This window comes from Triturus cristatus, chromosome 7, assembly GCF_964204655.1.
Source record: "Triturus cristatus chromosome 7, aTriCri1.1, whole genome shotgun sequence".
Taxonomy (NCBI): Eukaryota; Metazoa; Chordata; class Amphibia; order Caudata; family Salamandridae; genus Triturus; species Triturus cristatus.
The window spans coordinates 1,143,958,258-1,144,102,436 of record NC_140590.1 but is presented as its reverse complement, the minus strand read 5'-3'; positions in this window follow the sequence as shown (position 1 = coordinate 1,144,102,436).

Below are 144,179 nucleotides of genomic sequence, written 5' to 3'. Positions count from 1 at the left end.
GAGAGGAATGAATGTAGCCCAGATTAGAGGATTGACCCTCTTACTCGCCAAGTATCACCACACTGATACGATGTATCTTGTGATAGGGCTAACGCCGCGGCCACCGCTCGGGCTCCAAATGTGGGACATGATTCACCATTGGTTGAGATTGACAATGATGATCCTTTTAAGTTCTCTTTGTTTCAAGATCTGGTTTGCTAAACCTTATCAATACGCCCTTTTATCAGCAATGTACATTATCTCGAATTTGGATGGAGATATATTGATCGGGATACTCTGTTATGACGTATTAACTGTCCTGATTTTCATGATTCTACCCGCTTTAGCATAAAACTGCACTTGTGAAAAGGAAACTGTTGCGTAAGTTAAAGCAGCAGAACTCTTTACGAGGCCAGTTTGAATAAGGTGCTGTCTGATTTGTGTCTGGTCAATGGACACACGTGGCACGGTAGTTTGCACGTGATGAGAGGCATTGCCATGATTGTACTTCTGAATATTGTCTACAAGAATGGAGTGGCACACTAATATCGTGAACAACATATCGAGGGACCAAATATTGAAAGGTAAGTGCAAAGAGGGAAGTACAGATTTACTATTCCTAACTCCACATCTGCGTACCTTGAAGGCATATGTATCTTCCAGGTACATAGATGTTGACAGGCAGAAACAAGGCCCTCAGTAGAGAGGAGATCAGAGGCCTCTGTAAACATCCCACAGCCAGAGACTGGGACAGATACTGGAGAGACACCCGGCGGCAATACCTTACGAGTGACGTTCATCGGCACTTCAACAGATACTCATATGGCCCGCTGCCCAACTTTCCCCAATCCTTTAATCGAAGCAGGATCTCACCCCTGATACACAACTCACTATTACCGCGACCCACAGTAGGCTACAACTCCTGTGTTTTGACCCCTTCTGCTTGGTCTTAGACAGGGTGCTGTAATGCCATCAACCATTCAGGTGGGCCACCATATTTTGCTCTCCATATTGGAGTAGCATGCTATCCTGGACTCCATGTTCAAGAGTGAGTCCTATAGCCAGGAGAAGTGCGGCAGGTGCACCGGCACCAGGTTCAAGGGGCTTGAGGGGCCCACTGCAAGATATTTTTAGAGTTAAACCAGGAAACGGGGCCCATTTTCCTTGTCTGCATTTGGGCCCAGCAAACGATTGCTATGCCACTACACGCGAAGTTCCCTCTGGATTTACGTTTCAGGTGGTAAAAGTTAAGTACAATGTACAGTTACGTTCTTATTGCTTGATTAGCCACATTTCATCAGCATCCTTATCCCTAACATTCTTCGGGCTATAATTGCAGCTTTATTTGCATGTTTGATATGGTTTTACTATGTTATTGCTCTGTAAGACCACATAAGCCATAGCAAAATATCCGTAGTCAAAATAGCTGCTAATGTGAAAATTGAGTGACATACAGTTTACCGCACATTTTTGCTGTTAAATGTGGGTTCACTGTAACCTAAATTAACCTATCAAACTTGATCACTGTGAAGCAGTGGTGGAGGTAACCTTCTGTGGCAGCTTCTGGCAGAACTAAGTGTATCTGAGGGATCTATAAGATTGTTTTTCCATACCGTCCTCATGAAGACTTTTTTTTCCGCAAAATGTTATTGAACTTAGTACATGTTACAATGAATACAGAATTTGGCATGCTTCAGCACACAGAGTTAAAAGTATACATTGCGGCAACATCACAGTTATGCAACCAGACAGGCTGTCCATGAAGTGGTAAAGTTGGTACAAACGAGACCTGCAGGCAGATATACGTCCAGAAACACCGGGTGTGGGCCTATATATAGAGTGGCATAACTGCTACATGCGCCCACTCAGGGTAATGTATGCTGGGAGGTCACGCTAGAGGAGCTCATATGTTCGTCAGGGTCATCCAGTCGGTGAAGATACTCCACCAGGGTGGCCCAAATATTGTTTGGGCGACTTGCAAGGGACATGAGATTCCAGTACTCAGTCAGGTGTGTTGGGCAGTGTGCTGCATCAGCAAGCCATGGCTTAGTTGATGGTGCTGGTTTACGACCCCGATGAATCCCCACCCGTCTCCTTGCCAATATCAGTTGCATCGCCAATAGACAGTGACTGGCATCGGGAATTGCTTTTACACGCCCAAGTAAACATGGGAGCGGTTCGGGTGTGATGCAGTCTAGGGTACTGGCAGTAGTAACCTCACACACCGCTCTCCAGAAGTGAGCCACTTTAGGGCATGTCCAGGCCAGGTGCATAAACGGGTATCTGGCGCAGAGCATCTCACACAGTTTGCATCAGCAGCTAAGCCCATTTTGTGGCCTCATGAAGACTTGAATGGTAGCTTAAAATAATTTATGCCTGTAACAACAATAATCTCTGTTTTGGCTGCTGCCCCTTAGAGAAAAGTGGGCCGCTGACGGGCTTGAAATAGATGATGAGGAATGGCTCTATGCGTTAGCCTCCCCTAGGGAGGTCGCGATATCTGCCCGGCTGCGCCTGATCCAACTCAAGCTGCTACACAGAATCTATTTCTCCTGTACTAGGTTGCACGCCATGGGCAGGGTTGACACAGTTCTTTGTAGGAGGGGATGTGGAGGGACGGGCACCTTCTTCCACGTGTTGTGGGAATGCCCCCAGATTCAACGCTATTGGAGGAGGGTGGTGAAGTGTATGGAGGAGGTATGGGAGGTGGAAATTCGCCCGGAGGCCAAGAGGTGTCTCCTGAACATCTGGGAGCCAACGGACCTGCCACCGAAGGGTAGGCTCTGGGTGACGCTTGGTCAAATGGTGGCTAAACGGAACATTGCCAGACTTTGGGGAAGCCCTACTTCACCAAAACTCTCGGACTGGCACGGCGACATGGACTGGTGCATGCTGCGAGAAAAGACTGTATACATTGCGAGAGGGTGCCCCAGGAAATGGGGGGAAGTATGGTCCAAATGGAATGACTTTAGGGGTGGCATTTGTGAGCCGCCTGCAGTCGAACAGGATGATGCAGGGGCTATATAGGACTCCCACGTTTCAGTGGCTCCCGGGGCTGAGGTGGGGTGCCGCAGCCGCCCATGGGTACAGAGTATATCTACGGTACGAGTGGTGACTGGTTCTAGGGAAGTTTGGGGGGGAGGGGGGGGGGGGGGGGAGTAGTTGCTCGTCCGGCGCCGGCGCCGTTGGGAGCTCTCCGTTTGTTTATGGTTTACATAGGAAAAATGAGGCCTGCATTATCCTTCTTTCATTGTGATACGATTGCACTTTCTAGCGCCGCCGTACCCCCGGGTTGACGGCACTGGGCTGTGTTTAAGACAAAGTGCATGAATGCAATATGCGGCCGGCCCGAAGGGTTGTAGGCCAAAGCTGTGTATCGTAAACATACCAAATAAAGGTCTTCCAAAAAAAAAAAATAAATAAAATAATCTCTGTTTTGATTTAACAGTATAACTAGATGTGCATGAAATAAGACCAGTGCACTGCAGACAAGAAGCACACACATGCTTCCGAGAGGGACCTTCAAGCGTGTGCGATTCCTTCATCTGACTCTGCACAAGCAGCAAATGTATGTGGACCTCACCTCTCAGACGAAATAACTCCCAAATGAGAGGTTAGCCTCCATTAATGTTTTTGCAGCAAGTTAATATGTTAATTTGACAAAGAAGAGAATTGAGAATGGTCAGTCGTGACTTGATACCTTCCAACTGCAGTCAGATAGCAAATCAGTCCCTCTGAAGACTCCTTGTGCCACAGGTCATGTTTTATCTCCCAACGGGTCTATTAGGAGCACAGACCCATTGAGTTACATTTGCCATCATTGGCTTTGGAGCCTCAGGAAATTTTCTAGGCATACAATTTGCCAATACTCATGTTCTTTCAATGATTTTGAACGCCAAGGATGAAATTCACGTTCAGTTGATGGATCTCTGCATTTGTCAAATGCCTTTCCTCCTCAAGCCATTCCCTTATTTTCTGCAAGACTGCAGAACACGCATCAACAAAAGAGAGGTTGAAGCTTAATGCAATAAATACCCTACAATTCCAAATAGTATTTAGATTATTCATACTGATTTTTTGTTGCCCAACTATTGATTGGTAACAGTTGTTAGTAATATGCAATTACACAATACAACAGAAACAATGTCACCAATTTGTGCCTCACTTACATTTCCGAGGCATGTATGATCTTTACATTTGTTCAACGCTTCAAGAAGAGTATCAGTCTTCTATTTGTAGACATCTTTAATTCAAGAGAGGCAGAATCCTTGCATCTCACATTAGAAAAAGACTGCACTGTTGCATGATTTGATTTTTAGGGCTTCTATCACACCTGGTAAAATATATTTGATATCCTCAGATAAAAACCTGTTGTTGAAATAAAATCTTATAGGCAACCTCTGTAAGGATTACATTTTGTATTCACCTTTCTAGGGAGATGCTCTGTTGTTTGTTCATAAGAAGCCCAAGAACCATAGACTGTGGGTTAGTTATTGGGAATTAAATTCCACTACAATAAAGAATGCTTAAGTAGTGAACTGTTATTTTCAAGTCAAAGAGGTCAGAGTGGAGCTTATATTCACACCACATGAAAAAACAATCAATACAATTCACACTAAAGAGGCTAGTACCCAATCACCAAGAAACAGTTTTAAAGATTGCCTGGATTTTTGAATTACTTTTGATTTTATACCTTCGATGAAACATACAAAAATACAATCATGTACAGTTTCAAATTATGCATTCCATGTTACACCAATGTTACATCAATATATATGCAGCTGCAACAAATGATGTACGGAATGCTGAATGAATGAAACATTCACCCCCATCAAGAGATCAGGGTGAAATTCATCATTCGTTTGCTCACTATGCCACCCCAGTTTGGACCCAGCCGTAGGCAAATTAGTCTTGACCCTGCTTAGCATGAGAACAGTCCAGCCTGAACTGCCAAGCCTAGCCCTCCCTGGACCGGAAACAAGCCTGGAAGTTCCGACATTTGTCCCCACGATCTTCCTGCTTGCCTGACGTCTGCACAGCGCGTAGGAAGCCGCCAAGCATTGTGGGAACGTCGTGACATCATGCATGCGGCGGCCATCTTGGGTGAGTCGTTTAGATGATTTCCTTCCGACTCCAACGTCCGACGTCTACTCATTTGGTGCGACACTTCAGTCAGTGATTCGCACACTATTAGAGAATTTTGGCAGTTTTAAGGATATCGAGGTTTCTCTACATTATTGTGTGCGACACCATCATCGGTGATTCACACACCTGTTTGCTTACTCTCTCATACTGATAACTCATTGTGTAGTGTGTGTGACACCTATTCTACGGTGATTCACACACCAACTTACTTTAGTTTACTTAATTTAACACCTATACTACGGTGATTCACACACCAGTTTACTTTTGTGTACTGTCTGCAATACCTACTCTACGGTGATCCACACACCTATTCCATATTTTTGTGGCTCATACATATATTTTTTGAGTTCCCTTTTGTTGTTTCGTTTGCTTTGCTCACTATGGCAACCAGTCAAGGAGTGATTCAACCTGCACCTTTCCTGCAAAAACCAGGTACACCTGATTTAAAGTGGGCGGAAAGGCTAAGGGACTTTGAGAACTACCTTACTGCCATAGACGCTGATGCTTATTCTCCCTCAAGGAAATTAGCTTTATTGGTTAATCATCTTGGAGTGTCAGGTCGCAGAGTTTTTGACAATCTTCCATGTGTTCCTGCCCCTAATTCAGAAGATACTGTTTGGAATGTCTTTATTGAAGCCAAGTTGCGCATGGGGAAACAGTATTCTGATTCCTCAAGTGTCCTCTTAGAGAGGTTCGATTTTGCTATGTGTAAGCAATCTTCTGAAGAATCTGTGGAAGATTATGTGGCAATCTTGAGAGTTTTAGCCAAAAAATGTGAGTTTGGTCCTAATGTTGATACATATATTAGAGATCAATTTGTTTTCTATTGCTACTCCAAAAAGATCCAAGAGCATCTTCTCACTTCTCGCAATCTCACTTTAGCTGAAACGATTGACATCGCCAAAAGTATTGAGAGGTCAATTGTCACATCTAAAGTTTTGTCCACTCATTCTAACCAACCCTCTGTTCTTCCTACGCAATCCACCATTCAGCCTGCTACTGTAAACTTGGTCTCTGATGAGAATGCCATTTGTGCCATTAATTCTAAACAATATCCTGGAAAAAGATTTTCAAAAAGTCAACCTTTTAGGGGTCAGTTGGTTTGTATTCGATGTGGCTCCAAGAACCACATAGGAAATAACCCCAACTGTCCAGCTATAGGTAAAAAATGTGTTAAATGCTGCAAATCTGGTCACTTTCAAGTGGTGTGCAGTGGAGGCACACATGCAGCATCAAACAGTAACTCTAGCAGGGTTAAAGTCTCAAATATTTCCTTAGACTGTTCTGATGTTCAAGATTGTGTTTCTCAGTTTCAAAATATTATAGTTACATTGATGTTCCTGAACCCGTACTACATTCTGTTAAACCTATTAAAGGACAAAGGACCTTTAGTTGACATTTCTATTAATGGTAAAAACCATTTTGGCTATGGCTGACTCAGGAGCTCCAGTCACTATTCTTGTGGATCACACATTTTTTAAGTACTTAACATTCTACAAAATAAAGGTATGTCTGTGAAAGCTACAAAATGCAAACTACTTGGTAGTCAAGTTGAGTATCTTGGACATATGATATCTAGTGAAGGTATTAAACCAAAATTTGGAAATGTTGATGCAATATGTAACGCTCCTCCTCCTCTTGAAGAAGATGCTTTACGTTCCTTCCTTGGACTCTGCGAATACTATTCCCGGTTTGTTCCTGGCTATGCACAACTAGTCCAACCTCTAAGGTGCCTTTTTAAAAAGGGCACAAAATGTGTATGGACTGACACTCTCCAAGATATCTTTGAGAAAGTCGAACTGCTAGTCATAAACGCACCCGCTCTACATCCATTTGTTTCTTTTTTTTTTTTTTTTTTTTTAAATCTTTTTATTGAGATCAGGATAAGAGGTCAAATCAACAGTACATTTAAAAGTACAAAAATAATTTTATACATATTCATATCAGTATAACTTGCAGGACATGAATATAAATGTCAAAGTAACTTTCATAAATGAAAAGGTCATTTTTATTCAAACAGCAGGTATAGCAAACAGCAAGAAAGAGTAAAGCCAAAAAAAAAAAAGAAAAAAAAAATATATATATATATATATATATATATATATATATATATATATATATATATATATATATATATATATATATATATATATATATATATATATATATATATATATATATATGTATATATACTGGAGAGGTACTTTTGGTGAATATATATATGTATATATATATTTTCAGAGGAGTTCAAATAAGTGAGGACCCCCAGATACTATCTAGCTTCTGTAAGGATTTTGCTCCTCTGATTTTAGCTAGAGAGGATTCCATAATATATATTTCTTTAACCAGAATCCACCAATCCATCACTTGTGGTGAGTTACTTGCGATCCAAGTTCGAGCTAGAGTCAGTCTAGCACAACCAATTAAGATATTGAAGAGATCTGAATGTGAATCTACTGGTGAGTTATTGTAAATCTGAATACCAAGCAATACGTTAGTTATGTTAAGTATTACTGGTCTAGACAAAATCAAAACCATTCCTTGTTTTACCTTAGTCCAGACTTCCGCAAGTCTAGGGCAAGTAAACAGCATATGTTCTAAACTTGCAGCAGGAAGGTCACACTTAGGGCAACTAGTCCGTTGGTTATCAGTACTATTACTATACCACTTAAAAAGTCTTTCGGGAGTATAATATAACTGACAGATAGTTTTATAATACTGTAACCTCAAGCTGGAAGAGTGAATTATACGATTTGTATTACAGATAGATGTAGAGATTTGATTAGCAGTAATATTTAGGCCTAGTCGAGAGCTCCATTTCGCTGCTATTTTCCCACAATCATCAGGTTTATATAGAGTTAAGACACCGTATCCAACACTAATAAATGACCTATCCTTGCTGGAGTATAGACATTCCCAAATATCAGAGTCAAGAATATTCAAAAGCTTCATTTTATGAATAAGAAAGTCATGAATCTGTATATATTTAAAGCGTGATGTTTCAGGTAGTTTTGTAAAGTCTACTAAGAGTCTCAAAGGTCAGAAGACCATCATTGCCATATAAGTCACCAAGTGTTTTTATTCCAGCATTTTCCCAGATTTTAAATGACCCGTCGTGAAATATTCCTGGGAGACCAGGGTTTACCCATAAAGATAGTTGAGGATGATAGAGCGTCGTATTGCATTTAGTCAAAATCAATTGCCAGATTTTAAAACTGTCTTTGGAAGTCTTAAATTTAACTCGTTTAAAGTAGTTGGATCGTTCATTTTGGCTAAGAACATATTAGAATTCTCACCCAACGAAAGTTGATAACAAAAATATGTGTTCTTATTGCGAATAAACAGGCTACACAGACGACTAAGAAAAGCTGAAAAAAAGTATAATCTAAAATCAGGGCAATTAAGACCGACTTTGTGATAGGGCAGTTTAAGTAGGTTAATTGACCTGCGAGCCCTTTTATATCCCCAAATATATCTACTAAAAATTCCATCCAATCGCTCAAAGTAGGAGTTACTTACATAAAGAGGTATGGACCTAAATAAATATAGAAATGTGGGTAGTATGTTCATTTTGATTAGGTTAATTCGACCTATGATATTAAGGGGTACCTTATGCCATCTTTTTAATGTTATAGCCGTTTCTTTAACAAGATCATCATAATTCAAAGTAACTATATCATTGATATTAGAAGAAATTTTAATGCCAAGATAAGTAGCTATTTGGAAAGTACCTAAAATCGGAGTAGGCGGTTTATAGTTCAAGATAACCTGTGTCTTATGCGTGTTAAGTTTATAGGACTCTGCGAATACTATTCCCGGTTTGTTCCTGGCTATGCACAACTAGTCCAACCTCTAAGGTGCCTTTTTAAAAAGGGCACAAAATGTGTATGGACTGACACTCTCCAAGATATCTTTGAGAAAGTCGAACTGCTAGTCATAAACGCACCCGCTCTACATCCATTTGTTTCCAATGGTAATTCTTTTATAACTGGATGCAAGCCAGAAAGGTCTAGGTGCAGTTTTTGGACAGTGGGTGGATGGTAAGGAAAACACCATTGCCTTTGCATCTCGTGCCTTGACACCTACTGAATGTAACTACAGTATGATTGAACGTGAAGCCCTTGCCATTACTTGGGCAGTTCAAAAATTTAAAACATACATTTGGGGTACCAGCTCTGAAGTTTTCACTGACCACAAGCCTTTGGTTTTCTTATTTTCTGGTAATGGTTTGGGTAAATCTTCTGCTAGACTAGTAAGATTACTTTCCAAACTACAAGAATACAATCTTACTATTAAATACATTCAAGGAGGTAAGAATGTACGAGCAGATTACCTCTCTCACATTCCCCTTCCTGATTGCAGCGAAGGTGAAGATGATTTTCATAAGGATTGCGTTGTTGGTCTTGTAGATGCTATCTCCATGTGCAGTGGCAGCATCTCTCAATATGAATGGTCATCTGACAAGGCAATGGATTAAACTCTCAAAAAAGTGGAGTTGTTTATTAAGGGCAACTAGCCTGCTAGCAAAAACCTGACTAGTGATTTGAGATGTTTTCTACAAATTAAAATGGAGTTGTCTTTTGAAAATGGGGTTTGTGTCAGGACTGGCCTTGTTGTACCTCCTGTTTCCCTGAGAGAAAAAATCATAAACATTGCTCACGAAGGCCACCTAGGGATTTCTACCACTTGCAGAAAATTAAAAGACATTTACTGGGGGCCAGGTCTAGATAAACAAGTATCTCTTTTTGTGGATAATTGTTCAAGTTGTATTGCCTCTGACAAACACTGGAAAACTAATAAAAAATCTTTATTCCCTGTTCCATTTCCTGATTTTCCCTGGGATAAGATTGCATTGGATTTTTCAGGGCCTTTCATTTTGTTACCGTCTGACAAGAAATATTGCATAGTTGCCATTGATTATCATTTTAAATGGATCTATTATTCATTTGTTCAAACGGCTAACTCCTCCACTGTGGTTTCCTTCCTTTAGAGTGTCTTTAGTATTGAAGGCACTCCTAGTTGTGTTGTCACTGACAATGGTCAACCATTTCTTTCCCATCAAGTTACTAACTTTCTGGAGAGTTCTGAGGTCAAACATTGTCAAGTAGCTTTGTACAGTCCTTCCTCCATTGGCCTTGTGGAGAGGGCCAATCGTTTCCTCAAAGAAGGTGTTCAAACTGCTATTGCAGCTAATGTTGATGTAAGTTATTTTCTGTTGAAGAAAGTTTGGGATTATCTAACTACATTGCATTCTACCACTGGGGTTACACCTTTCAAAGCCCTCAGGGGTAGAGAAGCCAGGTCCAAGCTCATGCCTAAATGGTTCACTGATTTAGCAGTAGGTTCTGCTTTGTCTCAAAGAAGAAACACCTTAGTAGACCCCGAGTTAGTCAAGGATTGTGTTTCTGCCAAGCAGTTACTTCAGAAGAAGGCTTATGGTGGTCCGTTTAAGACCCAAGCTCCTGCACTCAAAGTCAACGATTGGGTTCTCATCAAGAAGCCTTATAAGGTTTGCAAGGGTCAGTCTAAATTTTCTCTACCTGTTTGTGTTGTTAAAGTCACCAGGCCCTCTGTTCAATTAGAAAATATGGGGTGGTGGAATAAAAAGAATATTGTTAAACTCAATGACACTCAAGTTGAGATTTTCAACAAGGTTTACGCGAACAGGTTGGATGAAGATGATTCCAATTTCACTTTTGGTCCTGGTTTTGACATTGTAAATTTCAAAAATGTACCTGACAATTCTGAGGTAGGCACATGTGCTTCATCTTCAAACCTTTCTCAAGCTATTTCACCTCATTCTTCATTTGATGATGGAGGCACACGCAATCAGTGGGTTTGTAGGTTACCTGTCAAACTATATGATTATGTTTTGTATTAATTTTTGTGTTTGATGGGAGGGGTGTGTGGTAAGTTACATACTGCTCCTTTAATATTTAGAATGTTATTCATGGAATTCTCACTGTGCAAATGTAATTTTCTACTCTGCCCTGGAAGTTGCTGTTTGTTTCCTCACGGTGCGGCTGCTCCTGCCGTGGGCTCCTTATTGCCTATATACTTATATTGGTTTATAATTAATAAAACTTCCTGGATTAAGACGGATGTCTCCGTGAGTTTCCTGTACCCACTCTATACACTTCCAGGTTCTGACATTGGTCTCTGATTGGCTGCGGGATGTGGCTCAGTGGGCTGGTGCGGAAAAGAGTCAAATGCGCAGGACACGCAGAGATGATAAAGTAGCAGAAGATATGAGGGCATGAGTGGCGATGCTCAATGAACTATTGGAGCTCCGAGATGCACGGCCCCCATGAAGTTGGTGAGTGTGGAAGGGAGAGGGGTGGTTGAGCATGAGGATGGACTAGAATGAGAGGGAGAATAGTATTGCAGCTGATTTGGTGGGAGCAGCAACATCACTGACATGTTATACGTATGCGTTCTGGTAAAGTGGAAAGGAATATTGGAAGACTGACATCACTTTGTTAATATTTCTGCAGTAGAGTATGGGAGATTTTTTATGGATGACATTCTATACCGTTATGTGAGAGGATGATGACTAAAATGTTGTATTGTGTATGTTACGAAAACTAATACATAATATATAAATTAATGCATAGTACTGCAAATATTGTGATAATATGGAGAGAATGTAAATCCACATATATACTTTACACTGCTAAGTAATCATGTGAAATCTTGTTTGTACATGTGCTTTAAAGTTTACTGAAGCATTAGCATTATTGCACACTTACACATATTTTAAATGCACTGCCCTTTTGCTATCCTGTGTTGTACATTGCACATTTAACTCATCTATTATTACTAAGCATGGCCTCATTCCGAAGTGTTGCCAACCTTATACTCAAGAAAACTGTATCACATTCCCAAGGTCTTCTCATATTCTTCCCCTGAAAAGAGCCTGGCACTAGCTCATTAGTGCTTATATGTAGGTGTTTGTCCTTCACAATACCCTGCTTCCATTCATGTGTGCATTTTAGCATTATATGCTCCAACTGCCAAAGGGGCAAAGTTCTGGTCTGTTGATTTTGTGATTTGTCTTTGCTTATTTGATGCTTGCTGGCTCTTTGTGCATTAAACATGTGTTAGCCCTTTATGTGATACCCAGAGTGTCTGTTTTCTGTTACATATGTGTTTAATAGTACAGGCATATTATACAGTAGTGGTGCTCAACGTGGGCTCAGGAGGGCGAGATCTATGGCGGATTTTCAAGATGTCCACTTATGAGATATTAATATACAATGAATCTAAATAGCACTCATTTAAATAGTCTGTAGGGATGTATGACGAAATCACGCATTCAGTTGCAACGCATGCCACTACAACGTGGCCATTGCAACACGAATGGCATTACCATGCACAACCTTTACCACTCTTTTTTTTTTTACAATTCATATGCCTTTAACACGCATGCCTTTACAACGAATTTCATTGTAAAAGCATGAATGGTAAAAGCATATGCGTGGTAAAGGTTTCACTAGTAAATATAAGTACTTTACAGATAAGTATAAACCATTCATATATATACTGTGTGTGTGTGTATATATATATATATATATATATATATATATATATATATATATATATATTACCTACTGGCGGTCGCCAGTAGGTAGTTATAGTTAGGACCACGTTTCCATAGGAAAACCTCAACATTCTATTTTGAATAACTTTGGCGCCGGTCGACGAATCCTCGTGAATTTCTCAAAATAGGTGGGGCGCTACGCTCCGCTCCTACCCTGAAAGTCTCGGGGGGATCCGTCAAGCGGGGGCTGAGATAAAAGGGGGGTCCCAAAACGCGTTTTTCCCATGCATTTTTCCATAGGACCTTTAGAACGAGCTACAGCCCGAACGGCTGAACAGAATTACTCAAAATTTGGCAGAGAGGTAGTCCCTAGGTCAAGGAAGTGCCTTTTGTAGGTTTGGTGTAAATCTGTTCAGTAGATTCTGAGAAAATAGCCTTTAAATCAATATATATATCTGAGCCCGCTTACGGTACGCTTACCGTACGCTTACAGTAAGCGTACGGCGGCGTGCGCGAGCGCGATTCTGATTGGCTGTTAGATCTTAGTAAACATTCGAATCGGCCGAAACCAGGAAGCGGCGGCCGCCATTTTGTGTATTTCACTCTGAAAAAAAAGAGTGAAAACAAGGAAAGGGGGCAATGAGGAGAGTTACAGACCCCCTAACATTTGTAAGGGGGTCAAAGAAGGACAGAAAAGTACAAAAAAATTTTTTATTGATTTTAAAAAAAATCACGGGGTACGCGTACGGTAAGCTTACGGTAAGCGTACGGTAAAAAAATAAAAATAGATAAATGAAAAGCAGATTTAAGAGTTTAGAAATTAGGGAGCTCTAAAAAGAGCTGTTGTGTTTATGAAGTCATTTTTTTAGTGGTACCTACAAGTAAGTACCGATGCAGAGTCTAAGGTTCAAGAGGAAGACTCTGTTCCCTTCATCATTGAAGTGCACACCATCTCCTCTATAAATGTCTTGCATGTCATAACGCAAGTTGTTGTGGTAAATGGCACCCATACCATAGTCACGGAGGAAAGCAGAAACAGATTTGTTGACGTGCTTTCTTGCTTTGTCAATCTGTGGACAGAAATGATTGGACCAGTTCCATTTTTGCCTTTGGCATATGTTGGAAAACACAAAGGCAGTTTTAGGGAAAAGTGTAAACAGTTGTGCAAAGGTGTCCTTCATAAGCATTTCCAGACCTACCCCAGTCAAAGTGCCTAGGTCATTGCCACCACAGTGCACTATTATGAGGTCAGGGTGTTGGATTTGAATGAAGGATTTCACCAATGGCATCAATTGGTGCCACTTTAACCCTCTCTGACCAATCCATTTAATGTCTACATTTGGCAAAGCAAGGTCTCTCACCATATCTGTTTTCTCTGCAAACTTTTCACTCCAGAAGACATAGCTGTGCCCTACAATCCACACTGTGAACATCTTCAAAGGAGAACTGGATGCACTCAGGAGGTGTCTTTCAGTAGAATGGCAATATGAAAAGAAAGACAGTTTGGAAATGGAGGCATACATATTTTTTTAAAACAAAAAGAACTGATTGGCTGTTTCATACCATTCTAGAATAAAAACTAGGCTGTATGTGAAAATTAATAGAAGCATGTTTTGTATTGGTACAAAAAAATGTGTAACCAAAGAACAGTACTATGGATTTGCTGTAAGGTTTGAAAACTCAAGCACTCTTGCTCTGTGGAATTGAAACATTGTGTGTCGAACTTCTGACCTAACTGCACACAGCAGTGTTCCATGAGCTGTTGCTATGGTAGCAGGCAGAAGTCAAGTTGGGGGAAGGGTACTAGGCAGAAGTCAAGTTGGGGGCAGGGTACTTTTGGAAAAGGGTTGGTTTTCAACCAATAGAAATGTGTGATTACATTTGAAAAAAAGGGGGAAGCACTGAGATTTGAAACTTACATGTATATGTGTGGAAAAATAGAGGGAAAGTTTGCCATTATCTGGTTCTGCTGAGAGGAGAGAGGTGAACACAACAGAGATCCTGGCTCTGATAATCTGCTGTTTGAGTGTCACATTTCTTTCACAACTAACTAATTTTAAAGGTGAGTTTAGAGTTTGAGAGGGGATGTATGTGGTAACTTAAGAAATGAATAATAGAAATGGGAATTGTTTTTGTTGTAGTTACACATGGTGGTTTCATAATGTGACAGTGTGTAAAAGTGATTTACACTTGCCCCGAAAAAAAAAAGAGCAGTAAGTGTGCTTTCAAATTGGCAAAGAAATTTCGTTTTGGGACTAATGTGAAAACATGACTCTGTGTGCATAGAAGAATTATAGGCAGAGATTTATTGCGTCTTGCTCTGGTGATTTCACAGTTGCATTAGATGGAAAGGGGGAGCGAATTTTTTGGGGAAGAAGCAGAGGCTTAGCACACACCCATGTGCTTGCCATGTATAGTCATGCACAGTATTTAGAAGCCAGTGGGGTTTTCAGGTTTAAGTCTGTAATGCAAATACATTCAGCATCACTAAGGCTGGTTGCCCTTGGTGGAGTGTAGGCAGTCACAGAGAATGCACATGGTGGTGGTCTGAAAAAAAAACAGCTTGGACACGTGCAATTAAATAAATCAAAAATAGTGGTTTCATAATGTGTCAGTCTGTAAAAGTGATTTCAAATTGTAAAAAGAGATTTTCACTTGGCCCGAAAAAAAAAGAGCAGTAAGTGTGCTTTCAAATTGGCAAAGAAATTTCGTTTTGGGACTAATGTGAAAACATGACTCTGTGTGCATAGAAGAATTATAGGCAGAGATTTATTGCGTCTTGCTCTGGTGATTTCACAGTTGCATTAGATGGAAAGGGGGAGCGAATTTTTTGGGGAAGAAGCAGAGGCTTAGCACACACCCATGTGCTTGCCGTGTATAGTCATGCACAGTATTTAGAAGCCAGTGGGGTTTTCAGGTTTAAGTCTGTAATGCAAATACATTCAGCATCACTAAGGCTGGTTGCCCTTGGTGGAGTGTAGGCAGTCACAGAGAATGCACATGGTGGTGGTCTGAAAAAAAAACAGCTTGGACACGTGCAATTAAATAAATCAAAAATAGTGGTTTCATAATGTGTCAGTCTGTAAAAGTGATTTCAAATTGTAAAAAGAGATTTTCACTTGGCCCGAAAAAAAAAGAGCAGTAAGTGTGCTTTCAAATTGGCAAAGAAATTTCGTTTTGGGACTAATGTGAAAACATGACTCTGTGTGCATAGAAGAATTATAGGCAGAGATTTATTGCGTCTTGCTCTGGTGATTTCACAGTTGCATTAGATGGAAAGGGGGAGCGAATTTTTTGGGGAAGAAGCAGAGGCTTAGCACACACCCATGTGCTTGCCGTGTATAGTCATGCACAGTATTTAGAAGCCAGTGGGGTTTTCAGGTTTAAGTCTGTAATGCAAATACATTCAGCATCACTAAGGCTGGTTGCCCTTGGTGGAGTGTAGGCAGTCACAGAGAATGCACATGGTGGTGGTCTGAAAAAAAAACAGCTTGGACACGTGCAATTAAATAAATCAAAAATAGTGGTTTCATAATGTGTCAGTCTGTAAAAGTGATTTCAAATTGTAAAAAGAGATTTTCACTTGGCCCGAAAAAAAAAGAGCAGTAAGTGTGCTTTCAAATTGGCAAAGAAATTTCGTTTTGGGTCTAATGTGAAAACATGACTCTGTGTGCATAGAGGAATTATAGGCAGAGATTTATTGCGTCTTGCTCTGGTGATTTCACAGTTGCATTAGAAGTAACTAAGGGTGCATTCACCTTTTGCTGGCCTTCTGGAAAAGTAAAATAATCCCAAACATAAGAAGGCTTTTGTTTCCTCGATCTCTGCCTCAAGACAGTGCTGCTGGTGCTAGGCTCACTCTCAGAAGAGCTCTGCTGTTCTGCCATCGTATCCCAAAGACAAACCAGCTCCTTCTCCCAAGGGATCACAAGCAGAAATGAGGGGAATGGGTGTGGTGTAGGAGAGTTCTAGAACTGAAAGTAGTTTCAACCAATCAAAAGTTGTGTTTCATGATCACATGACCTACCGTACGCTTACGGTACGCTTACGGTACGCTTACGGCAAAAAGTACGCGTGCGCGTAAAAAAGACACGCGCTTCCGCGCATGCGCATAACAGTCACTCCCCGGCACTTCCGCGTAACGTGCGCGTGTGGCGTAAGCGCGCACGCGTCCCACGCGCAGTACGCGCGGCTACGCAAATTGCGTAACTATACGCAAGCAGCGTAGATAGATTACGGACGTTGCGTAAACCGTACGCTTACCGTGAGCTTACGGTACGCGTACTAAAAAAAAAAAAAAAAAAAAAAAAAAAATCTGGTAATAAATTTTACATGTTTATTTTAAAAAATATATTAAAAAAAAATATTTAAGGATTTTAAAAATTTAAGCATAGTCTTTATAAAATGAAAGAAAATTAAATTAAAAATATGTTTGAAAAAAATGAAGAATAAAAAAAAAAATTAGCATTTAAAAAACCTTGCAAATTCACTGAAAAAACCATGGGTTACACACACGTTATAGTTAGGAATTAGCATTTAAAAAACCTTGCAAATTCACTGAAAAAACCATGGGTTTCACACACGTTATAGTTAGGAATTAGCATTTAAAAAACCTTAGAAATTCACTGAAAAAACCATAGGTTTCACACACGTTATAGTTAGGAATTAGCATTTAAAAAACCTTAGAAATTCAGTGAAAAAACCATAGGTTTCACACATGTTATAGTTAGCTGGACATTTTACTCGTAAAAAACCAATGAAATTGCCCCGTTATAGTTAGTTCAGCTAACTATAACTCACGCGCCCGCAATGCACTGCTGATGACGTCACATATTACATCACTCATGACATGGTCAGTGACATCACTCATGACATCACTGATGACATCTCAAATGACATCACTGATGACCTCACTGATGACATCATCCTTGTGATAGAGTGGCAGACCTCCTCTCACCTTAATATAAGCTTTGATACACACATTCAAAAATAGAGACTAAAATTTTCAAAACAATGGACATACCAATACCAGTTACAACAACCTCTTCAGTAATTCTAAGATCCACATACACATCCACTCATTCACCAACAGTCCTATACAGTCACTCATACATGTACTCACTCATCATATGTACTCATACACCTATACATCCTGTTACATAATGCCACTCATCCATAGAGTTACTCACACACATAGTCACTCATGCTAATAAAGAATCAAACATACATTCACCTGCATATACAGTTATACACACACCACCACACTTACTTCTACGGAAACTTACACATACTTAGTCTTTTAAACAATCACTTATAGAAACACATACTTATTCATACAGGAACTCTTTCAATCTGTCCCTCTCACATATACTCACATATATACACCAATAGTCACATATACTAGTTTAAAACATATGTAGTTACTCCTGAAGACACTATTGGGACAGTCATTCACTCACTAACACACCCATACACACACTCATCCACCCATACAGTCCTGCACACATGCTGTCTTCAACACATACAAACAGTGAGTCACTCATTCATGCACCTATGCACTACGTAATACCCCCCACCGAACCATACAGACACTCAGACTGATACTCAAAAAAACAACTACTAACCTATATAGACACCCATGTAGCTACTCACCAACCCATGCAGCCACTTATACACAAAGTGAGAGATACACTTAATCAGTCAGTTACACAATCAATTTTTTAAAAACAAATCATCCATTTAGACACTTATATACCCATTTATTCTTCCATCGACCTTGAGATATACATATATAAAACATATTTAATTTTCAGAAAAACACACATTCACTGGATGATGTCATCAGTGAGGTCATCAGTGATGTCATTTGAGATGTCATCAGTGATGTCATGAGTGATGTCACTGACCATGTCATGAGTGATGTAATATGTGACGTCATCAGCAGTGCATTGCGGGCGCGTGAGTTATAGTTAGCTGAACTAACTATAACGGGGCAATTTCATTGGTTTTTTACGAGTAAAATGTCCAGCTAACTATAACATGTGTGAAACCTATGGTTTTTTCACTGAATTTCTAAGGTTTTTTAAATGCTAATTCCTAACTATAACGTGTGTGAAACCTATGGTTTTTTCAGTGAATTTCTAAGGTTTTTTAAATGCTAATTCCTAACTATAACGTGTGTGAAACCCATGGTTTTTTCAGTGAATTTGCAAGGTTTTTTAAATGCTAATTCCTAACTATAACGTGTGTGTAACCCATGGTTTTATCAGTGAATATATATATACATATATATATTTATATTATATATATATATTTTCACATACCAAAGTTGCCTTTGTGAAGACGCCACACACTTGGGAGTTCAAACCTTCTTTAATGCAGACTGCAATACAATGATGCTCGCACCATCAGCAAGGCGCCATACGCGTTTCGGGCGTGCTGCCCTTGATCACTGGCTCTGCAAAATAAAGTCCCAGCAGCCTTTTCAGAACATATAAGTATCCTGTGGGCCCGCCCAGATGGGCTGTGTGCCCCAATGCCTTGTGGTCTTGGAAGTTCTGGTAATGTTTCCACAGTGGGTGCTGTCAGGATTCATTTGCATATTGTAACATCCATGGTGGGTTTGCCTCCGGTGAAGCAGTTAGTTGCACTGCCAATATTTTTCCACAAAATTCGGTCTCCCAAGTCCTTCAAAAGCCCAACAATGTAGGCGCTACGGAGCCGCATTTGCAGCGGGGCATCTTCGCGACGAGGCACGCCGCATTCAAATTTTCACATACCAAAGTTGCCTTTGTGAAGACGCCACACACTTGGGAGTTCAAACCTTCTTTAATGCAGACTGCAATACAATGATGCTCGCACCATCAGCAAGGCGCCATACGCGTTTCGGGCGTGCTGCCCTTGATCACTGGCTCTGCAAAATAAAGTCCCAGCAGCCTTTTCAGAACATATAAGTATCCTGTGGGCCCGCCCAGATGGGCTGTGTGCCCCAATGCCTTGTGGTCTTGGAAGTTCTGGTAATGTTTCCACAGTGGGTGCTGTCAGGATTCATTTGCATATTGTAACATCCATGGTGGGTTTGCCTCCGGTGAAGCAGTTAGTTGCACTGCCCATATTTTTCCACAAAATTCGGTCTCCCAAGTCCTTCAAAAGCCCAACAATGTAGGCGCTACGGAGCCGCATTTGCAGCGGGGCATCTTCGCGACGAGGCACGCCGCATTCAAATTTTCACATACCAAAGTTGCCTTTGTGAAGACGCCACACACTTGGGAGTTCAAACCTTCTTTAATGCAGACTGCAATACAATGATGCTCGCACCATCAGCAAGGCGCCATACGCGTTTCGGGCGTGCTGCCCTTGATCACTGGCTCTGCAAAATAAAGTCCCAGCAGCCTTTTCAGAACATATAAGTATCCTGTGGGCCCGCCCAGATGGGCTGTGTGCCCTAATGCCTTGTGGTCGGGCGGGCCCACAGGATACTTATATGTTCTGAAAAGGCTGCTGGGACTTTATTTTGCAGAGCCAGTGATCAAGGGCAGCACGCCCGAAACGCGTATGGCGCCTTGCTGATGGTGCGAGCATCATTGTATTGCAGTCTGCATTAAAGAAGGTTTGAACTCCCAAGTGTGTGGCGTCTTCACAAAGGCAACTTTGGTATGTGAAAATTTGAATGCGGCGTGCCTCGTCGCGAAGATGCCCCGCTGCAAATGCGGCTCCGTAGCGCCTACATTGTTGGGCTTTTGAAGGACTTGGGAGACCGAATTTTGTGGAAAAATATTGGCAGTGCAACTAACTGCTTCACCGGAGGCAAACCCACCATGGATGTTACAATATGCAAATGAATCCTGACAGCACCCACTGTGGAAACATTACCAGAACTTCCAAGACCACAAGGCATTGGGGCACACAGCCCATCTGGGCGGGCCCACAGGATACTTATATGTTCTGAAAAGGCTGCTGGGACTTTATTTTGCAGAGCCAGTGATCAAGGGCAGCACGCCCGAAACGCGTATGGCGCCTTGCTGATGGTGCGAGCATCATTGTATTGCAGTCTGCATTAAAGAAGGTTTGAACTCCCAAGTGTGTGGCGTCTTCACAAAGGCAACTTTGGTATGTGAAAATATATATATATATATATATATATATATATATATATATATATATAGGGTTTATATTTTCCTGGAAAATTCTTACATTTATGTGATAAAAGCATGCATGGTAAAGACATATGTTTCCTAAAAAAATGTACAGTTAGGTACAACCTCTAGTGTTATATATATATATATATATATATATATATATATATATATATATATATATATATATATATATATATATATATATATATATATATTATTATCTACTGGCGGTCGCCAGTAGATAGTTATAGTTACAACCTAGTTTCCATAGGAAATCTCAAAATTCTATTTTGAATAACTTTGGCGCCGGTTGACGAATCCTCGCAAACTTTTCAAAACAAATTGGGCGCTCCGTTCAGCTCCTACCCTGAAAGTCTCGGGGTGATTCGTCAAGCGGGGGCCGAGAAAAAGGGGGGGTCCCAAAACGCGTTTTCCCCATGCATTTTTCCGTAGGACCTTTAGTCGAAGGTACAGCCCGAACGGCTGAACAGAATTATGTTAAATTTGGCAAAGAGGTAGCCATAAGGTCAAGGAAGTGCCTTTTGAAGGTCTCGTGTAAATCTGTTCAGTATTTCCTGAGAAAATAGCATTTAAAACCATATCCATATCTATACGCGCGCACCGTGCGCGCACTGTGCGCGCACCCTGCCGTGCGCGAGCGCAATTCTGATTGGTTGTTAGATGTCGGTAAACATTCGAATCGTTCGAAACCAGGAAGTGTCGGCCGGCATTTTGTCTCTCGCAGTCGGAGGGGGTGAAAAACAAAGGTGGAGAACGTGAAAAGGGGGCAGGGTGGACAGTTCCTGACCCCCTAGCCTTGGTCAGGGGGTCACAGAACGAACCCCAAGGGAGAAAAAAACCAATTTTTTTTTTTTTTAAATCGCGGGGTGCGCGCACCTTGCGCGCACGGCACGCACTGTGCACCGTGGGTGCTCGGTGCGCGAAGTGCACCGAGTGCCCACAGGGCGCGCACGGTGCACGCACGGTGAAAAACCTGAAAAAAAATTATTTAATAAATACATAACTTAGCATTTAAAAAACCGTACAAATTCACTGAAAAAACCATAGGTTTCACACACGTTATAGTTATGAATTAGCATTTAAAAAACCTTGCAAATTCACTTAAAATACCATAGGTTTCACACATGTTGTAGTTAGCTGGACATTTCACTCGTAAAAAACCAATGAAATACCCCCGTTATAGTTAGTGCAGGCAACTGTAACTCACGCGACCGCAATCTTCTGCTGATGACGTCAGATATTACATCACTGATGACATATGTGTCTTTCTGAAAAATAAATATTTGTAATATATGTATAGCTAAAGATTAATGGAAGAAGACATGGGTAAATAAGTGTCTAAATACAGTGATGTAATATCTGACGTCATCAGCAGAGGATTGCGGTCGCGTGAGTTATAGTTGCCTGCACTAACTATAACGGTGGAATTTCATTGGTTTTTTACGAGTGAAATGTCCAGCTAACTATAACATGTGTGAAACCTATGGTTTTTTAAGTGAATATATATATATATGAGCACCGAACTTTCTGATGGAAGTAAAAGGTCGCACTCCAACAGCTTGCTTCCGAATTTAATTTATTTATAATTCATCCATTTAGACAGCAGAACCAGGATTAACCAACGCGTTTCGGTATCAGCATAAACCTTGTTCACGGTCGTCATATATATATGAGCTCACAATCCTGACTTCAAGACGTACGTCTCCAGCAAAAAGCGCAGGAACGGACTACCACTCAGTAGAATGTTTATAAAGTGCTTCTTTTATTCCACAAACAGCAACATGACGCGTTTCAACCGGAGGAATTGAAATGTGTATATATATATATATATATATATATATATATATTCCACATGAAGCTGCCCTGAAATTGAGGCGCCACACATCAGCGTTGAAACGACCTTTTTATTCAACAAGGTGGCAAGAACAACGGCATCTCCGAACAGTAAGTTCTTTGAGTCCAGACGCGTTTCAGGCTATCTCAGCCCTTGGTCACTGGTGTTCAGGAGGCGAAGCTGTGCAAATCTCGCGCCATGTTGATAGCGCTTATCTAGTTGATTGCCGTAGTGGACGTGGCTGTTGAGCACTTTGGTTCTTGTAGTTTTGAGTCTCTAGTAGTTTGCCACTGTGTCTCCTTTGAAATAATACTTCCGTTAGTAGGTTTACTGGAAGGAAAATCGCCGTGTTTCTGCCTGTATTTCCTTCTGAAAATGGTCTCGCTGTTCCTTTGAACGCCGCTTTTCTCTTCATTGGCGTAAGGAGCCGCACTTCAGCGGCGGGGTGCCTCGCGACCCGAGCCGGGCCGCAACATAATCCACATGAAGCTGCCCTGAAATTGAGGCGCCACACATCAGCGTTGAAACGACCTTTTTATTCAACAAGGTGGCAAGAACAACGGCATCTCCGAACAGTAAGTTCTTTGAGTCCAGACGCGTTTCAGGCTATCTCAGCCCTTGGTCACTGGTGTTCAGGAGGCGAAGCTGTGCAAATCTCGCGCCATGTTGATAGCGCTTATCTAGTTGATTGCCGTAGTGGGCGTGGCTGTTGAGCACTTTGGTTCTTGTAGTTTTGAGTCTCTAGTAGTTTGCCACTGTGTCTCCTTTGAAATAATACTTCCGTTAGTAGGTTTACTGGAAGGAAAATCGCCGTGTTTCTGCCTGTATTTCCTTCTGAAAATGGTCTCGCTGTTCCTTTGAACGCCGCTTTTCTCTTCATTGGCGTAAGGAGCCGCACTTCAGCGGCGGGGTGCCTCGCGACCCGAGCCGGGCCGCAACATAATCCACATGAAGCTGCCCTGAAATTGAGGCGCCACACATCAGCGTTGAAACGACCTTTTTATTCAACAAGGTGGCAAGAACAACGGCATCTCCGAACAGTAAGTTCTTTGAGTCCAGACGCGTTTCAGGCTATCTCAGCCCTTGGTCACTGGTGTTCAGGAGGCGAAGCTGTGCAAATCTCGCGCCATGTTGATAGCGCTTATCTAGTTGATTGCCGTAGTGGGCGTGGCTGTTGAGCACTTTGGTTCTTGTAGTTTTGAGTCTCTAGTAGTTTGCCACTGTGTCTCCTTTGAAATAATACTTCCGTTAGTAGGTTTACTGGAAGGAAAATCGCCGTGTTTCTGCCTGTATTTCCTTCTGAAAATGGTCTCGCTGTTCCTTTGAACGCCGCTTTTCTCTTCATTGGCGTAAGGAGCCGCACTTCAGCGGCGGGGTGCCTCGCGACCCGAGCCGGGCCGCAACATAATCCACATGAAGCTGCCCTGAAATTGAGGCGCCACACATCAGCGTTGAAACGACCTTTTTATTCAACAAGGTGGCAAGAACAACGGCATCTCCGAACAGTAAGTTCTTTGAGTCCAGACGCGTTTCAGGCTATCTCAGCCCTTGGTCACTGGTGTTCAGGAGGCGAAGCTGTGCAAATCTCGCGCCATGTTGATAGCGCTTATCTAGTTGATTGCCGTAGTGGGCGTGGCTGTTGAGCACTTTGGTTCTTGTAGTTTTGAGTCTCTAGTAGTTTGCCACTGTGTCTCCTTTGAAATAATACTTCCGTTAGTAGGTTTACTGGAAGGAAAATCGCCGTGTTTCTGCCTGTATTTCCTTCTGAAAATGGTCTCGCTGTTCCTTTGAACGCCGCTTTTCTCTTCATTGGCGTAAGGAGCCGCACTTCAGCGGCGGGGTGCCTCGCGACCCGAGCCGGGCCGCAACATAATAGATAGCCTGAAACGCGTCTGGACTCAAAGAACTTACTGTTCGGAGATGCCGTTGTTCTTGCCACCTTGTTGAAGTGCGGCTCCTTACGCCAATGAAGAGAAAAGCGGCGTTCAAAGGAACAGCGAGACCATTTTCAGAAGGAAATACAGGCAGAAACACGGCGATTTTCCTTCCAGTAAACCTACTAACGGAAGTATTATTTTAAAGGAGACACAGTGGCAAACTACTAGAGACTCAAAACTACAAGAACCAAAGTGCTCAACAGCCACGCCCACTACGGCAATCAACTAGATAAGCGCTATCAACATGGCGCGAGATTTGCACAGCTTCGCCTCCTGAACACCAGTGACCAAGGGCTGAGATAGCCTGAAACGCGTCTGGACTCAAAGAACTTACTGTTCGGAGATGCCGTTGTTCTTGCCACCTTGTCGAATAAAAAGGTCGTTTCAACGCTGATGTGTGGCGCCTCAATTTCAGGGCAGCTTCATGTGAATATATATATATATATATATATATATATATATATATATATATATATATATATATATACATTTCAATCCCTCCAGGTCGCTTTCCAAATGGTGGACGTCAGGACACAGACACCATACCTGCGTTCAAAGAGTTTCTTTATTGATCACAATCCGCCACAAGGTGTTATGGCCAATCCTGCCTGCCTTGATCACATGACTATATATATATATATCTCAAATCAACACCCTTTCAGGTATAGCATGCCACATAAAATATGCAAAAAAGAAGCAGAGAACTTTGGGAAGTTCTCAAGTTTAAGTGGAGAGCAGCTCCTGTATAGAGCACCGTACAACACCAGCAACACTGAATTTGCTCACCTCAAATGTCTGATGTTCAATCAAGTCTTTAAGCATAGGATTAGCACAGTGCCATCCACACAGAAAAAAAGCGACAAAGTATTTTGCCATTTTCACAGCAAAGTCTTAAAGCATAGCATTAGCACTGTGCAATCCACGTAAGGCTGTAAAATGACAAAAGCATTTCACCACTCCAGCCACAGTATTACCGATCTGGATTGGTAAAATACCATCTATCCCAACCTGGAATGAATAAAAACAACCCCTGACTCGTGTTTAGCTATCATTATAGCTCTTCAGAGAGGTTTAGCTTTTATCCAGACACCAGGGAGCCACCAGTAAGTCAAAGCAAAACCCGTTCAGGCATAGAGTGCTGTATAAAATATGCACACAAAAACGCTTTCTCTGGATAGTTCCCGAGTTTAGGTGAAGAGCAGCAACTGTATAGCAACTGTATAGAGTAACCTAAAACACCCAGGGCACCCAGTGACTTTCGTTGGAGACCTCAGGAGAGACTAAATGCCCCCGCAGTCCCTGCCAGCTCCCCGCCTCCTGCGGAAGCGGGCCCTCCTTTCAAACACAGGGAGCTGCTGGAAAGGCTGTTCCCTATGTGTGAAAGCAATTCTGCTCTGCTTCCAGCAAGTGAGAGAATTTTTAATGCTCTTGTGTGCTGGAAGCAGAGCGTTTACTGTGGCCTGGCAGGAGCGGTAAAGCTCCCGCTGAGCCACAGCAAACAGCTATGTCCCAGGGGTGGGCACCCTGGGACATCGCAGGAGCCAGCCATTGGGGTGGCGGTCCCCAGGGGCATGTAAGCCTCTAGGAGGGGAGCTTTGAGGCCCCTCCTTTTTTGGATTTTGCCCTAGGGAGGTGGCAGTACCTGGTGCACGGGTATATATATAATAGCACGGGCTAAATGTTCCATTAAACAGGCTGTGCTCAAGGCAGTAGTGCTGAAACGTGTCAGGTTTGAATTTCTTGCGTGCAGCCTTCATTATTTCCTCAATAAATGAGCTGGACTTTGCGTCTCTGTTTTCATTTGGAGGTGTAGGGTGTGTGTCTCAGTAATGACCCAGTCAAGTGATGCTTAGTATGTTTATTCATGCATAAATGTGGGAGATTGTATGTATCTTTAGTTTTTAATTGGTCTTTGTAGGAAGCTGGGTTTCTGTTGCAGTAACCCCCACACTTTTTACCAGATTTCTGAAACACTTTTACTTCATGTGCTCTGGGTCCCTGCCAATCAGGTTCCCAGGGCCTGTGTTCTTTCCCAAAACTGTACCTTTGTACCCCCAATTGGCACCTCTCTGGCCACATGTGAGTCCCTTGTAAAAGGTACCAGGGGTACCGAGGGCACTGTGACCAGGGAAGACCTCTAAGGGTTGCAGCACATATTGTGCCACCCTCAAAGGCCCTGTACCTTTACACACACACACTGCCATTGTAGGCTGCGTGTTTTGGTGCAGAGAAAAGTGAAGAGTCGACATGGCACACATTCCTGTGTGCCATGCCTACAACCCACTGCCTGTGGTATATTTAAGCCACCCCTCTAGCTGGGTCCGTTCTTAAACATTGTAAGTGAGGTAAAGCCATAAAGATTATATGGTCTGGGAGTTTGTCATTGCCAACTCCACACCACCATAATGGTTTACCTGAATTCTGGGAAGTTTAGTAGCAAACTTCTCAGCATAATAAACCCACACTGATGCCAGAGTGGGGTTTATTATACCATGCGCTCAGAGGGCATCTTAGGGATGCCCCTTGAAAATCAACCAGCCTCTGGTGGGTTCCATAACTGGTAAACACCAGCCTGGCACCACAAGACATGTTTCTGGACCCCTGGGGTGTAAGCCTTCACTCCCTGAGCCCAGAAACGAAGCCTTTCCTGGATAGAGGTGGTCACACCTCCACCAGGTCAGAAAGAGCCATCTGTGGCAGGGGAGCTTCAAAGGCATTGCCGCCTTTGTAATGCAACCCCCAGCCTCTCCTGCTATCACGGGCAGGCCCCTTTCCTGTCTCCCCTCCTTTTCCTTTTCTGCACAAGACAGGCGGGTAAAATTAGAACAGCCCAGTAGGTGTGCCCACCTCTGCCAACCCCACCCCTCAGGTGGGGGAGGCGAGGTGGAGCCCACTCTTCAGTGCCTGCCATCTTGAAGATGGCAGGCACTCTCCAATCAGTGTTAGGGGTTGTGCCCACTACCCACGTGGTGTGAGCACACCAAGGTTGTAGTCACCCTAAGGTCAGTTGCCCATTGGCTACTGATCTCGAGACCCCTAAAACACCCCCTAAATACAGTATTTAGGAGGCAGCCCTGAACCAAAAAGGCAGATTTTCACACCCTACGAAGAAGAAGGACGAAAGAAGACACCCAGCAGAGGAGACTGCAGAGAACAACTGACTTGGCCCCAGCCCTACAAGCCCGTCTGCAGTTTCCAGAGATCATGCGTCAAAAATTGCCGTGTCCTGCAGCCAGCAACCTCCAGAACCCCTGGAAGGACTGACTGCCTTCAACAAAGACTGGATCTCCTGTGAACAGCAGCTATGTTCAAAAGAATCCGCAAAGAAAGACTTCAAGCCTGTGTAGGGCAAAGACACCTGACACCTGGAACCACCACTGCACCCAACGCCTATGGCCCGAGTCCGAGTGGCCCACTGGTCCCAAGGGAGGTCTCCAGTGCTCCAGAGTGTGAGTCCACCGTGGGTTGACCCCTCCAGGACTTCCCGACATCACCTGCAGCCTCTACATGGAGACTCCCCCAACCGCGATTGACCCAGTAAAGTGAAATTCAACCTCAAAAGGCACCCCTGCATCTGGCCTCAGCACTCTGCACCCGGCCAGCCTAGTGCCACTGAGGGTGTTTTGATAGTGCATCCTTGACCCAGGGGGAACCCTTGTTCTAACCAAAGACCATTTACTTACCTGCAAAACAATAACCCTATTTTCCACCATAGGATTGCTTTGACTGTTTTCCTCTGAAAGACTTCTAAGTGTTAAGGGTGTTTTGTATGGCAACTTTAAAAAAGGTATACTTACAAAAACTGATTCATTCACCTTTTATCTAGGAAATGTCCCAGTGTGATATCTAAGCATATCACACTGAGTAGAAAAAGTAACTTAAAAAGTAATTTCAATAGTATCTGAAAAATAATTCCAACTATTTATGAGCAAGTTACTTACCTGTAACCAATCCAATTGCCTTCAACTTCATTCAAATTGTATTTCACTGCATTATTCTTGCAAAGTACTATTACACTTACCTGTACAAGGCCTGGTTTGGTTCTAGAATTAAAATACAACTAAATAATATTTTTATAAACAACAAATTGGTCAGAGTTCAGTCTTTGAGTGTGTGAAATCATTTCTTACCTGAGTATGTACAATAAATGCTTAACACTACCCTCTGATAAAGCCTTACTGCTCACCCACACTATCACAAATAGAGAGTAAGGTATTATCTACTTTAGCATCTGCTTACCTTTGGGGATCCACTGGACTCTGTGCACACTATACCTCACTTTGGTATAGTGTATACAGAGCCAGCTTCCTACAGGGTTGTGTATCCTGTTTTTCATTTTCACTGGTTGGGTCCTGGGACGGTCTTCTCCTTCTTCTCTACATGTCTCCCAATTGCCCTCAGGGAAAACATGCAAAGGAGAGACTCTAGGTGTCTGGCTACTTTGGGTATCAATGAACCGCCACCACACCATGAAGGTCTAGCAAGACAATGGAGAGTTGGTAGATCGTGGGACCGTGACTGTGGATCTCAAAAAAGAAGGTGGAAGGAGGGAAGGAGATTTACTTTCCTATTCTCATGCAATACTAGCCCACTTTATCCAATAATTCTAATATTTCGTGTGCTCCCTGGATTGTTATGTTATGTTATGTTACGATTATTTATTGTGCGCACAGATACTCCAGCTAAGGAGCGTCCTGGCGCAGAGACAAGGTAGCACGTAACATAACCACAGGCTAAGAACAGATACTAAAAAAGAGCTAAAACAAGAAGGTTTTTATAGCCCTTCGAAAGGTCAGAAGGTCCTCCAACACGCGGATCTCAACAGGCAGGGAGTTCCATGCTGACGCAGCCATAACCCTGAACGAGCGGCCTCCCATGCGGCTAAGCCTGAATCTGGGAACCACCGCAAGGGCCAGACCCTGAGAGCGAAGGCTGCGGGCAGGAACATAGAACGACAGACAACTCGACAGGATCTCCGAGCCTGTACCTCGCAAGATTTTAAAAGCAAGGCACAATACCTTGAAAAGGATACGCTTCCTAACCGGAAGCCAGTGTAGGGAGCGGAGGACACCTGTCACCGAGCAGAATCTGGGCAGGCCCACGATCGCCCTTGCCGCTGCATTCTGAACCCGTTGTAAACGGGTTAGTTCAGACTGATTAGCCCCAGCCAGGAGAGAGCTGGCGTAATCCAGGCGGGAGATGATAGTGGCCTGGATCACCAGTTGCCTGGTCGGGGCGTCAAAGAACTTGAGAACAGGTCTCAAGCCCCTCAGAAGACCGAAACAACAGGCCGCGTTTTTTTTAGTGTGGCCTACAAAGGAGAGGCCCGCATCCAGCCATACCCCCAGATTTTTCACTTCCGATACCGGGATCGGAGTAGGTCCCAACTCTGAGGGCCACCAGTGGTCGCCCCACAGCTCCACTCCCTTCCCGACGACCATCACCTCTGTTTTAGTGGCGTTAAGCTGAAGGCAGTTGCCTGTCAGCCAGCTAGCCACCGCCTTCAGTCCGGACTGAAACCTGGGGGCCTCAATCTCCGCATCCCCACTGAGAGTAACCGCCAGCTGAGTGTCGTCGGCATATGAGACTAAAGTAAGGCCCCACTGCCTAGCGACATCAGCCAGCGGTCTCACGTAAAGATTGAACAACGTGGGACTCAGCGAGGACCCTTGCGGAACCCCCATGGCCAGTGGATGGTGGTTGGACTTGAAGGGAGGGATGGCAACACAGAAGGAACGGTCATCTAAAAAGGAGCGGAACCATTGCAACACCCGACCGCCAATACCAGTCTCCTCGAGCCGACGCAGGAGGATGCTGTGATCTACCGTATCAAAGGCGGCGCTAAGATCTAACAAAATAAGCGCCGCCGTTTGACCAGCATCCAACATTGCCCGGAGATGTTCCACCATCACAAGTAACGCAGTTTCCGTACTGTGCCCAGCACGGAACCCGTTTTGTGTGGGATCGAGGGCATTGGTCCGAGTCAGATGTTCAGACAGGGCCAGATTAACATGGGCCTCCGTGATCTTGGCTGGCCAGGGCAACAACGAGATGGGGCGATAGCTCTCAGGCTTAGAAGGGTCCAGGGTGGGCTTTTTAATAATCGGGGATACCACAGCTTGTTTCCACTTAGATGGAACAGTTCCCGTTTCCAAGGAAAGGTTGACCAGGGAGCATACAACTGTACGCCCCATGAAGGCTTGATCTCGGAAGAGAGTAGGCCTTACTGGGTCAGATGGGGACCCAGATTTGACTTGCAACGCAAGTTTATCAAAACCATCCAAGGTAAGGGGGGGAAAGACAAGCAGGGTAGTCTGGTGATGGACCCCAATTATACTTTCCTCAGTGGACCCTATGCTAGGGAATGTCCTATATATAGCTTGGACCTTCCCCAAGAAGTAAGATGCAAGGGATTCACAATGGGAAAGGGAGCTTACGGTCGTAGAGGTAGTCCGCTTTGCTGTGAGATCTTTTACGGCCTTAAAGATAGCTTTTGACGGATTCGGACTGTTCCGGAATTCGATGGCATAAAAAGCCGCGCGGGCTCGGCAGATAGCTCGATGGTAGAGCTTAACGGACTTGGCGTATGCAGCTTTTAGCTCAGCCCCATAGGTTTTTCTCCAAGCCCTCTCTGCACGCCTACAGGCTCCCTTTAGAGCCCGGAGAGTGCCATCGTACCAGGGACTCGACTCTCTGGAATTGATTTTAGTTGAGACAATAGGTACCAGAGAGTCCAAGGCCCTAGTTATCCAGGAACAGAAGAGGTCATACCCCCTTTCCACATCCGTCAACGGGCCCAGCGGCTCCTCTAATAGAAGACGATGTAAGTCCTCTAACCGAAGCTTTTTCCATGCCCTCTTCAGGACCCTTCTGGCCGTAGATTCCCAGTAAAGTGCTCTTCTCTAAGATCGGATTAGTATAGCGCCTGTTAACTCCACGTCCCTTACCCAATTTTGCCCTCAAAACCCCATAAGAGAGACCCAAGTTAGTGCCCAAGAAACCATGTGGTAAGGACCCCCTTTTGGAAGTCGCCTGGGGCCGTGCTCCGTCCTTGAGTCATGGCGGTCTCGTCCCAATCACCTTTCCATGGGGTCTGTAGTACGAAGCCGGTCTCTCCTGACTGTTGTGACTGCTCCAACGGGTGGATCCCTGGCTGTTTGCCCAACTCCCGATGGTAGGTGTCCTCTCCTGTGGTCTCTCCTTTAGAAATCCGCGACTCCGACCATTCTCCTCATCTTTCTCTCCCCACAGTCCGAAGTCCTCTTCGTCCGGTGCCGCTTTCTGGTCATGTACACTTTTCTCTGGATCGGCCAGCCTATTAGCGCATCCGGAGGTCTCTGGGGGTGTAGCTTGTTCAACCACTAGCATGTTAGCCTACCTCAGTCTCGTGCCCCAGGGGTCTGGGAACGGGCCATTTTTGTTTGTAATCTCGGCCGCCTGATCACACTATATATATATATATATATATATATATATATATATATATATATATATATATATATATATATATATATATATATATATATATATATTTGCAATATTTGAATTAATATGTCACGTGACATATTAATTCAAATATTGCAAGCAATCCTACTCACCTGTGATCAAGGCAATCTGCTGAAACGCGTAAGGACTTTAAATTGCTGCCTTCTCCCTGAGTAATAAATGCTTTGATGGTAACCAGCATCGGGCTTCTGTGTTTCCTTCGTTTGTGCACACATCGTGCTTTAACGGGTCTCTCCATTCCCGTCAACAGGAGCCGCCCTGCAGGGTTGGGGGCCCTATTCATGGAGTTTTCATGTGGATATTTTACAGGGGGCATGACCCGCTCGCCTTCATTCCGACGAAATGGATTTTCCGTGTTAATAAGGGCTTTGAAAGGTGAGAAAGGGAGATGAGGGAAGCAACTGCCTCTCTTTGGAGATTCTGGACTGTCATCGCTAGATAGGCCAATCAGGAGCAGCAACATGGATTGTGAATTTGTATATAATTCTGACATGCAAAGTATGTGGCCATCTGCATTGAAAATAAGCACATGAAGAAATGCACTTTCAATATGAACTTGTAATTGTTGTGTATGACGCTATCCAGCTTTATTTAAATGCGCACCACAATGCAGAGCTGAAATGACAAAAATGGTGCATGCTGGTAATTGCAGGAAAAGGGTGAGCCACGTGACATATTAATTCAAATATTGCAAGCAATCCTACTCACCTGTGATCAAGGCAATCTGCTGAAACGCGTAAGGACTTTAAATTGCTGCCTTCTCCCTGAGTAATAAATGCTTTGATGGTACCAGCATCGGGCTTCTGTGTTTCCTTCGTTTGTGCACACATCGTGCTTTAACGGGTCTCTCCATTCCCGTCAACAGGAGCCGCCCTGCAGGGTTGGGGGCCCTATTCACCTATTCATGGAGTTTTCATGTGGATATATATATATATATATATATATATATATATATATATATATATATATATATATATTACCTACTGGCGGTCGCCAGTAGGTAGTTATAGTTAGGACCACGTTTCCATAGGAAAACCTCAACATTCTATTTTGAATAACTTTGGCGCCGGTCGACGAATCCTCGCGAATTTCTCAAAATAGGTGGGGCGCTACGCTCCGCTCCTACCCTGAAAGTCTCGGGGGGATCCGTCAAGCGGGGGCTGAGATAAAAGGGGGGTCCCAAAACGCGTTTTTCCCATGCATTTTTCCATAGGACCTTTAGAACGAGCTACAGCCCGAACGGCTGAACAGAATTACTCAAAATTTGGCAGAGAGGTAGTCCCTAGGTCAAGGAAGTGCCTTTTGTAGGTTTGGTGTAAATCTGTTCAGTAGATTCTGAGAAAATAGCCTTTAAATCAATATATATATCTGAGCCCGCTTACGGTACGCTTACCGTACGCTTACGGTAAGCGTACGGTGGCGTGCACGAGCGCGATTCTGATTGGCTCTTAGATCTTAGTAAACATTCGAATCGGTCGAAACCAGGAAGCGGCGGCCGCCATTTTGTGTATTTCACTCTGAAAAAAAAGAGTGAAAACAAGGAAAGGGGGCAATGAGGAGAGTTACAGACCCCCTAACATTTGTAAGGGGGTCAAAGAAGGACAGAAAAGTACAAAAAAAACATTTATTGATTTTTAAAAAAATCGCGTACGGTAAGCTTACGGTAAGCGTACGGTACGGTAAAAAAAATAAAAAAAAATAAATGAAAAGCAGATTTAAGAGTTTAGATATTAGGGAGCTCTAAAAAGAGCTGTTGTGTTTATGAAGTCATTTTTTTAGTGGTACCTACAAGTAAGTACCGATGCAGAGTCTAAGGTTCAAGAGGAAGACTCTGTTCCCTTCATCATTGAAGTGCACACCATCTCCTCTATAAATGTCTTGCATGTCATAACGCAAGTTGTTGTGGTAAATGGCACCCATACCATAGTCACGGAGGAAAGCAGAAACAGATTTGTTGACGTGCTTTCTTGCTTTGTCAATCTGTGGACAGAAATGATTGGACCAGTTCCATTTTTGCCTTTGGCATATGTTGGAAAACACAAAGGCAGTTTTAGGGAAAAGTGTAAACAGTTGTGCAAAGGTGTCCTTCATAAGCATTTCCAGACCTACCCCAGTCAAAGTGCCTAGGTCATTGCCACCACAGTGCACTATTATGAGGTCAGGGTGTTGGATTTGAATGAAGGATTTCACCAATGGCATCAATTGGTGCCACTTTAACCCTCTCTGACCAATCCATTTAATGTCTACATTTGGCAAAGCAAGGTCTCTCACCATACCTGTTTTCTCTGCAAACTTTTCACTCCAGAAGACATAGCTGTGCCCTACAATCCACACTGTGAACATCTTCAAAGGAGAACTGGATGCACTCAGGAGGTGTCTTTCAGTAGAATGGCAATATGAAAAGAAAGACAGTTTGGAAATGGAGGCATACATATTTTTTTCAAAACAAAAAGAACTGATTGGCTGTTTCATACCATTCTAGAATAAAAACTAGGCTGTATGTGTAAATTAATAGAAGCATGTTTTGTATTGGTAAAAAAAAATGTGTAACCAAAGAACAGTACTATGGATTTGCTGTTAGGTTTGAAAAGTCAAGCACTCTTGCTCTGTGGAATTGAAACATTGTTTGGCGAACTTCTGACCTAACTCAACACAGCAGTGTTCCATGAGCTGTTGCTATGGTAGCAGGCAGAAGTCAAGTTGGGGGAAGGGTACTAGGCAGAAGTCAAGTTGGGGGAAGGGTACTTTTGGAAAAGGGTTGGTTTTCAACCAATAGAAATGTGTGATTACATTTGAAAAAAAGGGGGAAGCACTGAGATTTGAAACTTACAAGTATATGTGTGGAAAAATAGAGGGAAAGTTTGCCATTATCTGGTTCTGCTGAGAGGAGAGAGGTGAACACAACAGAGATCCTGGCTCTGATAATCTGCTGTTTGAGTGTCACATTTCTTTCACAACTAACTAATTTTAAAGGTGAGTTTACAGTTTGAGAGGGGATGTATGTGGTAACTTAAGAAATGAATAATAGAAATGGAAATTGTTTTTGTTGTAGTTACACATGGTGGTTTCATAATGTGTCAGTCTGTAAAAGTGATTTTCACTTGCCCCGAAAAAAAAAAGAGCAGTAAGTGTGCTTTCAAATTGGCAAAGAAATTTCGTTTTGGGACTAATGTGAAAACATGACTCTGTGTGCAGAGAGGAATTATAGGCAGAGATTTATTGCGTATTGCTCTGGTGATTTCACAGTTGCATTAGATGGAAAGGGGGAGCGAATTTTTGGGGGAAGAAGCAGAGTCTTAGCACACACCCATGTGCTTGCCATGTATAGTCATGCACAGTATTTACAAGCGAGTGGGGTTTTCAGGTTTCAGTCTGTAATGCAAATACATTCAGCATCACTAAGGCTGGTTGCCCTTGCTGGAGTGTAGGCAGTCACCGAGAATACACATGGTGGTGGTCTGAAAAAACAGTTTGGACATGTGCATTTAAATAAATCAAAAAAAGTGGTTTCATAATGTGTCAGTCTGTAAAAGTGATTTTCACTTGTAAAAAGTGATTTTCACTTGCCCCGAAAAAAAAAAGAGCAGTAAGTGTACTTTCAAATTGGCAAAGAAATTTCGTTTTGGGACTAATGTGAAATCATGACTCTGTGTGCAGAGAGGAATTATAGGCAGAGATTTATTGCGTATTGCTCTGGTGATTTCACAGTTACATTAGATGGAAAGGGGGAGCGAATTTTTGGGGGAAGAAGCAGAGTCTTAGCACACACCCATGTGCTTGCCATGTATAGTCATGCACAGTATTTACAAGCGAGTGGGGTTTTCAGGTTTCAGTCTGTAATGCAAATACATTCAGCATCACTAAGGCTGGTTGCCCTTGCTGGAGTGTAGGCAGTCACCGAGAATACACATGGTGGTGGTCTGAAAAAACAGTTTGGACATGTGCATTTAAAAAAATCAAAAAAAGTGGTTTCATAATGTGTCAGTCTGTAAAAGTGATTTTCACTTGTAAAAAGTGATTTTCACTTGCGCCGAAAAAAAAAAGAGCAGTAAGTGTGCTTTCAAATTGGCAAAGAAATTTAGTTTTAGGACTAATGTGAAAACATGACTCTGTGTGCAGAGAGGAATTATAGGCAGAGATTTAAAGCGTATTGCTCTGGTGATTTCACAGTTGCATTAGATGGAAAGGGGGAGCGAATTTTTGGGGGAAGAAGTAGAGTCTTAGCACACACCCATGTGCTTGCCATGTATAGTCATGCACAGTATTTACAAGCGAGTGGGGTTTTCAGGTTTCAGTCTGTAATGCAAATACATTCAGCATCACTAAGGCTGGTTGCCCTTGCTGGAGTGTAGGCAGTCACCGAGAATACACATGGTGGTGGTCTGAAAAAACAGTTTGGACATGTGCATTTAAATAAATCAAAAAAAGTGGTTTCATAATGTGTCAGTCTGTAAAAGTGATTTTCACTTGCGCCGAAAAAAAAAAGAGCAGTAAGTGTGCTTTCAAATTGGCAAAGAAATTTCGTTTTGGGACTAATGTGAAAACATGACTCTGTGTGGAAATAGGAATTACAGGCAGAGATTTATTGCGTATTGCTCTGGTGATTTCACAGTTACATTAGATGGAAAGGGGGAGCGAATTTTTGGGGGAAGAAGCAGAGTCTTAGCACACACCCATGTGCTTGCCATGTATAGTCATGCACAGTATTTACAAGCGAGTGGGGTTTTCAGGTTTCAGTCTGTAATGCAAATACATTCAGCATCACTAAGGCTGGTTGCCCTTGCTGGAGTGTAGGCAGTCACCGAGAATACACATGGTGGTGGTCTGAAAAAACAGTTTGGACATGTGCATTTAAATAAATCAAAAAAAGTGGTTTCATAATGTGTCAGTCTGTAAAAGTGATTTTCACTTGCGCCGAAAAAAAAAAGAGCAGTAAGTGTGCTTTCAAATTGGAAAAGAAATTTCGTTTTGGGACTAATGTGAAAACATGACTCTGTGTGGAAATAGGAATTACAGGCAGAGATTTATTGCGTATTGCTCTGGTGATTTCACAGTTACATTAGATGGAAAGGGGGAGCGAATTTTTGGGGGAAGAAGCAGAGTCTTAGCACACACCCATGTGCTTGCCATGTATAGTCATGCACAGTATTTACAAGCGAGTGGGGTTTTCAGGTTTCAGTCTGTAATGCAAATACATTCAGCATCACTAAGGCTGGTTGCCCTTGCTGGAGTGTAGGCAGTCACCGAGAATACACATGGTGGTGGTCTGAAAAAACAGTTTGGACATGTGCATTTAAATAAATCAAAAAAAGTGGTTTCATAATGTGTCAGTCTGTAAAAGTGATTTTCACTTGTAAAAAGTGATTTTCACTTGCCCCGAAAAAAAAAAGAGCAGTAAGTGTGCTTTCAAATTGGCAAAGAAATTTCGTTTTGGGACTAATGTGAAAACATGACTCTGTGTGCAGAGAGGAATTATAGGCAGAGATTTATTGCGTATTGCTCTGGTGATTTCACAGTTGCATTAGATGGAAAGGGGGAGCGAATTTTTGGGGGAAGAAGTAGAGTCTTAGCACACACCCATGTGCTTGCCATGTATAGTCATGCACAGTATTTACAAGCGAGTGGGGTTTTCAGGTTTCAGTCTGTAATGCAAATACATTCAGCATCACTAAGGCTGGTTGCCCTTGCTGGAGTGTAGGCAGTCACCGAGAATACACATGGTGGTGGTCTGAAAAAACAGTTTGGACATGTGCATTTAAATAAATCAAAAAAAGTGGTTTCATAATGTGTCAGTCTGTAAAAGTGATTTTCACTTGCGCCGAAAAAAAAAAGAGCAGTAAGTGTGCTTTCAAATTGGCAAAGAAATTTCGTTTTGGGACTAATGTGAAAACATGACTCTGTGTGCAGAGAGGAATTATAGGCAGAGATTTATTGCGTCTTGCTCTGGTGATTTCACACTTGCATTAGATGGAAAGGGGGAGCGAATTTTTGGGGGAAGAAGCAGAGTCTTAGCACACACCCATGTGCTTGCCATGTATAGTCATGCACAGTATTTACAAGCGAGTGGGGTTTTCAGGTTTCAGTCTGTAATGCAAATACATTCAGCATCACTAAGGCTGGTTGCCCTTGCTGGAGTGTAGGCAGTCACCGAGAATACACATGGTGGTGGTCTGAAAAAACAGTTTGGACATGTGCATTTAAATAAATCAAAAAAAGTGGTTTCATAATGTGTCAGTCTGTAAAAGTGATTTTCACTTGTAAAAAGTGAGTTTCACTTGCCCCGAAAAAAAAAAGAGCAGTAAGTGTACTTTCAAATTGGCAAAGAAATTTCGTTTTGGGACTAATGTGAAAACATGACTCTGTGTGCAGAGAGGAATTATAGGCAGAGATTTATTGCGTATTGCTCTGGTGATTTCACAGTTACCTTAGATGGAAAGGGGGAGCGAATTTTTGGGGGAAGAAGCAGAGTCTTAGCACACACCCATGTGCTTGCCATGTATAGTCATGCACAGTATTTACAAGCGAGTGGGGTTTTCAGGTTTCAGTCTGTAATGCAAATACATTCAGCATCACTAAGGCTGGTTGCCCTTGCTGGAGTGTAGGCAGTCACCGAGAATACACATGGTGGTGGTCTGAAAAAACAGTTTGGACATGTGCATTTAAATAAATCAAAAAAAGTGGTTTCATAATGTGTCAGTCTGTAAAAGTGATTTTCACTTGTAAAAAGTGATTTTCACTTGCCCCGAAAAAAAAAAGAGCAGTAAGTGTGCTTTCAAATTGGCAAAGAAATTTCGTTTTGGGACTAATGTGAAAACATGACTCTGTGTGCAGAGAGGAATTATAGGCAGAGATTTATTGCGTCTTGCTCTGGTGATTTCACAGTTGCATTAGATGGAAAGGGGGAGCGAATTTTTGGGGGAAGAAGCAGAGTCTTAGCACACACCCATGTGCTTGCCATGTATAGTCATGCACAGTATTTACAAGCGAGTGGGGTTTTCAGGTTTCAGTCTGTAATGCAAATACATTCAGCATCACTAAGGCTGGTTGCCCTTGCTGGAGTGTAGCACTCTGGACATGGGCTTTTTAAAAAATCTGAAAAGTGGTTTCATAATGTGACAGTTTGTAAAAGTGATTTTCACTTGCCCAAAAAAAAGAGCAGTTTGTGTGCATTCAAATTGGCAAAGAAATTTCGTTTTGTGACTATTGTGAAAAGAAATGTAGTAATATATTTAAATACAATAAAGGATTTTTTTTTTAGTTTTTTTCAGGTATTGCTGAAGAGCAGTGAACAAAATTTAAGATGCCTACAAAATCCAGAGTTCAAAAAACGCTAAAAAAAAAAACTATATTTGAAGACAACTGGAGGACCAAAGTTAGTAGTAGATGCTCATGTTGGGAAAAAGAAAAAATCTTCTGGTAAGCAGAAAAAACAATTTCTTAAAAATATATTCAAAACAAAGAAAAATGTACAAAATGTCTGTACTGGAAAGAATGTTACAAAAGGAAGAGAACAGGAAAAAATTGAGAATTTAGTTAATGCAAATATACCTTCTGCAACTGAAAAGATTTACATAAACAGAAAAACAGCGTTTAAAGAGATACGTAGAAAAATGTTTCAGAGAAGAGTTATGTCCAATTTGATAAAGGATGTGAAGAAATATAAGCAAAAGGCAAAATATTACAAGAGAAAAAAAGAAATTGAAGCCATTGCAGCAAAGGCATTAGAATTAAAAAGGAAACTATTCATATTAATTTTGAATAGGATGCGTACATTAGACAAAATGGTTAATGTACTGAAATCACATAGCAAAAGGAAAAGAGTAGTGAACAGAACAAACTTTTGTAAAGTGTTTTTAGGAAAGTGGATGCATAGTTCAAGTAGTGAACCTTTTTTTAATGAAGAGAGCTATTTTCAAAGTAATAGTTTGCTGCATGCAGTTGACACCAGAGGTCGTTCATACGAAGTAACAAATGGTTGCATAATGGAGAAGGAGATAATGGTTCCAAGAGATGAGGTACAAGTGATGGCAGATGAGGCAATGGGGAGACGTCCTAAAGCCCCAGTGTACACTTGGAATTGTAGTAGTATTTGCACTGTGCGTCAGGAATCTATTGACAAATTTCGAGAGTTTCTAAGAGAATATAGTAAAAAAAGTGTAAAACAGAAGATTAAGGTGCTTCAAAGTCTGGATCCATGCAGAGTGAGAGAGAATACTGGTTTGCAGGGTCATTCTCTGGCTTGTCTATCTAGAAAAGTGTGCAATAGTGTTTTCCATCATTTTAGGATGCTGGCTGTTCATCATACTGGAATGAGAAAGTTTGTGAGACGGTTGTATTTTGCCAAAAGTCCAGCAATAAAGTTAAATGAATTGAATAGGGCTCTGTTCCGAGGAACGGTATCAGATGTAGAGAAGGTTGTTGATGAAATTCAGTTTTGTTACTTTGGTCCTGAACAAAACAGTGCAGAGAAGGACACAGTAAATGAGGAAGAAGTGGAAGAGAATGTAGAACCTTCTGTAAGTAAGACATTTAATGATCACATAACAAAATTTGCAATAGTCTCTAATGAAAGACCAAATGTTACTTGTATTTGTTGCCGCAGAACTCATTATAGAAAACAAACTAGGAATGTTGATCTCTACAGAAAGAGTGAAAATGAAGATAATTATAAGTGGAAGGATTTTGCCACATATATATTTCTAGAAAATTGTTTTGAATTGGGTGAAGATCAGCGTATTTGTAAATACTGTTACAACAAGTTAGAGGAAAATAGAATGCCGACCAGAGCTGTACATAATAATTTAGAATTGGATGCTATTCCTGCTGAACTTTCTGAATTAAATACATATGAGTCTATACTCATTCAATGTGTTCATCCGTTCCAGACCATAGTACGTATGGAGCCCAAAACTGGTAAATTACCTCCTTCAGATTTACTGAGAGGTTTAAAAGGTAGAGTGGTGTATTTGCCCTTGGATTTGAAAAAAAATATGGAAACTATTGATGCGGATACTTTGGAAACTGAACCATTAATTATTCTGGTTAATGGTGTACCTACAAAGAATAAGAAGATTTGGCAGGAGCTGGTAGATGTGCGGAAAGTACAAAGAGCAAATTTGTATTTGAAAAAAAATAACAAATGGTATGAATCAATTTATATAGAAGAAGAAGAAGAAGAAGAAGATTTTCAAGAAGACACAGAAACACCAACTGGACAAATTGAAAAAGTGGACAAGTCAAAGGAAGAAGAAATTTATGAACATTTTAGCATACATCCTCTTCATTCGAAAGAAGTTATGGGAGACAATATTGATCTCTTTCAGATGAAGAAAGCAAAAGGAACTCCTGTGAGTGTATGGGAGGAGAGCTTGGAAGCTCGATGTTTTCCTCAGCTGTTTCCTAAAGGAAAAGGAGGACGATACGATGAACGTCCAGAACAGATTCCAGCTTCAGAGTATCGGACTACAAGACTATATGCTGAAGATCCCAGATTTCGACAAAGTATTCCTTATTTGTTCCATCTTTTATTTGAAAGCGACTTGTCTGCACTGTCTTATGCAGTAAATCACATTTTAAAAAGTGGAGTACATTTACAAAATGTGTCTGCTAAGGATTTTATGGAGAAAGTGCAGCACCGAGATGATCATTTGGAAACACAACTGATCAATCTGATGGCTTGTCAGCGTGGGACAAATGAATATTGGTACCGACGCCATGGTGAACTAAAATGCATGTTACGGAATTTAGGAACACCAACATGGTTCCTTACCCTAAGCTGTGCCGAGTACGCTTGGGATGATTTACTGGATTTTCTACGAGAGGCCAATTCAAACATTAAAAACATCGAATACAAGACAGCAGGAGAACTGTGCTCATTGGATCCGGTTAATGTTTGCAGATATTTCAATCATAGATTTGAGGCTATGATGTCCTTCATCTGCAATAAAAAAAATCCACCCCTTGGAGAAGTAGTGGATTTCTTTTGGAGAAAAGAGTACCAGGCAAGAGGTGCTCCTCATATTCATATGCTGTTGTGGATCAAGGATGCCCCAAAGTTTGGAACAGATGCTGATGAAGCAGTGTTATCTTACATTCAAGAATATGCAACATGTGCTATACCAAAAAGCACAGAAGAGAACAAGTTAAAGGAGCAAGTTTTACGTTTCCAAAGTCATCGGTGTGGAAAATACTGTCGACGGAAATACAAGAGCAAAGAAAAATACTACACTAAATGTCGATTTGGATTTCCTAGACCTGTTCTTTCAAATGGAAGAGTAAACAGTTTTATGTCAGCTGTGAGACATACTATCACAAGAAAATCACCTAAGAATACCTACAACCTTAAAAGAAAAGAAGAATCAAAAAATATAAATGACTACAACCCAGTCATTTTATCCATGTGGAACGCTAACATGGATATACAGTATGTAGCTGACAATTCCATTGCTGTTGCACGATATGTAACGTCTTACATTACGAAATCAGAAAAAACAGAATTGAAGGAAATGTGGGAAGAGATTTCTCACGAGAAGACTGTCAGTAAGAAGCTGTACAGTTTCAGTTTGAAGATGTTATCGCATCGAGAAATTGGATCCTACGAATGTTCAGATAGGTTATCTTCTGCAAGTCTCTACTCGAAGTCAAGAAGAATAATTTGGGCAAGTTTAGGCCTTGCAGCAATGAGAAATCGGGTACTGAAATCTGTAGGAGAAATTGAATATTTGGTCGAGAATGACCCAGAAAGTACAGATATATTGAAAACAAACATGTTGGACACATATTATCCCAAGAGAAGTCAACATCTGGAGAACATGTGTCTCTATGAAGTGCTGCAGAACTACATTTATTCAAGGAAAGCCACAGAAGACATCAATAATGGAAAATATAAAGTCGTTGGTGAAGAAGGATGTTTGGTGAAGCAAACAAAAGGAAGTTTGATAAATCACCGGAAGCTGAGTTGCGACACTACTGACAAGAAAGAATTTTACTACTTGGCTCTTTTACAGTTGTTTAAACCATGGCGTACAGAGGATGAACTACTGGGAGAATTTCAAAGCTATGAAGATTCATTTAATGCTTGCAAAGACAGCATACAATGCAATACATTCACAACTTATCTGCAAATGTTAAATGAAGAAATTGAACAGGAAACTACAATTGCAGCAGAAATAGCTAGAGACAGTTCTCAGGACAGCCAAAGTTCAGGAACACACAGTCAAGATCCCCTAGGACAACCAATCATTGAAAATGAAGCATCAATAGCCATGAATGAAGTGGAAACGGCTATGAATCAAGCTCAAGAAGAATTTATAGACTTAGAAAATTTGGAAAGACAACTGAATCAAGAGCAGCAACAAATTTATGAAGAGATCAAAAACAAAATTGATCACGGATTTCTACATGTAAAAAAAGAGTGCTCATGCACATCATTTCATCCAATCAGGATGTATGTAAGCGGACAAGCTGGAACTGGAAAAAGTTTCCTAATAAAAGTCATCAGAAGCTACCTACAGCAAAAAACGGATTCTACTTTGTCTTGTGTGGTTACTGCTCCAACTGGGTTAGCAGCATATAACATAAAAGGAATCACCTTACATCGTTTGCTAATGTTACCAGTGGAGCATGAGAACAAAATACAATTCAACAAGCTAACTGGAGAAGCATCCTTGGAAGTTTCAAGAGTATTGAAGAAGATGCAAGTTCTCATTATTGATGAGGTGAGCATGGTATCAAACCTAATGCTTTCCTTTGTGCATTTAAGAATGCAGCAAATTTTGAAGACAGGCTATGACATGTTATTTGGTGGAAAACACGTCATAGTTTTTGGAGATCTTTTGCAACTTACTCCAGTTAAAGGACAACCAGTGTTTAATACTGTGACACATGAAGACACGAAGAAGTCATTGGGAAGCATCGGAAATACAAATATTTGGTCCTTCTTTGAGTACAAGGAACTTACTACTAATATGAGGCAAGCAAACGATGAAGAATATGGAAGTATTCTGAAAGATATCAGGATTGGACTACTGACAGAAGTTGGCAAAAAAGCATTACAGAGTCGGCTGCTACATAATTTATTTCCAAAGGAAGAAATAGTTGCAGAGAAGATATACAAGAACATTGCAGAAAACAAAAGTGTCATCTGCTTAATGCCAACTCTACGTGAATGCTCAATATTCAATGAGGAGCTTTTGAAATTGGAAAAGGAAGAGATCAGGAAATTGGAAGCAGTGGACAAAATTGAGGATGGAAGAATTACTGTCACAGTAACAGGCAAACTGAAAAATAAATTGGACTCACTAGAGAAGAACATCTCCAAAACAGCTGGATTAGAAAAAAATCTATATGTTTGCATGAACTGTAGAGTGTTTTTAAGGAGAAATTTGGATGTTGAGAAAGGTTTAGTTAATGGAGCGATGGGAAGAGTTGTGGGTTTTATTAATTACCAGAAAAAAGAAGGAGTTGAATGTTTAAAAATAAAATTTGATCAGATAGATGAAGTTAAAGATATTTGTCGTTGTACAGTTCGTTTTATGCTTGTGAAAGACTTATATGTACGTAGGAAGCAGTTTCCGTTTTCTCTAGCATATGCTGTAACTATTCACAAGTCTCAAGGATTGACTGTAGATTGTGCATTTGTGAACATTGGTTCAACTGTGTTCAAAGAAGGTATGGCATATGTTGCTTTGTCACGAGTCAAAACATTATCAGGTTTATTCATGATAGACTTTGATGAGTCAAAAGTTAGTGCTGATACAAACTGTGTAAAAGAGTATAATAGATTAAGAAGAAGCTATGCTCCTCATTTAGGTCTGTATCCTGTGTTGGAGAAACGTGTAGTTTCTCGTAAAAGAAAAAATGAGAATATCTGTAGTGAAGATGTAGAGAAGAGGAAAAAAAGAGGAGTGATGTAATTGCAAGCAAAAAGAAAAAGGAAAATGAAGAACAGGTTGTAGGATGTCATTTTGAAAATAGCTCTGGTGTCAACTGCTACGCAAATGTAGTGCTGAATGTTGCATTTTATCTGGAAAGATTGCAAGAGCAGATAATAGTAAATCAGGGAAAAAGATTCTGTTCAGAGCTGAGTCTCCTTTTAGATAAAACTCAAATAGAAAGTGCTACTGACATTAGAAAACTTTTAGATGTATGTTCAGGATGAACACAGTTTTCTCAAAATGAACAGCAAGATGCACATGAATTTTTGATGTATTTTCTTCAGGTAGTGGAAGAAGAAGGAGTTCCCATTGACATTTTTTTTGGTCTCTCTTATAAATGGGAACATAGTTGTGATAATTGTTATAATATATGTGGCTCTATTGTTGATAATGGAAGGTTTATTTATTTGACATTGCCAGAGAGTAAAACAGTCACTTTTGCAAAATTAGTTAAAGATGCTAATCATAGCATGAAATGTGGTGAGTGTAATTCTGACATGTTTTCAACATTAATTTTAAAGGAATACGGACAGTATGTAATTTTAATGATGCAACGATGTAGAGCTGATGGTTCAAAATTGGATACTTTAATAAAGAAGTTTACAGGACAGCAATTATCAATTTCAGGAAAAACTTTTTTAACTGTTGCAATAATTTTCCATGATGGACCTACTGTTACTTCTGGACATTACACAGTTTATCTTAAATGTGAAAAAGGCTGGACACTGTGTAATGATTCCCAATTGATTTTCAAACAACGTTTGCCTTTTGATTTAGCAAATTCCTATCTAATCTTCCTGAAACCTAAATTTTAGAGAGACTTGGCAAGATCTGGACAAAACAATTTTACCATTTTACTGGATTACCATTGCAATTTTGTAAAAAAAAGATTTTTTAAATTATCATTTGGCCTAATGGAAAGATAACCAATTGTAATGTGGACTTTTTTAATTTTTAATGAAACTTTGAAAAACCAATAATTTAGAGATTATCGGTAACTTCTGCACATTTAAAATTTTGGAATGTTATTGGACTGCCATTGGAAATTTTTTCAAAAATGTTTTAAAAAATTACTATTTGGCCATGTGGAAAAGTAACCAATTCTATTGTGGACTTAATAAATTATTCAAAAAATTTTCGTGAACCAAAATGTTACAGAGAATCGGTGAGATCTGGACAAATTAAACTTTAGAATTTTATTGGATTACCGTTGGAAATTTATTCCCCAAAAAATTTTTAAATTACTATTTGGTCTAAAGGAAATGAAATCAGATGTATTTTGGAGTTATTTGAGATATAATATTGTGATTATACTTCTGAAACAAACATATCAGACGGTATTTTAAAGAAATAACTATTGGTATTAGATGATATTTTTTTACAATATTATGCATTTCTATAATGTTAAGTTTAAGTAAAAAAAGAATCAGGGCATTTTTAATACAATCTTTGTGATTGGTATTTTTTTTTGCCCGCTGTAAAATGATGAATGCAATTGCTTTCACAATTTATAGTGAAATGCAATATATTCTGAAAACAGCAAAAATAAGGCAAAAATATTTTTTGGAAAAAAATGTAAATATGTGTACTGTATTATAAAATGTTTTAAAAATATTAATACTTTTTTCTTTTTTTCCAGATAGATATAGAAAATTTTCGAAAACTACAAACATTTTTAAAACTATTTTTAAAAAAAACAAATGAATAAATATTTTTTCAGTGAGTATGGTAAGTCAATAATAATAATTGTAGTCTCTCAAGGACAATGTAATGTGATAAATGATTTTTAGTGTTTTTAAAAAAAAAAAAAAAAAAAGTACGCGCACCGTACGCGTACGGTAAAAAAAAAATAAAAAAAAGTTTTTAAAAACATATGTAAAAAAAAGATGAAAGATAAGGTTGGCTCTTAAAAGAACCGTTGTGTTCATGCAGGGACAGAGGAAAGGAAGCATGGGAAAATTATTCAAAGCGACAAATGTGCTGATCTATTTTGTTGTTCACTAGGGAAACACTGGTCTCCCTATGGCAAATTAGATCTTTACAAAATGTGCAATGAATATCAACCTTCCGAAATCGAGGGTTCATTTCCAGAGGGCCAGCAAAAGGAGATTCTCCCCCCACAGATGAAGGGCTCACCTGACCTGCAGAAGAAGGAGTCAGCCCTGCAGATGATGGTCCAGGCTGAGCTACTGTGGATGTACTGGCTCGTCTTTCTGAAGAGTTACCTCCAAAAAGATGATCATGTGTCCTTCTGTGTACATCCTGGAGGTGTCTCTTCATGGTGTGATTCCCAAAGGAATACTTCCTGTTAGGATTACCTCTAGAAAGTACACGCTTACACAGCTTACAAGTCACTAAGGGTGCATTTACCTTTTGCTGGCCTTCAGGAAAAGTAAAATAATCCCATACATAAGAGGGCTTTTGTTTCCTCGATCTCTGCCTCAAGACAGTGCTGCTAGTGCTAGCCTCACTCTCAGAAGAGCTCTGCTGTTCTGCCATCGTATCCCAAAGACAAACCAGCTCCTTCTCCCAAGGGATCACAAGCAGAAATGAGGGGAATGGGTGTGGTGTAGGAGAGTTCTAGAACTGAAAGTAGTTTCAACCAATCAAAAGTTGTGTTTCATGATCACATGACCTACCGTACGCTTACGGTACGCTTACGGTACGCTTACGGCAAAAAGTACGCATGCGCGTAAAAAAGACACGCGCTTGCGCGCATGCGCATAACAGTCACTACCCGACACTTCCGCGTAACGTGCGCGTGTGGCGTAAGCGCAAAGTGCGTAACTATACGCAAGCAGCGTAGATAGATTACGGACGTTGCGTAAACCGTACGCTTACCGTGAGCTTACGGTACGCGTACTAAAAAAATATTTTTTTTAAAAAAAAAGTACTGCAAATAAATTTTACATGTTTATTTTAAAAAATATATTTAAAAAAACATATTAAAGAATTTAAAAAATTTAATCATAGTCTTTATAAAAGGTAAGATAATTAAATTAAAAATATGTTAGAAAAAAAAAAAAAAAAATTTGCATTTAAAAAACCTTGCAAATTCACTGAAAAAACCATGGGTTTCACACACGTTATAGTTAGGAATTAGCATTTAAAAAACCTTAGAAATTCAGTGAAAAAACCATAGGTTTCACACACGTTATAGTTAGGAATTAGCATTTAAAAAACCTTAGAAATTCAGTGAAAAAACCATAGGTTTCACACGTTATAGTTAGCTGGACATTTTACTCGTAAAAAACCAATGAAATTGCCCCGTTATAGTTAGTTCAGCTAACTATAACTCGCGCGCCCGCAATGCACTGCTGATGACGTCACATATTACATCACTCATGACATGGTCAGTGACATCACTCATGACATCACTGATGACATCTCAAATGAACCAGAATGATAAACATCTGACGTTTACAAGTACTATCAGTCATAAGCAAGTTAACTATCTGGACACCGAAGTAAGAGTTGTGGAGAACAAGTTACAGACGATTCTTTACCGCAAAAGTACGGCAGGCAACACACTGCTCCATGCCATGAGTAGCCACCCAGATAATTTGAAATGGAGCATTCCGTACGGAGAACTTCTCAGAGCTAAAAGAAATTGTAGTAATTTGACCGACTACCAGAATGAAGAAAAAACAATGGTGAAAAGATTTAGAGAAAGGGGTTACCCGCAGTGGGTACTCAAAAGAGCAATGGAAAAAATATCCAATGTTGAGAGAAACACTCTCTTACAAGACAAATTGAAAGAACACTTAGACAACGATGAGGAATCTAACTCTGCACGCATGATTCTCACATTCAATGGGAACTCTGAACCTATAAAAAAGATTCTGACACAAAACTGGAAGCTTCTAAAAAATGACCCCATAATAGGTAACAGTATACCAGATAGACCGAGAATCACCTATAGGAGGGGCCGCACTTTTAGAGATCTGCTGATCCATAGCGACCTAATATCTAGTACTGTCCCGAGAGGTATCAACATTCAAGGCTTCTTCCCATGCGGACACTGTAAGGCCTGTGCCAATAGTCGCATGGTGAAGGAATTCTGGAACACCAGCACTAATACTATGATCAACATCAATCAATTTCTTACGTGCAATACTACTTTTGTAATCTATGTACTGGAATGTCCATGTAAGTTAAGGTACGTGGGAAGTACAACACACATGGCAAAAAAACGTATTCTGGAACATATGAGAGCGATTACGAATAAAGACAAACAATATCCCATCGCTCGACACTTCGAAAGCTTTCATTTCTCAGATTACAAAAAATTATCCTATTATGGAATAGAACAAATTTTACCGAACAAACGAGGCGGGGACCGCATCCTACGTCTTAGGCAAAGGGAATCAAGACACATCATTGGGATGTGTACCAGATTTCCAAATGGACATAACATGGATGAGGAGATGGCAATTCACTTACAATCAGATTGAATGTCATGCAGAAAGTATTGTAATTCCCTCTTCTTTATCTTAAAGTTCCCTTCACGCTTTTTCCATGCATTTTACCATGTTTTCTTCCTTGTGTTTTAATTAACCTGCTTATATGACCATAACCATGAGGTTTAATTATAATGTTCTCCTTTGGTTAACAGCATAGAGTTTTTCAGAGGAACAGAATATACAGTGTGCTGACATGTTTCTCACAATTGAACTTGTTTTTGAACTTGACCATGTGTTTTTAATGACCAATAACTTCTTGCTGGCTCTCTCTCATTGTGCTTCTTTTCTCTCTTTTGTCTTGTTCTTTCTGTCTGCAGGAGGAAAGGAAGGGACTGTTGCCTAGAGGATCCAAGGGGGTCCCTACCCTTTTCTTCGCTCTCATTTCCGGGCATTTGGCCTTTTGACAACTATCAAGCACTTGACTTTAAGTTGTGGTTCCGAGTATTTAACAATGAACTGAATCTTTTATGTACCTATTAGAGATGTTAATACTCTAACCTTTCATTTGACCTCATGTTGTTTAAGAAACAAAGATGCACTCTTTTTCTCCCTCTCCAATATGATTCCTTTTTCTATATTGTTTGATTGTGGCTTACACTGATGGTGTTTAAGGAATATAGAGTGAACAGGGCAATTCAACTTGCCACTTACATAATTTGAGACCACATCTATCTGTTAGACGTGAGTTAGGTGTCTTGATCCCTGTTATGATAAGGTTCTCCCTTTTGAATGGATCCCGTTGATTGCACTATTTGCAATCACCTAGACACCTTTAAACCTTTTTTACCTTTTTTACGTATATGACTGAAAGAATAGAATTTATGTTGTGCCACTATTGGGCGAACATTACACCTTTTGGGTTTTACGTGTTACTATTTTTACATCGTCTTATTTGCACTGTTGGGTCAGCGCCCCTTAGCATTTCCCTACATACTCTTTGGACATGCGTAGGTAAGGGGCAGCAAAGCGTTTTTATTATAAACAGTCTCGAAGCCACTATTAGGCGACTACAATGGATTGTGTTTTTCAATATGAGGCTGTACAAAGTTTTCCTTGTACAAAGTAAAAGTAACTTTACCTGAGTCCAAGGCGCAACAATAGATGCCACGCTGGCAATGACACAAAGCGGAGAACAACTTAACACTTTAATTTATGAATGATTACGCGTTTTTTGGACTATGAATTTAGGTTGTGTGTCAGCCTTACATTATTGCTCGACTTTGCCATACCGTTGTACTATTACTCAGAGTATTGGTTTTTACTGCGTACAATTATGAAATGCAAAGACTGTAACGCATTTAATGTGTATTTCACAATATTAACCAGTAATATAAACAAAGTGCAAAATGGCGCTGTATGTAACTCGAATTGTTGATACATGTACCTTTGCATGGGAGCTACGTAGTCCTCTCTCTATGACAACTATGTCTATACGAATCAGTATGTAAGGTGGCATTTGTTTTGAACACGCTGTGTGAACAAGCCCGTTCGCGGGTGAAACGCGTTGCAGCAGGTTTATGACGTTAATAAACCTACCTGTGTCTAAGTGACCTCTTGTTCCCTGGTGATTTCATGACTCCGAGAGCGCGTTTGGGACTCCAATCTGTGTTGATAAAATTGCCGGTTGTCTCCGCCGGTCCGCGCCACCCCTCCCATAGGGGCTTGAACTTCAGAAGGAGTAACTTTGTGGATGAATATATATATATATATATATATATATATATATATATATATATATATATATGTATATTCACTTAAAAAACCATAGGTTTCACACATGTTATAGTTAGCTGGACATTTCCCTCGTAAAAAACCATTGAAATTCCCCCGTTATAGTTAGTGCAGGCAACTATAACTCACGCGACCGCAATACTCTGCTGATGACGTCAGATATTACATCACTGTATTTAGACACCTATTTACCCATGTCTTCTTCCATTAATCTTTAGCTATACATATATTACAAATATTTATTTTTCAGAAAGACACATATGTAATCAGTGATGTAATATCTGACGTCATCAGCAGAGGATTGCGGTCGCGTGAGTTATAGTTGCCTGAACTAACTATAACGGGGGAATTTCAATGGTTTTTTACGAGGGAAATGTCCAGCTAACTATAACATGTGTGAAACCTATGGTTTTTTAAGTGAATTTGCAAGGTTTTTTAAATGCTAATTCCTAACTATAACGTGTGTGAAACCTATGGTTTTTTAAGTGAATTTGTACGGTTTTTTAAATGCTAAGTTATGTATTTGTTAATATTTTGTTTTCAGGTTTTTCGCCGTGCGCGCACCATGCGCGCCTATAGATATGTATGTACTTTTAACTGCAATTTTCTCAGGAACTAATGAACAGATTTACACCAGACCTGCAAAAGGCACATCGCTGACCTGAGGAATACCTCTCTGCCAAATTTCAAGTAATTCTGTTCAGCCGTTTGGGCTGTACCTTGGACTAAAGGTCCCTATGGAAAATTGCATGGGAAAAACGTGTTTTGGGACCCCCCTTTTTTCTCAGCCCCCGCTTGACAAATCCCCCCGAGACTATCAGGGTAGGAGCGGAGCGCCCCCACCTATTTTGAAAATGTCACGAGGATTCATCAATCGGCGCAAAAGTTATTCCAAATAGAATGTTGCGGATTTCCTATGGAAACACGGTCCTAACTATAACTATCTACTGGCGACCGCCAGTAGATAATATATAGATATATATATATATATGTATATATATATATATATATACATATAAGTATATATATATATATCCTTGCTCCAACTGCACCTAAGACCAGCGCACTCATGGACAGGTGCTCATAACGCGGAGGTGCATCTGCGTACAGTATGCGTGCTGACTCCCTTCTCCTCTACGCTGTCGAGAAAGCACTCACAGGGGTCTTTGCCTAGTCCAAAATCACTTTAATTTGTACAATCCGCAGTCAACATGACGCGTTTCGGCTTACGCCTTAGTCAAAAGTTTACATGTTACGCGCCAAAATGCGGCAAACTTTTAAAATACACGTACTAGATCACATGATGCATTTCTCATTGGAAACCAAAGAAGGACCATCCTATTTCCAAAATCAGGCGCCATATTGGAATGTATATCGGCAAGTCAAATCCCTGTAACCAAATCAAAACTTGTATACATTGCTAAGCTAACACAACAAGTAGAGTCTGCGGGTCTAAACCAATCTCTCAAAAGAAAAGAAGCGACATGTCAGCACGTTCAAACATGAAAGAAGTCCTCATAAAGAGGGCCAAGTCCCATCACCCACCGAAGTGGCATGCTTCATCATCTGGGACCTCCCATAACTACACCTGGTGTAGTTATAGAGCTACAACTCCTTCGATTACTATAACAAGGAGGAGCTCAGGGATGTTTTGATTCCTGTAGCTGGGAGGACGAATTATCTCAGAATGAGAAAGACTGTCATAAGTGTGGTGAATCTAGATGCAGTGTGTGGAATAGAAAAGTGGTTTAAAATTGATTATCATTGGAAAATAAATTTTATTCTGTATCCAATGACACCAAGCTAAAAACAACAGAAATTATGAGGGGAACGCGTCCACAAACGTTATAGGGCCGCGCCCTTGTGGGTCAACATGTTTCAGCCAACCTGTGTCTACCCAATGACTGTGGCTTTCGTCAGGACCAAAAGGTAACACTACTGCAAAAATGTGAGTAAGTGATGAGTGAGATAAAAGGGAACAATACAACCTACCAAAGTACCTACTTATCTGTGGATATGTGGCACCGTAGTGATGTAACTTAATCACCTGGAGGCAAAACAGAATAATAATACATGAATGTGCTGAACATATCTACTACGTTTTCTTTGACATAATACAAATGTCTCGTACATAAACATTTGTCATGCGTACAAACTGCATTGCCTTCTTACCCGCAAAAAGTCAGGGATGCACCTACACTCCTGGTTACAACTCAGGGCGTGAGGCAACGCTCTAGAAGACAAGAAAAAGGGGGAGAAAGAACTGGCTAATGCCATAGACAACAGAGGATGGTATATTCAACTGTGTGAGCAAAAAGCTGTGTGACCATAAAAGCAAAAAAACCAATAAACAGACTTCGGTATGTTGACTAACTCCAAAATAGACAAAATCATGCTAATATTCTACTGGAAAACGAATTAACCAGGATCTTAAGTGAGCATGTCCATAACAAAAATGTTAATGAAGTCACCGGCAACAGGCGAATGTCGAGGCATGCATCTGAATACAGCCAGAAATGACTCCAAGCCCAGTCTCTAGGATAGGGTTTAATAAAGAGACCAAGCGGTTGTGTGCTGATGACCAGAGAACAGGCTTACCTGTCCGTCGTTACCCCGGACCTTCTTCCTAGTTGTACCGAGCGTAACCGGAACATAGTAAGCCCGCCCTTCATAAGGGTCATCTGTATGACGCACCGGGCATCGGACCAATCATCATGCAGAGGCGCGATGACGCAACACGTAAACCAAACGTGCGTCTAGAACGCAAAGAATGCTGGGGATTGTGGTCTCAGCAATCATGTAGCGAGCTCTTAGCCGGAGTTGCGTGATAAATAGGACAGAAATATATCTTAAAAGTAAAGTCTCGGTCCCATATGTCCCCGTTGTAAGAAATAACAACCTGATCTCCAATCTTGTATAGAGAGCAGAGCACATGAAATTAAGTGATTTTTAAGGAAAACAAGACATTGCCGGGATAAAGAAGTACATATGCGTTCAAGATAGACGCGTCTTAAAATGTGGCAATTTGGTAGCGGGCCGATTAATAAATCAAGCCACTCTGAAAGTCAAAGGAGCAGAAAGTTCTGAAAACGCTCTTAGTAGGCTACCAGTGAACTGAACGTACATCCTCCTGTGTATGTCTGAACGGGGATTCATATAACGGACACGTCTCTCTAGGAATGTCCGAGTGAATCTCCGGCTGTCATGCAAAGGAGTGTCTCTCTGACTGTAGAGGTGTTGTACATTTAGAGTTATGACACAATGAAAAGGTTGGAATGAGTTGTAACAATATCCCAGACTTCTCTTCCTAGACTAAAGTACCAATAGATACAACTGGAGATTTTGTATTTATTCCACTGATATGCTGTATCGGGAGACATGACTGAGGCCAGGAGGCAAGGAGGAAAGACCCCATCGTCAGCTAAATGGGCTTAGACCCTGCAGTATCACAACGAAGTCCAAGGAATTGACTCGTTGAGCCCTGTCGTGTCGCTTCTGAGTGTAAAAACCCAGCGTTGCTCCTTTCTGAACAGGAAAGTGGACACATCAGTTATATGGGACGGGATGAAGGGTTGTTCTATAATCGTCCACTTGATGTCGTCAGGACTGTGTTTGAATTCCACAAAGTGTCTAGTCATGCGGGTTGCCTGCCTTTGACATCTAATGGTACTTTTGTGTTCCATTATCCTGAGTTTGACCTTTCTAGTGGTCATACCCACGTATCTCAAATCGCAGGGGCAAGTGATCAAATAGATTACCCTCTCACTATTGCAGTTAGTATGTTTAATCTGCCTCCAGGGTTTGTTTGTCCCTATGTCTACTTCTGTAGTATGTCTGGTGTTGGGGCATACTGCACAGTTGCCACATGCATGATGCCCTTGAACAGGTGGCAAATTCCACAAGGTGTTAGTCTTAGAAACCGCTCTGTTTTTTGGGCGCGTGTGTACTAGTGTGTCTCGCAGATTCGCACTTCTCTTGAACGAAAAAAGCGGAGGGCTAAGGTGTACCTGTCCCACATTTAAAATGCGCCAGTTTTTCCGTATGATTTTCTGTAGTTGGTTAGAGTGAGTGCTGAACGTCTGGACACATGTCAGTCTGTCCAGCGGAGCCTTGGGTACAGATGGTTCCAATAGGGCATCACGATTATTGTTGCTAGCCCGCTTGTATGATTGTTTGATCAATTTCGAGGGGTACTGCCTGGCCCTTAAATTCCTCGAGAGAACGTCAGCATGCTCTTTAAATTTGTCTGTGTCAGTGCAGTTACGTCTCAAGCGGAGAAATTGCCCAAAAGGTAAACCGGATCTGAGTGATTTAGGATGGAAACTTTCGTATGACAGGAGAGAATTCCTTGCCATAGGTTTGGTATACAGCTCACTCCCTAGTCCGTTGGCAGTGGGAAAGATGAGAAGGTCTAGGAATGGTAAACTCAGCTTGCTCGCTTCCATGGTGAAATTGAGGAAGGAATTCTGTTCATTGAGCCAAAGGTGAAAGGTCTCTAGAGTTGCAAAGTCACCTCGCCATATGACGAAAATATCGTCAATATAGCGTTTCCATATGACTATGTAGTCACGGAAGGGGTTGTCAGTGCACAAGACACATTGTTGTTCGAACAAGTGTACATACAGATTAGCCAGGCTGGGAGCAAAAACACTGCCCATAGATGTACCTGATGTTTGTAGGTACAACTGCTGTTCAAACTGGAAAAAAAATTCAGTCATGGCCAGCCTGGCACACTCCATGATGAATCCCACTGGCGAGCTCAACCCAATACTGTTTGCTTCAAGGAGCCCTCTGATGGCTTCGAGAGTCTCTGTCTGAGGGATGCAGGTGTATAGAGATTCTACGTCAAAACTGACGAGAAAATCCGTGTTAGTATTGAAGTCTAGACCTGGAAGCAGTTGTAAAACCTCTTTGGTATCCTGCAGGTATGTCGGCATGGTTTTAACCAAAGGTCTAAGGAATACATCGACGAATGTTGAGAGGGGTTCCAGTAGCGAGCCCAACCCGGAGATGATCGGTCTACCGGGGGGAGGACGTTGAGTCTTATGAATTTTAGGCAGAACGTAAAAATAAGGAGTGACCGGATGTTCCGTCACCAAAAATTCTGCTTCTCGTACTGAAATCCATCCCTCTAGTTTAGCCTCATGAACAAGTTCCGAGATTTCTTTTTTGATGCGCGATGTAGGGTCCTGGTTGAGGATTTTGTAAAATCTCTCATTACTGAGCTGTCTTAAACACTCTGTCTTGTAGTCAAGGGCATCAAGAATCACAATCGCCCCGCCCTTATCGGCGGGTTTAATGATAATCGTGGAGTTTCTGGACAGAGAAGTCAGAGCCTGCTTCTCTAGGTTAGGTAGATTGTAATACTGACGAGTTGGTTTAGTCATCATTGCAGAGGTTTCTTTGGTGACGGCTGTCTCAAAAGCATTTTACATTGCTAAGCTACCAAGACTATATAATATGTAATCTCATCTAAATGTGTGCAAATCTCATTATTATTCCATATCAAGAATTAAAAATGAAATCAAGTAACACATGATTTTGTCGGGATAAAAACCAATTCCTAAATTATTACGCCGTGTATCGGCTAAGGTTCCTGAGCCAGAGTCCTTCTAATTGTGCCGTGTATCATCTCGAACTCACAATTGATATCATTCCTAAAATGCACTATGGACCAAAAAACTATCAAAATCATTAAAAAAAATTTTTAAAAAAGTACACAGATCTGACATCATAGTTACATTGTACAATCATTGAATCATTTCCTTGTAATCAAATTTAATCCCCAAGATGAATTGATAATTCTTCCCCTATATTCATGCCTTTAGGGGTCTTAGTTCCCAAATCAATGATATACCTGGATTCTAGCCTCCGTAGCTTCTTGATCCTGTCACCTCCCCTCACACTCATAGGGATCTGATCCAGCCCATAATATCGTAACAGCTCTCTGTCACTATCATGTTTCTCAGAAAAATGTCTCGCCACTGGGTAAGTGGCATCCCTTTTAACTATCGCCCTCATATGTTCTAAAACCCGTGTTTTTACGGGATGGATAGTACTGCCGATATAACGCAGTCTGCATGGACTTTCCAAACAATACACCACATAAGCGGTGTTGAACGTGAGAAACTGTTTTATGAATTTTGGGCTCTTAAGACCTGTCACCTGATATGTGAGTGTTCTCTTACTCCCTACACAGGCCTTGCATTTGCTGCAAGGATAAACACCTCTAAGCTCCCTTAGAGTCCCCCCTGTGTTAGGTTTTGTATGTAGATGGCATTGTACAAGACTGTCCCTCAATGATCTAGCCTTTCTAAAGGTTAGCAGAGGGGCAGATGGAATATCCGAGCCTATGATGTTGTCTGTTTTCAAGATATGCCAGTTTTTCTTCAGAATTTTTCTCAATTCATTGGCATCGCTTGAAAAAGTGGTTATCATCCTGAATTTACTCGCTCCCGTCTCATCTTTGTTCTTTTTCTCCTTGGCAAGAAGGGCCTCTCTGGATATATTCCTGACCTTGTTAAGGGTTATGTCCAGGAAATCCCTGTTTTAGCCCCTAATCGAAAATCTAATGACACTGGCTTGGGCAGCTGCTTCAAAATCCATTTCCCTGGTACTGTTTCATTTCAGTCTCAAAAATTCCTCATAGGGGATGCTTCTAACCAGCCTAGGAGGATGCTTACTTGCCGCATGCAATAATGAATTGCCGGCCGTTGGTTTACGATACAGTGACACATGTAGTTTGTTGTCAATTACATTGGGCCCGATTCACAGAACTAACTTAAGACAAAATCCTAAACTTACTACCATTTTGGTATTCACAGAAGGCACTTAATCATTTTGGTATTCACAGAAGGCACTTACTAATTTCGGTATTCACAGAAGTTAGGAGTCCTAACTTTAGGACTCCTAAATGCCTTCTGTGAATACCGAAAGTCTTAAAGTTAGGATTTTTCTCAGTTTACGAGTAGTAAAGTTAGGAGTCCTAACTTTACTACTCCTAAACTGAGAAAAATCCTAACTTTAAGACTTTTGGTATTCACAGAAGGCATTTAGGAGTCCTAAAGTTAGGAGTCCTAACATTACTACTCCGAAACTGAGAAAAAACCTAATTTTAAGACTTTCGGTATTCACAGAAGGTATTTAGGAGTCCTAAAGTTAGGACTCCTAACTTCTGTGAATACCGAAATGAGTAAGTGCCTTCTGTGAATACCAATATGAGTAAGTGCCTTCTGTGAATACCAAAATGGTAGTAAGTTTAGGATTTTGTCTTAAGTTAGTTCTGTGAATCGGGCCCATTGACTTTAAGATCCAAGAAATACACTGTATCAGGACTAATCTCCCCACTGAACTCCAAATTCACTGCATTCTTATTCAGGCTATTGATGAATTATTTGGCCAACTCTAATGATCCATCCCAGATAATATATAGATCATCAATATAACAATACCAGGAGATGACTCTACCCATATCGATATCTCCCGGTGTCCTGGACACCTGCTCCTCCCACCAGTCCACGAACAAGTTCGCGTAGCTGGTGGCGAAGCAGGTGCCCATCGCCATGCCAGAGATCTGACGATAAAAATCCTCACCAAGGACAAAAATATTATTTGTTAAACAGAATTCAGTGAATTGAAGAATCGTTTTATTATGTTCCGTGAACTTCAATGGTTTCTTCTTCAGAAAGTGTGCTACAGCTTCAAGTCCATGCTCATGCCGTAGCCGAGTATATAAGCTTGTGTTGTCTAACACAATTAATTTATATTTTGGATCCCATTGTTGTTTTTCAATGCGCATTCGAAAATCCTGTGAGTCTTTAATATACGCGGGCAAAGTCTTTACCAGGGGAAAAAGAAAAAAATCAATGAAAATAGATAAATGTTCCATAAGTCCCCTCTGTGAGGAGACTCTGTTTTAGAAAGTTAGGTTTAGTTTTGAAATTAGGATTGAAATTACCAGCAGCACCGCCTGAGGAAATGTCTGATTCAAAGGAGCGGCAGTATCGGTATGTCAGAGGACGCCCGAGACGAAGCGACAGAGATCGGTAGGCGAGATTGAATTGTTTAACTCGCAGTTTCCGTACGCATATGTGGCAGGACGAAGGAGCTGTGCAGAGACTTTAATGGAGCACCACTTTACCCAGTGACATGTTCAATGTATCGGAGCGCCATGAAGCGGCACAAGGCATGTTTAAAAAGAGTACACTACCTGACTTACAACAACGAGGCAGTAAATCGTCACCGGAAACCACAAACTTGGTATCAAAGTTCACAGCACTGGAAAGGCTTAACGAGCGCGAACAAAGAAAGTGGTGGGAGGCAACCTCATTACAGAGTTACATTGATGTAGACTGGGTACCCAGGGGTCTACGCATTTATACTATTCCTGCCTACGAAAATCCAGATCCCAAACTCCTTGATGAATGGGCGGCACATACAGCTGAGTCAAGCAAGGGCATGCTGTTTATACTAGTGAAGTTTGCCTGGAGTGACAGGGATAAAGCTTTACTGGAATTTGAGAAAATGGAGGCAGAGATCGACAAGGAGGAGGATAAGAAAAAATTTGAAGAGCTCAAGGGAACAGATGAAAAAAGGACTTGTGAAATATGAAGCGAAAATAAAACAAAGAACGCAGGAGAAGTTTGAGCGGGATGAGCGTGATTATGCCTAGGGCAGGGTGCTCACGTTTGCGAAAAAGTTAGAAGGATCACGCAAAGAATTGAAGGCAGGGGAGAATGTGCCTGAAACAACAAGAATTGAGACCTCGAAGTATGAGGTCACTGGTGGTGAATCTTTGGACGATGGAGTGGGTAATTCAAGATTGATAAAGACCCCTTTTCAAGAGGAATTTCACATTATGAAACAAACGTGGCTAAGAGGGGGAAAAGCAGACCACCCGAGGCAGAAAAAGAAAAACAAGGAGGGGCGGTTGGAGCAGAAGGGTCAAACGTTCCAACCAGAGCTACTCGCAACAGAAAGGGGAAGAAATGGAACTAGACAATCTTACCATTATAAATCTAACATCTAAGACCCTTACGCATACGGAACAGCAAGTATTAAGATTGGGACTTACCTTTTGCCATTCGAATAAATTAGAGTATGCACAAACACGCATTGACCTCTTTAAACTGACTCATAAATTTAAACTCGACAAGTACTTTAAAACGAAACCTCGCTTTCTAAAACAGAGGAAACAATTGAATAAATCCAGAGCAACGGATGCTCTGACAAGTGAAGATCTGGCTGCCTTGGAAGCAATGGAATCACTCAGACTAAACAATCAAGATGAGAATAGCCAAAGGGAGGACCAAGTGCAAAGAACGATACATCTAGGATTTGATCAAGAAAAAGATGAGAGTCATTTTAAACTGACCTCACAGTTTCTACCTCAGTTACCCCCAAATGCCATTGATGTATTCGCAGAGGCAGTTAACAAAGATATTCTAACGCTAAGAGGAAAACAATCACGATCCAAAAAAATCCAAACTATAACAAAAGAACAACGGAAGGCCATTGAAAGTGTATGTAAGGACCACACGATCATCTGCGAAAACCTTCGATAAAGGGGGCAACGTAGTCCTACAAACTAGAGAGAACTACAGTGCTGAAGCACTAAGGCAATTATCTGATACTAACTGTTATCAAAGGATCTCAAAGGATGTTTACCTTGATAGCGTACAAAGATATCATGAGCTGATTAAGTTATGGTTTGACAAATCTATGCTTGATATGGAAGAATATCTATTCCTTCGGAGTCTAAACCCAGTGGTGCCCACTTTTTACCATATCCCGAAGATACACAAGGACAGTGAAAAACCACTGGGGAGACCAATTGTCTCCTCACAGGGAGGACTTACGGAACATTTATCTATTTTCATTGATTTTTTTCTTTTTCCCCTGGTAAAGACTTTGCCCACGTATATTAAAGACTCATGGGATTTTCTAATGCGCATTAAAAACAACAATGGGATCCGAAGTATAAATTAATTGTGTTAGACATCACAAGCTTATATACGCGGATACGGCATGAGCATGGACTTGAAGCTGTAGCACACTTCCTGAAGAAGAAACCATTGAAGTTCACGGAACAAAATAAAATGATTCTTCAATTCACTGAATTCTGTTTAACAAATAACATTTTTGTCTTTGGTGAGGATTTTTATTGTCAGATCTCTGGCACGGCGATGGGCACCTGCTTCTTCCCTAGCTACGCGAACTTGTTCGTGGGCTGGTGGGAGGAGCAGGTGTCCAGGACGCCGGGAGATATCGATATGGGTAGAGTCATCTCCTGGTATCGTTATATTGATGATCTATGTATTATCTGGGATGGATCATTAGAGTTGGCCAAAGAATTCATCAATAGTCTGAATAAGAATGTAGTGAATTTGGAGTTCAGTGGGGAGATTAGTCCTGATACAGTGAATTTCTTGGATCTTAAAGTCAATGTAATTGATAACAAACTACATGTGTCACTGTATCGTAAACCAACGGCCGGCAATTTGTTATTGCATGCGGCAAGTAACCATCCTCCGACGCTGGTTAGAAGCATCCCCTATGGGGAATTTTTGAGACTGAAATGAAACAGTACCAGGGGAGTGGATTTTGAAGCAGCTGCCCAAGCCAGTGTCATTAGATTTTCGATTAGGGGCTATAACAGGGATTTCCTGGACATAACCCTTAACAAGGTCAGGAATATATCCAGAGTTACCCTTCTTGCCAAGGACAAAAAGAACAAAGATGAGACGGGAGCGAGTAAATTCAGGATGATAACCACTTTTTCAAGCGATGCCAATGAATTGAGAAAAATTATGAAGAAAAACTGGCATATCTTGAAAACAGACAACATCATAGGCTCGGATATTCCATCTGCCCCTCTGCTAACCTTTAGAAAGGTTAGATCATTGAGGGACAGTCTTGTACAAAGCCATCTACATACAAAACCTAACACAGGGGGGATTCTAAGGGAGCTTAGAGGTTTTTATCCTTGCGGCAAATGCAAGGCCTGTGTAGGGAGTAAGAGAACACTCATGTATCAGGTGACAGGTCTTAAGAAGCCCAAATTCATAAAAAAGTTTCTCATGTGCAACACCGCTTATGTGGTGTATTGTTTGGAATGTCCATGCGGACTGCGTTGTATCGGCAGTACTATCCATCCCATAAAAACATGGGTTTTATAACATATGAGGGCGATAGTTAAAAGGGATGCCACTTACCCAGTGGCGAGACATTTTTCTGAGAAACATGATAGTGACAGAGAGCTGTTATGATATTATGGGCTGGATCAGATCCCTATGAGGGTGAGGGGAGGTGACAGGATCAAGAAGCTACGTAGGCTAGAATCCAGGTATATCATTGATTTGGGAACTAAGACCCCTAAAGGCATAAATATAGGGGAAGAATTATCAATTCATCTTGGGGATTAAATTTGATTACAAGCAAATGATTCAATGATTGTACAATGTATTTGTGATGTCAGATCAGTGTACCTTTTTTATGTTTTTTTTATGATTTTGATTGTTTTTTGGTCCATAGTGCATTTTAGGAATGATACCAATTGTGAGTTCGAGCTGATACACGGCACAATTAGAAGGACTCTGGCTCAGGAACCTTAGCCGATACACGGCGTAATAATTTAGGAATTGGTTTTTATCACGACAAAATCGTGTGTTACTTGATTTCATTTTTAATTCTTGATATGGAATAATAATGAGACTTGCAAACATTTAGATGAGATTACATATTATATAATCTTGGTAGCTTAGCAATGTATATAAGTTTTGCTTTGGTTACAGGGATTTGACTTGCCGATATAGATTCCAATATGGCGCCTGATTTTGGAAATAGGATGGTCCTTCTTTGGTTTCCAATGAGAAATGCATCATGTGATCTAGTACATGTATTTTTAAAGTTTGCCGCATTTTGGCGCGTAACATGTAAACATTTGACTAAGGCGTAAGCCGAAACGCGTCATGTTGACTGTGGATTGTATGAATTAAAGTGATTTTGGAAAAGGCAAAGACCCCTGGGAGTGCTTTCTCGAGACCGTAGAAGAGAAGGGAGTGAGAACGTATATATATATCTATACATATATATATAAATACACACATACATACATATATATATATGTTCAACAAAGATGCCCCAGCTTTGAAAGGGCACTCAATGGCATTCTTATACCACCAGGTAAATGTAAGCCTCGTTGTAGCTCGCTCATCAACTGCCTGAACTTTCATCATGTCGCCAACGCATTTCAAGGCTAGGACGCCTCTTCTTCATGGACTCTGAAAGAAAACCGGCATTGAAAAGTCAATCCTATAAGCAGGTTTTAATTGACAAACATGCCCCTAGTGGGCTAGGCTTGATAGGATTATAGTAATCACAGCATTGTGGGACTCGTAGTTCCATGGGAGTGCAATTAAGTTCCTTAGTAGGCTCAATGTAATTCCTTAATTAAAATTTAGTTTCAACCTTAGTAGGTAGACAGGGTCAGTGCGGGCTTAAATCTGCAGAGGACGCTGCACTTACAGAGAGGAAAGGTTCCCTCCCCACAGCCTTTCACCATGTAGGAAATGGTGCTTCTTTCCGCGGCGGGCCGCCGCGTAAATTCATGTTCAACAAAGATACTCCAGCATTGAAAGAGCACTCAACGGCGTTCTTGTACCACCAGGTAAGTGTAAGCCTTGTTGCAGCTCGCTCATCAACTGCCTGAACTTTCATCATGTCGCCGACGCGTTTTGAGGCTAGGACGCCTCTTCTTCATGGGCTCTGAAAGAAAACCGGCATTCAAAAGTCAATCCCATAAGCAGGTTTTCATTGACAAACACGCCCCTAGTGGGCTAGGCTTGATAGGATTATAGTAATCACAGCATTGTTGGACTCGTAGTTCCATGGGAGTGCAATTAAGTTCCTTAGTAGGCTCAATGTCATTCCTTAATTAAAAGCTAGTTTCAACCTTAGTAGGTAGACAGGGTCAGTGCGGGCTTAAATCTGCAGAGGACGCCGTGCTTACAGAGAGGAAAGGTTCCCTCCCCACAGCCTTTCACCATTTAGGAAATGCTAGAGTGTCTTCATTACGTAGATTTAGCTCTCGTTGTTCATTTTCATTTTCTTGTTAGAGATCTCTCAAGTCTAACATCAGATTCATGTCACCCACTAGGAGACCTTCATCTAATTCTACATTGTTAGTTCTTACTAGCTGCACAGTTTTCCTTGTTGTGACATAAAATGCTTTTTCAATTTCAATAACCTCATAAATTTGAAGCGATCAATTTGCGTTTGCACGTAATCCAAATCTAATTCAATGCAAGATGATAGCCCTAAAGATAAGGTCTTCTTCTCTTCATCAATAACATTGGTGAAATTTATGATGGTGTTGCTGTTTCCCACATCATCCATTCCCATTATTTGTTCCACTTCTTCTTCTCTGGCCGCGCCTCTGCACTTTGCCCCCTGCCTCCTCTTGCGCCTCTGCCTCTTCCTCTTGGAGGCTTTGGGTTTGGTGGCGGTTGCCGGGGTCTTCAATTGAAGCGCCGATCCTGTCTTAAAAAATCCAATTAATCTAAAACGGATGGAACTGGTCCTTTCATTTGCCCACTTGGTCCTTCCTCCGCACTGGTGTCTACCTCTGAACTCAGGAGTCTGCTTTGTTCTGAATGTACCTCCGCAATTGGTCTACTTGATGTAAGCTTTTGCCTTCTTAAAGTATCGAATTTTTTCACAAAAGTGTAGATCAGGCTATTTTCATAATCCCACTTGTCTCTTGTGAATTTAGGTACCTTTTTCTCCTTTATTGAGGTTTCCAATGTTTTCATTCTTTCCTTTATTTCCTCCATGACTTTCTTAATTTTGTCTTGATTTGTTTCTTTAGCCGAAGATGAATATATTTTATCTATTCCTTCCAATATTTTCTTCCTATCGATGTCTGCATGTTTAATGAGTATTGCCAGCATTCTTCTTGATGATTCACTATTATTCTCCGCCCATTCCCGGAGCATGTCCGGGTTTGGGTCCTCGTAGCTGGGGGCTACCAAAATTCGTAGGCCTCTCGGAATTCTCTTCACCTCTAGATAACGTTGAAGTGATTTAGACTCCCACCACTTGGAGAGCTCTGAGTGTTTCAGCTTTTCTAATCTCTTCAATTTTTAATCCAGATCATTTGAACTTGCTGAGTCTTTGTTACTGCCTGACACTGCACGTACATCCATGAAATCATCATCAAATATTTTCAACGCTGCTTCTTCCCGCTCTTTCACCTCTTCGGCTGACATGTTCTATGCTGTACCCTTGAGACAATGCTCCGCAATCGCAACTGCTGCTCACCCTTGCTTACTCGCGCCGGTGCTTTAGTATAATAGCAGCTTTCCCTTCTCTCCTTTGGCTGCGTAGCTCAGCCTTACCTGGGTGAATTAACCGTCTCCGGGGGGCCCTCCGACTCACCCGATTACGCAGACCTCCCAGTGCTGATGCTTTCCGTCTTCGCTTCAACAGCGTAGCGGGGGACAGCAGTATTCAACTCGTTCTGTTTGTTTTCCTGCAAACCACACGCTGTACTCCAAAGCGAAGGACACGCATATATATAAACGCTTAATACTTACCCAATACTTACATTTAAAAAGCAAATGCCTTTACCATTCATGCCTTTACTAAGAAATTCATTGTAAAGGCACACGTGGTAAAGGCATATGCGTGGTAATGGTTATGCATGATAACAGTACCTTCGTTGTAATGGCCGTGTTGTAATGGTTATGCGTGGTAACAGCTGCGTTGTAATGACTGTTTCCCAGTCCATAGTTATTATGGTAAGAACAACAGGCAAGGATTCGGCCAGCCTGGATCTATGTTGGATATGATTTGTTGTAAGGACTTTCACAGAATATCCGGGGGGTGTGCAGGGTTCAGAAATGTTCACACAAATTGTAATTGTAATTTTAATTGTAATTGAATGTCTGTCTCTTGAGCCTATCACAATTTTGAGGGGTAATCAATAAACAATAAATCAAATTTACCAATTTGCCCACAGACTTATTTCTGCAAGAATTATATATGAAAGAATTCCCTTTCCATGGCTGAACAGTTGGCTGAACAGTTGGCTGAACCTATGATTTCTGGGTCACTAAAGTATGAGGAAAGTATTGTTGCTGTGGGGTGCAAGAAAGAGAACTGATGTACCCTCACAGGAGATGTGACCTAGTGGCTAGAGCTGCTGTCTTTGAAACATGGGAGGACCATGTTTGAATCCTTGCTTTGGTTCAACATTTTGTGATTCTCTACAAATTACTTGGAAATGCGCAATGAAGTCTGGTTCTGTTGTAAAATGCTGTAATTCCCATGGGCCGGGTTTGTGCTATAAAAAACTGTATGTAGGTCAAAATACATGTTTGCAGCACGTCATGAGAAGGTAATTTGTCTAAGCAGTGAGATGCCGGCAGAGTTAGCTTTGCATTGGGGACAGAGCTAAAATGCATCTGCAGTGCTGTGAGTTTTTGTACTACTGAAAGGGCAGTGGGTAGGACAGGTAAGGATTGTGGTGCATCAGTAGAGCTTGGCCTAGAAGTTATGTTATGTTAAGTTGTGCAGATTTGTAAAATGAGATACCCCAAGGGGGTAACCTGGCGCTGAGCAAGTGTGAGTCTTGCCAAACCTGGGCCAAGTGAGACTACTAAAACCCTGGTCTTCAGCTTCATGTAGATTTCAAGAAGTGATGAGAAGGCTCTTATGTGTGGCTGCCATGGCTTAATTTGAGTCTGTGGTTGCCGGTGGGGGGCTTCAACACTTACTTTTGGACACCGGCACTTCTTTTTCTGCATTATCTATTTACCAAGCGCAAGAGAGGGGAAATTATTTTGATCGGAAGCACAGACAAAGAAAAAAACGGTAAAACCATCACAAAAGGAGAAAGCAGAAACATGCAGGCGTGAGATAAAGGGAGAGGGGGTGTCTGGTAGTGGATTATGGAGGTATGAGGTGGTTTTAAAACTACCAGCCTTGCATCGTTACAGGCTTCTGAGCAGAGTTTTAGGCACTGGCATGTTTTCTTTCATAAATTAAAAAAACAACAGTTGATGGACAGAATACAGAACAATGTCATAAATTCACCCCAGTACAGAGATCTGTGCCTAAATCCATCCATGCCATTCCAGTTTGAACCTAGCCATATGCAAATCAGGGTTGACCCTGTGCCTCATGGGAACAGTCCAGCCCGAACTGCCAAGCCAGGTCCTCCCTGGACTGGAAACAAGCATCCTAGGACCGGTTTCGGGGTTTCACCTCTCCTTAGCCAGGATAGCTTGATTCCAGTGGCATGGAGAGCACGGGACCCACGTCTGGGCATACCCTTCCCACTCGGGGTGACAAATGCAAAAACAACAGTTGATGGACAGAATGCAGAACAATGTTATACAGTCACCCCAGTACAGAGATCTGGGCCTAAAGCCATCGTTTTTTTGCTCACCATGCCGTTCCAGTTTGAACCCAGCCATATGCAAATCAGTCTTGACCCTGTGCCTCATGGGAACAGTCCAGCCCGAACTGCCAAGCCAGGTCCTCCCTGGACTGGAAACCAGCATCCTAGGACCGGTCTCGGGGTTTCACCCCTCTTCAGCCAGGAGAAGGCATGTCTGCTGAATCTGGTTTTCTGTGTGGGTGGGATTTGTGCAAGTAGGAGTCTGGACAAGCGGAGGTGTATGGAAGGTTTGTGAACACCGATGCAAAGTGCAATTCAGACTCAGGACTGCCTTGGGCCGTGGCCAGTGAAGGATGTATACATACCACATTTGCAAAGCAGATACAGGATTAAAAAAAATAATAGGGGGATATATTTTCCCTACTGACTTCAATTGAAGCGAGTATAATTCCAGGCAGGAGCAGTGCTTTAAGTAGGCCGGGTCCCTCCAGGTTTCAGACTCAGTAGTAATTAAAAAGGGCCATTGAAACTGGCCGCTTTCGGGACCTGTATTCATGTCCTTAACTGTTCATTCAATATTACTGATTGATTTCTGAACAAGGGGTGTGAAAAAACGTTAAGGTAACCCATGTCATTCCAGCTTATATTTCACATGCCTTTCTTAAACTTGCATTCCTTAGGAGTGATTTACTTTTCCAGGGTGAGGTGGTGCTTTTTTTTCAGACAGCCTACAGCTCTTGTCCAGTGCATAGTTTGAATTGAGGTGCATCCAGGTGTTTATAATGTGGCACAATTGAGTTGAGGATCAGGTGAGTGTGAGTTTCTCTGAGTGACTGTCAGGGGCAAAAAGGTGTTCACAATATATGGTCAGCCAATAGATGGCCTCTGTAAAGCTCACAGGGCACTGGCCACGTATGCCAATTGAAGGGTGAATGTATGCAAATGTTTGGGTAGGTTGGCACTCTACGTGAATTAGAGTGTATATCGTTATGCCACGCACATAATTAAATAGCCCCTTCCTTTCTGGTACTGAAACACACACACAGACACACTTTTTTCTTCCCACTTAAGCCCTGGGCGAGAGAAAGCTAAACTTAAGCCATTTTCGGCTTTTTGGCGTACCCCGCCCAAATTTGGGTCTGGTGCCATGAATGAGAAATAAATCATAGGGCACGTCTGGCACCGAAGCACAACAACTAGACACAGACTGAAGGTTTCAGCTCATGTGGCGCCTGCTCGATGGCAATGACGTTCACAGCGTCTCAAGGGCGACACACAGACCTCTGTAGCCCCCGCGGCACAGGCGGCCCCACCTCTTGGGGGAGGGCGGGGTGAGAAGCTTGAGCTTATCTCCGAGTTATAGTGATTGTGCGACCTCGCCCACGACCCCCCCCCCCCCCCCCCATACCACCTCCCATGCGTTTGTGTTACGGCACTGCCGGGTGTGTCCCACTAAAACAGACAACGAGGGCAGCACGCGCCTCCTTCCAGCTGCCAGGAACATGACCCGGCCCGGCACGACTGCTCTACAAGGGAGATGAGGACACTTAAGCAGAAGAAAGCTTGCTCTAGAAACAAAAAACACAAAAATGTGTCAAAGGTTGATTAGGAGGTAGAGGGAGATGAGAGTGCTAGAGAGGCTTCAGTAGGAAAAAGAATTGCTAAGTATTTACATTCGAATATAAACAATTTTGCAAAAATTCCTGTAGCCAGTTGAAGACCCAGACTGTTTCTGAAAATTCGTTTGTTGCATTTCGATCACTAAATCATGCAATTCTGTTTTCGTCATGGGGCCGGTAAGGGAGTAGGTTGGGAACAGGAACGTGTGCATGAGAGGGCCTGGTATCTCTAGCACGAATCCAGTGAACCCACAAAGCCAGTGCTGGATTAAATGGAATGAAAGCTAAAACCAGGACCTTAAGTGGGATAAAAGAACTGGGGGGTCTCTGAAAGGGGCGTGACCTTTGCAATTAAGGGTGTGGCTTAAACATCTGTTCTTAGCATTGTGTGGCGGCAGTTTTTTTGCTGCTTCTGTCATTGCATCCACATATATAATACAACAATTAACATTATTATACCTAAACCAAAACAGGACTATTGCCTTTGTCAATGGTTGTAAATTGAATAAGCAAAAAGTATGGCTTCTTTGTATATAATCTGAAAATCCTTCACTTCAGAAATAATGAGACTGTGAAAGAACTTTAACGAGTCTCTTTGAAGTTATCTCAAAAGAACTAAAGGGTGGTACTGCTGCAGAGTTAAGATAAAGATTTTTTTTTCCACACGGAAGGTGAGGGCGAAAATGGAGAATCCCATAGGGACCCGTCTCAGCACCTGTTTTGTAGAACTGCCGGTAATGAGCACTGGCAGGACCAGGGCCACTTAAAGCCCAGGCGAAGACAGAGATGAATGTGTTTGTTTTCCCAGTGTCTTAGCGGTTTGGGTTTAAGTTGGCAATAGTTTTGGTGTAGAGACAGATGAGCTGCCCGCAGAACTCTGCACCTTACCAGGCAGACAGCAGATACTTAAGGAAGGATGGGAGGACATGTTCCCACTCCCCACATTAGTGCTGAGAGGTGCTGACCCTCAGCACTAATAATCAGGGCAGTAAGACTCCACTTTGTTTCTCTGCACTCTTTGGCACCCCCTATGCGGTGATGTCAGACAGCAAACGGAAAAAGGGTCAAGGACACATGGCCGCAGTCAATATAGCAGGCAGCGCAGAACCTTGGAGGAGCGTGTCATGCAAGATTCACGACAGGGTCGCGATAGAGTTGTTTTAAAAGTAAATGTTTTCACATATCAATTTGAATGCTTTCTGCCTATCTAAGTGCCTTGAGATTAATATTTCGAAAAACTAAATTTATGACTGTCAGACCGCATAATTAAAGCAAGCCATGTCCCAGTCAAATGAAAAACTAGGTAGAGTCTCCAGATTTAAGTACCTGGGTGTAATTCTTGATCGCAAATTGTCACGGTCTCCACACATAGAGAAGGGTTGTGATTCAACACCAAGCCTCAGCGATCTACAGGAGGTTTCAGGGAACAGCTTAGAGAGCCATACTCCTGGCACTCGAACCTTATAAACTAAAGCCTGTAGGAAGCTGGCCCTCTATATACTATACCAAAGTGAGGTATAGTGTGCACAGAGTCCATTGGATCCCCAAAGGTAGGCAGAGGTAAAGTTAGATAGCATCTCACTCTCTATTTGTGGTGGTCAGGCAGTAAGTCAGTATCAGAGGACAGTATTAACCATTTGTTGTACACACTCAGTCAGCAAATGAATTCACACACTCAAAGACTGAACTTCAGACCAATTGCTCTTGAATAAAAATATTCTTTTAGTTATTTTTTATTTTCTAGAACCAAGCAAGCCTGGCTTTACAGTGGTAATGCAGTTTGTAAACAGTTTGAATTGTAATTGTACATGCGCTTTGTTTCGACTTATGGTATGGTTGCAGAGAAATGCAGTACTTTGTAAATACAGTACATAGACTTGAATGGGCTCAGGTAAGTTTCTTTTGAGATTACTTTTCTTACACAGAGTAGTACACCTGTATACTACTCTGGGGCATTTCCTGAAAACAGGTAAGTAAAATTGTTTATGTTAGTTAGTGCAATTTGAAAGAATTTCTTTAGGTTTTCAAACTCCACATGTAGAAACTTTTCCAAGAAAAAAAGTCATTATTATCCTATGGAGAAAAATAGTGTTATCAGTTTTTAGCTAAGTATTTGGTAGTGGGAGTTGAAATTCTGGGGGTAGGATCAGAGATCCCCCAGGGTCAAGGATGCACTCTAGTTACACCCTCAGCGGCAGTAGGGCGTCCGGGTGCAGAGTGTTGAGGCCGAAAGTTATCCAATGGAGGATAGAGGACCTCCAGTTGGTGGCTGCTGATGAGCAGGCCCCTTGGTTATGGGAGCAAAGCTCCTGGTGTTTAGCTCAGGGCAAATGGGGAAACAAAGTAGCACCAAAGGTGCACGCTCAGCGGCACTGGGACGGCTGGGTGCAGGGGTCTGTTTCTAAGTTGGGTGCCCTGTTGTTTGCAATGGGGAACCTCCGGTTTGCAGAGGCACAGCAGGCTTAGGGACGAAGGTCTTCTGGAAGTGACCACCACTTCAAGAGGTAAGTTGGGATTCTGGGGCTTGGTTAGGCACCGTTGGTTGGGTCATCCAAGGCCATGGGGCATCGGGTGCAGGGGTGCCTTTTAGGGTCGTATCTTCTTACCCTCTCTTGGTCGTGGTCGGGGGAACCCTCTGGATTTGAGCTGCAGGCGCCAGCTGGAGGCTTGAGGCAGGTCAGGGGTCGCAGATTCTTGGTTCAGAATTGCCGGGGGGACCTCCTCGTGGTGTTCGCCCACTCGAGCTCAGGCCATGGACGCCAGGTGCAGAGTGGTGTGGATTTGCGGTGTCCAGCCAGAGCCAGAGGTTGTAGATGAACAAATCCGGTGTTCACGGGAGACACAGTCTTTGTGGTTGAAGGCAGGCAGGTCCTCTTGGGTTTTCGAGGATGCTGGCTGCAGCCCACACCGGGATTTCGCTGGAGGATGTTCGAGATGGAGACAGGCCGGTAGGGCTGGGACCAAGTCAGTGGACGCCTTCCTCTTGTTAGCTTCAACACAGCTGTTTGGTCCTTCTTCTTCTTTTCTTGTAGTTTCTTCGGGTCTGAGGAAGCAAGGTTCAGGGGTGCCCCTAAAATCTAGATATTGGAGCATTACAGGTAGGTAAAGAGGTTGGTCCCTGGGGTAGGTACACCCCCTATTATGCCACCCTCCAGTGGGAGGGGGCATAAGCCTTTCCTGGTTGACTGAGTCCCCCCATCTGCAAGATGGCGGGGACCAAGAGTTGTACTTCACCTCGCCTCCCCCACCTGAGGGGTGGAGTTGGCAGAGGTGGGCACACCTCTCTTCCTCACTTGTTTTTCCACCAGTTCTCCCGCCCAAAGTGGGGTTCAGAACCAGTGGGGACCAGTTGCTGAAAGCAGTAAGTGGCCTGGGGAAGCTCATAAAGGCGGCAAGCCTTTGAAGCTTCCCCTTCGTGATCCCTGCCCATCCTGGGGGATGAGGCTTGGCACCTCGTCACAGGATGCACATTGCTTCAGGCCCCAGAGAGCAGCAGGCTCTCGACCCAGGGGTCCAGAAACATGCCTGGTGGTGGCAACTGATAGCAGACACTCAGCCTGGACACTAGTGGTAGGTTTGTTTTCAGGGGGCATCTCTAAGATGCCCTCTGTGTGCATTTTTCATTAAATCCCACACTGGCATCAGTGTGTGTTTAATTTGCAGAGAAGTTTGATACCAAACTTTTCAGTTTTCTGTGTAGCCATTATGGTGCTGTGGAGTTCGTTATGAAAAACTCCCAGCACCATTTACTCTTAATAACAGCACTACACTTACAATGTCTAAGAATGGACTTAGACACTGTAGGGGTACAGGGCTGAAGCACCTGTACTCTCACCATTGGTATAGTGCACCCAGCTAGAGGGGTGACTGATCTATGCCAGGGCAGTGGGTTGTAGGCATGGCACACAGGGATGTGTGCCATGTCGACTCTTCACTTTGTTCTGCACCAAAACGTGCAGCCTGCAAAGACAGTGTGTGAGTGTAATGGTACAGGACCACTAAGGGTGGCACAATAAGTGCTGCAGCCTTTAGAGGCCTTCTCTGGTCACAGTGCCCTGGGTACCTGTGGTACCATTTACCAGGGGCTGGCCTGTGGCCAGAGATGAATACACACTAGGAGGGCTAAAGGAGATTTAAGGACCTGCGTGGGCCACCTCCCCACTCATAATAACAAACACAAAAAAGGCCATGGGTCCAAGGAGGCGGTATGAGGTGCGACGAAATAGGACCAACCATGTACTTGAGGGGGATCCCTTTTAAGGACGGTTCCCCTCACACACCAAAGGTGTCATGCTTCATCATAGGGGTGCCTCCTCACGTAAAGAGACCTAGTCTCTATGCGGGCTACGACCTCCTTGCTGCGAGGGAGGAGCACAGGGATGTTTTTGATGTAGGTAAGGAAGGTTAACTAAAACCCTATGTGAGCGTGGTGTGTTTGGTGTAATGTGCAGTGCTAAAGTGAACGTGATTAAAACTGGCTACAAGGTTAGCTATGTGGCAACTTTAATTGTGACAGGATTAAAAACAAATAGCTGAAAATACAGCTGCCATCATTAGAGGCTTCTTTATTAGTGGCTGACCAACATGTTTCGGCCTAGAGACCTGTCAAAGTGTCGTGGCCTTCATCAGGGTTGAGCATACAGCTACTCAAACATAGTGAAATGCATGCACATGTGAAAAATAATGCGCAATATCGACGGTGTATTATACTGAACCAGTGGTCCTGTTGTTCAGTATGTCCACCGTTCGAACCTGTGGTGAAACAAAAAACAACGTGCACTATTTACAATAAAGAAAGAACGGTGGAGACAGTGCGTAAAAGTCATGGTTAAATCAATTCACAGTGTCTCTGTTAATTAGTCAAAACACTGGACAACATGTAACCACTTAGTTCACATGTAAATAAGGAATGCGTGACTCACCATATTTGATTAATGAATTCACTGCATCTTTCCTGGCTTACTAGCCAAGAGGTACAAGCGCCAATCCAACAGAAATGGTGGTGGTGTTAGGGCAAAGATGAGATAATTCAAGAAGAAGAGTATGTGCCTATGAGCGTAAACACATGCTGTAAGATTTAAGATATAAAGGAAGGATGTGCCAAGCTGGCAAGCATATCAAATTGACAAAATGTGTACAAGAGACCAGTCATCGATGGTGAGAATGTGGTACATAGTCCAAAAGCAGAGAAAGATGTAGAGCTTAGCTCAATGACGACAACACCTGGCTGTTGCATGGCCAAGGCTGCTGGAAGGGGGCCGTGCCGGTCGAACACACTACCGGCGGAATGCTAACAATGTACGCCCCGAGTGCTAGCAAATTGGAAAATGATGAGGGGTCAAGGCACTATGCCGCAATGTACGCCCTTGCTCGTGCTGCTCAAGGAGCTGTGGCGGGTAAGAATGGCGAGTGTGGCGGCTCTGAAAGCCAAACAGGGGGTTGTGGCATGTAAACGGCTCGGGTTGACCCGCGTTGGGGGCCTTGTCTACTTAGACTTTAGCCGGCCGTTTAGGACTGGAAAGGTGGCCATGCTGGGGCGTGCAGCAGGGGAGCCCAGATAGAAGCCACTGTTGGGCTAAAGTGACTAGCGAGCGGAGCCCGCTGATGGCTCTGGTGGAAGCTGAGCAAGGGGGCGCATGGCATAAGGACCAATAGGGCAGAGTAGGAGCTGTAATGCAGGAAGAGCAAAGCATGCATGATTGAAAAGGTCCATCGTACCCAGAGTGATCCTTGGGTACTGGTGTGGAGAGTGGACCGGCAGGTTGTGCGGAGTGCTGTGCGAGGGTGAAGGCTCAGAGCGGCGTGTGGGTCTAAAGACCTGTAATGCAACTTACCGCTCAAGCGTAGCGTGGAGTCCAGGGCACACGTCCTCGGAACAGGAATGTAGCAGCGAGGACAGCGTGCCTATAAGTAGTGCTAGGCAGTCGCCTCTCTCATGGGCGTGGTGAGAGATGAAAACTCTTACGGGTGGATGTGCTTCCACCGAAAGTATCGTCATGGTGGGAAATGTAGTCTGGTTAACTAGACAGAGTGCTAATGGGTCGAACAGGTCAGAATGATTATGCAACAACACAGGGTCGCATGGGTCGGAGGGGGCGGGGTAGGTAAAAGAAGGTAAAAAAAGTCTGAACATGGCCAAACACGGGAAAGCAAGTGAGGCCGGTTGTAGAGATAATATCTGAACCGGTTGTGAGACTCTCCAATGATTGAACCCCAAGGGGGCCGGGCCCAAACGATGGAGCGCAAATATGGAGATGGAATATCAACCCCGTTGGTACAATATGGGTGATAGAAAACAAATTAAAATGAGCAATCATGTGTGTTGCTATTAGTGATGCTGAGCTTGATCTTGTGCCTCGGGCTCTTGATGGGGAAAGAATATCAACCCAGAATAGTCACGTTGGATGGTAAGAGATACGTAAATGGCTGTGTGTACTGCCATGCTCAGCATCTTGCATTCAAGGGATGTACATCGGTTGGTCTACTGCAGAGCTCAAGAGAGCGCCAATCACGGAATGTCATCATTCAGTCCCGCACTGGAAGTGCCTAATATGAACACCCATCTCTGCTCAAGTCTGAGAAGTCTTGTTGCAAGGCCTGCTGTCGTTGCACTAAGATTCGGTTTGTCTAGGACTAGCCAGTTTAAAGTGTCTGCCTGATGGCTCACGTCAAAAAAGTGTTTCGTGAGTTTGGTCATTTGTTTGGCACACCTAATCATGCTCTTGTGTTCAAGTATGCATGTGCGCACCTTCCTAGTAGTCATCCCTACATATCTGAGACCACATGGGCAGGTAATCAGATAGACAATGCGCTCGCTATTACAATTAGTATGGTGTTGTACAACCCACGGTCTAGATGTCCCAATATCAACAGTTTTAGTGACCTTGGTCTGGGCGCAGGCTGCGCATGAACCACAGAGAAAGTGGCCTTGGACACTTGGAAGGTGCCAGAGGGTGTTCGGTCAGAGTGTGATTATAGGTGGGGGTCTAGTGTAGACTAAACTGTCTCTCAGGCTGCGGCTTCTTTTGAAGGCGATCAGAGGTTTGTCAAGGGACAGTTGTCCTTTATTCAGAATTTTCCAATTGCGCAGTATGGTTTTCTTCACAGTGTTGGAGAGAGAGCTGAAAGTGTTAACGCACACCAGTCTCGTCTGTGGTTGTTTAGTGGATGAATAATCAAGCAAAGCCTTTCGGTTATTATTAAGGGCACGTTTAGCCGGATTCTTGATTAAGGTAATCGGGTAATGTCTGTCTAGTAAATTGCTCTTCAGTGTTGAGACATTTTCCTTGTATTTGTCCGTGCTGGAGCAATTCCGCCTCAACCTTAGAAACTGGCCAATGGGCAAATTTTCACGCAGAGATTTGGGATGGTGGCTCTCATACTGGAGCAGGGCATTCCGGGCCATAGGCTTTTGGTAGAGTTCAGTTTCAAGGGTGCCTCCTGATGGATAGATGGATAGGTCCAAGAAAGCCAGTTTTAGCTTGCTGTATTCGCACATGAATCGGAGATGGTCATTGCGGGTGTTGAGCCACTCGTGGAAGGCATTGATAGTGACATCATCTTCTCGCCATATCACGAGAATATCGTTGATATACCTCTTCTATAGTACAATGTGCGGGAGGTATGGATTACTGTTCGCCAGGGCAACACCTTCTTCGAAGACATGCATGAGAAAGGTTTGCCAAGCTGGGGGCAAAGGTGCTGCCTATAGAGGTACCAGACACCTGTAGGTAGAACTGAGTCTCAAATCGAAAGTAGTTCTCTTTCATGGCCATCGTGGCGCACCTCATTATAAAAGAAACCGGTGTAATGGTGTCTGGTGGGTGCATGGTCAAGAGATGTTCTATCGTTGTTAAGGTCTGATCCTGGGGGATGCATGTATACAACGATTCCACATCGAAACACACAAGGTAGTCTGTGTCAGGATGAAATTTGATCTCTCTTAGAAGACGAAGAACATCCGCTGTGTCTTGCAGGTATGTGGGCATCATGCGAACCAATGGTCATAAGAAAAAATCCACGAACTGTGAAAGAGGCTCAAGTGCAGAGCCAATGCCCGAGATAATCGGTCTCCCTGGAGGTGGTCTCTGTGGCTTACGGTAGAACGTAGAAGTAGGGTGTCACTGGTTCTCTGGTACACAGGAATTCAGCTTCTATGGCTGTAATCCATCCGTTGTCTCTTGCTTCTTTAGTCATAATGGAGATGGGATCTGTGATCCTCTCTATAGGATCCTCGTGTAGTGGGCGGTAGGATGTAGACATATTCAGTTGGCGTAGGCATTCAGACCTATAGGAGACCGTGACACTGCAGGGTGACAGTGCTCATGCACCTGTACCCTCACCATTGGTATAGTGCACTTAGCTAGAGGGTGACTGATCTATGCCAGGTCAGTGGGTTGTAGGCAAGGCACACAGGGATGTGTGCCATGTCGACTCTTCACTTTGTCTGTACCAAAACATGCAGCCTGCAAAGGCAGTGTGTAAGTGTAATGGTACAGGACCTCTAAGGGTGGCACAATAAGCGCTGAAGCCTTTAGAGGCCTTCCCTGGTCACAGTGCCCTGGGTGTCTGTGGTACCATTTACCAGGGGCTGACCTGTGGTCAGAGATGCCAATTGGGTTTAGGCTTCAATGCAGTTTTAGGGAAAGAACATAGGTCCTGGGTACCTGATTAGCAGGAGCCCAGGGCACACTCAGTCAAAGCACATCAGCAATTCAGCAAAAAGTGGGGGCAACCATGCAGAAAGAGGGCACTTTCTGCCAAAGGCCCAATCCGCTGCCTGGTATGGGGCAGAAATTTGGGAATATGCTAACCTAGATTCTTTTACCATATGCGAAAACAAGTTTGTTCGCTCACTATGCCACCTCCCCTCGGGGCACTCCCTTAATACCAATGTTTCATGATGTCAATTTAATAAGAGTGGGAGAAGTAGCTTGACTAAGGCCCCTCCTATATTGAGTGAGGCTTTGTACTACTGAAGAGCTGAGGCCGTACTGGATGGCAGTCGAGGAACTGCTAGTCCTCGACAAATGCTTCACCCCCCTGTGGTTCAAACATGCCCTCCAATGGTACGAAAGATTGGACCTTGGATCCTTCTGGTCAGAACCTGCCTCACTGGTGGATACTTCTAAGCTACAGCTAAAAAAACGTTTTTGGGAGTATATCAACACCAGTCTTTATTGTAGTTCTTCTCTTAGAAGGCTGACAGACCAATTCCTGTTTACTAAGGATCATCCTTCTTTTTTTTTTTTAAATTCTTTTTATTGGCATTTATTATTACAGTTGTTACACATTTGTATTTATCCACATTAACATGATACATTTATGTCCGATCAGCTAGTATCATTATAGGCATTTACAATTACTTCAAGTTTCTGTCGATGCTGTATGCGCTATAGCAGATGTTTGCCAAGTAAAGAACAAACCGCGGGGGGGGGGGGAATCAAACTAGGGGCCGTCATGGAAAGGATCGTCCTTCTTATGAATGTTTTCTTGACCTCCCACTCCAAAAATCAGGAAAAACCTTATTTTTAAAATTTCGCTATGACACACTGGAACTGGGGTCATTCACGGCACTATGGAGCTCCAATAGAAGTGCTGTTTATTCACCTGTATGCACTTTGTGTCCACTATCTGCAAATGAAACTATACACCATGTGCTATTTTTATGTCAAGCGTATGCAAAGTCTAGAGGGAAATGGATACGCCCACTGTGCAAGTATCATGGATTTCGGAGATACCTGTGGGCAATCAAAATCTTGTGGGACAACACATCCATTAACATTGTTTTTGCTGTAAGTACGTTTTTATTCATTGCATGGCTTATAAGAAAAGCTAAAGGTCTCAAATTCTAGACCAGGAGAGGTTGATTGCTTGTACTGGCTGCTTCTTTTGCACATGAACCTGTTTCTGACTCCCTACTGTGTTATGAGAATTTGTTTACATTTTTTTAAAGTGTTTTTTTATGACAGGTTTTAAGAGATTTTAAACGGTTTTAATAATCTCAAAATATTGTATTCTAATGATTGTTTTATTGTCTGCAAGTTTTAAGGAATCCATTTATCAAAATAAACTTTATATTTATATTACACACATAACAATATTAACCTGCAACACACAAATGTATTCAGTGTGCATTTTCCAGGTTTAACTGACTGTAGTTAACACAGGTCGCATTTTAAGAAGGCTAACCATATTTCTTCTTCTTGTGTATTTTTTTCTTCATTTCAGGTGAAAAGCTTTGCCAGCAACCATGAACAATGTATCATTTGTTTTCCTTTCTCATGTCAATGTTTAGTTTACGTAATTTTTATAGTATGTGTTAATGAGCCTGCCACGTACAGTTCAAAATTAATGTATCTCATTATTGTTGCAGATAATTGGACTATGAAGGACATTTAGAAAGAGGGCATTGTGTTTATGCTTGTGAAACTGATGAATATACCTCATCCTTCTGTTCCTTAAACCTGATTGGTTCCCCTCCTGGAAAATCATGTGTAGGTGTAGCAAAATGTTAGAAAAATAATTATTTAACTAATGCAGTGTAGACTTAGAGAGAAAAAAAAACCTTTCCTTCGTTAGAAAAAGTTACCTTACTGTTAGAGAGAATTCCCTTTCCATTTGCACATGAGCAGATGCTTTCTATTGTCTTTCAGAGGCTTTCATGCTGACACATATCTTTATTTCTCGCCAACCTTCCAGGCTCTTTCCTAGCTTAGCGGTGGAGGGTATTCCCTTCATTTGCTTTCTTTTATTTGAGACAACAGTTTGTCTTTGCATTAGTGATTTTGAATTGGTTTGAAATATATTGCCTAATGCATTAATTTATTCACTAACTTGATTTGAATTTGTAACTTTACTAATACTTTGAAAACCTTTCAGTGTTTGCAAATATAATACTATCTGTCATTTTTGGGGAGCCTAATGTGCTACATGTTATCAAAATGTATCGATTGTGAAGTCACCCTCAGTTGGAACTAAATATCCACGGAGTGATCGCAGCCTAAACCTGAGTTTGCACCAAAACATTCATGTTGCAAAGTGCTGCATCTGGCGTAGCTTCATCAGTGCAGCAGGTACTTTAACACCAAGGCCCAGAGGCTTGAGGGGGCCCAATATACCCTGATTATTGCTGTATTTCATAATTCAATAGAAGCCAGGGAGCTCATTTTTTTCCTTGCACTAGGGCCCATTGCACACTGGCTACGCTACCGATTCACCAGGGAAGCTGCAGTAGCACCAGTGTTGAGAACTTTGTACCCATCTCTTTGTTGATGCCAGTGCTGGGAGATGCCGTCATCACACACATTGCAATGTAAGTCTGCCTCTGCCTGTTGGAAAGCATATAGCAGGCAGCATGTGTGTATTCAAGACACATTCTGCCTCCTCTTGCCTTACTGTGCAGAATCAGTCAACATGCTGGGAACACTTCAAAGCTGACATGTTGTCACCAGTGTCATCCGTCACTTCTGCAGCCATGCAAAGAAACACCTGGGCTTGGGCCGGAAAGGGGAAGGCACTGCACCTGATAGGAATGGCAGGACCACCACCTCCAGGAGTGAAGCAAAGAGTCCCAGTCCCCATAAATGAGAGCTGATGGGGTCCACTGGCAAAAAGAGATTGCTGAGTGTGCCCCTCTAAACTGTGGACCCCAGCTCTGAGTCTCAATACATTTCCATGCAGTCCTTTAGCGGACATGTGTGATTCTCATGTGCACTGAGGCTAAAAATCAAAAATATTCAAGAAAAGTTGGGGCATGGTTGCAGACTTTCCATAGGGATTCAGGGGACATATCCTTCCACCTTCCACCTTCCACCTTCCCTGTATGTACTTACTTTGGTGATATGTTGGTTGTCAATGGTCTGGATATACTATTATTGCAAGTCCATAAAAAGGACTTGATATAAAGGTAGAACACATTTTAGTCATGGAAGGTTCCCCTCCACTCTTTAAATGCTATTATACAATCTTCCTTGGGTAAAAACATTTTGGTCTTCATGTACAAAGCAAGGAAGAAAAGGTAAAAGTATTATTTCAATAAGGTTAACATAGATAAAAGTTAGAGTTCATCTTGTCTTTTGCCCTATTAAAAGTAGTTGTGTTTCTACATTCTTGACTTCTGCTGAACTGATTCAGCAAGAATGTCTAATGGTATATTACTGATTTATAAAGAAATAGTCCGTGTTCAACCTGTTGCTTATCTAATATGAAATAATGTCCCTTTTGTAAGGTCAGAAATTGACCATAGAGCAGAGAGCATTTCGACACCTCTACCAGAAAACTTGTTCTGTGCCAAATCCTAATGCTAGAGTATACCAGATAAACTTTTGCCTTGGAAAACTGATAATTAAAAGCAGAACCAGAGACAATATTGTGTCAGCAAGATCAGCGAAATATATAACATTCCATGGCCTGCATAATACAAATTTAACTCGATCGGAATAAATTGCACAATATGCAATTTTTAAAATACAGATCTTTGTTGTCTACATTTAAATAAACCCATATAGAATTAGAATACCTTAACATCTCATAAAACAGCTTCATAAAAATGTATTGTTATTATTAGGGCCTGGTTTAGATATTGTTGGCAGACGGGTCACTCTGTCACAATGGTGATGGATATCCCATCCGCCGAAATTTAAATCCCATAGGATATGAGATTTATATGTCGGCCGACGGGATAGCCATCACCGTTTTGATGGAGTAACTCGTCTGCCAATATTGAAATCAGGCCCTCAGTCTATTTTCCATTATTTTTGCTGTCATAAATGTTGCTAGCTAACTCAAGAAATCTCATAGTGTGGTCGCTATTTTAGGTGAATTTTCCTTACAACAGTATAAAATTGCCGAATTGACGGATCTTATGTCTCCAAAGGGAAAGATTGGTTTCAAGTATTTCATGCGTAAATTAAGCAAACCTGGGCACAAACAAAATATGTACTCAATTGTCTCATTATAGAAATTGCAAAACCAACAGAGAGTATTTTATGTCAAGACAGGAGGCTAGCATTATGCATGACCTTTTATGCACCACTTCTAAGCAGCACTTTAAAGCTTCCAATAAAATAATATGAAGTTACAAAACATTAGAAAATTCAACATATCAAAAGTCCCCAACATTCCAGTCTTATCCACTTTTGTTTGCTGCTGTTGAGCAGATAAGTATACTTTTGGGACATAGTTGGCTGTGTTGGCATGGTTGATTTTAAATTTATAGTGATTAAGTAATGTATGTTGTTTTAGTAGTAGATCTAAATGATTTGCTTAGGTATAGTTTGTGGAAGTTTAGGTTTGTTTGATTTTACCCAATTTTGGGGTATTTTGTTAGTAGTTTTGAACAAGGAAGTTAATTATTAATCATTTGTTGTTTTTAGGAGCGTAGGGCGTGATCGTAAGGAAAAGCTTTTAACTTTTGGCAAAATTGTACCTACCATACTTTTTATCGATTACCAGAAATTGGTATTTTTTTAAATGTGGAGTGTGGCCAGGCGCGCATCTAAACTTGGAGCTTCAGTCTCGGTGAGGCTCTCCTATCCGGGAGCGTGCGCATTGAGGTAAGGTTGTTTTTTAAGGAAATCGAACGCTTTCAGAATACGTCCATTTAGACACGCATCTTTTGAAGGGTGATGGTGCTTGTTTGATGCACAGCAAGATATGCGTTGTCATGTACAAAGGTAGCTAGGCAACAGTTCCCCAACCGGCATCAGATTCTATTACAACTGACCGTTGCCAATCGGAGAGGGGTTTTTGCATTGCTACACCACACAGATTAGCAACGTGTTAAAAAAAGGGGGGAAAGCTTTTGAACAGTTTAATTTGGAGCAATTGGTAAGTAACATTCTTGAATACTAAGATGAGTGAAGGAACAGAGATAAGCTCCAAAGAGGTGCAAGAAGAGATTATTAGAAGATTAATAGAGAAGAAAATAGGAAACAAAGTTGAAGAAACTTTAGAGAGGTTGGTAAAGGAAGGGGAGGGAGGTATTGATAATGTGGAAGAAGTAGAATTTTGGACTCTTTCTGAGGAAGAGGAATAGAGGACCGGGGAGAAAATGTTTTAAAAAACAAGAAAATGCCAAGAATGGTAGTTCTGGCACTTTGAATAAGAAAGCAGGTGCTTCCACTAGTGGGAGGTCTTTGACTGGTGTCCACAGTGGCACGAAAGCGAGGTAGGTTGACCCTGAAAAAGAAAGAGGTGAACAGCCTACCTGATCAGAGCATGTGTAGAATGATCAATAGATGACTATATATTGGATATTGATTATAATGATGGTCCAGGTGAATTTTCTCATTTGGGTAGCTCAAATAGTTTCTAAAAGAGAGGTAAGAGATCCTTTGAGGCAGTCTTTGTTTAATCCAGCACAAATAAGGCACCCAAGAAGTTCTGAGTGGTGGCCTTTGTGTCATGTTGCAGATTATATTAAGTTTTGGATTAGACACTCACTGGAAAGAAATGATAGCAACCTTATGAAAGAATGCTCACATCCAGTGATAGATGTGAAGGAGACTATGACTCCGAATCTGGATCCTGACCTAATAACCTATTTGTTTAAGTTAGGGCGTGACCTAATAAAAGGGTTAGAAAGATCATTGAAGCAATGTGAGGACAAGCTTCTGGATGTCCTAGGTCCAGTTGCTAGAATATTTTTGATAAGGTTGAGGAATCCTACCTGCATGGAACTGAGCTGGATAATAATTTACTTCGAGTTTGGAGTCAGAGAGCTATTTGCTTCATTGGTAACGCCAATGCCAGGTTGATTGCTGAAAGGCGTAAAGCAGTATTATTCAGAATAAGTCCTAAATTGGGCGATTTTGCTAAAAAAGAGTCATATGAGGAGTCAAAAGGACTTCTATTTGGTAAAGGGCCTTGTAAAATCTTTGGGCAAGCATGTACAAACTTTTACAGCCCTTGATAAAGCTCATGTTTCCACGAGGACAGTTTTGGGTAATGGAGGTTTATCTGGCAGGTCTGGAAGGCGGGGTCAGACTTTCAGCTGAAAATATGGCAGAGGCCCATTTTATCAAGGGGGAGGAAACTTTCAAGGTAGAGGTGGATATGGAGGAACCTCATATTCAGGAAGTCTGTATCCGCAGTGAGGTAGAGGGGGCAGTAGAAACCAGGCCACGAGAGAGCTGGTTTCCAGGCAGGAAATAAATCAGGTCAAGGTGAGTACGAAGAGTATAATTGGTTTTACCCTGAGAAACAAAGGAGGGATATTGAATTTTTTTCTGAAAAATAGAAAGAGATAACAGGAGATTCCTGGGTGTTGGAAACTGTAGAAAGATATTTGATAGATTTGGTACCAGACCCAATTCAAGAAAGAGAACAGAGAGAAATTATTTTTCAAAAACAAGTTCAGGTTATTGTGGAACAAAACATCAATCAATCAATTTCAGCTTTATTCGGTACAAATTAATGACCATAAAAGCAAATACACAATCACAGAATCAAGATATGAAAATGCGAACAACTTATGGCAGACATGATAATACATTAAAACGCTATAATTGGTTAAAACAATAATAACATTTACACAATTAAAATGACATTTACACAGCTAAAAACACATGTTTTTCCTGGAATTGATGCATTTGTTTAAAAAAGTAGCGGTATAAAAACATACATCCGCATATTGTAGATTAAAAATCAATTTCATTGCGTGCTCAACCGTACGTATTCCATATTTAATAAACATGGGTTTAAGCAAGACAGTACGAAAATTAGAGTACAGCTTACAAAATAACATAAAGTGCATTGTGCTTTGCTTGGAAATCCCATCGCATCTACAAGGCCCTGATGGGTGTTTCTTCATTATTGGGTGGGCCACCAGGTAGTGCACTATTCCAAATCTGAGTCTAGTTAGCACAAATTTATGCGTCGATCTAGTGACAAGGGTTAAGTAGACAGGGAATCCATCCATAGATAAATATCTGTTATAAAACATAACAGTGGACAGAGTTCCCGCAGCAACAATTCTCTTTCTCTCAGCATGGGCTAGAAAAACCCTTTTTAACTCTACTTTGGGGATCAATAAAACAGCGTCGGGATCAGTTACAATATTCAGGTTAAAAATATCTGAGAAACACACAATAATATATTTAATCCAGGGTATTGCTATAGCTTTATCTAATCGCAAACAGTCCTGGATAATGGACCTAGTAAAAGACTTCTCCTCATTCGGCCAAATAGACCGCCAGGTCATCAAAGGCCTAAGGGACAAAAGGTCAAGTAGGTAATTCACAGATAGTTCCTGATGGCACAGAGCGTTAGAGGCCGATGTGGGTAAGCATAAAAGTTTTTTAAGGAAGGAATTCTCTTCCAGCTGCAAATTATGGGCGCAGCAATAACCCCAGATTCCTGCCCCGTACGATGCAATTGTTACGCATCTGGCCTGATAATTTTTTATCATGTCCCTGGTCCTACGGTCCCCAATTTTCTGAGCAAATCTAAAAATTCCGTGGGCGTTTCTAGCCATTTTATTGCGTATGTTGTTAAATTCATGGGTCCACTTTTTATCACTAGAAAAGGTTATACCTAGATAACAGAATTTATCCACTTGCTGTACTTTTGCGTTGTCAATAAAAAACCCTTTCGTTGTCTGTTTTAATTTCTTGGGACCACAGATCATGGTGTACGTTTTGCCTTTATTAATAACTAATTTTCTGTTGTCAATAAAGGAAGCAAAACTATCCATCAATCGTTGCAACCCTACAGGAGTTCTGGACAACAACACAGCATCATCGGCGTATAATAACACCGGCACTGATACACCGTTGATCATGGGAGCATCTGCATTAACTTCCTTTAAAATAGCATCGATTCCATTAATAAATAAAATAAATAAAAGAGGAGCTAAAACACAACCCTGCCTTATACCTCGTTTAACGCTAAAGTTCGGGGTACATTCTCCCTTCCTACCAAAACGTACACACGTTTTTAATCTCTCATACATCCTGGTAAGAAAATAAATTATGCCCTCTGGCGCTCCCAATTTCAACAAGGTTGACCACAAAATTAAGTGGTCAACCATGTCGAAAGCGCTGATTAAATCAGCGAAGCACAAATACATAAGGCCAGGTTTTGCATCACTATACTTCCCGATCAATAATTCTAGATTAATGCATTGATCGAGCGTACCCCTGCCTTTCCTAAAACCATATTGGCTATCTGCCAAAATACCATCCTGTTCTGCCCATTCTTCCAATCTTATCAGCATAATCCTGCTCATAACTTTTACGGAAGAGTCCAGTAATGAGACAGGACGATAGTTTTTTGCATCGGACCTGGATCCTTTTTTATATATTGGTACAATAATAGACTCCTCCCAGGTCGGAGGTGGTTCATTACAGACCGCTGCATTAAAAACAACAGTCAACAGGGGGCCCCACACTTCCGGCGCTTCCTTATACACATCACTTGGAACCCCATCCGGGCCTTGGGCCTTTCCGCCCTTGCTTGCCCTGATCCCCCTTTCAACTTCTTCCACAGAGATTTCAAGTGGTAATATAGGCCAACTAGATGGGCCGGCATTAATATTTTTACACGAGTCAAAGATAGTTGAGAAATGGGCAATCCATCCTTCACAGGAGACATTAGCTGTTAACTCAGGTATATTTGTCTCCTTAAGGAATGGGGAGTTGACTGTTGCCCAGAATAACGTACCATTAGAAAGTTCTGCCGCTTGGTTAAGGGAATCCCAGGCTTGATGTTGAAGAACCATCTTCCTAGATTTAATGACATTTTTATACTCTAACCTTAGTATTGTAACTACATTTTTATCCCTAGGCTTTGTTGCTAAGGCCTGCTTAAGGTTAGTCAGAGCTGCAGAACAGGTTTGATCAAACCAAACCGGTCCAGGTTTTGAACAGCCCCTGTTACGGCCAGTGAACTTCGCATTAATGGCAGTGTTGATCCCTATAAAACAAGATAAGACCTGCTCATGATCTAATCTATTTTCTAAAATAAAAACAATGTCTGCTAGATTCATCATTATAATGGATGAAGTCAATTTGGATGCTTTCGCCCCTATCCACCTAAGTCTTACCCCATTAGCCCGGTGGGCTTCTATGTTGTCAACTGTAGTCCCCACCTCTCCAACAGTCTCCTCCCACAGAGTCGTGGTCACAATAATACAATTGTGATCACTTGTATCCATTATTTCAATTTCCAGCGGGGCAAAACAACCGGCAATACTAGAAGATACCAACACACGGTCAATCACAGAGTTAGAGCGCCAGTTTTTGAATGTGGGGACGGGTAAACCATTTCCATCCCTACAACAATCCAAAATTTCTAGGTCAAGGCACCCCATTAATGTATTCACAATTTCCCCATAAGTATCATGACCAAAGTGTGGAACCTCCCAACCGGCATTATTAGTAACCCCACAGGCCTTTATAGGTAATAATTTGCATAATGAAGTATTAAAATCCCCACACCAAATAATATCAAATACAACATTGGAATCCAAACTCAGGGTATCAATAGCATTGGCCAAGTCAGTTATTATTCTACCCCTAGTGCTATCAAAAATATTATTATAATAATTGATCAGAAGGATATTACGGCTTTTGCCCTCACGGATCCAGAGCATCTGAACAAGATCACCCACCGGTACATATTTTATCACCAATATTTGACGGTGGACCGATACAAGGGTGAGTAAACCCCCCTTAGCTCTTCCCGGACCCTCTCCTCGTGCTGGTAAGTTATATGACACGAATCCTTCATAGTCAACGTCACTTTTGCACCAGGTTTCTTGGAAACATAAAATATCATACTTATTAATAAAAGTTTCCCAACCAGGATCTCTGCCCTTAGATTTCAGGCCAGCCACGTTCCAGCAAACCAATCTGGAACATGTACCTATTCTGGTAATAGTCCCATTAGCAGAACCTGGAACATCTTCGTCGACAGTGGCCACCCCACTTGTTTGACCCAAATTACATGAATTCACAAAACCCTCTTGATTATTCTCTGCCTCAGCCTGATTAGGCGTGTGTCCTGAGACCCTAAATATTATTTCATCAACACGGTCATCCCCGTCGGGTCCCTCCTCCCTTGCTGAACACATCTCCTTCTTTTGTATTCGTCAATCATTAGAGTCCAGGGAGCTAAGTGCATGGAATCTATTTTGTGTGGGAATATCAAAATAAGGTCTAAAGGTGGTCGGGTAAGTATTAATTCTAGTACTGTCCCGTAGGTTGGCATTAAGATGATTATAAAAGAAACCTAGCGCTCGGGCACTTAAATTGCCATTGGAAATTGGGAGAGATGCAGCTCTTAGGAGGACTGTAGCAACATGTTGCGGGTGTTTAAAATTTACAATTACACAGTCCCCCTTTGAGCTTTTCTTAGAACTCCCTATCCATTTAACTCTCCTGGTAGTCAAGACATTATCAGAAAAATTCAATGGGAAACCACATTGCCTATTCAGCCAAGATAGACATTTATTTTTTAAAGAGTCGTGTGTTTCTTGATGACCCCTATTATCAAGTGGCGGTACATTTGTTAATACCACCACGTAAGGAGCACACTCAGGTGGGAGATTAACAACATGCATTTTATTACTTTCTTCCCATCCATTTTTATTTTCTGTAACAGGCGTAGCCTGACTGTCTAAATGAGTACGCCCATGAGGTATTATGGGGATGACTCTAACACTTTCTTTACTACCTATGGCCTTAATACAAGGGTCGCCCTGTGTATAACATTTACATTGATTGCTAATTGTGGCAGTCGTGGCAGTAATTGCCCCTCCTACTTTTTCCGAGGCCTTGCTGAGCAATCCGCCCAATCTTGCAACCTCTTTTGTTAGTTCCTCAATTTTTGACACCAGCGGGTCTATAATGCCTCTAATCTTTGAGTCAATAATATCCGCTAGGTTAATTGTTGTATCGTCATCTACACTAACCTTATTAGACTTAACCGTTACATTGGTTTCAAGTACTTTAATGGGCGAGGCTACTCGTTTCCTTACAGTACGCATTCCCCCCTTCCTATTTGGATTTTTCCTACATGTTCTAATTGCCCGCGCTACTGGGGTCGGTGAACATTGTAATACCATAACAGGACAGTCTCCTAATTCTCCCTCAGTGGGGGGGGTTTGCTCAGAATCGAGCCGTCCCATCTCCACAACATCCGAAATAATAATATTAGAATGATTGTTCGCATCCTCTAAAGTGAAAACTGGTGAACCCCTAAAAGGGGTCTCTGGTTGCGGGGAACTATTTTTCCCTAATGACTGTCGCCTTTCAGAATTTATCTTACTAACCTTCTGGACCAAATAATTATCCAAAGTGCGTGGCCCAGAAGGAGGCTTGGATTTCGACATAATATCAACAGGCACAGCCCACAATAAAGCTTGCTGAATTATGATAATAATTACACCGTATACTATTGGTGTTATATATTAAAAACACTTAAAACCTATACACAAGTCCAGACATACAACAAATGTGTGCCACTACCTTTGCTATATCTACCAGCAGACCAGCGTCTCTGGCCCAGCCCAGTCTCTTCTGGCCTCTGAGGGCCACAGAGGGCCCGCCCTTTGCCCGGCCTTAGCCCGGCGCCGCCCGCGCGCGGTCCCGCGACGCGGGGAGTGTCCTCTCAATTTATACGCCTCCTGGCGCCAAATAGGTGTTGTCAGTAACGGCTTCCTGCCGCAAGGGATCGTGGGGTTGGTAGTCCCTCCCGCTCTGCGGCGGCGCCGATGAAAAGGAACGCGGCGGCGGGGATAGACCCTCAGGGCAGCAGGAGCACAAAGCTGCAGTGGACACAACAGTCAGGTAGGATCCTAAATTAATTCCAACAAAACATAAAGGAAATATTAGAGAAAAAGGCAATAATAAGATTACTAGAGTCACAAAAAGGTTTTGGAAGTACTCTTTTTGTGGTGCAGAAGAAGGAAAAGGGCTGAAGACCAGTGATAAATTTATGGGATTTAAATCATTCTGACATCTACAGACATTTCAAGATGAAAGGAATCTAACTGTTAAGGGACATTTTGATGGACAGAGATTGGATGGTGAAAATAGATTAGAAGGATGATTATTTTTCAATCCCAATTGCTCAGGAAAGTCAGCAATACCTTCAGTTCAGATGGAAAGGGTTTCTTTTCCAGTTTGTCTGTCTTCCATTCGGTTTGTCATCAACCCCTTGGTGTTTTTCAAAAGTGTTGAGACCATTTGTGGGTTTTCTGAGAGAGAGAGAGGAGTTTGTTTATTGGTTTATTTGGATGACATTTTAATTATGAATGGAAATATACAGCCTCATGCATCAACCCAAAATCCAGTCGGTAAAATACCGATTCGGTAATAGCTCCCAGTATTAAGTAAAAAACACCCAATCCCAATGCATCAACCCAAAAGCAGAAATCGCTATTTAAGGAATCCTTAAATAGCGATTCTTTAAATAGGGATTCCTTAAATACCGATTCCTTAAATAGCGATTGCATTTAAGGAATCCCAAAGTGAGATTCCTTAAATGCAATGCATCAAAGTTAAAAAATTAGCGATCTCGCTAATAGGGGGAGCAAATTACCATGAAGATGAACTGCATGGTAATTTGCAAAAACTTTGAAAAATGCACTTTTGTGCATTTTTCAAAGTTTCATGTTGCGCACACACATGCCCTTAGAGCATGTGTGTGTGCAACATATGTGCACATATCATTTTCAGGGGTGCAACAGGGTGTCCTTTTGACACCCTGGCACCCTTGAAAGTGCTCCCGCTATTAGCGATTCGGTAATACCGAATCGCTAATACAGAATGGCTTTACATTCATTCCTATGGGCCTCCAAGCCCATAGGAATGAATGGGTAGGTATTCCTTATTACCGATTCGGTATTACCGATTCGGTAATAAGGAATATTAAGGAATCGCTATTTGAATAGCGATTCCTACATGCATAGCCTTTTGCTATTCCTTATTAGCGATTCCTTATTTTTCGCTAATAAGGAATCGCAAATGGCATTGTTGATGCATAGGCCCCATAGAGACTTTACTAGAGCACAGTATTCTGCTGCAAAGTGTTTTGAGGAGATTAGGGTTTGTAATCCATTTGGAAACGTTTATTTTGGACCCGGCACAAAGAATGGCATTTTTGGGTTTTTGGTAGACCCAATAAAAAAAAGCAGTTGGAGTTACCAGAGAGGAAAATTGGTCTTATAAAACAGAAAGTGAAGTTTTTGTTGAAAAAACAAGAAGTGAGTTTGAGGCAGTTGGCAAGGGTGATAGGCCTTTTGTCGTCATCAATACAGGCTATATTTCCAGGGCTTTTATATTACAGAGCACAGCAAAGTGTGAAGAGTTCAGGTTTAAACAGGGGTCTCTGGTGTGGAGACAAGGTGAAATTGGTTATCGAAGCCCAAGAGGAGTTGGATTGGTGGTTGGAGAATCTACAGGCATGGAATGGGCGTGCAAGTTTTGGAACAAGTGCAGATTTTGTAATGAAGACCAATGCGAGAAATGTAGGTTTGGGTGTGAGACTAAGCTCACAGGAAACAGGTGAAAGATTGAATATGGTAGAGAGAGGATCATATAAATTGTATCGAGATGAAAGCAGGAGTATCAGCGGTTTGCAGTTTCAGGGAGAGGATACAGAAAGCAACAGTTCTGTTGAAGATGGAAAATATATCTGCAGTGGCGTACATGAACAAGTTGGGTGGAAGCAGGTCAAAGAGATTGTCAGAGTTGACAAAGAATTTCTGGAAGTTTTGCATGGAACACAAGATAAGTGTAACCGCTCGGTATCTTCCAGGGAAGGAGAATCTAATAGGAGACTGGAATTCCCGTTTTTCTGAAGAATTTCAGCGACTGGAAGCTGAATGTAGTAGTTTTTCAGGGTATTTGGGAGGAACTGGGTTCTTTGGAGACAGAGTTATTTGCATCAAGATTAACCAACCAATTGGAGAATTATGTGAATTGGAGGCGGGTATGAGAGGTTATGCGTTTCCTCCTTTCTCCATGACTCAGAGTTTTGAAGCAGGTGAGGATGCATGCAGCAATGCAAGATTGTTTTGGTGACTCCTTTCTTGATAACTCAGGCTTGGTATCCTACGGTGATGGTGTTGGCTGTGGAGGATCCAATTTTGGTAAAGCAGAGAGGGGCCTTTTATAAGATGTGGATGGAAGGAAGCATACTTTAGTGGAGTCAGGAGTGCTCAACCTTCTAGTTTGGAGAACTTAACAAAATCGAGGAGATTCAAACAATTATCAGGAGAGGCTTCAGAGTTATTAAATAAGTCTTGGGCACCAGGAACAAGGAGAATGTATTCAAGTGCATGGAATGGTTGGCTACGCTGGTGCATAGAAAGGGATTTGGATTCCGTTGATTCAGATAAGTTTATGATTGCTAATTTTGAGCTAGTTTGTATAAAAAGGGTTTGAGATACAGGACTGTCAATTGTTATAGTCGGCGATAGCATAGGGACATTCATTGGTGGAAGGACTTTCAGTAGGAAAAGGACAGTTAATATGTAGAGTAATTGAGGGTATTCGTTTAGGGAAACCACCAGGATCAAGATATTCCTTTGTTTGGAATGTTAATTTGATTTGGAAATTGTTTGAAAGTTGGCAATGTAATAGGTATTTGACATTAAAACAGTTATCATGGGAGTTGGCTACTTTACTATGTATGATTTAATTTAGGAGAGTGTCAGGTGTGAAGGCTTTGGATGTTTCGAAGGATGTTTTTCCATCCGGAAGGAGTGTTTTTTTAAGTAAAATGGAGAACTAAAACAATGACAGAGATACATTTTTATCATAGGTTTATTGATCATCCTAAATTGTGTGTGGAGAGATGTATTAGAGAATACGAGTCCAGGGTCACTGAGTTCAGAAGTTTATGTTTATGTTTTGTAAAGCGCATGGCTACCCGAAGGCTTTCCTGCGCTGGTGAGTACTGTGCTGAGAGTAGCGCCTCTGGTACATTAACGGGGAAACAGCCTTGTTTTAAGTTTCTTACTGAAGGAAAGTTCATTTTCCAGTGCTCTGAGACTGGGTGGAAGATTGTTCCACAACTTCGGTACTACGTGTGCAAACGATCTTCCTCCCCATCCCATCCTTTTTACCCTTGTTGTACTGAGGAAATAAAGATGTGATGATCTCAGGTGTCTAGTTGGAACATAAGTGGTTACCAACTCTCTGAGCTTTACTGGGCCCTTGTAATTTATGGCCCTATGAGCAATACAGAGGGATTCTAACTTAATTCTTGCCTCAATTGGGAACCAATGCAGCTGTTTGAGGGGTTCCCTTGCGGAGACATAACTAGGAACCTTTAGAAGGAGCCTTGCTGCTGTATTTTGCACAGTCTGAAGTTATGTTATGTTATGTTATAGGGTATTTCTTAAGCGCACGGCTACTCCACAGAGTGCCCGGCGCTAGCCTGACCCCAGAACAGAGAACGAACCAGAATGACTGCTACGCTATTTTTGAAAAAGCCAGGTCTTCAAGCCTCTTCGAAAGTTGAGACGGTCACGTTCTTCCCGCAGCATAAGAGGGAGGCTATTCCATAATCTAGCTGGGCCCACCTGAATTACTCTTAATTACCTAATTGGGTGCGCCCACATAAAGTGAGTTGCCATAATCCAAATGGGAAACTATGAGGGATTGAATGACTGTTTTCCTTAGATGTTCTGGGATCAATACCAGTATCTTCCTAAGCATTCGGAGTAACGAGAAACAGATGCCAGACAGTTTATTTGCTTGGTGGTCCATTGCTAGCAAATTGTCCAACCAGATTCCCAATTTTTTTATCACCAGTTTGGGAACAGGGGGTGCTATGTCAACAGGCCAGCTGATCAGAGGTCTGTGTATGGCCTGACATTAATTTTGTCTTATCACCATTCAGCTTTAGGCGGCAGCTTGACATCCAGTGGAGCAGTTTATCCAAACAGGGTGCCAAATGTTTATTTCCTGGATTAGGGCCTTCTTTAAGAGAAACAACCAGCTGGGTGTCATTCGCATAGGAGACCGCTGACAGGTTAAAGTCTTGCACTAAGGTGGCAAGCTGGAGCACTATATATATTGAACAACATAGGGCTGAGAGACAATCCCTGAGGGACACTACAAATTGTTGGAAAACTGTCAGAGAGGCAGTCTTTGTCCATGACTTGGTAGGATCTGTTTTCCAGATACGAGGTGAGCCAATCTAATGCTTTGCCCTGAAATCCTACCTCACAAAGTCTATCTCTTAGGATCTTGTGATCCACTGTGTCGAAAACCGCACTTAAATCCAGTAGTAGGATGGCGGCTGAGCAGAGCCTCTGTGATCAAGTATAGCTTTGAGCTCCTCTGTGACCACCAGAAGTGCTGCTTCCGTGCTAGCCAACCCAGATGTCCATGGCCATCTGGGTTGGATGAAGATTGTTGTTATTTTCCAGAAGGTTTACTACTGTCCAATTGAAATGTTTCTCTTGTACTTTTCCTAGAAAAGGGAGTAATGAGATGAGTCATAGATTGGCAAGGATTTCTGAATCTAGTTGAGGTTTTTTCAATAGTGGCCTAATTACTGCATGCTCCCATTGCTTAGGGACCAAGCCCGCCTCTAGTGAGAAATTAAGAAGTTCCATAAGTGACGGTAATATGGCCTCTGCCACTTTGGATAAGGTATGTGGGGAGCAGGATCTAATGGAGAGCCGGATTTGGTTGGCTTTATAAGATTATGGATTGTCTCTTTGTCAAGCGTAGGAAATTTTGCTAGAATCGGAGGCGGTGGCCCTGCCCTTTGTTACCTCCCCTAGCGCAGGTTTGGGATTGATCTGGAATTGATCATAAATATCGGTCACTTTTTTGTATAAGAAGGATGCTATATCGTTGCATCTTTCTTTTGTGACTTGGAGAACGGTGTTACTATCAATAGGAGTGGATAAGGGTTTAACCACTCTAAATAGTTCTTTTGGGGAGTTCAAAGCCTGAGGGATTTTTTTCTCATAGAATTTTGGCTGCAGTTTCTTTATTTTGTTGTGATAGGATCTGATTGAAGCTTTATATTTTAATTCACGTGTCGGGTCAAATGCCATTCTCTGGTTTCTTTCTAATTTCTTGCAATGCTTTTTTATTGCAAAGAGGTTGTCATTGTACCAAGGGGCTTGTTTTGTATGTGTTTTAGATCTGGAGTTAGTTTTGGGAATGCATGCATCTAGTGACTGGGTGATCCAATTTTCCCATTGCTGATAATCCTCTTCTAGATTACCTACAAATTTAGGAGTTGTATCCTTCAGGATGGTTTCCCAAGTCCTAGGATCTAGCTTTGACCATCTTCTTATGGCCGTCATCTGGGTCCTTCCCGTGAACTGTTGGGCATGCTTGGGAAGTTTAAGGAGAATAAGACAATGATCAGAGCAGGAGACCGAGAATATTCTAGAAAGAGTAACCAGAGGGTCATTGGAAATAATAAGGTTCAAAGTATGCCCTTTCTCATGTGTGGGGGTTGATACGAGTTGGGTTAGTTGTAATGCCTCAAGATCTGCTTTTAGCTTTTTGACGGAGGGGTCGTCCTGTATGTCGAAGTGCAGGTTAAAGTCACCCAAAATAGTCATGTGGGTTTTTTGTAGAACTAGGCTGGCCAGTATGTCTGGGATTGCCTCCAAGAATTTAGAGCTAGTACCCAGCGGTCTGTAGCTAAGGACACCTGAGAACGTATGGGTGGGGGGAGAGTGTGATCTGGAACTGAAGGCTTTCACATTCTAGAAAGGAGAGGGAGGAAGTAACACATCTAAAATCAGATTTTAGAATGATGGCAATTTCAACCCAACTTTTCCTACCCGATCTATCTGTGGCTTTGGTAGCCCACAGGGAGGGCGAGGTGGATATCAGGATCTGAGCTGTCATTAAGCCACGTTTCTGTGACAAATTAAACATCCAGCAGATCCTCTTCCATGGCATGCCTGGACAGTGAGCGAGCATTCCCAGATTCCATTTTGCTACTTGTAGCTCCTGAGTAGTGAGATGAGAGTCCTTATTCCAATACAGCTCTAAGCTGCATTGACTGCAGACTCGTTTACAACTGGTCTGAAGTTCATTATTTGAACCCAGCAATGACGAACATAGAGATAGTGGTGGGGGTCTCAATGCTAGTAGCTGAATTGTGGTGTACTTGAACTAACCTGTGCTAGAAGGAGCAGGGGTCCTGGCCCCTGGGCCCAGTCAGGCGCAGACGGGCGCTGACAGGCTTGCCTTTGGTGGCGCCTGCGGCGTGTCAGCTGCGCGCGTACGTTGCGCGCCCTGCCCACAGCCACCATTAAATATGAAACTGGAGTTGGCAACTAGAACGCCAACCTCCCGCCTTCGCTCTAACTCTGTGGTTAGTGGAGGCAAAAAGCGTTACTCTATGGTCAGCAGATTCAAATTCAATTTCATACAGTTCAGTTCTAACAATCCTTTCAAGTGGTGCATTCAAACATATAAAGCATAAAAACAATTTAGGAAAAGTTTAAAACATGCGTTTAAAACAAGTTATTGCACATGAGGCAGAGGATAGAACAGCACTCTCACCTCCGCGCCCGGCCTGCAGCCGCCATTAAATGGGAAACTGGAGTTGGCAACTGGTACGCCAACCTCCCGCCTACGCTCTAACTCTACGGTTAGAGGAGAGAAAAAGTGTTACTCTATGGTCAGCAGATTGAAATTCAATTTCATACAGTTTAGTTCCAACAATCCTTTCAAGTGGTGCACTCAAACATATAAAGCATAAAAACGATTTAGTATTTAGGGAATGTGCAGGAGTAGATCAATTACTAATATCCTATGTGAAACCTCATGGTCTGGTTTCTGTGGCAACTATTGCTAGGTGGGTTAAAAACACGATGAGTGGGGTGGGAGTTAATTTGGAAAGATTTAAAGTGAATTCAATTCGTGGACCAATGGCATCTAAGACATATAGTCAAGGTGGAAATGTGAGGGAGATTCTTAAATCGGCGGATAGGTCAAATAACAGAGTTTTTTAGAGATTTCTATTTTTGACCGGTGGAGCATAGAGAATCATAATTTTATTAAAGACCAGGAAGCTAGCACTATCCCTCCCTCCCACCCTTGTAGGTGGTTGAGGTAATTAGAGGATTGAAATCAGTAGTTGTTTTTCAATATTTTAATGTTAAGCTTGGAATAATTTAAAGGCCTAAAATATGGAGATTTTGTCTTAAGTTGTTTTATAATGCATTTTTTATTGCAGATCCTCAATGGAGTGTTTAAAGAGCTTGAGGAGGAAGAAAACAGAAAAAAGAGTTACAAGAGAAAGAAGAGAAATAAAAGAGGATAAGACTGGAACGTTGAAGACTTTTGATATGTTGAATGTTCTAATGTTTTGTGACTTCATATTATTCTAATCAAAGATTTTAAGTGCTGCTCAGAAGTGGTGAATAAAAGTTCATGCATAATGATAGCCTCCTAGTCTTTAATAGAATCATGATTCTCTATGTAGTAAACCCATGAGAATTGCCATTCTCCTTCAAAGATTCTCTCCGAGAACCATCAAATTGTACAAAAGTGAGAGATACATGAGTGAATCATAAAAAATAATTTTTTGTTAGTATATTTATTTTAAAATCCAGATAAGTTGTCTGCGCAGTATGTAAGTTCTAACAATGCACCCAGGGGTGGTAGGTTTAGGTGCTTTGTAGCTGGGACCATATGTCGTCTGGAGAGCAGGGCTGGCATACGGCCTCTAAAGGTCATCGCTGTAGATGGCCACACTGTAGAGGCGATCTTAATAACTTACACCCATTTGACTTATTGCTGCTAGGGTGGATGGACATTCTTGGCTTCGGTGAGTCCCCAAAGAAGTACAGAGGAGGACCAGGAGCATGATATGCGCATAGCAGCAGCTTGGGCTGGGTTCATGGGGGCAGGTTGTTGTTTCGGGTAAGCTGCTTGAACTGATAAAGGAGGGCCTCCCAAGCTGCAGAGATTGGTTGCTTACAGAGGTGTTGGGTTTCTTCAAACCTCAGGGGCCCTCCTTCTGCTCTCCTTCACTTCCGCATTGCTCTGTGCCAGGCCGCCATCATGGTGGCCTGCTCTCCTTTGCAGAGTGAGAACTCTTTTAGCGATCAGGAGAGCCATGCCGGTGAAAGGAGCCTCTACTCTGTGTTGCTTTGTGCGCTTGAAAATTCCCAGGGCTCGGGCCTTCCATGTGTTAATGTCAGCCATCTCGTTGACCTGGTGTATCGTGGCAAAGACAGAATGCCTATAGGTGGATAGGGTCGGGCAGGACCACAGCATATACTGCAAATCTGCAGATGGTGACTGACAGCGAGGGCACTTGAGATGAGCATTGGGGGAATAACGGTTGATGTGTGCTAGTGCCATGTAGATGCGGTGAAGAATGGAAAACTGAATTGTTTTAAATCATGCGACACCAGTTGTGGGAACTCCAGAACTTGATCCAGCTCCGTGTCGTGCAGCACTCGCCCCAAGTCATCTTTGCATTTACCACGCAGTGCCACTAGTGAGAACCCGGTGTATTCCTAAATGGCTTTATAGAGCCACGTTATTAGGTTTCACCCGTTCCCCATGTGTAGCAAGGTTTGCATTACCGAGTGTGTTTGGGGTTGTTAATCCTGCGTGTGTGAGAGGGTGCAACATGTGTTTCGTATTTGTCCATACGTGAGGAATTGACCTATTAGCATGGCATAGTGAAAGGTAAGGTGATTGAAGGTGAGAAGATGGCTATCGGAGAATAAGGCTTTGACTGTGGTCAAGGACTACCGGTGCCAACTGTGCAAGTCCGCAGCTGAATAGAACCCAGGATATTGGGGCAGGCTCTTAAGGCGGAGCGAAGGGACATGGAGCAGAATGTTGCTTGTGAAGTGGAAGACCCTTGTAAGACATTTACAGGCAATTGTGACTTGTAGCAACCAGGTGCCATTGAGTTTGACCCCCGGAAGTAAGAAATTCCAAAGTGCAGGCAGAGAACGTCTCGCCTAGAAACCGCCTGCCCAGCCACCTGGAAACAAATTGCAACTATGCTGCCAGTTAATAGGCCTCAAACGAATGGGCTCCCAATCCTCCTATGCCAATTGGTAGTTGCAGCTTCTTCAGTGCAATTTGATGGCGCTTGTTTCCCCAAATTAGTTGCCCGAGCATAGAATTCAGTTTTGGGGGAAAACGCCAAGGGGAACATCCGGGACATTGGCAAAGTAGTAGAGCGTCTGGGTAAGACTATCATTTTAGGTAGGACTACTTTCCTAGTTTTAGCCGACAGAAGGTCCTTCCAGAATTAAACTTGTGATTTTAGGGTAGAGAGAGCTCTGCATAAATTCACTTCATATAGGTCCTTGGGGAGTACCACCCTCACGCACCGTAAGGGAGGAATGGCATTACTGAGCGGAAACACACAAGACTTGGCCCAGTTGACCCGAAGACCTGCCACCTGTGCAAACGCCTGTATAGTGGTGTGTATATAAGAGAGATCTGCTCGCACGTCACAGAGACAGAGGAGCAGATCATCAGAGTATAATGATACTAAGGAGTTGCTTCGTTTAAGGGCCCCACCCAGGCCTCACCCTCTAACCAGAGCCTGACCGTGAGGGGTTCCATAGCTATGGCGATTAGGAGGGGAGACAGGGGTCAACCCTGCCAATTTCCTCTGACCACTGAGAATGGTGGTGAGATGAGTTTGCCCAGATGGATCCTGGAGGTAGGGTTGGTATATAGTAATTTTGTGTAGGCCAGGAGACGAGGCCCCACCCCAGGCCTGCCCAACACCTGTAATAGGTAATCCCAGGTGAGCATATCAAACGCTTTTTCCAAATCCAAGATTAAGCAGATAGCCTTAGGGAACCGCCATGGGCCTGATCCATTGCCTAAAACAGACAACTGATATTTTGGGACGTGCTGCAACGTGAGACGAACCCATTTTGGGCAGAACGTATAAGGCCAGGTAAAACGTGAGCATGCCTGTCTGCTAGGATTCTCCCCAATATTGTGTAATTTACTTTCGGCCTATATGATGATAACTGGGTTGGATCCCTGCCTGGTTTTGGTAGGGACACATGGAGATACTCCCGAAGAGATGGGGATAGTTTCCATACTCGGAGTGCTTCGTTACATAAGTCCGCTCATCTGGGCGCTACACTCGTGGCAAATGTGTTATAGTACTCTATGGGGAGTCTGTCTAGACATGCGGTTTTATTTCTGGCCAAATCGGGAATTACCTGTTTGAATTCAGGCACGTGATGTAGGCGTCAATGTCCTCTCTGGCAGCAGTGGTAATGCATAGAAGTGAGAGGCCTGCCAAGAAGTCACCCACCCCATCAACAATTCTGGGGGGAGTCGCTCAGTGGATATTGGAGTAATACTCGTAGAATGAGTTCAAAATATCTCACAGCGTACAGAGGTTGCTGCAGTTGGGTAAGGATATTTCCAAGATGGGGCCCAAGTTGGAATCTTGCCAGACCAGCCATGCTCGGAGATAACTGATTGATCATCCTCTTGATGCGTTTTGGCAATGTAGGCATTGAGATTGAAGCAGCACTGCCACTCTAGGAAGTAAGTGTTGTTAGTTCTGACCCCGGTTAATGTTAAGTTACGAGTAGTGTGAACCGCAACTCGTTCGATGTAGGGCATTTGGTGTTCAACCTTGCAGATGTCCCTTTTGATTGTTCTGTGCACCCCTGTCACCTCCTGTAGGCACATTCCTCTCGTGACTAACTTGAAGGCGTCTCACTCAAGAGCCCTAGTAGAAGCTGTGGAGTGGATCACCTCAAAATAGTGCTGAATATGTGTCAGTAGGGACTCACAAAATACAGATCTTCTAGTGTGTCCAGAGAAAGACACCAGGTACGTATCGGTGTGAGTCACCATATCTAGAACAGTGATATAGCACAGGATGCGGTTGAGGCGGATGTAAAAGTCATGTGCGGCTGAGTAGAATGAATAGATCATGGAATGTTGGTGTGTGGTACCAGACATTAGAGAGCGACCACTGACAGGCACATTTTGCAAAGCATGTCGACTGGGCATGCAAGGGGCACAGGGGAGTGGGAGTGAGACCGATCGGGTTGTAAGTTGAGTACGCAGTTGTAATCCCCTCCCAGTACCCAGTACCAGTCCTGTGCACTAGTACCCTGGAAAGCGAGGCCCAAAAGACCCACTGATCCATGTTTGGGGTATATGTGCTTCCCAAGAGGATGAGTGAGCCATCTTGCCTGCCCTCAACTAGCATATATCGCCCATCCTTGTCCACTACTATGTCGAGCACATGGAAGGGAACACCCAGTCGATTCCAGACTAGTGTCCCACAAGTATATGTGGAGTATGTAGTGGCAAAGACATACACCCTGCCCCAATACTTTCACAAGTGCAACAGCTCTACAGCAGTATTTTGGGTTCCTTGAAGCAGTATATTGTGGGAGTTTCGATGCTTGGTGTATGAGGAGACAGAATAGAGCTTTCTCGTTGTGTGCATGCCGCCCTCGTTCAGGATAAAGAACCTGATGTTAGCTGTAAGCGTCATGGGGTAGGTAATCAAAGAAATCCGGCTGGGATCCTAGGGGCATGCCAATGGGGTGCTCTAGCTGGTGCTGAGCGGTCACCAGCTCCTTATATGTCGAGTATGGTATGCCTACCTGACCAGATCATGTGACGGTGAACTGTGGGAACAGAAGAACAAACAAAAACAACTCTGTGAGCCTACAGCAAATGGCTGTACGCCCAAACTCACTGAAGTGCTGATGGGGTAGTGGGTTAGCGATAAAAATAAGAATAAGGGGGGACTGGATTTAGCCCAGAGTTGCAGCATCTAGTCAAAGCAGGGCTCATTTATGGCAAAATAGGTGGGCTGTGTGGCATTAGCCTGTGAAGAGAAGACATTTTTTGCCACTAATGTTGTTAGGTAGCCTGTGGTCCCATTTATGTTCGTCAACGGATGATAATATTGGCTTCACTTCTTATCTGCGTATCAGGGTCATGCTTCGGAGGATGACATCTGCAGAGTGATCAATGGAGAAATTTCAGGCCCTCAAAGAGGGCTATCCGTCACTGTAGAGTCATCGTCGGATGTAAAGCTGTGTGAGCCCTTCTCCCCCTCTGATGCGCTGGTCCATCTCCCAGAGTTGCCGCCACTTGGATAGCTCAATGACGGTCCTCTATAACTTGCTCTGGGCCAGCTGGTCTTGTCACGGGGGACAACGGAAAGGGACCATGTCTGGTTCTATTACGCCGGCGCTGTCCTCTTGTCGCGAAGCAGGTGAAATGTTCCCGGCATTAGTAGGCATCTCGCTGTGATGAATGTCAGTCCAATCCTATATGTCCCTGGGGTCAGTGAAGAAGAGTGACCTGCCATCCACTAGAATTTTTAGGCGAGTCGGGAACAGCAAAGAGTACTGGATGCATAGCTCCCTCAGCCGTTTCTTTACTTGCAAGAAGGAAGTGTGTTGCTGCTGAACTGCCTGGATGTAATCTGGAAACAACATAATAGTCTTATTCTCGAGTTTCAGCAGGCCGACTAACCAGGCAGGTTTCAGGATAGCGTTGCGATCTTTAAAATGGAGGAGTCTGGCCAGCATGATATGTGGCGTGCTGCAGGGATGGGTGGCCGCACCAAGAACCTATTGACCAGTTCCAGCATGATGTAGGGAGTGAAGTCAGAGGCAGGGACAAAAGACTTGAATCAGTTCTCGAGAAAGGCCAGAGGATCGCACCCCTCAACCCCTTCCAGCAGAGCAGAATGTGAATGTTGCTTCTGCAGGAGTGTCCCTCCACGTCTTCAGCCCTCCCTTCGAGCACATGCACCCACTCCTGCAGGTCCCAGATATCGTGCTGGTTGGTAGTCGTTTGTGGCTGGAGTGCGGCCAATGTGTTGGATCCATATGTGAATCTGTCCGAGAGTTTACAGTGATCATCCTGAAGAAGCCTAAGTTCTCCACCAGGGAGTCAATCTTCTTTTCCATTGAGATTTGCAAGTTTTTGATGGTTACGAGGACCTTGTCTAGCCTGTCGTCTGTGGGCATCTGAGTGCATGGAGCGTCCTCCGACATGAGTCTGTCATGAGTGTCTATGGTGTCTGCCACATCCCTCCAGTCGAGCGGGCTCCAAGTCATTGAGCATGATGAGGATCTCAGACAGTGATGTGTTCATCTCAGTTGGCCCCAAATGCACCCCCCCCGCCACCACTACCTACACTACTGTCCATCAGCGGCCTGGTATGATGGTTGTAAGTGGTGCAGCGTGATTTGGGGTTGGAAGTTCATAGCCAGAGTTGAACTCTGCAAGTCCTGGAGGGATCTTGAGGTACACTGTTCAGAGATGGCAACCTCGCCAGTAGTCTAGTGCAGGAATCCACCCAGGTCAGAAGAGTTGAGGGCCCTCCGGGAGGTCATGGTGCTTTGCACCAGATGGCAGGAGAGATGATTTAGTCTAGATTTCACAGGGCCTGGGGATCCACGTGACCTTTCCGGGCAGACTCCATCCTGGGGGGAAGGTGGGAAGGCCCTCTTCAGGGGCTTCCTTGCCCTGCAAATTATGATGAGCTGCTTCCCCGCTCACACATAGGCCCTGGCCTCCGCCTTCCTTCACCTTCCTGTTAGGATGACTGCTGATACTGGAGCATGTGTGGGTCAGGGGTCCAGCCACACTTCCATCTTCCATCACTACTGGGGCAAAAACAACGGTTGATGGACAAAATGCAGAACAATGTCATACATTCACCCCATTACAGAGATCTGGGCCTAAATCCATCCTTTTTTGCTCACCATGCCATTCCAGTTTGAACCCAGCCATATGCAAATCAGTCTTGACCCTGTGCCTCATGGGAACAGTCCAACCCGAACTGCCAAGCCAGGTCCTCCCTGGACTGGAAACAAGCATCCTAGGACCAGTTTCGGGGTTCCACCCCTCTTCAGCCAGGATAGCTTGATTCCAGTGGCATGGAGAGCTCGCGACCCATGTCTGGGCATACCCGTCCCACTCGGGGTGACAAATGCAAAAACAACTGTTGATGGACAGAATGCAGAACAATGTCATACATTAATTACTGGGGGGTACCCCCGTGGGGCCGTCTCCTTCAGGCACATTATAACGCCTCCTTCCAGCCTCCTCTGCTGCATGAAGTGGCAGGTAAGGGCCCACATGAGGCCTTTCGTCGCTCCCTCGGGTCTATATCCAGGGGAGTTATAGTTTGGCATGGGAGGAGGGGCCTACCTCGTAGAGGGTTTGAAAGATCAGATGAGTCCGGCACGTAGAGGCTCAGATCTGTCCCAGCCGCCCGCCGTCACCAGTGCCCTCCCTAGAGGAGGTCTGGTGCCAGACCCAGCGGGCCTGCAGATCGTGGCCACCCCTGCCATGCGTTACCCCCGACCAGGGGCCTGGATTGGGCCCAGTGCCTTCATCTCGGGTCCAATGCTGTCCACTGCAAGGCCTGGAGGTGGGGAGGTTGGCGGGTGGTCCCCCTGCCCCGAGTGCCTGAACTCACCGCCCGGATGGGAAGATGCTGGTTCCAGGGAGTCAGCTGGCTGTCACCACCGCAGTCCTCATCGCCACAAGGGGCGTTGTCACTGGATCCGTCAGTTCACCCTTTCGCTGCAGGCCCGCTATGGCAGATGTCCAGCAGCATGTAGCGTGCTGCCTCCTCAGCCCGGTGACCGGTCTCCTCACACTGCCCGTGGCTATGTGCCTCAGGTATAGCAGCTGTGGTGCATGAGGTGTGTCTCTGTCAGTCCAGGCCCTGAGGCTCCCTCGTCACTGCTGCTCACTTCTGGGCCGCTCCCGATCCGAGGCCTCGGGGATGGGCTGCTGCTGACTTTCAGACACCTGCCGGGTTCAGGGAGCCCACGTCGCTGGCTACCGAAAGGCGATGAGGCAGCTCCTCCAGCAAAGACACAGTTGGCTGTACATAGTACTGCTGATGCTGAGCCCCTATGTGGTAGTAAAATGGATTATAGTGCGGGTGGCTCAGAGCTCTAGTGAAAAGCAATGGCCATCATGGCGTGCCATGCCACGCTCCTTTCAACAATAGCTTCCATTCTGATCTAAACATTTTTACAAGCTCATGTAAGGGTGGAAGGTTGTTGTCTAGTAATAACTTGGTTATATAGTGTTCAGAAAGTGGTAAATGTTTGCCATTTCTGACCAACTGTTCTTGAATCACTTAGTTTAATGTGTGCTTTTCAGCAGGGAAGCAGTCAATTTAATAGTTAATTTGATTAATACATATAATTGCCGTTAGCGATGTTAGGCTCAGTTCTACTGATGAGTTTTTGAGATTCAAATACCAGGTCAAGTTCTTATACAATACAAAGGCAAGGTATGTGTAATGAAGAATGTACTCAATCATTGTTGTACCTACCGCCCAGTTGATTTGGGGCTGATACATCCAAAACATATTACTTTAGTTTTCGTGCAGTTAATTTGTTGATTTGATCAGTTTCAACTAAATATATACCAGAAAGGGATTTTATTCTATCTTTTAAATTTTGAGGTGGGATGTAACAAAAAGATCACAGAAATTCAATAAGACCTGGTTGGTGTTATCAGAGTTAGAAGTAACTCTATATTTTTTTATATATAGGTTCTCTACCAAGTTTCTTGAAGGTACATAAGTGTTAGGCCTAGTATTTAGCAGAATTTTTGTTCAGAATCACTCTTTTTTAAATGGGGAAGGGAAACTGGATTTAGGGTATAATTCTGATTCTGCTCATTGGGCTGTCTTTCTGTTTTTTACAGTATTTGTGGGAAAGTAAGTGTTTCTTCCTTAGCCACGTTTGTTTGTTGCAGTCAATCTTAACTTGTCTATTACATCAGATGAAGTTTTATAAGGCCCATCAAATCAAATGTCTTGGTATGATTCCGGTCTCAGAACACAGTAGGTATGATATGATGATTTGTCTAAAAAGTCTATAAAGTCTTAGTCTTAAAAAGTAGGGATAGTTTTTCTGATCTACTAATTTCAAACTTTTTTTTTTTTTTTACAGAGTTTTATATAGCACAAACTTGACCCGAAGGTATCGGGTATCAGAGAGCTTTACATAGCACCAGTTGTGTAACATGAGGATATATTCAGTTTTTGTTAGGCAAGGGGAGATTAAGTGATTTGCCCAGAATCACAGGATGTTCAGCGTCATTGCCGAGACGCGAACCCGGTTCCCCAGATTCGAGGTTGCCCCCCCTAGCCATTAGGCCAACTCCTCTCCCTAATTCCTTATTCAGATAACTCTTTATTCTTGTCTAGTATTTTTGGAAGCCAAGTTTTTGTAGACCAGCTGGTATAGGTTAATTCTTTAACAGTCATTTTATCTAATGCAAATTGAATCCTTGCCAGATCTTGTGATCGGCTTGTTACAGTGCCAGAAATATGTGCAGTATCTTCAGAATATTGTGTATATTTAGAATATCATGAGATCCTTCTGATAACTGGTACAAAAATCAATGTGTGGTTAAGTATTGATATCATCCTTGTTCCCAGGAAGGAACGCGTTACTTACCTGTAACTGCGGTTATCCAGTATTGGTATCTTTCATAGATTCACATGCCTGAATCATTCCCCGTCGTCGGACTGGGAGTCACCGGTAAATAACAAAGCAATGTCTTAGAAGACATATACAGCAATAGGCCCCAGAGGCCTTAGCTTAGTAAGCTATCCACGTCCTTATGTAAAAAAGACCAGATTTTGGCCAGAGCCAATCAGCTAACACCACCCTCTAGAACCTTCCTGATAGGAGCTCTAGTCCCTCAGATTTTCGTAAGCACAGTGCTAAGCAGTTGTATTACTGAGAGATCCAAGAGAGCCCCTCCAGGGGAGGTGGGTGGGTTGCATGTGAATCTATGAAAGATACCAATACTGGATAACCGCAGTTACAGGTAAGTAACGCGTTCCTTATCCAGTATTAGGGTATCTTTCATAGATTCACATGCCTGAATCAGAGTAGTAAGCAGTGAAAAGCACATTTCGAAAAATATGGAAATTATACAATCACTAGATGAACACATCTATCTGTGAGAAACAACAGCACTACAGAAAACCAATGAGTCAGTCAAGGTATACATTATAGTGCGAAATGTGCATAAATCAGGATGGTGGGATGAAAGAAAGGGCTCACCTCTATTGAAAAAGATGACGTAGTACCGCTTGACCCACTGACACATCCTTCATGATGTCTGTATCCAGGCAGTAATGCTTGGTGAATGTATGCGGCGTCTTCCATGTGGCCGCTCTACAAATGTCTACAATGGGTACCCCAGCAAACAGTGCCATGGAAGTAGACATGGCCCTTGTGGAATGGGCACGGACCGTTGTTCTCAGCGGACGTCCTGCCTGTTGGTGACAGAAGGAAATGGCTGAAGAAATCCAGTGGGAAATGCTCTGTTTTGTGAGCGGTAGCCCTTTTCGAGGTCTGCTGTAGGCTATGAAGAGCTGATTAGATTTACGAAATGGTTTCGTTCTATCAATGTAAAATTTTAAACATCGCTGAATGTCTAGGGAATATAGAGTTCTTTCCGCCACTGTTTGTGGATTCGGGAAGAATGAGCGTAGAACAACAGGTTCATTGAGGTGGAATTGAGATGGAATCTTGGGAATGAACGCTGGATTCGTGCGGAGAAGGACCCTATCTTGTTTGAATTGCAGGAATGGGTCTTGGATAGAGAATGCTTGGAGCTCCCCCACTCGCCTCACCGAGGTAAGGGCCAGCAAAAGTGCCACCTTCCAGGAGACAAACTTAAGGTCAGCTCTGTGGATTGGCTCAAACGGGTGTTTCATCAGTTGAGCTAGCACCGTGTTGAGATGCCAAGTCGGTGGAGCAGGCTTTACTGGAGGGAATGTTCGAAACAGTCCTTTTAGGAATTGCTTAATGAGTCTGTGAGACCATAATGATGGGCCTCAAGAGGATTTCCTAAAGCGTGAAATTGCAGCTAGATGTACCTTAATGGAGGCATGAGCCAGACCAGATTTTGCCAGATGTAAGAGGTACGGCAGGACTTGCTCTGGGGTGGAAGAAAGAGGGTGTAACCTGTTTGTTTTCCACCAGATACAGAATCTCTTCCATTTGAGCGAGTATGTCTTGTTGGTACTATCTGCTCGAGCTAGAATTTGTCTGCAGTCTGGAGGAATGTCTAAGCCCTGAAGCTCTCTGAACTCAGGAGCCATGCTGATAACCTGAGAGATGCCAGATCTGGATGTTGAATCTGCTGATTGTTGAGCGTTAGAAGAGATGGAAACAGGCTTCAATCTGATTGGAGGTTCCAGGGAAAGGAGGTGAAGCTCCGTGAACCAGTGTTGGCGTGGCCAAGCTGGGGCTATTAATATCAGAGTGCAAGGTTCCGCTTTCATCTTCCTTAGTACCCTGGGGATCCGGGGAATCGGTGGAAAGGCGTACGCAAAGACGTTGCACCATGCTATCGAAAAGGCATTCCCCAGGGACCCTGGTTGGGGATGCCAGCTTGCAAAGTGATGGCATCTGGCGTTGTGCTGGGTGGCAAAGAGGTCCAGCAGAGGGGTGCCCCATTGAGCGAAAATGTTGTTGAGAACTAGTTGATCCAGTTCCCACTCGTGGCACACTGCCTGCCTCCTGCTGAGATAATCTGCCAACACGTTGTGGACTCCTGGAACATAATCTGCTCGAAGGGAGATGTTGTGGCGGAGCAGCCAGTTCCAATTTTGTTGCGACTCGCGCGAAAGTGTCAGCGAGCGAGTCCCTCCTTGCTTGTTCAGATAATGCATTGTCGTAGTGTTGTCTGTCCGGACAAGCACTACTGAGTTTTTGATTCGTGGGAGGAAAGCCACCAGAGCTAGATAGACTGCTCGAAGCTCTAAAAGGTTGATATGAAGCATCCTCTCCGAAAGGGACCACTTTCCGCTTATCTGCAATTCTTGGAGGAAGGCCCCCAGCCCTCTAAGGAGGCGTCCGTGGTGATTATATGAGGAGCAGCAGGAAGCAAGAAAGGCAAGCCTTGCGAAAGGTTCTGGGAGCAAACCCACCATCGTAGAGCTTGTTTGATCACCGGGGTTACCTGGATGATGTCGTCGAAGGACCCTGTACACTGGATCCACTGATCCGACAGTGCTTCCTGTAGGGGTCGCATCCGAAGACGGCAATGCGGGATTAATAGGATGCAAGAAGACATCATCCCGAGAAGGGACTTGAAAAGACGCACTGACAGCGTCTTTCTGGACATTATCCGGAGCGCCAGAGATCGAAGTTTGTCTTTGCGTTCCTGTGACGGGAATGCCTTCTTCTGTATGGTGTCTAGTGTAGCTCCCAGAAAGTGCATGCACTGGGATGGCTGCAGGACAGACTTGCCATGGTTGAGAGTTAGTCCCAGCGACTCGAAAAGCGTCAGACAGGCGTTGGAAGATCTTGTCACGCCGTCTAGAGATGGAGACTTGATAAGCCAGTCGTCTAGATATGGGAAGACTTGGTGATGGCAATGGCGTAGGTGCGCAGCCACTGGTGCTAGACATTTGGTGAAAATGCGTGACGCTGATTTGAGTCCAAATGGCAGAACTCGAAACTGATAATACCTGCCCGCCACCATGAATCGCAGGAATTTATTGTGGTTGCGGTGTATTGGAATATGAAAATAGGCGTCTTGAAGGTCTAACGACACCATATAGTCGTTCGCGTTGAGTAGATGTAAAACCTCCTGAATGGTGATCATACGAAACAACTGTTTTTTCAGAAATGTGTTTAGATTCCTCAGGTCCAATATAGGCCTCCATTTTTTCTCTTTTTTCCGAATGAGAAAGAAGTGGGAGTAGAATCCTTTTCCTCGTTGGCTTGGGGGAACTCTCTCTATAGCTCCTTTCTGAAGCAAAATCTTCACTTCTAGGAGTAAAGGACGTAGGTTCTTGTGAGTTTTTTGGCGGGGAGGAGTTTTAGGAGGGATCTGTATGAATTCCAGAGAATGGCCGAATTGTACTAATTGGAGGACCCATCGGTCCGTAGTTATCTTTTGGCAATTTTGGAGAAAGTGGGAGATTTTCCCGCCAATCTTGGAGGGTGGAGAGAAGCTTGAGACCGGCTGCAGCTGAAAGTCATTGCCGTCGCGCGGCTCTTTTTTGTCTTCCTCCTTTGCCACGAAAGGAAGATTTGTGGTAAGAAGATTGCTGTCGCTACTGATATTGCGGAAGGTACTGTTGGGAGGAGGAGAAAGAGGAACGTTGTTGGAAATCTCCTCTGGTGGAAGTCTGACCTTTCCCTCTTGACCCACGAAAGGAAGGGTTCCGAGACTGTAAAGAACCCAAAGCCCTGGCGGTATCCGTATCTTTTTTGATACCCTGCAATGCCTCATCAATATGAGGACCGAAGAGCAGCTGGCCATCATATGGCATGTCCAGCACCTTAGTTTGGACCTCTGGCCTGAAAGAAGTTGCCTTGAGCCAACCCTGGCGTCGGAGAACGGCTGCGCCGGCCATTTGTCTAAAGCCGGTTGAAGCAATATCCATTGCGCAGTCTATAAGTTCAGAGGCAGATCTTTCACCCTCTAACAGAATCTTCTTTGCCTCCTCTTTTGATTCGTCAGGCAAGTCCGCCAAGTATGGTGCAATGTCCGCCCACATTTGACGGTTGTATCTTCCCAACAGTGCAAGGGCGTTGGAGGCACGCACTGTTAAGGCTGACATAGAGGAAAACCGTTTTCCTATGTTGTCCAGACGTCTTCCATCTTTATCTGGTGGGGCTGTCAACAGAGCAGCTGGGTTGTTTGACCTCCTCTGTGCAGCCTGAGTGATGACAGAGTCCGGCTTTGGATGGCCTGTGAGACAAACCGGAGCGGTGTCTGGAGCTTTATATTTTTATCCAGGCGTGGTAGAACCGGCGGGACCGATGAAGGGTTCTGCATAATCTTTATGCCTTGGTCCCAAATATAATCAATAATAGGAATTGCCCGAACAGACTTTTTGAAAGGTTCCTTAAAGTCATATAGGAAACAGTCTTGTTGGTGCGAGGGCATTGGAATCTGGAAGCGCTGGGCCGCTCTTTCAATGATGTTATGGAAACCGCCGATGTCCTCTAGCGGTGAGTCGGCTGCGGTAGGGACAGGTGAAACCGGGCAGGGAAGGATGTAATCATCCCATTCATCCTGGTGAGACTGGACGTCCTGAAGTTCTCCCTCTTCAGGTTCCTCCTCTTCCTCGTCGTCCGTGGTGGGACGAGGTGGAGATGCAACCCTCTCTGGTTGCAAAAGTAACAGAGGCGGTCGTGGCCGTGGCGTAGAAGGTCCAGCAGGCATCGGTGAAGGTGCCTGTGTCGGAAACCGCTGTTTATAATCCGATATTAAGAATGGAAGGTCCGTGACCAAAGACGCCGGTAGATACACCATGGAAGGCGGAGGCGGCATGTATTCTTGAGATGAAACCTCCTGATATTCCTGGGTAATGTCCTCGTAATCAGAGACATCCTGGTATTTCACGTGGAGCTGCGATGGACTAGTCGCCGCAGGAAAGAGACTGGCGTCATCCGAATCCTCCTCTTCAAAAAGGTGAGTCGGAGGCAAGGTGGGGACCTTACTGGGTGAAGTGAGGGCCGGAGTCAGTGCACGTTTCGTTATTTTAACATGCACATATGTACTTTGGTCATCAGGGTTCATTTCCGTTGACGGGCCCGTCGACGGTAGAGCCATAGTCGGCGTTACAGGTATAAACGTCGTCAACGGGGCCGTCGTCGGTGTCGTCGTCAGCGCAGAGGACAATGAAGATGGCTTCTTCGTCGACGATGGCGGCTACGGCAATGGTCTCGTCGACGGTACCTTCGTCGTCGATGGTGTTCTCGTCGCTGAATGCTTCGTCGACGGTGTCCTCGTCGACGATGATGTCGACGTCGACGAGAAAGCTTTCGTCGACGGTGTCATCGTCGACGCTCCCGTCGGCAGTTTACTCGACGACGACGAAGACTTTTTAATGACCAGCGTCGACGAGATGGTTTTACCTGCCGTCGACGATGGAGTGGTCGTCGTCGAAGACATAGAATGGGATGCCACCGTCGATAGAGTCGCCGTCGACGAGGTAACAGAAATTGCTGTCGACGGAGATTTTCTTGTCGAAGCTACTGTCGACGAGGTCGTCGTCGACGAGGTGGAAACTGGCTTTTTGAAGGTATGGGGCACCACCTTAGGAGACGTAATCCCTGGAGGAGACAAATCCAGGACCTCTGAAGACTTTTTCTGCGTCTTCTTTTGAGGTGGCTGCGACGAAGGGCCCGGAGATGACACCCTTGGTCTTTTACGTGAGGAGTGAGACAAGATAGAGGAACTCTCACTTTGCTCAGAGGACACAACAGCTTCCTTGTCCTTTAGCCTTTGCAGCCATATTAAAAGGCGCCCTTCTCGGTCTTTCAGGGTCTTAGAAGAGAAAGTCCGACATACCTTGCAGTCTTTTGAACTGTGGCTGGGATAGAGGCAATACAAACAGTCTTTATGCTGGTCGTCGATATGAAGCCTCTTCTTCCCACAAGAAGCACAGGGTCTGAACAAGCCTTTCTTTGGTGTATCAGCCATGTTGAGATCTCAAAAAGTTGAGTAGAAATACTGTAAATCCAAAAGTAATGAGCAGAGCTCAGTGGAGACTCCCTTCGCACGATGTGTGGTAGAAAATCTGAGGGACTAGAGCTCCTACCAGGAAGGTTCTAGAGGGTGGTGTTAGCTGATTGGCTCTGGCCAAAATCTGGTCCTTTTTACATAAGGACGTGGATAGCTTACTAAGCTAAGGCCTCTGGGGCGTATTGCTGTATATGTCTTCTAAGACATTGCTTTGTTATTTACCGGTGACTCCCAGTCCGACGACGGGGAATGATTCAGGCATGTGAATCTATGAAAGATACCCTAATACTTGATAATCTTTGTTGTTCAGATAAACGTGCTTTTGAGATATAAATATGTAATTATTACCTTCTAATAAATTGATAGAGCTTGATCCTGGTCAGCTTTTCTGTCCACCAAAGTCACCATTACTGTTACAGGATTGTTGGAACAACTATTGCTTTCTTTGTGATCCTCATTGTCTTTGGGTCTAGGCTTGTCATCCTTTGGTTCGTTACGTGTTTTTGTAAAGACTGTGATCCCATCAAAGATTTCATTCAGGATGTTCCTATATTTCTGCATAGTTACACATTGGTTTGGGTCGGTTTTTTTAATTGTTATTCTTAATCCTACATGTACTGAACCATTGCGAGTGCCAGAGTTGTCTAAAGATTACAATGGAGATTAATTCCTTTGTATTGATTATTTATTCTTAATAGTTATTATGTTGCTATTTGAGTTTGATTCGTGGGATTTTGAAACACTGATGGTAACATTTGATGTATTAGATGTTCTAAAATTTCCAGACGATTCCAATGGAGGATTTTTATGTTGTGTTAGCTTCTCAGTATTTGTGGTGTTATAATTTGTGCTTGATTCTTAGGACCAGATGTACAAAGGTTTTTCCGTGCGCAAATGGGTTTTAGACCCGTTTGCGCCCGCAAAAAACCTGTGGCCCATGTACTAATCCCATTTTGCGAGTCGCAAAATAGGATTAGTGACTCGGTATTAGGAAGGGACGTTTCAAGGCCGTCCCTTCCTAATAGCGACTCCTTAAGCTATGTAAGAATGTTTTGTGACCGCAATTGCAGTCGCGAAACAATCGCAGTTTACCACCCTTCTAAGAAGGGTGGTAAAGCACTCAGAAGCGGCAAGGGTTCCCCAGGGGACCCCTTCCCATTTGTGAATGCATGCACAAATATCTTTTACGGGCAGGCAGTGGTTCCAGGGACCACTGCCTGCCCTTAAAAAATGAAACTGAAAAGTTTCATTTTTATTTTTGAAATGCATCCCGTTTTGCTTTAAGGAAAACAGGCAGAATTTTTTTTTAATCCTGCTTTTAAAAAAAAGCAGTCCCCGACATGGAGGTCTGCTGACCCCAGCAGGCCATCATCCCTGGGAGTGGCAGCCATTCCCAATGGGGTCGCAAATTGTGACAGCCTCCTCAATATGCATGAGGCATGCAATTTGCGACCCTATTGGGAATCGCAAACAGTGTCTCAGACACTGTTGTGCATCTCAATCAGCGAGTCGCAAATTGCGAGTCGCAAATGCGATGCAATTTGGGACTCGATATTTGGCGGGTCGTACATCAGCCCTTAAAGTGTTAAGACACTGAATGTACCATCGTCTGGCACAAATTCTGTAGCGGTATCCTTTAATAGAATTGTGGTTTATTGTTATCAAAAACTGGATATGAGTTTTTTTTTTTTTTAGAGGAGTCAGGTTTATAGATGTTTTCTTTGTTTAGCTTAGCTTAGTTTATGTTTAGTTTCCTTAGTTTTGTAGTCTTCTTTTACTTATGTATAGTTGGAAGTCTTCTGTCTGTTTAACTGTAGTTGTAGTTACCAGTGCAGGGCTATTCAGCCTATCTCTGTAGTCTGTAACAGCCCTAAGGCTAATTATAACCCCAGTTTCTAGTATTTTTTAAGTCTTTCTTTGAAGGGCACATATTTCTTTGGGGCGTAATCTCTTTTCCTATAACAACAGAATTATCATCATTAGGAATCTTTGGTGGTAGTCTTGCCTGTTGGTTATCTTGTTCATTCAATTAGCAGTTTGCTTTTCTACACAATATGTGTTATGATCTATTAACCATTTTTTTTATAGTAAGTTATTGTCTTGTACAGGGACCATTAAGCATCACTGCTAGTTCATGGGACAAGAAGTGTAATAAGTCAATAGAATCTTCAATTTGTGAAATTTTTTGACTTTGGAGATATAATTTTCTGAAGATTTGCCTAGTTCAGTATTTTGCTTGTAGGATTCACTAAGAGTCTAAGGGGTATATTCACAAGAACGTCCGCGGCCGTCCGGGGCCAGGGGCCACTCCTAATGCCCATTTTACTAAATACTCTTACTCGCCTAAGGTACTGAAAGCGTGGCAGGGTAATTCTCAAATTACCGAGGAAAACAAACTCATTCTTGAACAAGAGGAAATTTACATACATCGAACTGACTTTCCAGAACTTATTCTGGATAGTCACCCTATTAAAAATGTATTGCGACCCATTGCCTCCCCTCCTAAGGCTCAGAAACTTACAGGACTCACAGTTTGCTATTTAAACACCCGATCCTTGGTGAAACACCAAGCTGAAATCCCACTGTTCCTACAATCAGAAACCCCAGACATCCTCCTATCAACGGAAACTTGGCTGACCGATGATTGTGCCCCAGACATCTTAGCAACTATCCCGGATGGCTACTATATCCTTCAGGCTAACCGCCCTCTGGGGAGAACCGGAGGCGGGGTTGCTGCCATTATTCGTAAGGAACATCAGTTCTCTAGATTAGAGGCCACTGGTTTGTCTTCAACTGATTTTCTGATTCTAAAATTCGATTCCCCTCAGTCATCTTTTATCTGTGCCCTTTTCTATAGACCCCCTGGTAACATGCCCAACTTCCCACATGCACTGGGAGAGATGATTTCTCATCTTGTCATCAGCTATGCTAGGATTCTCATAATTGGGGATTTCAATTATTGGCCCTCCGATAATCGGGAGAGTCCTAGCTCGAGAGAATTTACTGACCTACTTGCAGGGATGAATTGTACCCCACACGTGAGGACGGCCACCCACATAAAAGGGCATATCTTGGATCAAGTTTCGACCTCTAACTTAGAGATTTCTACTCCTTTAATATCCCCATGTGCCTGGTCCGATCACTATCTGATTCGATTTACTCTCTGATGCATTCTTTCTCCTAGACTCCAACTAATTGAGAACCAACTATCCAGAAACTGGAGACGAGCAGACATGGACCAGTTTTTGTCTTGCCTGAAGAGCACTTCCCCCTCTGTTCTAGAAGATTTCCAGACCCAGGCAGAGAGTATAGAATTTTGGTTGAAGTCGGCCAGCGATCAAGTCGCCCCCCTAAAAAAATTAAGATTGTGAGACCTTACGACGCTCAACGGTGGTTCTCGGAAGATCTTAAATCAAAGAAACTGGAACTTAGACAAGCCGAACGCCAATGGCGCCGCCATTATCTCTCAGAAAAAAAAGTTTCTTACTCAACCCTGATGAAAGAATACCAAAATGTGATCATTCAAACTAAGGCTAACTATTTCTGGCAAAAAATCATTACGGCTTCTAATAAATCCAAAGAGATTTTTTCTATAGTCGACCAACTCTCCAAACCTGATAGAGTCACGCCTAAACCTGTCCCTTCTCAATTTTTATGTGACTCTCTTAACTCATTTTTCATAGAGATGATAGCCACCATTAAGGCTAGTATCCCTCTCGGGGTTTGTGTCCTTCACGACCCCAACAGCGAGCTGAGCCTACATCATCTTGACCGAATTACCCCCATCCCCGAGGAGACTTTCTTGACCATACTAAATAGGGTCACCTCAGACTCTCCCCTGGACTGCTGTCCCCCTCATATTCTTCGGGAAGCATTCACCATATGCCCAGACTCGCCTAGATCATTTCTGAACAACTCGCTTGAGCTAGGCATGGTCCCAGTCTCCTTTAAAAGAGCTGAAATTATTCCAATCTTGAAAAAAACGGGCGCTGACCCATCAGTTCTTAGTAACTATCGTCCCATCTCTCTGCTACCCTATCTAGGTAAGGTCTTAGAGACCCATGTAGCCAACTGCCTGAGCTCCTTTGTTGAACAGTTTCAGATCCTGGACTCCCACCAGGCCGGTTTTAGACCTGCTCATTCGACCGAGTCAGTCATCCTCTCTGTTATAGATGTGCTCAGGGAGGGGGCGGATTCAGGCACCCCTCAGGCTCTGAATCTTTTGGACCTTTCGGCAGCTTTTGACACGGTTGATCATGACATTTTGATCGACCGTGTCGCCAATGCCGGAATTCGGGGTCTGCCTTTGGGATGGCTTTCCTCCTTTCTGAGCAACCGGTCCTAAGCGGTGCGCCTCGCTGGTTTCTCTTCTAAAAAAAGGGATATCACCTGTGGGGTTCCCCAGGGCTCCTCTCTTTCCCCGCTCCTTTTCAATCCCTTAATTCATTCATTGAGGAAAAAAAATGTTGGAATTTTTAATTATGCAGTCGATCTCCAACTGGTGTTTAATATTAATACCTCTGCCTCATCTGAAGCCAACGTCCAAGATACGATGGTCTTCATAAGTGACTGGATGAATAACAATCAGCTGAAGTTGAACCCGGATAAAACTGAGCTGATCTTGACGGGAGGGGCCGCAAACCCATGGCATTCTAATTTCTTGCCCCCTAAACTCGGTAATCCTCCTGTGCCTACTGCCTCCTCCAAGAGCCTGGGGATCATTATTAGCAATGATCTTTCGATGAAGGCTCAGATCGGCTTGGTTGTTTCAGCTGGCTTCTTTCAGTTGCGCAGATTGAAGAAGATTAGCAGATTTTTGAGCAGGGAGGCTCTGATCCTGGCCACCCTCACCCTAGTGATCTCTCGCCTGGATTATGCCAACTCATTGTATGTTGGCATCCCAGCTTACCAACTCAGGCGTCTCCAACTGGTTCAGAACCAGGCAGCTAGGCTGATTTTTTCACAGCCTAAATGGTATCATGTCAGTCCTCTCATGAAAAGCCTTCATTGGCTTCCAGTGAGCATGCGCGGCGTTTTTAAAATGGGTTGCACCATTTTTAAAGCTTTACATGGCATTGGTCCGATCTTCATTTCGGCTCGCCTGCACCACTATACCCCCTCTCGTAATCTTAGATCTTCTCACCTGAATTTGTTGGAAGTTCCTACAATCAAGCAAAAGAAGCATGGTGGACTAAGATTCTCCGTTCTTGCTCCACAATTTTGGAACTCCCTTCCGGCGGAGATTAGGTCTTTGACTTCTCTGGCCCAATTCAGGAAACAGCTTAAGACTTGGTTGTTCACTCAGGCCTACACCGATTAAAGCAATCCCCCTGTTCACTGCTGTGATCCTTCCCTGGGGGCCAAGAAACCGTTGGTATATGCGCGCTTAATAAATGCTTTTAACAACGTGTGATAACTACCGCAAGAGTAGCCTAATGCAACTTCCAACATCGCAGCCCAACACGAGAAAATTACGCCGTACCAACCAAGTATTCTCTACGCGGCGGTAGCATGCGATAGTCACCAGATAACGTGTCAACTGGCCGCGCAAAATTCAATGCCACGCCGCAAAAATGCGAAACGTGAACGCAAAAAAACATGCGACGAGGTCAACGTGGTACAAAAAGCTGCGAAAACCAGCCACAGGCCTGCAAATACCATGCGTCTGGCAGGCAAATGCACCACAAAAAAGACAGAAACAACACACCAGAAACAAACCAAAGCACGTAGCAACATGGATGCAAACTGACCCAGCGCAGAGGCCAACGCGAATCCCACAACCCCCACAGACCACCAGCAAGGAACAACGGGCTCGGGGAAGGCCAAGGAGAAGAGGGAGAGGAAGACGGGGTGTAGACCGCAGGAAAACAAGACCAGCGTCACGGAGGTGACAGAACACTACCAGCAACTGATCCACAAACAGACCATCTGGAATGCAATTGGAGTGCCGAGGAGGCCAATCCAGGAGGCCACGAGGCGCCGGCATGACGTGACAGCCGAAACCAGGCACAAACCCGCTGCCAACAGGAAGGCAGCAACGGCTACAGGAGGTGGCAGTCCAGCAACACAGGAGGAGCTGGAGGAAACCAAGGCCCCAGGCATCAGTGTGGAGATGGTGCAAGGAGTAGGAGTACGGACACAGCTCGAGAGGACCTGACAGCATCAACAGGGCGAGAAACGAACAGGGACTTGGGGGACAGGGGGAGATGGGCACTATGGCACAAAGAGGTGTAGCACACTGCACACCCACAATTACCCAGGATCATGTCTCTGATCCCCTTGGCACACTGCAGCACACAAACACATAGCAAGAACAGCACACCCACATTGATGACAACGTGGTACAATGTGCATAGCCGACACTGCAGGACAGAGGACACAACTGGCTCTGCACATGCACAGAAACATGCCTACAACATCTAACAGAGCTGGAAACTGTGAAATGGAAATGGCGTACGACCTCACATCCATCATGTAGTCCAAATGTACACTGTCCCACAGAAGAATCCAGCACCTCACAAACACATTGCCATACAGTCTGCATGTAAACCAGAACAATGCCCCAACACATATGTGAACACAATGTCAACATGCATCTCCCCTTCACATTGCAGAGGGGCACACAACACCTCCAGCAGAGCACAGAAGACAACACATCTGTAATGCCGGAGCGGACCCCCACACCATTGTGTGCTGTGTCGGCAGGGGGCACAGGTATGACATGTGTGCCGTGGATTGCCCACAACACATGCGTGCATCCAGCTATGGTGTATGGTCCGTGCTTGGTCTGTAGCGGATCCTGCGCATTATGTTTGACGTATGGGGACTGGGGTGCCAGGCTGTGGTGATGTCCAGGACAGGTGTGAGTGACTTGGATGTGGCTGGCTGTGTGACTCCTCTGACTGTGGTGGGTGTTGGTTGGGGGGTAACAGGGGCCAACAGGTGCAGCACAGCCAGCAGCTTTGTGTGGGGTGGGATGTTGGTTGTCTGCTGTGTTGGTGCCGTCGGCCTGTTGGGTGTTGTTGGTCATGATGCGTTGTTGGTCATGATGCGTGCGATGGTTGTCCATTTGAGCCTGTATTGGGCAATGACATTGTCAGGTGTTGGGTCTGTGAGGCTGGTGTGTTTCCTGGGGATCCGCTGTCTTTATCAGTGCTGCCTGGGTAGTGGTCCAGGGGGAAGGGGGTGTTCCGGGTGCTTTATGAGGTCCTGGGGTGGTGGCGGTGGGTGTTGTGGCCCTCTTGGGTGTCCGGGCCGCATGACCAGTGGCTCCATGGCATCTGCTGCCTTTCCGATGTGGCTATGGGCTGTGCTCCCTTTTGTGGTGCAGGCTCTGGTCCGAATTAGCACCAGGTCAGAGCAGGTGTTATTTTCCTGCTGCTAACACACCTTATCGCCTGTTTTGTCTTCTTATCACAGTTCTGGCTGTTCGTTGTGAATGTTGTGGAGTTGTGTTGTTGCGGCTTTTAGCACGGGAACGCCTACTCTGCATCTCATTAGCGATAGTTGCGGGGGTCATCCGTGGCGATGTGTTTTGTGGCTGCTATCGCGTGTAAACTGGTGCTGTGGGCTGTTAACACCAGCTTGTGAATGGGGCGATACATTTATCGCAACTTTGGCTACGATAAAGTGCCGTTAACTCAGCGATAGTTCCTTGTGAATATGCCCCTAACTATTAAAGAAAATTTCCTTTAACAGTGCTGTTTGGTTGGCCATTGAGAAAGACTGTGTGATCAGCGTGTCTGATGTCTTTAGCTAGAGTGCAACTCACTGCACCCATTGCTGCAAGTACTGGATAAGTACGAGGAACATCAACATTGTCTGAAGCTGTAGTGGCTTTCTTTAAGGATGGTTCAGTTATTTTTGTTTGAGACTGAGATACAGATAAATCACTCGCCGGGGTATTTCTGTCCAGTTTGTTAATTAGGTCCATGTCATCTACGTTTTGCTGTTGATTATACAATATTTTTCTTACTAGCATTTTCTATTGGTAAAAAAAAGCACGTAGACAAATATTGAACAAATACCACTACAACATGCTCAAGGTGGCTACAAGAGCCAACGCGGTTTTATACAGGCTTACAACGGCTGTACAAGTTGCATAAGATATCTGGCGGAAGTCTTACCCTCGACGTACCAAATGTTTGTAAATGCAAGAAGCAAGAGGGGGAGCCCAGCCAAGCCTCCTCCGGCCTCGCACGGCCACAGACGGCCCGGCTCCGCCCGCGCGCGTCCGCGTAGCGGAGGTAGCTGTCTGTATTTAAGCGCCTCCAGGCGCGGCAACCAGGAAGTGGGCGGTGTCCCGAGGGTGGCTGAGAACTGTAGTCCGCCCCACTCCGCGGCCGAGCGATGTCAGCTGCTCGGCGGCGGGGGCGACCACAGCGTCAGGACTCCTGCGGTACTGTGGAGTCAGTGATGGCAGCGCGACCACCTCCTTGTTCGTCTCAGGTAGAAATGTTCCCCCTACAACATAAATCACAGGAACAAAGACAACCCTTTGGTGAATACTTTTCCAGTCGACGATATAACGTTTAAAGGCATGCGCGTGACAATCCTGAATGGGATCTTAAAAAACACAGAGAAATACAAAAACAAATCAATTTCAAATGATGTTTTACTTGAGACTGAGACCGAAGCATTACACCAACACTGCCTCTGCATCTCCAATTTACCTCAGCTTTCAGGCGCTTTAAAAGGAAAATAGGTACAACTGAAGTGCCTCACAGGTTCGTCAGATCAATGTCAAACCAGTTTGTCGCGCTGATGAACATTTCTGCCCAGGAGAGCATGGGCGCCATTTTGCAAGGATCCTCTATGTGGCACCGTGCATCTATCACTGCTCCCTTCAGCAAGTAATTGCTCTTATGTTTTTTTACTGGCTTTCATTTCCTCTCCCATACTGTAAAATGAAATCAGAATGAATGTAACTAGCATAATATTATTGTTTGTTGTTGTTGCAGCTATCAATTTAAAACAAACGTAAACACACCCGGGACGATTCACAAAATGCCTCTGCGGTTGTGGTGGGGGTCCCGCACTTGTGGCGGAACCTCCGCAATGAGTAACTGCAGTGCGGGCCGCCCACCGCAAGTGCACCCCCCCCCCCCCCTGCCACGAGTGTGGGGCCTCCGCTATGAGTGCGTAGGCCCTGTGTGAATTGGGCCCATCAAAGTTGTAGTTTACCTCTCTCACATTGTAAATTGTATAGATTATTCTTCACAGCGAGGAATTTTTTTTGCACTAATATGTGCTTTGGGGAAAGGACATTGTTGTCTTGAAAACTGGCAACTTAAAATATATGATAGCTTTATAAAAGAGCCATCACTGCAAGACTACAGGTTGTATTTTGTTAGTGTTTTTTTTAAATAAAAAGATGCACTTTTCATTTGTATTCAGAATACATATTTTCAAATTAGTGACATCATCCTGAAGGATGCCTGCATCCTATGGATGCCTTGACAGATCTTATGAATCTGGCTTTCCTAAAGGTTGCTGGCTGTTTACACCTTGATTACACCAGATGAATGCAGTTCTTCTCTAGGTTCACTGTTATCATTTCTCAGTGACCCAATAGCTATACTATCACCAGACAAACGTCTCAGTACTCTAAAGAAACACCTTGGTAAATCATATTAATATAGATATACGAAGCATGAATGTGTCACAGTGAAAAGGCGCTGCAAGGATTATCTCTGTCCCTGGAGCCATCTTACAAAAGAGCCCTTAGGGCACAGCAGGCATTTGCGCGTGCTTCTTGTTCCTCCAGAGCGCCCTGGTAATATATAGGAGTGCAGACGCTTTATGGACCCTGCTATGGTACAGATCATTTTGGTGCACATTTTGCACCTGCACGATGACAAAAGCTTGTTCCCTCATTTGCAAGGGTTCATGACCCCATCGAAATGAGGGAATACTTCGACTCTATGCCCGGACTGTATTACAGACATGGGCTTAGAGGTGAAGGAGCTATCAGGAGGCACACTGACTGTAATGCACACAAAGGTGGCACACAGCCAGCTTCTCTCCAGGGCGTCGCTTGGGAGTGGGGCTTCTAGCTCCCCAGGACCCCCCAGGTAACCTTCCTGCAGGTGGATGTAGTAGTGAACTAGGTCTGCTTGCAGGGGGACAGGGCCAGACTGGCCGTAGCGGGCACCGGGCAATCCCCCGGTGCGCCGCACGGGTGGGGGCCAGTTTTGGGCCCCTGGGGGCCGTTTTTGTTACAGGGCCGTTTTTTCAGCAAATTCGGCCCTGTAACAAAATCGGCCAAAAAACGGCTCTGGCAAAGAGCTTGGCGGCTCCCCCAAGCCGGTGGGGGGGGGGGGGGGGGGGGAGATCGCCAAGCACTTTGCCAGGGCCGGTTTTGGTTCCCAGTCCGGCCCTGCAGAGGGATGCCCTTTCTTCTCTTACAGAAAGGATATTCAGCCTCTAGTGAAGACGGAGTCGCCGTTTTAAACCGCTGTACTGTCCAGGGCTTGCACCGGATGAACATTAAGAGTGCGCTGTGGAATTTGGGTCGTGGAGCACTCCTATCACACTACTCAAAAGCAATTTTAGGACCTTGTGCAGTAATTTGACACCACCACTAGGCAGTGCCTTAATGTACTTGACCCTGCATTATGGAAGTGCCAGTCCTTGCCGTAGGTTTGACCGGATCTGTCAGCCCTCATAGTCAGTGGTGACTGGTGACTTTTGAAAGTGGTGGGTCATGCACGTAAATGTTAAAAATTATAATAACAGATGGTAAATGTTTAATAAATGGAATGTGCCCCGATCACCTTGGCTGGTTGGGGCATTGGGGTGGCAGGCAGTGGGGGCTGGTTTTTGCTGGCCACAGGAGTGTGTGCCGCATGGCAGTTCCTCTACTTTTGTTTTCGTTTCTCTTTGTGGTGCCTGCCTTGGGACCCCTTCATTGTCCTTTTCCACAGGCTATGCCTTTCTGTGTTCTGGCATGGTGGCTGTCCTTGGGTGTCTGGGGGCTATGCGGGTGGTGTCCCTGGTTACCATTGGGCCGTTTTGGGCTTTTTGCCCTAGCGCTCTGGCCAGGGGTGCCTTTGGGCTGGCAGGCGCAGTCAATTTTGTGGCTGTTGGTGATGTTGTGGTCCTGCCTGTCCTGGCAGTGTGCCGTGTTACCTTCTTTTTGGTGGTGAGCTGCTTTGGGTCCGGCCTGTGGTGTTTGGTGAAGCGTGGTGTCTCTGGCTTTGTTGCACTGCCCTATGTTTTCTTTGTCGGTCTCTGCTGGCTGTGTCACTGGTGCCACTGTAGCTGGGTCGTGGTCCCTGCTGGTGGTGGTCGGGTCCTGCTTCCTCTCCACCTGGGGCATGGTCTTGCCATTGGAGCCTGCACTCCTTCCAGTCCTTTACTTCTTCCGCTCCCTTGGTGGTTTGTGAGGCTGTGTGTCCTCTGGGCTCATTCTTTGTTGGGGTGTGGTGTCGCCCCGGGGTCTTGGGTCTGGTTGTGGGACTGTGGCTTCTGCCTCTGTTTTTTGAGGGCCGTCGCTGGCCTGGTCCGGATGGGTTGGCTGTGGGTCCTTGGCCCATGTCGCCTGGCTGGGGGCTCCTGGTTTGGGGGGCTTGCCTCCTGGTGGTATCCTTCTCTGGCCATTGGCTCCTTGGGGTTCACCTTTGGGTGTCTCCATGTTTTTTTTTACTGGCTTCTCTTTCTCTTCTTGGCACCTTGCTTGGGTGTTCCTCCTGGGACCCCTGGTGGTCCGGAGGTTCTGTGTCTGGAGTAGCTGTGGTCTGGCCCTTCCAGTTCTTTTGTTGGGTTTCTGCCTCGCGCCTGCCTTTTCCCGGTGTGTGATGGGTCTTTGCGTTGGCGTGCCTGTGGGGCCTGCTTGGGTTCCGCCCCGGCCTTCCGACAGGTTCTTTGTTGCCTCTGGGGCCTGGTGGTGGTTGCTCCCGTCTGCTTCTCTCTGCCGTTGGTGGTCGGGGGGTTTCTGTTTTGTGCTGTTTCGTCCTGTGCCTCTCTTCCTAGCCATGTTGGTGGCCTCCCATCTCTGCTGCCGGGTCTATGGTATGCTCGGCTGGCTTCTTGTGTGCCTGTAAGGATGTTGGCAGAGGTGGGGCGGTGGGCCGCCCTGTTTGTCCCTCCTGGTTTTGTGATCCTGCCTTTTGTGCTTGGGTTCTGCCGTTTTGTCTGTGGTCGGTGGCTGTCTGGGTCTCCAGTAGTTCTGGGCTGTCGGGGGTTTCTTGGCCCTTGGTGTTCTGTGACCTTTATCCCTACTGTCAGTTCTGGGGTATGCTGGTGGTGCTGGTCTCCGATGCCCTGTAGATTGGCCTCCGCTGGTGCTGTTTTTTTCCGCCTTCTGCAGTCGCAGCCCATCCCCTGCCAAAGAGGTGGGCCGGGCTGGAGTAGTGACGTGGGGGGGGGGGGGGCCAGGGCATGGGGGGTACTTGGGGGTGAACAACAACAAAAAATCTAAATAAACGTACCCAAGCGCTGCCGCCGGCTCCTCCACAGTCTGCTTCGCCCGCTCTTCCTGATTCTGACACAGGCTCCCAGACTGCACTGGGCCAATCATGATTCTGCAGGAAAGCATCCTCATGATACATCAGAGCACATCAACTTTGCGCTCCCAGGTAGACTGGGAGCCTGTGCCTGTTTTCTCCAGCCCTAGCAACGCAGCTGGGGCTGGAGAAAGCTGCACTGCACATGTGGTGTTTGGCCAGCCTGAAATGGCCAGCCAAACACCTCATGCACAGTGCACTCCCCCACCACAGTGCTATTCCCCCTAGACCCGCCCCCAAGACTCATCAGAGTCCTGGGGGCGGGTCCAGGGGGATTAAATTTTTTTATAATAAAACGGGTTAGATACCTGTTTTATTACCGTTTTATTTGCGGCGGTGCTCCTCCGCCCTAATGGAGGGGCTGCCGCTGGTCATACCCTGGGTTTGTTGTTCCGAGTGTCACCCTTGGTGTATGAGGTTTGGAGCAAGGTGTTCCCTGTGGTGGCTGTTTGGTCTTTGTGTTTCCCCTGGTCTCTGTGGCCTTGTGGTTTTGTCTCGCCTCCCTCTTGTTTCTCCCTGGTGGCTATGTCCTGGTCCAGTGTGGTCCGGTTCGGGGCTCGTACTGTCCGCCTCTTGGCTTCCTTGGGTTGGCCCCTGTTGTTGGCCTTGTTCCTGGTGGGGCTTTGTGCTTTGCTGGGTTCTGACCTCTGGTTCTCACCCTGCCGGTTCCTGTCGGGTTGGGGTGTGTGTTCTGGCTGCCTGGTTCATATGGTTGGTTTTTGGGCGACTGGTGTTCTGGTGCTTGTCGGGCCTGCTTCCTCATGGCCACAGCGCTGCTTTTGTTGGTCCCTTGCATTCTTGTGGGGGCCTCAGTCTGGGCCTGTTGGTCTGTTTCTGTGCTCCATCTCCGGCTCCCTCTCCCGGTATGGGTGGTTTGGTGGTCGTCCTGTGTCGGCACTGGTGGTTGGTGCTGGGCGTTTCTGCTCTGGGACTTACTCCTCCTTTGGCCCCTGGGGTCTCTGGAGGCGCAGTCTGTCCGGTTGGTGGAGCTTGCTTTTGGTCACTGCTTCCTCCCTTCCTGGTTTGATCTGCGTGGCACTGCCCTTGGAGGTTATGAGCAGAACAGTTGTCTTTATGAGGGAAGCATGGCATATTAGAGCCCACAAGGCGCAGGGAATGGTCTATAACAAAACGTGATGCGAATAAAATATAACTACTGGGTCATAACTCCAAGCACCTAAACAGAGGGTGACAGTAGGACCATATTTTCTTGTAATTTTAGTAAACGTCCTCACCTTTTGCATGGTGAGACCCAGTCACCATCTTGTTTTACTAGTGCAGTTTACACAAATTATTTGTGACATCTATAGTGACCCTGTTTCACTTTTTTCTCTGCTCTTTCTCCTCTTTGAGTAGAGTGAGGGAAGCCAGTGAGCTCCATTCTCCATATCTCATAGTCATCACTCTCTATTTATAAATATTCTCGTAGTGAAATTGTTCACTCAAATGAGTTCATTCATATTACTAGCAGTGTCCAGTCACATTGATTAATTCCAGCTATTTGTGTTAATTTTACGCAAGTGCAGTGCACGTGGCTTAATACTACCCCTTTTCTAGATTTTCAATAGATAAGCTCAGCTGTATTGTATCAGTATAACTTTTCATACTCAGTTAATTTTTAGAAAACATACCTCCTTACTAGAGAGCCTCTCCAAGAGATGTGATACCCGTGACACACTACACAAAGTGCAAGACATCTAGAAGACCACAGACTTAACCACTTGCAGGAACTGAGGCCCAGTCCTGCTTGCAAAATTCTTAAATCGATTCCCCTGAATCACATAGGGTCTTAGAGTACCTCTGGAAATCTAAGCCAGTTGCAGATTTCCCAGAGAATATCTACTACCTAAAATGTTCTCATGTAGGATAATGTACAAAAGTTCATGTTGGCTTGATGTTCACATTTTTTCTTAGTGGAGAAAACGCTCTCCTTACATCCCATTAACATACATGCCAACATTTTATAAAAGTGGGAGATTTAAAAAAGAATCAGGAGAATGTATTTCTCCCATTGACTTCTATTGAAGCCTGAATCGAGTCTGTTGGGATGTAGGGGACATGCAAGTGTGCTGCTGCAGGATTGGAGATTAGAAATGCAAATATAAGCTTTTTCCCTACCTGTATGGTGCACTGAGAAAGCGCTATGGCAGGCAAGGAGAGCATGACAAAAATGTGTGCACTGGCCTTCAGCAGCAGGTTACTGGCAGAGCATGCTCTGAGTCACACAAAACCTGCCCCTGCCATCTACAGGCCCCAAAGATCAGGTTTTTTGCAAGCAGGAATCAGGAGAAAGGAGACTACCCTTGAAATCTGTAGTTTCCTGCCTGAATTGGAAGGGTTGGTATGTATGCATTAAACACGGGGTGTTCTGTGCTTAATTGAGTTGGTTGTTTCTTGTGCTCAGCATCAGCACTTAATCATCGATACCAACGCTTTTCATGAGCACCAGTTCAGGACACATTAATTTATGCTAGGCATGGGGAGATTAACTGATTTGTCCAGAATCACAGGACGTTGACCCAATGTCGAGACTCGAACTTGGTTCCCCAGCTCCGAAGTAATCAGCTCTGGCCATTACGCCACATCCATGGTTCTTTTTAGGTCTCGCCTGACCCAGCGCATGCGCTGGTCTGGCGAGACTTATTGAGAGGGCTCCAAAAAGTGATACCAGGCCAGCCTAGAGCTACAGTGCATGTGCGCGGGCGCGCGCGCCACTTTTACCGCGATTACTTTCACTTTTGCGGCCGCAGGGCCACTTTGATGTTTGATCGCGATCACTTTCACTTTTGCGGCTGCACGGCCGCTTGGCATAGCCAATAGGTCTCGCTTTTGGGACCTTATAAGTGTTTAATTATGCAACTGTTGCATGGCTAAACACTTATAAGGTCCCAAAGGCGAGACCTATTGGCTATGCCAATACTTGTTTTTAGGCGGCACTAGCAGGAGATGCAGGAGGGCTTGTGCAAGCTGCATCCTGACGAGAGCAACTGCACTTATTTTTTTACAAATTAACCACTGGGGGTGTTCCCTTTGAATATGCATCTACTACTTATGCCTTTAGCAGAAGTGTTTCCAGGGTGAAAAGCTCCCTGTAAAATGGTTGTGAATATCCATAGCCACAAACTTCCACAGCATAAGCATCTACTTTTCAAGGCTTGTGAGGATTCCATACGGTTTTCCAGATTTACTAAAGGTAGCTGATGGATGGAACACAAACTCTCGAGACCAATGCTTACACTGCGGACGACTTAATGTCTGAAATAGTGGTTCTGGAAAAATGCCCATTTTGGGCACACCAGATGCATGCCAATAATTTGTCACTCCTGCTATATTCCTCATGCCTCCTAGAAAGACACAAAATACTTACCGGTATTGAGGAAAGGAGGAACCCAGAGGCAAGTCTGATCACCTCTCCCTTACATTATTCTTGAGGCTAAACTCTTATTGGGACTTACAAACAGTCCTGCCAAAAGACTCAGCAGCTTTGTTGTGAGTTGCCCTTGGCCCAACTTTCCTTGGGTTAGGACACACAGGACATGATGTAGTACATGCTGAGAAATGTGATAAAGGAGCTGTAGGCCACCATCAAGGCAGCCTGGGATTACACAGTCCTTGGGTTGTACGAGGCTAAATCCAGTGAGGATGTGAGGTTTTCTAGGATAAGCAAATGTCTGGAAGGTTTTATCCTGCCTGCCCGTCGACAGAGCTCTGTGTCCTTTTGTATCAGTTCTCACATAATGGCACACCGCAAGAGAGTGAATTGAAGGTAATGGGTTTAAAAACTGCAGCCATCTAATATGTCAATGTCGCTATTGAAAGCCCTTATTTGTAGCGTGGCTAGCCTAGCTGAGCGTTGTCAGAGACAAATACGAGCAAGAAAGTCCTCTTCCTAATTAAAGAAGCTGAATGCTTCCCGGGAACCGCTCTCTTTGTGTAGGGCGGCTGTGTCATCAACACTGCATAAATCAGAAATCAGAGTGAGGCAATGTGTCCTGAAAGAGAGCTAGACGGGCACGAGAGGAATAAAGTGAGAATGGAAAACTGTAGCATCAAGTCCCCAGCGTGAACCACCTCCGCACAGGGCATAATTGCTGCAGCACAGAGTCTCCAACAACATGCCACCATGCAACTTCCTGACGCCTTAACCTTTCTTGAGGAAGAACTCATGGAACGATATTGCTGAAATCTGTGTACGAAACCTATTTTAAAATGTTTTGGTTTAATTTTATTTCATGAACAAAGCCGAATAACTTTGCGTCAGCTACTTGGCTTTGCTAATGTTTTTTAAGGATGGCTTAAAGTAAATAGAGTGCTGTGGTGCGTCCAGCGCTGACTGTCATAGTGGCCTCTGTAGTAATGTGCAGGGGCGTGGGAGATCGAGAAGGACGACAACAACGAAAAGGGAAGGGGTGGGAGAGATAGGAAAAACAACAAGGAAGGGAAAGGGGGTGGCAGGAATTAAGAGGTGTAGATAGAGCTTGCAGACACATGCACTCTTTAGGAATGCCAGATAAAAAAGAAAAAAGAGTACCTGTACAAGCTGCGGCCAGTGGAAGAACACTTGCTGCGGAGACCAGACACTGTACTTGGTCCAATCTCCATGTACTACCAGACGTCAGCAGGCAACGAAGAGAAAGTGGAAGCAGCAGGAGGCCTTGACCAATCCCAAGCAAGGAAATGAGAGTGACTTGGGATCCAACCAATGGTAAGTAATGGTAAGTATGGGGCAGGCCTAAAGCCAGTTTTAAGCTTTTAAATTGTTTTTATTTACAATAGCTTTCACTGACAGCGCATGTGCAGTGTACAGGCGAAATATAGAAATGTGCAAGAGAAAGTGATGACATCCTCATCACGTGTGAGAACAACCGAGTGAGAATCTTCAGTGGAAATATACTCAGTTATAGTGATTTCTGACCTATTATATTTGTCTTCTATACCTTGTAGCAGTAAAATAATATATATTGTTAATACAGAACACTAGTGCTCTACATATGCATATAACACATACTAATCATAAAGCCTAATCCAAACAATATAACACTATAAACGGCGTAATGTAATGTGTGAACATATGTTAGGAGGAGTCACGTCGGCCTAACATATTCAGACCACAATATGCTGTCTGGCTAATCCTTGCTTGTCATATTCACCCACCTAGAGAAACAAGGCTACTCAGGGACTTGGGCATGATGTATGAATCACTTTTTTCAGCATGTGATTCTTAAAATTGCAGTGTATCATGCTGAATGTGCCTAGCATGGGGTTGGTGTCAGCCATGATCAACTACAGAGAATACATTTAAAGATGATACCCAACACTGAGTAGCCAACAGAAAGAACAGTTCAGATAAGTCGCTTTACTGTGTTTTTATACCATTGAGGTCACTGAGTAATTTTCAGAGTAACAAAGGTCAGGTTCAGGATTGCCTCAGTGTTAGGGGAGTGATAAGCGTTAGGGTTAAGTTCAGTGCTTAAAATAGAAATATTGGAGTGCCGGTACTCACTCTTTAAAGTACCTGTTTACTCCTGAGAAGTGCCATACTCTCCCACTAAAAGTATTGCAGCAGTGCTGGGAAGTGCAGGTACTCTCTCTTTCAAATGAAAGAACTGCAGGTACTCAGTACCAGACAGTACCTGCCCATTTAAAGCACTGGTTAAGTTAAAAAAAAGGGGGGGGCAGGTTATGGCTACTGTTAGGTGCAAGGGCTAGGAAAAAATGGCTAATAATGAGAGTGTGGAAAGGTGTTAGAGTTAGTGTTAGGTCCAGGGTTAGTGAAAGCACATTGTAGGGGCTAAAGTTCTGCATAGGATAAAGGTTTAGAATTAGGGTAGGAAGGGTTAGAGGGTCAAGTCAGAGTGAGGGTTTGATTCAGATTTGGGTTAGGGTTTAAGTTATTCTAAAGACGAGTTTATGGTTAGGGTAAATTTTAGAAAGAATGATTGTGCAAAACACCATTTTCACTGTATCGTGGGCGGGATGAGTAAGCCTCAGAACCTGTGCCACATTGCCCCCCCTACTGACAGTGGTCGCCTAGGAGATTGTACTGTTCACTCATTGTTTTAACCTTTGGGGCGCTTCCTTCCCAAGAGACTTAGCAGGCTCTTAGATAGTACATCACAATTTTGAGGAAAACATATTGTGAGGCCAACGTATTGAGGCCTAAATATCGAGAACCAAAATATAATGAAGTTAGGTGGATATAAGTAAGTTTAGATTTTCTATTCTTCACTCCTCATCTGCATACTTTGATGACATATATATGGTCAGGATGTATATCTGTGGAATTAGGTCTAGTAAACATGTGCTTATAAATACTTACCTTGTCGGCATTTTATCCCTTCAAATTTTTCCCCACAATATTTTTCCCCGTACATTTTGATGGAAATCAAACAGGGAAAGGACCGTGGACTTGGCTGACGTTCCTAAGGGGGTTGCCTCAGTGACATTGATGCCTTCACGAAGGAAGCATCTGATATTCTGAGATATGTGGATCATTTATGGACCCTCTACATTTATGGACACACCAGGCTTGATCCGTGGAAAAGTTATTTGCTGAAGAACAGGGTAGGCAGCCCTGTTAGGATCATCTTATCCTGTCCTTTAAAAAAAAAAAAAAAGAATCTATGGCCTTTAAATGGTGTGGACTCCCTCATACCTGTATGTGGTCTGCATGCATGCTTGCCTTCGGGTTTACCTTCTTGAGATACCCACCAGAGAGTCAGAGCCTCAGGGGTCCCGCAGTGGGTTTTACAGGAGGTTGTGGGGGTGTCCATACTCTCCAGTGCCCCTTCTTGGCTCTCAGTGTCATTATGGTCTGCTGGTGATATCTGGACATGGGCAGAAATCACCACCACCCAACCCCTAAAATGTCAACCCTTTATTACCTCAAAACCTCACTCATATCTTTCTGATTACCAGTATACCAACTGAAGAAATCAGACCCGCAAGTAACCATCATCTGTCAGGGAAGATGAATAGGATGTTTGTATAGGAAGCCTCAACCCCAGACCATTGCTTTGTGGCTTGGGTTTAAGTTAGTAGAGGATGGGGTGGAAACCACCAGCCTTCGCTCCTTTTTAGATGTGGAAGGGAGTGTGCAAGCCATCATGGATTTAAAAACACAGCATCACTCATTGCACATTCATGTTTGACCAATTTCTTTTTTGTTAAATAATTTTTATTTAAGAGAAAGAACACAGATTTGAAGAGTGCAGTACAGCTTTCAAAGCAGAAGTCACAAATAGTACCATGTAATAATATAATCTACTACATACAAAAGTTAACGAAAAACACAAAAGATTTCGAGTATTATAATAAAACTCCTAATATATTCAGAAAGAGCGATTATAACAATAATAAAACTGAACATATACTGAAGTACTGTGTTCTAGCAGTAATTAGAGGAGGATATAATATAGCAATAAAAGAGTTTTTTTATTAAAAAAAAAGTAGTGAGAAAAATTAAAGAGAAAGATAGCAAAGAGAAGGGAAAAGAAAAGAAGAAAAAGAAAAGAGTAAGTAAAGTGGGTATTATAGGAAAGATGAGTGTGATGATAAGAAGGTAGTGAAGGGTAACCATAACAAATCAGATTTAATCTTTAGATGAATAGATGAGTGAGATACAGAAGCAATTCTATGTTCATCACAAAGTAAATTCCACCAAAGCAAAAAAGATAGTTTAGAATTGCCTTTCCAACATGTTAATATAACCTTAAAAGCAACAGCAAGAAACAGATCAAATAAAATTGACTTTGAAGCAAGTTGGTCAAAATCAGGAGATGCAGTACCTAAAAATACATTATGAATGGCAAATTGAACCCTACAAGAAAAAATCAAAAGACATTTTGACCAAATAGCTCTCCAAAAGTCATAAACCTTGGGATAATAATAAAGTAAATTTATCAATGTTCCTTCAGCAAAAAGACAGGACCAACATAATGATGATACAGATTGATCAATTTTATGAAGAAAGAGAGGAGTAATAACAACTCTATTCAAAATAATATATAGGGATTTAGTGATATTGGCGGCTTTAGAGGTTTTGAATTTTTTTTGCCATAGTCGATCCCATTGAGGAATAGACAGCGATAGGGATAAGTCCTGTTCCCAGGCTAATTCAATAGTGGATTAAGCCCGAGTGCCAGTAGATAAGGATAAGGTTTTATATATAAAAGAAGCACTTGGAATTGTGTCAGGTGGAATTTGATATAAGGGTGTATCAGGTGTAAGGGAAATAGGAACTGGATTACAGATGAATTTTTGTAAACTATTTTGGAGGGCAGGTGATAAAATGTTATATTGTTGAATACATGAATCGGGGAGATTAAATTGCTCTTGTAATTGATGAAAGGGCAAAATCGAATTGTTAGCGATCAATTGATTAACAAACCAAATGCCCTACTCTCTCCAATGTTTGTAGTAGAATGATTTATGACAGAATTTAATGTATTTATTAAACCATAACGAGGAGGAAAGAAAAGATTGGTAAATGTCGAAATGCTTTAAAAAGAGTGTGTGTATTAGATAGTGAGAATATTTCAAAATTGGATATTTGGAAATGAAGGTACAATTTGTCATAAACGTAACATCCTGAAAAGAAAAATAATTTAAAATTGAACGTTCAACAGTAACCCAAGATGGTATAGGTGAATCGTGATCATTTTTAGACATAGCATACAATTGACGAATCAAAAAAGCATTGTGGTATATTCTAAAATCAGGAAAGCGAACGCCACCCTCTGTTTTAGGGCGAATTTAGATAGGGCAATCCGAGCACGTTTATTATTCCATAAAAATTTAGTACATATAGAGTTAATCTGATTAAAATAATAACTAGGTATTTTGAAGGGTAACATTGAAAGTATGAATAATACCAGGGGAACAATCATCATTTTAATCGTATCCAGTCTGCCCCACCAGGATAAAAATAAAGTGGACCAAGAGGACAACAGATTATTAACTTTAAGTTTTAAAGCAATAAAATTATGGGATGAAGTGTCTGAGATATTGGAGGAAAACCATGTTCCTAGATATTTAATTTTTGGGGGGCACCATGTAAAATTAGTTGAATCAAACATATAACAATAACATATTGCATTTAAAGATAAAATTTCAGTCTTGGAAAAATATAGTTTGTAACCTGAGACCTTGGAGAATAACGTAATTTCTTGTAAAAAGGGAGGGAGTGGGGTAAAAGGATTGAACATATAAATAAGGATATCATCTGCGTATACAGAAAGTTTAATTTGATGGGATTTAAATGTAAACCAGTAATATGGGGGTTTTGTCTAATTCGTTCAAGAAACGGTTCTAGGCACAGAAGAAAAAGTAAAGGGGAAAGGGGACAACCCTGCCGTGTGCCTCTTTGAAGATGAAAATATGAGGAGAATAGGCCATTAACAAAAACACAAGCACGGGGGCAATATATAATAGTTTGATATATGAAATAAACTTTGGACCGAAACCAAACCATTGTAGAGTGTGAAACATGAATTCCCAATTTATTCGGTCAAAAGCCTTTTCAGCATAAAGTGATAGGGAAGCTAAAGGAGAGGAGCACTTCCCTCCAAGGGTTAAAATATTTGAGAACATTCTGGCATTATCGGAGGCTAGCCGGCCTTTGACAAAACCAGCCTGATCTGAGTGAATGAGAAGAGGAATAATCTTCTCCAATCGGGAAGCCAAAATCTTTGCAAACATTTTACAATCATAATTGATTAGGGCTATGGGTCTAAAATTTTTGCAAAATGAGGAATGTTTGTCTGGTTTGGGAATAACAATGATAAGAGCTTCTAGAAAAGAGCCACAGGCTTTAGAGTTAGAAAGGAATGAATTAAAAAGTTCTAATAATTTAGGGGCAAAAATTGAGGAAAAAAGCTAAAAATAATTCGACTGAAAAGTCATCTGGACCTGGCGCATTGGATTTTTTCAATGATTTAAAAGCATTGGTTATCTCTTGAAGAGAAATATCATTTTCCAGCGATAAAAATGTACCAGGGAGAGACTTAGGTTTGGGAATATCTTGGAAATAAGAGTCAAAATCTTCTTCAGAAGGTTTAGTATCTTCTGTATATAATAGATTGTAATAGGACTGAAATGTGTCTACAATGTCAGAGCCAGATGAAAGGAGTTTATTGGTTGGGAGTGAATAGGCCCAATGGTTTTACGTTCAGATTTGATTTTTAAATAATTAGCTAACATTTTCCCTGCTTTATTTTGGCCCCCGTGAAATTTTGATTTAATCTTAAGAAGGATGTTACAAGCATCCACCGTGGCAATTTTATTCAGGTCAGATTTAGCTTTAATAAATTCTTGTAACATAGAGGAAGATTTGGAAGTAAAATAATTCTGCTCCAGATTTTTAATTTGTTGCAGGATTTCTTTGTATTCAGTATTCAATAGCTTTTTTTCTTGGAAGAGTAGGCAATGGTGAAGGCTCTAAATGATGCATTAAAGGCATCCCAAATGTTATGAGTTGAGGTGTCTAAAGGATCATTTAACAGAAAAAATTGATTAATAAAAGAGGTCGCTTCTGTTTTAAAGGTTCGATCTGAAAGAAGGTGATTATTAAAACGCCAGCGACCTTGTTTGCAATTAGTGAGAGCCATATCAATAGAGGCAGAAACAGGAGCATGATCAGAAATAAAAATAGACCCAATTTCAGAGGATTGGGTACAGGGAAGTAGGGACTTAGAAATTAAAATATAGTCAATATGAGACATAGTATGGTGAACAGGTGAGAAAAAAGTGAATTCAGAACCATCTGGATTACATGTTTTCCATACATCATACAAGGGACGAGAGGTGATAGCAGATTAAAATGATTTATGGGTCTTATCTGGTTTGAATTTACAATTTGACTTCCTGTCAGAGAAAGGGTCTAGCTAGTTATTAAAGTCACCACCAACAAATATATTAGGATTAGAGATAGAGGATAATTTTAATTTAATACAATCCCAAAATTGTGGATCCGGTTTGACAGGGCCATAAATATTAGAAAAGGTCACTTACGTTTTGTTTATGATGGCATCAACCAACACCCAGCGACCACCAGAGTCACATTCTGAAGAAATTATTTGGGCATTAATTGATTTGTGAAATAATATAGCTACACCACCATGACGATCAATAGCGGGAGAAAAAACAATTTGATTGACCCATTGGCATTTAAGCTTAAGAGATTCAACATCATTGCAATGAGTTTCCTGTAAAAAAGCAACTTGGGTGTTAATTTTAGCTAAATGAGATAATACCTTTTGATGCTTAACAGGATGTCCTAGACCACGAACATTCCACTAGACGACATTAAACATGTTGATTGATTAGGGGAGACATACGGAAACAGGAGAACTAAACTGCAAGACCAACAAAAAGAATTTAAAAAAAGACAACATTTAATATGTTATGAAGAAAAGACACTACAAGGGGTAATACAATTATAAAAATAAAGAACCAGAAAAAGTAAACGATCGGAAGATAAGAGAAAAAGAAAAAGAAAAGAGGGGAGGGATAGAAAAATGAAAAGAGTAAACAGATCAAGGAGTAAAATCCAGATCTGTAAAGAAGTGAGTAGACGAAATGAGAGGTGCATGGTGACGACGAAGGACACGGACAATAGTAATATAGATAAAACGAAAGCCTCTGAAGAAGGAAGAGAACAAATAATCAAAGAACATCAAATGAGTAAACATTTAGAACAATATTGGCGATCCTGTAGTTAAAGAAAAGTTAAATAGTAGTATCCATGCCACGAGAGGAGATGTTAAGAAAGAGTTTAAGCTTATCAGGATCATCAAAGGAGCGAGAGCATCCCTCATGTGTAATTTTGCAAAGGCACGGATGAAGGATTCCATAATGGATGTTAAGATGTCTCATCTGAGGATGTAGAGCAAGAAATTCCTTGCGTTGAGCATTTGTTGCATTAGAGACATCCTGAGAAATGTAGATATTGTCGCCCGACCATATAAGACGACGTTTGAGCTTGACTGCCTTCAACACATGCATGAGTTTGGTGAATTCCAGGAAAAGCATTATAATTCCACGTGGCTTGTTTGAATTAGGATGTAGACGACCTAAACGATGCGCTCTTTGTATGTTGAGGGGCGAAGATGATGAACGATCTAACAGTTCTGGAAGAAGCTTCTGTAGAAAGGATACCATGTCAGGACCCTTAATATTTTCGGGAAGACCATAAAGGTGCAGATTATTTCTTCGATTACGATTTTCAAGGTCTTCAGTATGGATTTTCAACTGATGGATCTCTTGTTCTAATACTGGAATTTTTGAGGAGACATCTTGAAGGTCACTCACCCTTTGTTCAAGTTCCAGAATTTTTCCCTCCATAACGATCCATCTTTCCTCTATGTGCTTTAATTTTTTCATTGGTAGTGGACATAAACGGCTGAAGACCACGTACCTCATCCAGTATGGAGTCCTGAACTGGGTTTTGTGAGGATAGAATAGGAGAAGGCAGATCATTCTTGTGCCTTCTTCGTTTTGCGCCTGAAGAGGATGGTTTGGTGATGTGAGGATCGGTTGCCATTGTTGTTTGTTGACAATAGTGGTGAGAAGTGAGCAGCGTAGGTCGAATACGTCCCATAAAATTAGTAGATAAAATGTATTGCTTGTGTTGACAAAAAGTTATTTCTTTGCCTCCCTCAAAAACACAACAAAAAATACAGCTCCGTTGATGCGCTGGTATGTTAATGGAATATCATAATGTTATATCAGATATCCAGAGCATTACTTCCTGAGGAGATGGTAAAATGGGACAAATTCATTACCAAAAAGCTACAAAAATGGCCAGAGAGAACTCACTGTATGCCATATAATGTTCTGATACTTTTTCCTGGTAAAGTTTATGGCTTGTGTTGACACAAAGTTATTTCTTTGCCTCCTTCAAAAACACAGCAAAAAATACAGCTCTGTTTATGCGCAAGAATGTTAATGGAATATCATAATGTTATATCGGATATCCTGAGTAGTATTTCCTGAGGGGATGGTAAAGTTTATGGCTTGTGTTGACACAAAGTTATTTCTATGCCTCCTTCAAAAACACAGCAAAAAATACAGCTCCGTTGATGCGCAAGAATGTTAATGGAGTATCATAATGTTGTATCAGATATCCATAGCATTACTTCCTAAGGAGATGGGAAAGTTTATGGCTTGTGTTGATACAAAGTTATTTCTTTGCCTCCTTCAAAAACACAGCAAAAAATACAGCTCCGTTGATGCACAGGAATATAAATGGAATATCATAATGTTATATCAGATATCCAGAGCATTACTTCCTGAGGGCATGGTAAAATGGGACAAATTCATTACCAAAAAGCTACAAAAATGGCCAGAGAGAACTTACTGTATGCCATATAAAGTTCTGATACTTTTCCATGTGGTATAAATAAAGAAAAAAGCACTGTAGCCCAGTCGAGTGAGAAAATGGAAGAAAACGGGAAATGCGGGCGCCGCAAATCAAAATGGCCAGCGCCCGCGTCTTTCAAAGAGAAAAATCACCGCCGCGGCTTACAGGCTCCAAAAGAATGTGAGAAATGGCAAAAGCGGCATTGTAATTCACCGCCGCAGCAGCCAGCCGAGACGAATCCTTGGACTCGGCAGAAATGGCAAAATAAGGCTCTTTAGTGCATTGGAGTTCCGCGTTGGAGCGGAGCTCACACTTGGACCGCCATGACACAACAGCTTCCAAGCAATGCCCCGCCATGTTTGACCAATTCAACCTATATTAGAGTTGATGATTGAAAGACCTCAAAATATATTCTTGTGCCTGGGATTCTGTGGTTGTGAAGGTTCACTTTGTGGAGTTAAACATCGACAGCAGGAGCTTATTGTGTGTAGGATCCTCCATCAGCCCCACCCTGTTCAACGTCTACATGGCCCTGTTCGCATCCATCGTCGGATCACACGGACTCAACATCATATCATACGTAGACGACACTCAACTCATCCTCTCCCTATCCAACGAACCTAATATCACCAAACACAACTTTCAAGACAGAATGGAAGCAGTCGCCAGGTGGATGAAGAACAGCTGTCTACAACTCATCACAGACAAAACCAAGGTTCTCATCATGAGCACACACCCCGACGCCTGGAACAACACCTGGTGGCCCCCTGCCCTATGGAACCCCCCCAGTCACGCACAGATCACAGATCACACACATAACCTCGGAATCATCCTGGACTCCGAACTCAATGCTGTCACATCTTCCTGCCACCACATCCTCGGCCTACTTTGAAAGACCTTCAACTGGATTTCCCCTGAACACAGGAAAACTGTCACTCAAGCCCTCATCAGCAGCAGACTGGATTACTGCAATGCACTCTATGCTGGGATCAACAAGAACCTCACACGCAAATTCCAGAACATCCAAAACGCCACTGCCAGACTAGTCCTCAACCTACCGTGCCACTGTAACATCAGCCAACACCTATCGACACTACAGTGGCTCCCCGTCGAGAAGAGAATCACCTTCAAGCTTCTCACCCACGCTCACAAGGTCCATCACAACACCGAACCCGCCTACATGAACCACAGCCTCACGTTCCACGCACTCAAACGATCTCTCCGCTCGGCCCAGCTCTCCATTGCGACGGTACATCGCATCAAGAAGACCAGGACAGGAGGACGCTCCTTCTCCCTCCTCGCTGCCAAGGCATGGAACTCCCTTTCTCTCCAACTCAGACAGACACCGTTACTCTCCAAGTTCTTGAAGGACCTTAAGACCTGGCTCTTCGACGGAGCGCCGTGAACTTCCGGGAGCTGTGCGCCCCCCTTCCCCCCTCAGCCCCTTAAGGCCCTTTCGGGTGAGTAGCTGCACTTCATAAACCCTTGATTGATTGATTGAATAAAGTATTCTGCTATAAATGCACATGGTAGAGTACTTTAGTAGAAAAACAGGACTATTTGCTTTTTCTTGGCTTGTGTTATGGATCTTGGTACTAAAGCCTTCGCCAGGGAACAGACACACGTTGCCTCATTCTGTACAAGAAATAGGAGGGTCAGGCCTCCACATGTTCGGAGCAAGGTGAAGCTTTGGAGCCTCAATGTGCTCACGGCCGCAGAAGAAGTCCACAGGCCTCTCAGTGTTAATTCCAGTAAGTGTGGAAGAGGGATTCATAAAAGAGAGCCAGGGACTATGAGCGGGTGGTCTCACAGATTTATGCAAGTGAATCTGAGGGATCCCACTCTCTACTGTACCAATTGTCCTGTACTCAAAGGGTTGAGATCACAAGTTTGGAGAAGAAGGGGCCCTGCAGTGTTTAGAGCCAGGTAGCATGAGTGGGGTTTTTGCCACCACATTCAGAAAGATGTTGACCTTCTGTATCCTTCCACCACATCACATCACAGTACAAGAAGAGCATTTAGATAACTAATTGGCGCTAGATCTTCAGTCAGAGGACTCAGGGCAGCACCCTGCTTCACCATCTCAATAAATAACTACGATAAACATGCGCTGAAGTGAACGGCGAGGTCATGAGAGACCTTCCCCCTGCCAAAAACAACACAAGTGCAAAAACAACAGTTGATGGACAGAATTAAGAACAATGTCATACATTCACCCCAGTACAGAGATCTGGGCCTAAATACATCGTTACCTTGCTCACCATGCCATTCCAGTTTGAACCCAAACATATGCAAATCAGTCTTGACCCTGTGCCTCATGGGAACAGTCCAGCCCGAACTGCCAAGCCAGGTCCTCCCCGAACTGGAAGCAAGCATACTAGGACCGGTTTCGGGGTTTCACTCCTCTTCAGCCAGGATAGCTTGATTCCAGTGGCATGGAGAGCACGGGACCCACGTCTGGGCAAACCCGTCACACTCGGGGTGACAAATGCAAGAACAACAGTTGAAGGACAGAATGTAGAACAATGTCACACATTCACCCGAGTACAGAGAGCTGGGCTTAAATTCATCATTTTTTTGCTCACCAAGCCATTCAAGTTTGAACCCAGACATATGCAAATGAGTCTTGACCCTGTGCCTCATGGGAACAGTCCAGCCCGAACTGCCAAGCCAGATCCTTCCTGGACTGAAAGCAAGCATCCTAGGACCGGTTTCGGGGTTTCAACCCTCTTCAGACAGGATAGCTTAATTCCAGTGGCATGGGGAGCACGGGACCCACGTCTGGCCATGCCCATTCCACTCAGGGTGACAAATGCAAAAACAACAGTTGATCGACGGAATGCAGAACAATGTCTTACATTCACCCCAGTACAGAGATCTGGGCCTAAATCCATCGTTTTTTTGCTCACCATGCCATTCCAGTTTGAACCCAGCCATATGCAAATCAGTCTTGACCCTGTGCCTCATGGGAACAGTCCAGCCCAAACTGCCAAGCCAGGTCCTCCCTGGGCTGGAAGTAAGCATACTAGGACTGGTTTCTGGGTTTCACTCCTCTTCAGCCAGGATAGCTTGATTCCAGTGGCATGGAGAGCACGGGACCCACGTCTGGGCATACCCGTCCCACTCGGGGTGACAAATGCAAAAACAACAGTTGATGGACAGAATGCAGAACAATGTCATACATTCACCCCAGTACAGAGATCTGGGCCTAAATCCATCATTTTTTTGCTCACCATGCCATTCCAGTTTTGAACCCAGCCATATGCAAATCAGTCTTGACCCTGTGCCTCATGGGAACAGTCCAGCCCGAACTGCCAAGCCAGGTCCTCCCTGGACTGGAAGCAAGCGTCCTAGGACCGGTTTTGGGGTGAAACTGGTCCCAGGATGCTTGTTTTCTGTCCAGGGAGGACCTGGCCTGGCAGTTTGGTCTGGACTGTTCCCATGGGGCAGAGGGTCAAGACTGATTTGCATATGGCTGGGTCCAAACTGGGGTGGCGTATTGGGCAAAAGAACAATGGATTCAACCCAGATCTTTTGACTGGGGAGAATGTTGCATTGTCAGCATTCCGTCCATCATTTGTTTGCTGTAACACGTTTCGCCCTAAGTGGGATGGGTATGTCCAGACATGGGTCCCTTGCTCACTGTGCCACTAGATTCAAGCGAGCCTGCCTGAAGAAGGGTGACATACCCTGAAACCGATCCCAGGATGCTTGTTTCCGGTCCAGGGAGCACCTGGCCTGACAGTTCGGTCTGGACTGTTCCCATGGGGCACAGGGTCAAGATTGATTTGCATACGGCTGTGTGGGTGACATAGTGGGCAAAAGAAGGATGGATTTGACCCAGATCTTTTGAATGGGGGAGAATGTTTGCATTGTCAGCATTCCGTCCATCATTTGTTTGCTGTAACTAAGAGCAACACAAGGGCACTCTTCTGCATTAACCCTTCACATGGCCTAGCAAGGGCTGGGCGAGATTACGGTGTTCAGGGAGGAAGCTTCAATATTTGCCTCTCACTAATAATGTTTGCATCAAAGAAAAAAAGAGCAAGAGTAATAAAGTGGGAATGATAAACTGAGACAGCAAATTTTTAAACACGTAATATAAATTACATTTTAGAAAAAATGAAACAGAATATTTTGTCTTCTCTGCTATTTTTTTTAATACATTTTGTTTCTCTATTTCTTTCTTCCCACAGCACTGAATGTAGTATCGAAAATAGTACCAAATGAACTGATAAACTGAAGCAAAGTATACAACTATAAAAGATAATAGAACTTACCCTTCGGAATCTATGCTTTGAGCAAAAACCTTAGATAAGAAAAGGTCCATGCTGTTATTTAAAGATTTCAGGGTCGCTGTTAGACATAATCTCGGAGGAAGTATATTTCATTGCCTAGTAGACAGAAGAGAACAATTAAAAGGAGGATTTGGCACGGAAGCGAATGTGGAGCAAAGATTCCCGGAGGGTTACATTTTCAGGTTGAGGTTTAAATAGTTGCTGGCGACGGGCAACACAGTATTTACACATACATAAAATATACCATACATGTACTGGATTCTTACTCATTAAATATATATATATATATATATATATATATATATATATATATATATATATATAAATATATATATATATATATATATCAAGTTCCACAAGTGCCCAAAGCTCAGGATGCACTCACCAACTTATACGGCAGCAGCGTGATGAGGTATCTTTTGAAGATTTGATAAAGATGCCTAACGCGTTTCAAACTGAAAAGTTCTTGATCACAGGCAAGGTGGCTGCATGAATACAAGGAAACTGTTGCTGTTTCACACCTGAGTTTTATTCACCTCCATTGCATCACAATCGATCACATGGTCACACCAAGCATTGTGGTAGCAGTAGTTCCATTCACCAATGTTGTTGCAATACCATCCTTAATTTAAAATATATCCAGCCATTAGTGGGCTCTTTTCAAAGAGTTCATACACGTTGCTAAAATCAAAAAAGCCAAACTGTTGGTCCGAGCGGAGCCTTGTAATCACAAAGCCCCCGGTCCGCGTATAGTAGCGCGGAGGTGCTTCCCCACGGCTGGACCGCCGTGCATATATCAAGTTCCACAAGTGCCCAAAGCTCAGGATGCACTCACCAACTTATACGGCAGCAGCGTGATGAGGTATCTTTTGAAGATTTGATAAAGATGCCTAACGCGTTTCAAACTGAAAAGTTCTTGATCACAGGCAAGGTGGCTGCATGAATACAAGGAAACTGTTGCTGTTTCACACCTGAGTTTTATTCACCTCCATTGCATCACAATCGATCACATGGTCACACCAAGCATTGTGGTAGCAGTAGTTCCATTCACCAATGTTGTTGCAATACCATCCTTAATTTAAAATATATCCAGCCATTAGTGGGCTCTTTTCAAAGAGTTCATACACATTGCTAAAATCAAAAAAGCCAAACTGTTGGTCCGAGCGGAGCCTTGTAATCACAAAGCCCCCGGTCCGCGTATAGTAGCGCGGAGGTGCTTCCCCACGGCTGGACCGCCGTGCATATATCAAGTTCCACAAGTGCCCAAAGCTCAGGATGCACTCACCAACTTATACG